Source organism: Podarcis bocagei (assembly GCF_964188305.1).
Source record: "Podarcis bocagei genome assembly, chromosome: 17".
Classification (NCBI taxonomy): domain Eukaryota; kingdom Metazoa; phylum Chordata; class Lepidosauria; order Squamata; family Lacertidae; genus Podarcis; species Podarcis bocagei.
The window spans coordinates 3,221,591-3,337,395 of NC_138143.1; the positions used below are offsets into that span (position 1 = coordinate 3,221,591).

The 115,805-nt window shown below is 45.9% G+C and overlaps 6 protein-coding genes and 3 long non-coding RNA genes across 21 annotated transcripts in view; 4 read left to right on the top strand and 5 right to left on the bottom strand.

Annotated features, from left to right (window-relative positions):
- Window positions 1–4,137, top strand: part of EMD (emerin) — a 9,559-nt gene extending 5,422 nt beyond the window's left edge. For all 6 annotated transcript variants that reach the window (XM_081175904.1, XM_081175908.1, XM_081175905.1 and 3 more), the window contains 3 exons: window positions 1,409–1,512; window positions 1,640–1,692; window positions 3,482–4,137. In XM_081175904.1, the coding sequence (XP_081032030.1) occupies window positions 1,409–1,512; window positions 1,640–1,692; window positions 3,482–3,737 (413 nt within the window). In that variant the 3' untranslated portion in view covers window positions 3,738–4,137. The remainder of the gene's footprint in view (window positions 1–1,408; window positions 1,513–1,639; window positions 1,693–3,481) is intronic.
- On the bottom strand, window positions 3,977–13,694 carry LOC308576519 (uncharacterized protein; the record flags this gene model as incomplete). Its single annotated transcript, XM_081175917.1, has 4 exons — window positions 3,977–4,796; window positions 4,946–5,084; window positions 12,633–12,765; window positions 13,583–13,694. The coding sequence occupies 4 exons, from the start codon at window positions 13,692–13,694 to the stop codon at window positions 4,515–4,517; spliced, it is 666 nt and encodes a 221-aa protein (XP_081032043.1). The 3' UTR covers window positions 3,977–4,514.
- Window positions 13,695–16,707: 3,013 nt separating this feature from the next.
- Window positions 16,708–45,618, bottom strand: LOC308577265 (5'-nucleotidase domain-containing protein 2-like). 2 transcript variants are annotated; one of them, XR_014003550.1, is made up of 15 exons: window positions 45,353–45,618; window positions 39,981–40,165; window positions 38,627–38,701; window positions 37,233–37,288; window positions 36,635–36,728; window positions 34,729–34,857; window positions 32,089–32,149; window positions 31,327–31,429; window positions 30,365–30,466; window positions 29,294–29,375; window positions 28,318–28,404; window positions 28,026–28,166; window positions 27,385–27,449; window positions 26,326–26,498; window positions 17,838–17,973 (listed from the first exon to the last, which is right to left on the bottom strand). XR_014003550.1 is itself a non-coding variant. In XM_081177308.1 (14 exons), exons 1-14 carry the CDS (start codon window positions 45,600–45,602, stop codon window positions 17,712–17,714), a joined length of 1,692 nt encoding a protein of 563 aa, XP_081033434.1. In that variant the 5' UTR covers window positions 45,603–45,618; the 3' UTR covers window positions 16,708–17,711. The 2 variants fall into 2 exon arrangements, 1 of the variants encoding a protein (XP_081033434.1); XM_081177308.1 differs by lacking the exon at window positions 26,326–26,498 and having other exon boundaries at window positions 16,708–17,973.
- LOC308577266 lies at window positions 40,545–45,288 on the bottom strand. Its single transcript, XR_014003551.1, has 2 exons — window positions 44,705–45,288; window positions 40,545–44,271 (listed from the first exon to the last, which is right to left on the bottom strand). It is a non-coding gene; the product is annotated as an uncharacterized lncRNA (long non-coding RNA).
- An 863-nt stretch (window positions 45,619–46,481) lies between the features above and the next one.
- LOC308577270 lies at window positions 46,482–48,851 on the top strand. Its single transcript, XR_014003553.1, has 2 exons — window positions 46,482–46,542; window positions 48,611–48,851. It is a non-coding gene; the product is annotated as an uncharacterized lncRNA (long non-coding RNA).
- A 2,707-nt stretch (window positions 48,852–51,558) lies between these two features.
- On the bottom strand, window positions 51,559–74,271 carry LOC308576511 (protein bicaudal D homolog 2-like). 2 transcript variants are annotated; one of them, XM_081175894.1, is made up of 9 exons: window positions 74,128–74,271; window positions 69,729–69,948; window positions 69,405–69,617; window positions 66,629–66,781; window positions 62,176–62,583; window positions 58,515–59,282; window positions 54,000–54,151; window positions 53,017–53,221; window positions 51,559–52,214 (listed from the first exon to the last, which is right to left on the bottom strand). In XM_081175894.1, the coding sequence occupies exons 2-9, from the start codon at window positions 69,939–69,941 to the stop codon at window positions 52,209–52,211; spliced, it is 2,118 nt and encodes a 705-aa protein (XP_081032020.1). In that variant the 5' UTR covers window positions 69,942–69,948; window positions 74,128–74,271; the 3' UTR covers window positions 51,559–52,208. The 2 variants fall into 2 exon arrangements, with proteins under 2 accessions (XP_081032020.1, XP_081032021.1); XM_081175895.1 differs by lacking the exon at window positions 74,128–74,271 and adding an exon at window positions 73,530–73,913.
- Window positions 54,159–55,938, top strand: LOC308576520. Its single transcript, XR_014003276.1, has 2 exons — window positions 54,159–54,746; window positions 55,427–55,938. It is a non-coding gene; the product is annotated as an uncharacterized lncRNA (long non-coding RNA).
- A 316-nt stretch (window positions 74,272–74,587) lies between the features above and the next one.
- Window positions 74,588–90,468, top strand: TEX28 (testis expressed 28). 4 transcript variants are annotated; one of them, XM_081175896.1, is made up of 7 exons: window positions 74,588–74,952; window positions 76,482–76,593; window positions 79,976–80,042; window positions 84,544–84,614; window positions 85,431–86,101; window positions 88,770–88,905; window positions 90,034–90,468. In XM_081175896.1, exons 3-7 carry the CDS (start codon window positions 79,988–79,990, stop codon window positions 90,346–90,348), a joined length of 1,248 nt encoding a protein of 415 aa, XP_081032022.1. In that variant the 5' UTR covers window positions 74,588–74,952; window positions 76,482–76,593; window positions 79,976–79,987; the 3' UTR covers window positions 90,349–90,468. The 4 variants fall into 4 exon arrangements, with proteins under 4 accessions (XP_081032022.1, XP_081032023.1, XP_081032024.1 ...); XM_081175898.1 differs by lacking the exon at window positions 74,588–74,952 and adding an exon at window positions 75,022–75,352; XM_081175899.1 differs by lacking the exon at window positions 74,588–74,952 and adding an exon at window positions 75,383–75,533.
- A 104-nt stretch (window positions 90,469–90,572) lies between these two features.
- On the bottom strand, window positions 90,573–100,122 carry OPN1MW3 (opsin 1, medium wave sensitive 3). 3 transcript variants are annotated; one of them, XM_081175901.1, is made up of 6 exons: window positions 96,304–97,080; window positions 95,533–95,829; window positions 94,929–95,097; window positions 94,090–94,255; window positions 93,221–93,460; window positions 90,573–92,216 (listed from the first exon to the last, which is right to left on the bottom strand). In XM_081175901.1, exons 1-6 carry the CDS (start codon window positions 96,410–96,412, stop codon window positions 92,100–92,102), a joined length of 1,098 nt encoding a protein of 365 aa, XP_081032027.1. In that variant the 5' UTR covers window positions 96,413–97,080; the 3' UTR covers window positions 90,573–92,099. The 3 variants fall into 3 exon arrangements, with proteins under 3 accessions (XP_081032027.1, XP_081032028.1, XP_081032026.1); XM_081175902.1 differs by lacking the exon at window positions 96,304–97,080 and adding exons at window positions 97,434–97,678; window positions 99,924–100,122 and having other exon boundaries at window positions 92,106–93,460; XM_081175900.1 differs by having other exon boundaries at window positions 92,106–93,460.
- Between the last annotated feature and the right edge of the window lie 15,683 nt (window positions 100,123–115,805).

Consider the following 115,805-nt stretch of genomic DNA (forward strand, 5'->3'; position numbering starts at 1 on the left):
AGTCCATCAGCTGATACTATACTTAGCACTATACTCCATCTCAGGAAGGGGGAGCCTTTTTCAGGCTGCAGGCCACATTCCCTAACCGCCTGCTAGTGGTGGTTAAGGCCAATGCAACAGTGGGTGCAACCAGCACCTGACACACAGGCTCTCTCACTCCCCAGCAATTAGGCTTGGGTTTTGGGGTGTTTTTTTTAGCTTTTTAATCGCTGGCAGGGAGCAGGGTGACCCTTTTGAAGACTGCCGCTTCCCTTTCCAGCTGCAGTTCCCATGAAGATTGCAGAAATCTCTTTGAAGATTCCCCACCTTCGTTGCAGCAATTAATCTTTAATCCGGCCTCCACTTGAAGATCTTTTCCCAAGCCTAGTTGCTGCATGGAGTTTGACCAAATGGGAGGTTGCAGCACATAGGGAGGGTTAATCCTTCCTAGCTGTGATACACCTGTTAAGGAATTGAGCTTTACTGTCCTCAACTGTCTGCGTATCATATGGGAATGTATACGTTTGCTTCTAAGGCCCTAAACATCAAGAAAAAGGGACCTTTCACTGCTGATGTGATGAACTGCACGTTGCTCATCTGAGGGTTGGAGATTCCTGAAACATGTAAAGGGAAGGGTCTGTGATTGAAATGGGGAGCTTCTAAAAACAGATGGAACCAGGAGGGTCTTCAAATCAGGGAGGTCACACATGATATACAAAAGTTTGCTGAGCCTGGTAGGAAGCAGCAAAGGCCTCTGGGATCTCAGAATGATAAGAAGAAATGGGATTGCTGGGGATACAGGCAATGCAAGGGAAAAGGCTGCAACCCATAAATAGGGATTTTCCTGAGAACCTGGTGAGTTTTAGGGTCTGAATAGGTTAGGGATAGAGGGTTGCATTAATCCACTTTGGATTTAGGTTTGCTCCAAAGGGAATATTTTTAGTTTCTCTAATTTGGGGGAGTTGCATTTCTTTCATTGTGATATTTGCACATTCTAAATTCAATATGTCTCCATTTTAGTAAATTTATCTCTGGTTCATAAACCTGTGTGGTCTCAGCTTAATGTAAACACCTTGATGCCTATAGCAATAACTTCCGCTTCCTAAGGATGCAACAGAGAGACCCCAGGGAAATTATGGAGACTGTTTGATAAGGGGCAGCCTGGCAAATAATCTCTTATCTGGTGGCAACAAGAACCTCAAATGGGAGAAGGGTGGGTGCAAGCAGAGGGGGTACATTCTCTGTTGTGGCCAGGTCTCCCTTCCCCAGGTAGCACAGCACTCACGAGAGCTGGGATGTGGCTATCACAACCCCCCTGGAAAAATGCTGTTGCACTATTGGCTGGGGAGATCTCCTGGCCCGCCCTTCCCCATCCCTACTCTTGCCTATTCCATCTAATGGCTTTGTTTTTTGTCTTTGTTTCCCCCAGACTGGGATGCCAATTCTTCTAAGACGTCCACATCTTCCTACCAGAGTTACGTGTCATCATTGACCAGTGGAGCACGTCCAGAGGCACCAAGTGCCCGCCAACCAGTAGGTTGTTCCTCACCTTTGTGGCAAGAAGGAGGAAGCTACGCACGCTGGGCTTACATCCAATTCACCCAGGGAAGGGTCCCTTCATAGCTGCCCTGTGCTGATGGGCATCTGTCTGTCTTTTCAGATCGCAGAGCCGTATCCCTACAATTCTAGCCAGAAGGATGTCCCATCTGTGAGGTAAGCAGGGAGAATGCAGAGGCACCTGCAGGAAACAATCTTCCAGGCAGAGCTGGGGGTGCAGCGAGATGCTTGGCCCCTTGCTGAGGCAGATGTGGCCCATGCTGGATGGATGCTCAGTCTCAGTATTCCCCCCCCCCCTTCCTGGGTCTGGCACCACCTTCTAGCCAAGAGATGGCTTTCCTACAGGTTTAGGGCTCAAGCTTATTCTCAGGCTACTAAGGAGTTCTGGAACCTAAATTGGCTCTAGACATAAAATGAGGGGTGGTCACAGGACTGGCTAAATGTGGTGCTACCAAGTGCCTAGAGGTGAGGCTGCTGCCTCAGGCAGTGGATGCCAAGCCCTGTAATTAAGCCCTGTAATTGTCACCATCAGCATGAGAGCTGGGAGGGATCTTGGAGGCCATTCAGCCTAATTCCGGGCTCAGTGCAAGATCTGCAGTGCCAGAAGCAACTATAGCCATCGCTGGCAGGTGGCCATCTAGCCCCTGGCCACCCCAGTGAAGGAAAGGCCACTGGCTCTCGATGTAGCCCATTCCATGGTTAAACAACACTTTCCATTAGGAAGTTTCTCTTAATGGTTAGACCAAAATCTGCTTGCTTTCCATTTCCACCCATTGGTTCTAATCCTGTCTTCTGGAGCGACTGAGAACTAGTTATATAATGATAATAAAAGTTTAGCATCTGTGTGGTGCTTTCCGGAGTTTCAAAACCCTTTGCACATATTTATCTTCTGTATCCCTTACAACTGCTCTGTAAGGTAGCCAGAATGATTGTGGCCATATCACAGGGGATGGGTGGGTAGAGGGGAAAAGGGCTTGCTTTGGGCAGACATGATATTAGAATGAGGGATGTCTAGATTCATTGCTCAGGTGATAGAGCCACTGTGCTACACCAGTTCTCGGCAGGAAGGACCTTTGCAGAACAATTCACCAGGGTGTTCTCTTGTATGAGCTCCACTGAAACAAACTGGAGCTGGGAAACAGCATTACTGTGCTCTGAAGCGCTTCTTAATTTCACTGAGACTTAATCCATGGATAGTGCCTCATATTAATTTTTGCTTTTAGCAGTTGCCCAAATCTGTCCTTGCACGATGGTTTGCTGAAACACTGTTGTCTGTTTTGTCAATGCCACAGCAGGGCACTACCTAGGAAGAACAGCACTTGCTAATGCTTTCCAGTTCAACCTAGCCCTAGGGTGGCCTCTTGCATTCGCTATAGAAGGCTTCCCCACTGGCTGGGTACAAGGAAGGGGAGATGTGTAGAAGGAGCAGAAAGGAGACATACCCAGACTTGTGGCTTGAATTGCCAGCCACTTACAAATGTGAAAAGAGAGGGGTCATTGGCAGACATGGGGCCATTGCCCTTTGGAAAGTTGACGTATGCGGTGGGTACCATGACAATCTGTATTAGGGAGACTTTAATTTATGCAGTCTTGCATAAATTAGGTCCTGCCAACCTAGCAGTTCGAAAGCACCCCTAAGTGCAAATAGATAAATAGGGACCGCTTTATAGCGGGAAGGTAAACGGCGTTTCCGTGTGCTGCGCTGGTGCTGGCTCGCCAGAGCAGCTTCGTCACGCTGGCCACGTGACCCGGAAGTGTCTTCGGACAGCGCTGGCCCCCGGCCTCTTGAGCGAGATGAGCGCGCAACCCTAGAGTCGGTCACGACTGGCCCGTATGGGCAGGGGTACCTTTACCTTTAATTTATGCAGGGTGGGTGGGGCTCATGCTAAGCCCTAGTGGAAGGTGGCAGGAATGATCTCTCTCTACTCTGGAATTGCCTTTTCAGGGACAGCAGTTCCTACCAAAGCATCTTCTACCGGAAATCACCTGGCTTGTCCACTCTGGGGGTGGAGCCACGCCGTGCCATCCATCCCGAGCGCCAGACCCAAGCAGCAGAAGGGGCCACAGGGACAAAACGTTACCTGCCCTTGTGGCCCCAGCTCTTCCTCTTTGTGTTGCTGGCTGGCTTCTTGGCCTTCATCTACTTTTTCCTTCAGGGCGGTGCTGACGACAACCCTTTTGTGAAGTTTCTTCAGCAGTGAGGCCTCAGCTATGGGGGCACATTGTACACCTAGGCCGTCTCCTCAAAAAGAGCCTGGGATATCTCTCTCAGGCTGTCACTAAGTGCCTTTTTGTTTGTAACCCCCAAGTGGAGGGTAGAATAGAGGGGCTGAAAGATGGAGGTATCCTATCAACCTCCCCAAATCATGGCAGCTCCCCACCTCCCTTGTCAAACTTCAGCTAGCTTAATCTGGAGTATTTTTAATCTGCTATTTTTGTAACTTGTGCTTTATTAATTGGGCATGGGTGGCTATCTCACATGAGCGGGAAAGAGAAATGAGGGGATATATGTAGCTTATCAATAGCTTTTTCTTTAAACATGTGTGCAAACATGAAATATCCAATAAACCCCACGAAGGGTTTTGTTTTTGTATTTTTAAAGATTGTGTCTTTCATTTTTATCTCTATGTGGACAATTACTAATTCACCTTTTCCATTGTCACTGCTGCTGCTTATTCCCCCCTTCCCTCAGATGAAGTAGCAGGTCACTCTCTAAAACTGCAGGTAACAAGCAGCGAGACTTTCTGTTTAAGAGGGCTTTTATTATCTGACTGACAAGTGGTGTGGAGAAGTGGGATCCAGATCAGAGCAACCCCTTGCCCCCTTCCCTTTCAGGTTATTCCAGCTCTTGGGTGCAGTATAGGCCCCAACCATTTAGGACAAAGGCTGCTGTGGTGTTGCCTCTCCAGCTCTAGAGCAGAAGGGAGCCGTAATGTGTCTGCTCATATTAGTGACAAGTGTGGTGGGAGGCAGGAAGCTCATGTATTGGCAAGGGGAGCTGAGGAGAGACTCGAGCCCTTTAGGGAACCCTGAAGCTGTGGGGCTGGAGGCTTGGGGACCACAGATGAGCGTGTGGCTGAGATCCTGAAGGGCTGCCGATTGGTGAGATGAGGGCGCAGGAAGGGGCTGGATATTGGGGGAGGGGCTGCACGCAGAGGAGGGGGATCTCGTGGATAGTGTGTCCTTCGTAGGTTTTCCCGGACCTGGATGAACTCTGGTTGATTCCCAACCGTATCACCTGTTTCTTCCTGTTGCTGGTTCTGTAGACAAAAAAAAAACCCTGTTTCTCTGAGGTGCTTCTGAGTGACCCATAGAGAAGACACACACCCTGGCAGTGCTGGCAAGTGGCCTTTCAGGAGATGCAGGGAGCCACATCAAGACAGCCACAGCCACGTTCTCTGGGTGTTACCTGTTCCCGCCTTTGCTGCCGGCGCAGCAGCTCTTGCTCCAGGGACGGCTGCTCCACGCCACTTTCCACCCCGTCCCGGCGCCGGTTCCGGTGCTCCAGCACCTGCAGCAGCTCTGGCTTAGAACGAAGGCTCAGGCCTCTGAGAGGAGGGAAGTCAAAACAAGACAGCCGTAAATTGCCCCTTCCCACCCTCAGCAGCTCATTCCCTAATGTCTGTGGCAACCACCTGCCAACCTACTTTGCCTTCACTGAGCCAAGTAACAAATTCACGGCTTAAGCCAGTGCTACTGAATGAAGAGGGTGTAAGATGACTTCAACCGTCTAAGGATCCCTGTAAAGCTAACAGGGTTGTGTGTTAATGTTCCTAATCTACTCTCCACAACATTGGCCTGGAGTTGTTGCATTACTCTGGGCAACTCAGTAAATTACAAAGTACAAGTGTAACCCACACAGTTCTGGTGGGGAAGCCAAAGCAGGAACAGTTTGGCATAGTAAAACTACAGTATTTTATTTACAAACTGACTGTTCTCCCATTTTTAATGGCGTCAACACCTTCAGAAGCAGCCCGGCTCCCTTTGCCAAAAGGCAGAGAGTAAAAAGGATTTTAGATTTTCAGCAGCTTAGGCATCGATATATATAAAATACATTGGGCTTTTGTCTCAATGAAACTACAATTTCCAGGTTTCTTTGAAGAAAGTACAAAGGATAGTGTGATTTTTGTGCTTAAACCCTTGCCTGGTAGCCACAGGCAACAAGGCATCTCATTACAGGTGAGCGAGAAGATTTGAGTTTGCCCTTCAGTACACACAGAGAGATTTTGGGGGAATGTGGTGCTTTGGAATTCTTAGAAACAAACACTATCATGTGAGCACTACTGCAACCTAAATGTACTAAATATCCAATTTGGACTCTCTTCTCTTTAAGTCTTTCTGACCATGGGATCTCACCCAGTAGTTCCTTAAACTTACTAAAAGCACCCTTTTTAAAGTCCAGAGTGCATGTCCAACTATGCTATGGACTTTAAGAAGGCTGGTTTAAAAAATGGGAGTTTCTTAAAGGTGAAATAATGAAGACAATGGCAGATAAGTCTAACAATAAAGAAAAGTGAGAGGCACCTAAAGAAACCCGTGTGACTGCTTAAGGAGCTTAGAGGTGAGCTGAGGTTTAAGAAGGGCATGTACAGAAATGGAAGAAAGGGGAAATCACAGATGCGGTTGCAGGGAGGACAGGCAGGCCAAACCTCAGAATGAGATCTGGCTTGCAAGAGGTTAAAGATATCAAAAAGGTTTCTTCAGCTATGCTCAAAGCAAGTAGAAAAACAAGCAAGTAACAGGTCCTCTGCATGGAGGTGCTATTGGGAGCAGAGGCATAGCATGGGGGGGACCAGGGGGCTGTGGCTCCAGGCACACAATTTTGAGGGGGCACAATCAGGTGCCCCCATGACAGGCATGGAGCCCTGGCAGCTGAGGCTTGGCAGCGAGCAGATTGGTCTAGTGGGCAGAAGAAACATGGTTGATAAAGATAGATTACCAAGATGGCGTCGTTAGTGGAAGCATTGACTTGAGCTCCACATCAGTTGTGCGGTTCTTATTAGTTTTTATCAGCTTTTATCAGCCTCATTATTTTATCTACAACATTTGGCAGTTTTTCCTTAACTAATATATTCACAAAGCTTGAGTTAAAAGCTCAAGTTAAAAGTCTTAGAGAAAGTCCTGGAAAGTCTCAGAGAAAGCCTTAATTAGCTCCAGCTCGACTCAATCTACTAACTACTTATCAGCAGGAGTGGAGATTAATTGCTCTATTTTGGGAGGACACCGAGCTTTCTGATTTACAGCAGAAATTAGTAGCAACTGCATCTCCAGGAAAATGACTAGGAAAAAGAAGTGACCGGTCTCATCTCCACAAGTGAGCCCACAGCAGAAGTGCAAGCAGATAAACTGGATGATTTCATAAGAGCACAGAATTCAGAACCTACCACATCCAACAGAGCACATTCCCAGGTAGGTGGGGACACTTTAATGGGTGGAGATCACCCGGGGAGAATGCTGAGACGAGCGCCCATGAACTACTATCAGAGGGGGCACCGCTCTGTGTGGAACTACTCGCGGACCATTGTCTGCTGGCTGCCAGAACAGTGGAGGAAATCAACAGCAAATTAGAAAAGGCAACGTCTCTCTTGACTGAGTTGGTGCTTCTGGCGACCAGAAATAGCTCCCTCAATTCTAAAGACTCCCCATAGACACAAGATGATTCGCTGACATTGATTCCATCTTTGTAATGGGTAGAGCATTTTAAGGCAGTTTTCTTCAATGACTGTATTCCACCTGATAGTCAAGACCATACCACTTTTACTTTCGCAAATGAGTGGTCCCCTGTCTCCATCACTGAAGTTATAACTTTAATTGACCAGATGAAAGCAGGAAAGGCCTTGATGCTATTCCATCTGAATTGATCAAAGCCAAGCCAGAGCGGTGGGCTCCGATGCTAGAGGAACTATTCACTATGATAGATAGATCTGGTATCATACCTAACTCATGGCAGCAATCTATAATTGTCCCAATCTTTAAAAAGGGTGACAAAAAGCTGCCATCCAATTATCGGCCAATAAGTCTACTGTCAAACATCAGGAAATTGTATGCTAAACATCTGTTAAATAAACTAACTACTTGGCTTGATGAGAATAACATCATAGGTCCAGAGCAGGCAGGGTTCAGGTCAGGGAAATCTACTTTACACAACTGTTTGGTGTTATCTCATTTAGCCGCTAAATACACACAGCTTCAAAAAGAATGTCTTTATGTGGCCTTCCTTGATATCAAGGCTACTTTTGACAGTCGACGGGGCTGTTATGGTCCAAATTGGAGACAATTTACGCAAAGAACACCTGTCGCATAAGAACAACACCAGGGAATGTAATGACAGGTCCTGCCATTATAAATGGAGGAGTAAAGCAGGGCTGTGTACTCGCTCCCTCTCTTTTTAATATTTTTCTTAACAACCTCACTTCTTTACTAAAACAGGTGGATGCCCACAGCCCAAAACTTAATGCATCAAGCATTCCCATCCTTCTATACACTGATGATATGATTTTGCTTTCACGGAAAAGAATTGGCCTAAAACGTTTATTAAATTCCTGTATTGACTATCTGTCCAGAATGAAATTGTGCATGAACTTTGATAAAAGCAAAATAATGGCTTTTGGGAATTCATGCAAAAGCTATAGCTGGGTATTTGGTGGAAAACTCATCCAGCAGGTATTTAAATTCAACTACCTGGGAATCACATTCCTTCATAGGCTTCTATGGTCCTCGCACGGTGCAATGGCGGTGAGCCAGTAAGATGTCTATGCAGGCCACAATGCGTTTCTTTATAACAAGAGGTAATTCACATATCCCCTCTGCCCTCAAGGTCTCCAATGCCAAAGTTATAGCTCAGTTGCTCTACGGAATTCCAGTCTGGCGGCCAGGGTTTACCCAGCTGGTAGAACGAGCGCAGGCAGCTTTCCTTTTTAAGATTTTTGCTGTCCCACGTTGTGTACCGTATGCAGCCTTGTGTCTAGAGGGAGGTCAACACAAGGTAGAGACGGTAGCCTGGCAGTTTTCTTACATGCTGGTTAAACATCTGCCTCACAACAGATAAAGATCCTCTCCTTAGTGAAGTTTTGCTAGATCCCTTTCTTTCCCTGGGGCTACAATGGTTTAACATAAAGGTACAGCAACTTGGGCTGTCAGTGGAATCTTTACGATCGATGTCCCCACCATCTGCCAAGGCTATAATAAAAACTAGGTTGTGGGACAATGAATGCCAGGAACTAACAGCAGCAGCAGCAGCGAAAATATGTTCCTCTCTTAACTTTCAGCTTTCTTGGGCATATGAAATTAACCACAATTATCTTGAATTTTTGCTTAATCCTCAAGAAAGAAGGGCATTTTCGCTGGCCTTCCTATGGGAAGGTTCTCGGGAATGGTGGAAGGAGAAAGAATTTGCCCATGTGAAGACCATCAGGTGGAAACTCTTACACATATGGTTCTTGTTGCAGATAGGTAGCCGTGTTGGTCTGCCATAGTCAAAATAAAAAAAATCATTCCAGTAGCACCTTAAAGACCAACTAAGTTAGTTCTTGGTATGAGCTTTCGTGTGCATGCACACTTCTTCAGATACACTGAAACAGAAGTTGCCAGATCCTTCTAAGATCCATGCTTACTTAGTTGGTCTTTAAGGTGCTACTGGAAGGAATTTTTTTATTTTGACATATGGTTCTTAAATGTAAACTATATGTTGATCTCTGCCAGCAGTTCCTAGATCTACTCTGCATCCCCAAATGGAAACCAGAGTTAGAGGTCATACATTTTCTATTATTGGGGAATAATCAGGAGCTCACCAAGTTAGTGGCTAAATATCTTTATCTGTTTTTTTGTCATTGAACACATTGTAGACGTCTGATCTCCCTGGAGACCTAGAGATGTAATGTTAGCCTGCTTTGCCTCTTTCATTTGACTAATGTTTTGTGTCACTGGGAAGGTGGGAATTCTGTATTGATTTGCTATGGATGTTTGTATGTGATGCCAATAAAAGGTTTGATGATGATGATAGTAGATAAATCACTTTGATAAATTATAGGGTAAATCAAGGGGAATAAAAATTATGGGGACAGAATAATGAGATTTTGGCTGATTAACATTCTATCATTTTTTAAATGTGTTTGTTGGAGAACTGGTTATTTGTTTTTTTTTTTTTGTTTTATCATCTATTTTGTGTTCTTATTTTGTATTTTTATATTATGAACCACCCTCAGATCTTGCGATGAAGGGTGGTATACAAATTTAATCAGTACTCTTTTTTTAGAAAAGAAATTATGAAAACAACACAATAATACATTGCATATATTATGAGAAAGTGCATGCAAAAATGTGTACATTAGGCAAAATTGGACATAAAAGTTGTTTATTAGGATAAATTCACACTAAAATGTTGAAGGAATTTTCATGAGGATTTATTTTGTTTTATTTTACTTGAAAATTTCTGAAGACATGTGGATGACTGAATGTAAGGTCAGAAGAATGTGAGACCAGAAATGGACAGATTCCTCCATCTCCCTCACTGCCTGCCCCCAATTGCTTTGAGGAGCAATTTCTCCATTATCAGAGTTGGCTTGAGGGAGTGGTGGGCTTTGCTCCCCTCGTCCACATGCTCTTTCTGTGGGCAGAGCAGAGCCCCCACCCCTGCTGCCGACACCTGCAAAGCTGCCCTGTCCTGGCCCCAGAAGTAGGCCAGTGAGCAGGGCCAGGAAAAGCAGCTCCCGGGTGACGCTCGGCTTGGCTGGAGGCCAGCAGAGGAAGGAAAGGCGACACCTGCCAGCCTCTTGGGCTGGGGATGTGAATCAGGTTACAAAGAGAATCCTGAGCAGAAGGATGGCGATCACTCAGGTAGGTGGGTGGAAGAGAACAGTGCCACAGTTTTCTCCAGCTTGGCAGTGGGCATGAACTGTGCAGCAAGAGTGGGGCAGCACATTCAGAGCTGGCATTATCATCAGGGACAGGGTGGTGCGGGGGCTCGAATGCCAGACCAAGACACAGGAGGCCACAATCCGCACCAGGGCATGGAGTTCACTGGGTGACCTTGCGCCCGTCCCTGTCTCTCGCCCTAACCTGCCTCACGGGATCGTTATGAGGATAAAACGGGGAGGGAAAGCCATGTATGCTACCTTGAGCTTCTTGGAGGAAAGGTGGAATATTAAAGTAATAAACAAAAATTATTATCAAGTGGAGCTCTCTCTCTGTGTAGACACAATATTTTATCTGTGTCCGTTCCCACTTAGTTCTCTCACATAAACACATTCATGAGAGAATGTGACAGGAATTATGTAGATGTATGTATATAATTATTTACTCACATTTACACTATTCACACATAGGGTAACAATTAACACATATTTCCACAATGCTGTTGATTCCTGCCTCTGCTAAACTTCTTCCCATCCTACCAGAATTACTTACACACACAAAGAAAAAGGCAAAAATGTAAAAGCAAACAGAAGAACCAGAACCTAGTAATGGACGTGCATGTGAGCATCAGTAAGATAGCAGGGAAAATAAACATTAGACTCTCCATAACTCTTTGGTTACTGAGTCAGGCTGCAATTCTATACCCACTTATCAGAGAGAAAAGCCCCTTTGAACTCAATGGGGCTTAACTTCTGGGTAGATTGGTATAGGATTTTGCTTTTAAACTAGTATTATTATTAAAAAATAATAATCCAGATACCCTAAAATATTATGTGGGGGAATCAGCCCCTTTTAATAATCAAAAGCACAGCCCACATTCCATGCAGCCATCCATTAATTGCTAGAAGGAGTAAAAGAGTTTCCCCTGGCATTAGAATCCTAAAAGTGGAGCTGGAAGGGACCTTAAGGCTAATCTAGTCCAGCCCCAGGGAATGCAGGAATCTTTTGCCCAGTGTGGGGCTCGAACCCACAACCCTGAGATTTAAAGTCTCGTGCTCTACCAACATGCTTGAGTGGAACCTGTTCTGCTGTGTTACTGAGTAGCTCAAGAGGACCCTCAAAAAGTGGGTAAATATTTGGAAAAACAGAGGACTGTGGTCCATCATACTAAGGCCCTCTAGCACTTATGGTTGGAGTCTGTTCCCACCCTCCGCCCCCCAATTCTGTCACAAAGAAAACAGCCTGCTTCTAGGGTGTTACACCTCCAACGTAATTTAAATAAAGTCCACTTAGATATTGTTTATTGCTACAATAAACCACCCACAACTTCTCCTTTAACTTTACATGGTGAGAGAGAAGCTGTCACCGTCCTAAATAACAAATATGCAAATATGCTTGGTATGGACTAACACAGCACCCACTTCGTTAGGGCCATTACCCCATGAGCTGCAAGCCCAAAATTGGGTACACTCTCCTCATTCCTAGAAAAATATTTTTTTTTATGTTTCTCTCTCAAAATGGGAAACATGAATACAGTGTGCACAAACTGTTACAGCAGTTTCACATAAGGCAAGGAGGTGAAGTATCATTGTTTGAGTTAATACCTCAACACATTTCTCTCACGGATAGATAAACTAGGGTGATAGCTGTGAAGCTTCAGAATACTTTTTCTCACAAGTTTACATATACATAGGAAATATTATTCATAACAGAGGCCAGCACTTCAACCCAGAATAAACTAGGACAGTTTTATTGTATGTGTATAACTCTGTTTGCAGAATGCTGTCCAAATTTACTTTTATTTATTTTTAAAGTCATGAAATGGCATAGAGAAAGGGGAGAGGGGGAGGCACTGGTGTTGCCCATCGCTAACAAAGCCACAGGTGTTCCTGATACCTCCACAAAGTGGGTCTAGATGGCAAAAACCATTGCAGTAGGCAGACCAGCAGTGGAGGCAGGGAAGGGGAGGAGAGAGCCACTTTCTGAGCAAGAAGATACTGTGTTTGGAGTGCTGGAAAATGGATTTCCTTGATAAAGGATCTCTGGCTTCCTCTCAACAAGCTATACATTTAACGTTGCAAGAAAGAAACACAGTCACCTGGAAAGGCCTTAAGAGGGATTGGAACAAAGCTGAAAGAACCCAGAGGTGTGGGTTGTTCTGCCCAGCAACCAGCACAGACCCACTGGAAAGACACGCAAGAAACCCGAAAGAGCGAGAGCAGGCCGGGAGCTTCTAGCCATACTTGCGATGGGTGAACAATAGCTCTCGATGCAGCTGCTGCTGGTTCCGAGGGCCTTTGGCAGGGCTTGTGGCCCGCGAAGAGGCGGCAGGCTGGCCCTCAGCACCCTTGGCTGGGGTTTCTGAACGTGCAGCAGCTGGAAGGAGCAGAGAAGAAGAAGAAGAGGATTAATGCCTCGCGGCGGGAGGGGGAGGCCGGCTGCAACTCCTGCTGGAACATAGCTGTCAACCTTCCCTTTTTTGCGGGAAATTCCCTGATTCCAGCGCCGTTTCCCGCTGCTTCCCGGATTGTTAGATATCCCTGGACTGTCCCCGGGACAGGGGAGGCTGCTGATCCCTTCTTTTCCAATCCGAAAGTCGACAGCTATGTTCTGGAAAGGGGCCTTCTTCCCCCGCCTGCTCAGGTCCCGGGGTCCCCTTCTGGGGGCCTGGGGGGTCCAGGTGAAATCCTAAGGAGGGAGAGGAACCGGGGCTCGGTGCAAGGAGCTGGAGAAGGATTAGGGCAACTTTGCCCCATCCTCAAATTCCTTTCCCAATCTTCAGCCGCGTTGGTTTTAGATTAGGGCTTGTCAGTTCAATTCAATATTTTTAGGTGATTAATCCTCTGTCCTTTCCCCGACCACTCTCTCGACTGTGGTGTCTTTTTGAACAGTTAGAAAGGACGGGCGCGCTGCTTCTTTCATTTCCTATTTCAGCAGCACACCAGAAACATAAAAAGGAAAATAATCAAGCGTGTCTTTAGCATTCACCAACTAACGGATCTGGAGGCGGGTGATTGCGGCTTCTTCCTCCCAGGAGAGTTGAAGAGAGTGTGAAATAAAAGGAACAGGCCCGTCCTACTTTCACTTCTGCTAATGAGTTTTCCCATTTCCCCCGAGGAAGCCCCGCGACCTTCCGTGAGCTCGGGATGCGCGGCTTCCGCGCGGAGCTGCTCTCTCGCCCGCCGCCCCTCACCTGCTGCCTCCAGGCGCCGGATCCAGTTGCCCGCCGTGTCCCGCTGCCAGCTCACGCCGCCGACCCCTCGCCGCTCCCCGGCCCGGAGGCCGCCTGGCCCAGCCGCCGCCATCCGCCCGCCCGCGGCCAATGCGCCGCTCGCTCCCCGGCCGGCCGCCGGCTGGCCGCTCTGCGCGCGCCCGCGCAGGGAAACTGGATCTCGCGCTCCGGCCCTCGCCCCCCTCGGCGGCTCCAGGCTCGCCCCATTCAGGGTCGGGGCATCGGGCGCCACCCCGGGGAGAGAGCCGGGCAGCCGGCCAGGAAACCCCCCACCCGCCGCCCCTTTCTCCAGCCCGGCAGGCACCAGGTTGGCGCAGAGACCTCGGCCCGGGCGAGCAGCAAAGGAGACTGGGGAAACCAATGGAAACCAAGAACTAAGAAAAGGAGTTTCAGTAAGCAAAAGTGTAAGGTTCTAGAATTAGTCAGGAATAAGCAGCTGAACCAATATAATATGAGGGACACCTGGCTTGCCTGAAGTACATGGGAAAAGGATCTAGGGGTCTTGGTGGACCACAAACTGACATGAGTCAACAGGGTGATGCAGCAGGGAAAAAAGCTAATGCTCTTCTAGGCTGCATCAACAGAAGTCTAGTGTCCAGATCAAGGGAAGTCATAGTCCCACTATGATTCTGTTCTGTCTTGCTCAGAACATGCCTGGAATCCTGTGTCCAATTCTGGGCAACACAATTTAAGGAGTATATTGACAAGCTGGGAAGTGTGCAGAGGAGGGCAACCAAGATGATCAAAAATCTGGAAACCAAGCCTTATGAGAAATGGTTGAAGGAGCTGGGTATGTTTAGCATGGAAAAGAGGAGATATGATAGCCAATTTCCAATACAGTACAGTGGTACCTCGGGTTAAGAACTTAATTCGTTCTGGAGGTCTGTTCTTAACCTGAAACTGTTCTTAACCTGAGGTACCACTTTAGCTAATGGGGCCTCCCGCTGCTGCCATGCTGCCACCGCACAATTTCTGTTCTCATCCTGAAGCAAAGTTCTTAACTCGAGGTACTGTTTCTGGGCTAGCAGAGTCTGTAACCGGAGGTACCACTGTATCTCAAGGGCTGCCACATGGAAGATGGAGCAAGCTTGATTTCTCTTGCTCTGGAGAAAGGACTTGAGCCAGTGGATTCAAGTTACAAGAAAGGAGATTCCGACTAAACATCAGGAAGAACTTTGGGGCAGTAAGAGCTGTTCAACAGTGGAATAGACTCCCTTGGGAACTGCGGGACTCTTCTTTTAAGCAGAGGTTGGATGGCCACCTGTCATGTATGATCTAGTTGATTTCTGCATTGCAGGGGGTGGGACTAGATGGCCCTTATAACTCTATGATGCCGAATATCTGTGCTGTGAACTTGTGGCAATACCTCAAAGACTTCAAAAGTCTGTCACCACAAGTACTTCTCTTCATATCATAACAAAAGCTCCTGAATTAATGTTCCTGTTGTTCTTAAGGTTCCCTCTCACACAAGACACCTAATTTTGAAAATTGAAGTTAGCAATTTTTTTGGTGGGTGCAAGTAGTCTTGCCTGGACCACAAAATAGCCTGGCACTGGCAGAGAGACCATGAACTCTGAGAGCCTATTGCAACCAGGAGAAACCATTGTGGGTTTTCAGAGGCAACTTTTAACATTCGCTCCCCAGCTGCAATCTCCAGGGCAGATCAGTCCCTCTCCAAGAATTTGACTTCAAAAAAGCTTTCTATTGGAGCCAGTCCAGGGTCTATGTCAAACCTTCAGCACTGCAGCTAGCCTTAATTTCAGTTGGGGACAAGGGGGTGGGTGGTACTGCTGGTGCCAGGGACAGCCTGTACAACTCAGTTTATTTGTAGGACTTCCTATGCCTCTCAGCATGTAGCCAATACAGAGCAGACTTTATTTTGCAACAAAATATTGGCAGAAATATGAAAGCCTTCGTATGTATTTATGGGGGGGGGGATTCAACCTTTATTCCTGAAGTCTACTGCGCAAGGAATGACAGGGGTGAGAGGAGAGAGGCACATGGCCACAAGTTTGTCCAGGGCTCCCAGCGAGAGACACTTGGGGCTCCACAGCTTACAGTGCATGGCCAAACTTCCTCAGGAGCCCATCTGCATTCCATGGGACCTCTTCCTGTGTGTGCGCGCAGGATTGCTGCCTGTTTAGCTTCATTGTTTCTTTATGATGTTTCATTATCCATATAAAGAATAATGTTTCATTATTCTTACTGTTGTTTTGGGGAAAATGAGCACTTACTCCCTTGGCTTTTAGAAGGTAAAGAAAATTATAAAGCACTTTGTTAACTATTCTAGTGACCTGCAGCAGGAGATCCCAGAGCCAAATCAAGCCTCTTAAAAGAACAGCACCTCACCCCACCCTGCAAAGCAAGTACTGTAAGTTAAATGGAAGCTCTGGGGCTCTGGGAAAGGATGTAGCAATAGTTCCATTTTAGGAGAATGCAGAGGGAATTTGGACTGTCACCTTCCATTCTCTCCCACAGAACAAATGGCTGAACAAGCCTGTAGCTGTGTGTGCATAAAACAGCTGAAGGTAGCATCTTCTTTCTGTGTGGGCACATGGCACTAAGTAACATTCCAGACATCACTCTCCACACAGCTTATTATGTGGCCATGAGGTGGCAGCAAAGTAACACTGGACTGGGGTCAGCAAACTTTTTCAGCAGGGGGCCGGTCCACTGTCCCGCAGATCTTGTGGGGGGCCAGACTATTTTTTCTTTGGGGGGGGGGGAAGAACAAATGCCTATGCCCACAAATAACCAAGAGATGCATTTTAAATAAAAGGACACATTCTACTCTAAAAACATGCTGATTCCCAGACCACCTGCGGGCTGGACTTAGAAGGCAATTGGGCCGGCTCTGACTCCCAGGCCTTAGTTTGCCTATCCATGCATTGGACTGTACATTACAATACACAGCTGCTGCCATTAGAAAGTGTGTTTCTAGTCCCTCAAGTTAAATTTTAAGAATGTGTGGGAAATGCTTATTAAGACCAAGGATGTGAACAGCATTTCCTGTTAGTCAGGGGCAGTTTCAGAGTTCTGCACTGACCCTCATATTTAGCAGAAGCAGAATACGCTAGACAGAGTAAGAAATCTTAATGTACACTTTACTTAATTTACATAGGAAGAGAAAGGAAGATTACTTTGAAAAGGATTTTTTTTAAAGTGAGGAATATACATCCACCCCAAAACCACTCCTCATCACAGGCAAATGGTTCAGAAAAGATGAAATATGTTAGGACAAAGTAGGAGAGGGAACGTCTGGGAGCCAAAGCACGTGCCCCACCCCACCTCTGATCCTCTACCCCCTTTTCTGGCAAATAAACGTACCAGGAACAGGTTTCACACTGAACTTTATTAAAGGTACAAAATTTGACTTATGAGCTACAAACACCTACCCTCCCTTTAGCACCTCCTGTCCCCCCACCAAGAGACAGGATATTTCCCTCCCAGCCCCTCCCCACAGTACCCCAGACGTTCCATGGTTGCAAGCAAAAATCACCCTCACAAAAACCCAACAGTGGGGAAAAGGTAAACTTCAAGCACTTCAGAAGACCCCTGCAAGGGGTGGGGGCTGAGTAGTTTTGTGAGTTGGAGCAAAAATAGCATTTCACCCCCACCCCCACGCAGCTGCTGAGTGAGTTTGCCTGTGAAATGCATCCACCCCAGAACAAGGCAGAGAGGACGGCAAGACCATTCCAAGGTGCTCCACCAGCGGACAAGCAATTGACAGGCTTCCCAGCTTCCTAGAGCACCTGCAGGAAGAAGGCCAACCAAAACTCTGCTGCTGGGCTCCTGGCCAATTTGAGATAGGCCCAAGAACCTGCTTAGCTACTGGGAATCCTGAAAAGAATTCTGGACTAGTTGGACCTTGGTCTGAGCCAGCAAGGCACTTCTGATGCCTGCAAGCAAGACTGGATACTGAAGACCACTTGGCAAAGATGAATTAGGCCTTAACAATTCAGACATTCCTAGGAAGCACTCTTGCTTTGTAAATTTGGACGAATACCCCGCAGGGACTCTTAATTCAAGAAGTCAGCCCTCACTGCTGCACTTGTGGGTCTGGGGCAGAGTCGTGAGCCTGCGCAGGTCCCTAGCGGATATGAGCCATCTCTTCCAAAAAGGGAGTCTTCATGCAGCCAGTGCACAGCTGATCCATCCAGAGGGGAGCCTCGTGCTGCAGGGGAGTGCGTCTTGGGTAAAAGGTGTAGTTGAGGTCATAGTTGAGCAAGCAGCTGAGCGAGGCCATGTAGACGTCCGAGAAGCGGCACAGGCGGCGTGAGAAATAGGTGGGGTTGTGGCAGGTGCGAAAGATGCTGCCAAACTGAGGATTGAAGAGGTTTTTGGTGAGTGCCCTGCAGCAAGTTTGAGGGGACACAGAGAAGAGAAAGAGTTATTAGACAACAGCATACAAAATTAAATCTTTGGCTTCCTAGGTTCTGTACCTAGCTGGGTGACCTAGCAAGTTGCAACAGGGCAATGTGATTTCATGGCAACTGCAGCATGCAGTGCTAGCTGAAGAATGCACCTCTCCAAGAATCGCAGCTTTCTGTTGGGTAGAATTTCGGTCATAAAAATGAATGTGCTATTGAAAAAGTTATTTTTATTTCAAATTGCCCCAATAATTAATAACCTAAGCTGTTTTAAAGAAGGATATTTCTTGGCAGAAGGATATTTTTAGATTTATCTGGCAGGGGAAGCAGTGGCGTAGCGTGGGTTGTCAGCACCCGGGGCAAGGCAAGTAATTTGCGCCCCCTAACCCATGGATTTTAGCACTCGTGTGCGAGCGAGCGCCCCCAGATGTTGCGCCCGGCCCCCCTGCACCCCCCCATGCTACGCCACTGGGGCTGGGGGGCGAGCGAAGGAGCCAAGGACCCCCCCCAAAGGCTCAGCAGGAATTTATTAAATTTATTATTTGCGGAGCCCCCGCGGGCCAACGCAGCCGAAGCCCCCTCCCCTCGGGCGCCTCCCCGCCCCCTCCTCTCCTTGGGCTGTAGGTAGAGCTCCAGATCCGGGCTTGGCGAGCGCCTCTCCTCCTCCCGGCCGGGTCCGGGGGCTTCCAGCCGTGCTCCGTCCTCGCCCCCCCCCCTTGCGCTGAGAGCCGTCCTCGCCCGCCCGTCGGCTTCCTCTCGGAGGGTTTTGGGGAGCGCAGGGCGCGGCGAGGCTCCTCGGAGCTCTCCTCCCTCCCAGTCGGCAGAAGCAGCCGTCGCCTGTGGCTGCGCTGAGGGGATGGCGGCGGCGGGGTGCGGAGGCTGCCCGTGCCCGGCCAGGCGTCGGTGGCGGCGCCGGCGCTGCTGCAGCGGCTGCTCCTCCTGCGAGCAGTGAGTGGAGCGCAGCCGCAGCGGCGGCGGGGGGCGCGCGCGCGCTAGGGCGCAAGGCTGGTGGTGGCAGCGGGGAGCCCGGCAGAGGAAGGAACTTGTCCCTTCCCTCTGGACTCGCGCCCCCCCAAATGTTGCGCCCGGTGCGGCCGGCACCCCTGGCACCCCCCACGCTACGCCACTGAGGGGAAGAAACCAAGAATTAAATATAAGATATTGATTGATACTAGGGAAAAATGAGGCTTCCCTTTGCCAGATCTGCATTTATATTACAAAGCAGCATGCTTGTGTTGGTTAAAAGAATGGATAAAGTTGAAGAACACTCAACTGCTCAATTTGGAGGGGCGTGGTGTTAAATTTGGTTGGCATGCATGTCTATGGTATGGCAAAGCAAGAATACGTAAGAATTTTATGAATCATGGAATTAGGAGAAATATCTATGGAGTCTGGGGAAAATATAAAAACCTGCTAGAAAGGAAAACACATTTGTGGCTTTGACCCATCAAAACAATTGCAGTGAAAAACTTAATATGGAAAAAAGATGGCCAACGTATAGAGAATTACTGGACCTTACAGATACTAGTGTAAGCCTGAAGAAGATGGAAGGAGTCGGCAACAAGTGACAGACAGGTTGCAATACTGTCAAGTGAATGAAACATTTGACGGCAATGATTAGTTGGGCAGGAGATGTAGGCCATAATATAGTTAGATTTGTGTGAAAAGCTGTGGAAAACAGGACTGAAATTTACAACCTGCTACGCTCTTAAGAAAAACTATTTGAAAATGATTTATAGATGGTACTTGACACCAAACAGATTAGCAAAAATGTATAAGTCAGAGTTGGGTAAATGTTAGAAGTGTAAAGTTATGGATGGGACTTTCAATCATATGTGCTGGAGCCAAAGAATATTGGGAAATGATATATAATGAAAAAAATATTTTGGAAGACCTTTCCAAAGAGAGCTGAGGCCTTTCTTTTAGGTATAGTGAGATCCAAGGTTCCAAGTAAACAAGTTAGTCTGTTTAGGTGGTGAGAATTTTATATGCACAAAGATGGAGAGAGGAGTTAGTACCTACAAAGGAGGAATGGCAGGCAAAATTAATGGAATATGCAGAATTAGCAAGTTTAACCAACAAAATTAGAGAGCAAGAAGAGAAATGTTTTAGAGAGGAATGGAAACCATTTGTAGAATATTTAAAATTTCACTGTAAAAATGTTAGAACCTTAGCCGGTCTGGAATAAGCCCAGCAGTTAAAATTTGTAAGGAGAGAAATTAGAATGTTTAATGGATTAAGAAAAATAGAATATGTAACAGGAATGGTAGTTTGAAGGAGCCATGGAAGGATGGATGGGAAATTGGTAGTGGCGGCAGCGGTAGTGGTGGCTAGCCAGAAGCCAGAGAGTCAGCAGCAGCAGGGAGGGCTGGATTTAGGACCCTGGTGGGCCTGATCCGGCCTGCGGGCCTTAGTTTGAAGATCCTGGGTTAGGGCAATTAATAGCAGCTCATGGCATCCATAGATGCAAGTAGGGGAGCCATCAGAGAGCTATCCAGTTGCACAGCCCAGACCATTGTTTTCTATAGAAATGAAATCCAAGCCCACCAGATGAGACAGAACCCAGTAGCAGCAAAAGCCTCAATTTGTGAATTCTTTCATGGAATTTTCACAGAAAGAGTATTTACCCAGAAGGAAAGCTTGTTCAGGCTGCACAACATGACCATTAGCACTGGGAGGGGGGAATGAAGGGACTGTGAAGAGCTCAAAAAGTGAGCAAGTGTAAAGGAATGCATACTGCGGCAACACAGACATTTGTGATATGACCAAGAAAGAGTTCTTGGAGCGATGGCAGACAGCTCAATAAAAATGTCAACCTAGTGTGCAGCAGCGGTGTAAAAAGTGAATTTTGTGCTAGGGATCAAAACAAGAGACATCACAAATGAGACTGCCACCGGGAGGACTTTCTACAGATGTCTGGAGTGGCTGCACTTGGAATACTGCAAAGAGTTCTGCTTGCTGCACCTCAGAGGAAGGGGAGTGCAGAGCTGTGAAAGGTACAGAAAAGAGGAAACAAACTCAACTCTCCTACATGAAATGGTTACAACGTTTGTGGCTTTTTAGTTTAGGGAAAAAAAGAAAGTAAGAGAAAAGATATGCTGCAATTTATTAAATTATGCATTAGAAGGAGAAAACAGAGAGAAAAATGTTCCCCTGTCTATCCAGGGTCACTGAAAGAAATGGAATGTTGGAGAGTAAAACCCCAAGGTGGCTATCACCTATGGAAGCAAAAGCTTTGAAAAAACTCAACATGGAGGCTAAATGGCCAAAATATTGGGAAATTTTAGAACAGGAAGGTGACAATTTGAAATTGCAGAGTTATGACAAACTTAAAGAGAAGGTGCGAGATAGATAGATAATATTTATTGCGGCCGTAGGCCCATACAGGTAAAAACAACACATAAGTGACAGCTTGTGCCGTGGGGGGGGGGGGAAACAGTCGCTAAAACACCACTATAACAATAAAATACTATAAGATGGAAAGACATGCTACGCCTTAATTAGCTTGTAGCGCTCCTTGGCGTCGCTTTTGGGAGAGGACAGCGACCAGGAACCTAGCCACTTTCAGGGTCGTGTGGGAATCCTTATCCTGCAAGATTTGGGCAAGGTGGAATTTTGGTGGGGTACCCTCTAGTTTCTGTATGATTGATCCCAACAAATTTGCCCGTGGCACATTGAACAAGGGGCAAGTGAACATAATGTGCTGAAGCGACTCCGGCGTCACCTTATCACATTCGCACGTGGCGGGGTCTTGGCCCTTTGAGAATCTATGTCTCAGGACATTGGAGGGGAAAACGTTGAACCTCGCTTTGGTGAAGGCCAGTCTATGGGCAACAGTCGAAAGGGAGGAGAGGTATGATGGAACGCAATAAGTTAAAGTGATACCAATGTTCTGGGGCGAACAAACACCTCCCCCCAGCATATAATTTTGCTGTAAGTCGATGTCATCCAGTCTTTGACGGATCAGTCTTTGAGCAGTGATTTGGTCTAGTTTTAGGGAATCTGAGGGAGAGATTCCATAGCTCAGGAGTTTGGCATGAATTTTACTAGTCCAAAGGCTGGAGAATTCATCTCGCCATAAGCATTGGACAAGGTAATGGTTTGGTAATCTATGCCACAATGATAACCAGTAATTGAAGACTTGCTTCCACAGGCAAGTTTCTAAGGATGCGATCTTCAATTCTAGTCGCATGGCTGCGTTGCTTACGCACAGGGGGAGCATTAGGAGCCGACGTAGGAATTGGCTTTGCAGAGTCTCAAGGGGAGCAAGGTCTGTCATCACGGCCCAGAGCGGGGCAGCATAAGCAAGCACTGCAACCACTTTTGCCTTGAACACCTTTAGGGCCGAGGGAACATGCAGAGCTCCGTCCGAAAAGAAAAATCGGAGGAGCGCATATGACAGGGTTTTGGCCTTGTTAAGTAGGTGTTGAATTTGAGCTTTCCATCCCAAGTTGTATTGAAAAATAACTCCTAGATATGGAAATTTTAGGACTTGCTCTATTTTTGCTCCACCAAGCTTCCATTTGTATAATCTCCGGCTTCTGGAGAAAATCAGAATCTTGGACTTAGCATGGTTGATGGTTAATTGGTTGAGTTGGCAATACGTGGCAAAGATCTTCAGAGCTCTGGTTAGTCCAACACGTGTATAAGATAGAATTACCGCGTCATCCGCATATAAAAGGAGTGGGCAGCGGTAATCCGCTAGTCTAGGCGCGTGTGTACTTGGAGATGAGTTAACTAGGGGTGCTCGCATGTCGCTGATGAAAAGGTTGAATAGGCAGGGAGCCAATATACATCCTTGGCGCACTCCCTTGTTTATTGGTATCGAATTTGTGAGGTCGCCCGCAGGAGTAAGTCTCACTCTGGCAAGGGTACCTTCGTGGAGCTGAGACTGGTTGCATTATTTTCAAATAAGAGAGGTTTATAACTTGGATAAAAAAATTGGTTTTCAGGTGGAAAAATCAAAGTTAGAAACAGAACTGTTAGAACCCAATGCTAAGATACTTTAAAAAATGTATAATCTGCTGTTGAAATGGAATACTGAGGAAGAAACGGTAAAATCTACAATGATAAAATGGGCACAAGATATAGGACATAATATTATGTTTGCTGACTGGGAGAAGTTGTGGACCACCGGGATTAAATTCACAGCATGTAATGCCCTAAGAGAGAATATTATGAAAATGATGTACAGGTGGTACATGACCCCAGTCAAGCTTGCAAAAATATACCACTTGCCCGATAACAAATGTTGGAAATGTAAAGAAATTGAAGGTACATTTTTTCACCTTTGGTGGACGTGCCCAAGGATCAAGGCTTTCTGGGAAATGATATATAATGAATTGAAAAAGGTATTTAAATATACTTTCCCGAAGAAACCAGAGGCCTTCCTCCTTGGCAATCAGTGTTAAAAAAGGACAGAACTTTCTTTATGTATGCTACAGCAGCAGCAAGAATTCTCATTGCAAAGCATTGGAAGACACAAGACCTACCCACCTTGGAAGATTGGCAGATGCACCTAATAGACTATATGGAGATGGCGGAAATGACTGGCAGAATCCGAGACCAGGGAGAAGAGTCGGTGGAAGAAGATTGGAGGAAATTTAAAACTTATTTGCAGAAATATTGTAAAATTTTTGAATGTTGAGGACGTTGAAATGAATTGCAGGGGTTCTAGCAACGAGGTAAAATGTAAGATTGGACTAATAATAGATAGACTAATAGGACATGAATTTGCTGAACCAACCATTAAAAGGGATACAAAAATGGGAGACGTGAGGAAGTCAGGAAAATAAGTTAACTAAAGAGGAGAAATTAAGAAAGAGGGAATTTTTGTCTTTTCATTATATGTGTTTTTTCCCTTTCTTTTTTTGTGTTTAATGTCTGTATTTTTGTATTTTGTAACTTTGTATCTTTTTCGTTTTTTCTATTTTTCTAAACCTTTTTATTGTCAAAACCTAATAAAATATTATAAAAAAAATAAAATGAAAGAAATGGAATGTTGGGAGATTCAGGAAAGACAAAAAGAAGCACTAATATTTTAGTCCAAATAGTTCTGGAATTTGATACAAGATGTGGTTGTGGCTGTCAACTTAGGTGTCTTTAAAAGACAAATTCACAGAGGAAGACTATCCAGGGTTACTAGTCATGGGAGGCCCTGTTAGTGATACTCCTGTCTAACTTGTTAGCTATGCTAACTTGCAAAAGGACCTTCTTGACAGCTGTTCCCTGTTTATGAAATGCCCTCTCTGGTGAGATGCAACTGGTTTCCCTCACTCAGGGGGAATTTAGAAAGATTCCTATCCACCCTGGTATTTTATGGCTAGTACACATTGTCCCTGGCAACCTTGAAATTAGCAAGAATACTTGATTGTTTTCAAATGATTTCTTTTTAAAGCACTCAGATCCAGTGGCATAGCGTGGGGGGTGCAGGGGGGCCCGGCCGCACTGGGCGCAACATCTGGGGGTTAGGGGGCGCAAATCCACGGGTTAGGGGGCGCAAATTACTTGCCTTGCCCCGGGTGCTGACAACCCACACTACGCCACTGCTCAGATCCCCAGACCAGATGGGTGGGAGATTGCCTGCTCTTGACGGGATTACACTCCCTCTGAAAGAGCGCGCACGCAGCTCCCTCTAGTTCTCCCATGGAATGCTGTTGTGTTTACTCTGGCTCTCCTTAGGCAACCTACGGTTTTCTGAAAGAAGACCTTGCAAAGGAGGGGACCACCTCACAGAGACCGAACCGTACTGGGGAAAGTCTCCATGCCACATTCTCATAAACAGCTATTACGTCTATTTAATTAAATGCTAAATTCAGCTCAGTTCAACTTCTCTCGCCAACAGTCAGCTGAAAACCACCACTGGAGTGTTCAGAGGTCACTGGAAATCCTCTTGAAACTGCTGTGCATGTAGGATCCATACCCACAATAAATGGATTGTATTATTATTATTATTATTATTATTATTATTATTATTATTATTATTATTATTATTATTTATTTGGTCCATCTGACTTGGGTTGCCCCAGCCACTCAGGGTGGCTTCCTACAAATTATAAAACCACAGTAAAACATCAAACATCAAAACTTTCCCATACAGTGGTACCTCAGGTTAAGTACTTAATTCGTTCTGGAGGTCTGTTCTTAACCTGAAGACCACTTTAGCTAATGGGGCTTCCTGCTGCCACTGTGCCGCCGGAGCACAATTTCTGTTCTCATCCTGAAGCAAAGTTCTTAACCCGAGGTAATATTTCTGGGTTAGGGGAGTCTGTAACCTGAAGCGTATGTAACCTGAAGCGTATGTAACCCAAGGTACCACTGTACAGGGCTGCCTTCAGATGACTTCTATCAATCAGATAAATATTTATCTCCTAGACATCCGATGGAAGGGTATTCCACAGGGTGGGCACCACTGCCAGGAAGCCCTTCTGCCTGGTTCCCTGTAACCTCACTTCTTGCAATAAGAGAACCGCCAGAAGGCCCTCAGAGCTGGAGCTGGGTGCTCTTGGCGGTAGAGATGCTCCTTCAGATATACAGGGCTGGCCGTTTAGGACTTTAAAGGTCAGCACCAACACTTTGAATTGTGCTTGGGAACGTTAGTACACTTTCAACCCACACTGAGAAACTAGCCATTTTCTGCATGGCAGTGACTGCACAGCTGCCCACTTGCTACAGGCAGACTAGGCAGAGTCAACACCTGGCAGCTGCTGGGGCTCCCTTTAAGAAACTCCACCAATTCAGGCCTGATGCTCCAAGTGCCACCAAAAAGCTGGGTCCAGCTGCCATTTGAATTGCTCATGATGCTCATAATCTGGGCCATTGTAGTAAATTAAAAACAGGCTAGAGCCAGTCACCTGGCAATGCTTGAGAGTGCTGCTGCTGCTGCCCACTGCCAGTTAAGCCCAAGGGAGGAAGGCAACTGATGATGGAGAAGACAGCCTACCAGAGGGCACCTGGACAGGGTCTTCTCAAACCTGGAGTCAGCTGTAAGTAGGCAGGGAGATTTAAGGGTTTCAAAAAATAAGACAAAGCATAAAGCAGCTGCCACAGGCCAATAGTAACTGCAGAAAGTTAGAATTCAGGAGGCAGCAGGAGCACAGATTCCCATTCTTAATCTGTTTAGCTGGAGGGGCTTCTTTAACTTTTTCCTACCAATCGCTACCTACAGACACAATATTATTTGCCTTTCTTCCAAATGGGCACACCTTCAGAGAGGGAAAATTCTTATTTATGTAGCTCCACCATTAGTTTGTAGAGGCAGCTCTCCACTCCAAAGTGTTTACAAATCTAAAAATAGAGCATGGGGTGAAGAAGAAATGCAAATACAGTGGTTACCTGGGCTTTGTTTCAACAGGGAAACCTAGTTCTCAATGAAATCAATGATACTGAACTTAAGTCATGAAGCTGATCTGCTGAAGTCAATGGGACCCAAGTTCAGCTACCTCAGTCCAGATTCAACCCCTTGTGTAGAAGTATAATGAGGCTAAAGGGGTGTGGAAGTCATGAATCTAGGACAACAGAGGGGAGATCCAGATGAGTATGGAATTTTCTGTGGGACAGAATAACCTGATGAGGAGCTAGAATTCAGAAGGAAAAGCAACTACAAGTAGATCAGCCTTGTATTCCATATTTTGTTGTTGTACATTGTATTTTGGTTTTGCATCGTGTAATAGGTATGAGTTACTCGTGCGGAAACTGGTGCCTTTCTCGGCTAATTTGCCTTGTTAAAACTTTCTGACTGCACAGCCCCTTCTCATGGTGGCTGCCTCAGTCACTGGCAGAATCCGTCAGTGGGCGTTTCTTGAACCTCTTCCAACATAAAAGTTGTTTGACACCCAGTCTCCTCCTCCTCTCACTGCGCGGGAGTCTTCTGCGCAGGGAAGGCGTGGGTAGCGGAGGACCTGGGCTCTCCTCACTGATGTCCAGTGAAGAGTCCTGGAGCCCTCTCTCCACTTCCCCCGTCTGCCTCCCTTTATCCCCGGTGTTGCGCTGATTGGCTTCCCCCTCTACTGAGCTGTTTCTCCCCCTGCTGCTGGGTCCTTCGCCAGCATCATCTGGGAGCCTCCCCTTCGCCTCTCGCTCCGATGTCAGTTCCCTGACACATCGTAACCTACTTTGAGTATTATTTTAACAGAAAAACAGGGTATAAATTGTAAATCTCATCTCATCTATTCAAGCATGCAAAGAAGATATGACCCTGCAAGTTGACATTAATACTACAGACTGAAAAAGCAAAGCACCACATGTACAGCCTCGCCCCCAGCTCCCCGAAACATCCTTGGCTAGTTGGCCTGGATAAAACTCTGATTTGCCACAGACACTCAGGCATGTGGCTATTTGTAACCCTGGACCTGGCACACTGAAGCGCATGGGAAGGCAGAGATAAAATACTACCTGAGCTCTTGTCGCTCCTTCATCCAGTCCTGCAACACCGTCTGAGCTTCTGGGTCCTTGAACATCTTTGGGAGAAACAAACCAAGTGGTTAGAAATGCATTTGATGATTCCATCCTGCCTTAAAACTCACTAAACCAACTTCTGCAGAAGAAATCCACCTTTTTACCTACTGATTAATGTCCACAGCCCATAAGCTAGCTAGAAACTTCATTTCTTCTATGTTAACTGGTCTTTAGGGCACCTTATTGATTCTATAACCAATGGATTGATTCTATAAGCAATGGCTTCAAGTTACATGACAGGAGATTCCGACTAAACATCAGGAAAAACTTTCTGACAGGAAGAGCTGTTTGGCAGTGGAAGGGACTCTCTCAGAAGGTGGTGGACTCTCCTTCCTTGGGGGTTTTCAAGCAGAGGTTGGGTGGCCATCTGCCAAGTGTGCTTTAGTTGAGATTCCTGCATTGCAGGGCGTTGGACCATATGACCCTCAGGGTCCCGTCCAACTCTACAATTCTAGGATTTTAGGATTATTGCTCTACTATTTTAGCATCCTTTGCCATCTCTCAAGAGCAACCCTCCATGAAGTGCTCTGTACCCTTTCCCCATTCCATTCTCAGCCACCAAGTGGACTCTCCTCTACCTGCATGCGCTCCAGCAAGCCGGTCAAGGCCTGCAGCCAGGTGAGTGCTTGTGAGTACTGTTCTGTGTTCACCATTTTGGTCTCTGTTTCCAGTTCGGGAACTATGGCCCCTGTTCGCCAGCCATGGCGCAGCATCAGGTCCTGTGGGGAGACGGGTACAGTGGAAGAAGGAAGGCACAGGCAAGCCCAAAGCAACTTCACCCACTCTCCCCTCCCTTCAACTCAGTCAGGTCACAGCTCCCACAGGCCACACTCCGTTCCTGCCCCAGAGAAAAAGGCCCAAAGATCTCACCGCCAGGTCACTGTAGAGATGATCTCCGAAGTAGAGAACTTTGGATCCACGCCAGCCTGTAAGCTGGAGGAAGTCAACGAGGTTCCCCTATATTTTATTTTTTGACAGTGGAATGAGAAAGGGTGCATTAAAATCACCAGACAGGTGATGTCAGTTAAAGGAGTTCTATAAATACAGGAACAAAATGGCTACACAATTTTTACATTAATATAGAATGAGGTTAAACATAAGAGGCTGAATTTTCACCTAGAATTGACAAAAGATATGGAATTACTTGCTGGTATGGAGAAGGCAGCCTGGTGCCAACCTCCAGAAACAGAAAGCACTGGGCAAGAAGCCCTCAGTGGGCTTTTCTCCTCTCCCTTGCTTGCCCACTGCGCCATGGCGAGGGTGAGCCCAGACTAGGCCATGTCCTCACCACCAGAGAGAGAGAGAGAGAGCGCACACAACTTAGCAAAGGGTGGCTGTTAAAAGTGGCCCTGTTGGCCAGCTCAACACCATTCCCGACTTCTTCCTCACACCCTACTTGAAACTGTAGGGCAGGGATAGGCAACCTGTGATCCTCCAGATGCTGCTAGACTACAATTCCCATCATCTTTGATCAGTGGACATACCGGCTGAGGTTGATGGGAGTTGTGGTTCAATAACATCTGAAGGGCCACACAGGCTCCTGTCATACGGTGGAACTGGATTAGACCTGCAAGAGAGGAGATTACTTCCCCCATCCCTTAGGTATCTGATTTGACATCCATCCAAAGCTGCCTCAAGAATAACCAAGTGGAGAAAAGTGTGTGTGTGTGTGTGTGTGTGTGTGTGTGTGTGTGTGTGTGTGTGTAAGTACAGAAGATGATATGCTGAAGGACTGACATGCCCAAGTTACAAGCATGGAAAGATCTGGTATATTAATTCCATTTTTCCAGAAGACAGACAATCCCACTACCATGACATTTTTATCGTCCACAATCCATTTCCTCACCTGCTTATATACCTGCCCCTTCTCCAGCTTAGTTATTTTGTCCCACTGCAGATCCCCATTAGCATCCAGTCGTCGGAAAGGTCTGAGGAGAGAAGCAAGTGGTGGGTGGGTGGGGGGTGCCAACAAGACCCTCTGCTCTCCCAGAGCTGGGAGCAAAAGGACAGCATGAGCTCCTGGGACCCAGCATCTGGCCTCCAAACCCACAAAATCCTCCTCACTTGCCCACTCTCACACTGTTTCTGTGGGGAACCTACACATAAGATTGTGGAGATGTTTTCTGCAAATTCTTGTGTGAAGTGGCTCTTGGAGCCAAGGAAAACCAGGAGCCGTGACTTTGCATTGCATTTTGGCAATATTATAAAAAGTGCAATTTAAGATGCACCTCCTTAAAGACTTTCATTCTTTTATTTATTTAACAAAAATATATGTACCTCTTGATTGTAATAAAACCATTCCATGTGGTTTAAATGTCAGTAAGACACAAAAAGGGAAGGGGAAGAAAGTATACAAGATATAGGAAAGAATGGGAAGAATGACAGGAAGTGAAAACAGAATATTCAGAAGTCATGTATAATTTACAAAGCACCCCTATCTTCATAAAAGCAGACAAGCATTTCTGTCCCAAGCCAGTGTAAGTGTGTAGCCTTCCCCACCCCACACACTTATTTTTTCTGTCTCACAGAAAAGCAAGCAGAGGAATATTTAGGGCAATCAAGTCAGTATTAAGTCACTTTTTTAAAAATAAAGAAAGGAGGGAAATGATGCAGTTGGGCAGATAGCAGGATTTCAAATTTACACAGAATGCCCCCACCTCCAGCAACAGAAAGCAAACAGAATATTTGGCTCTCTGCAAAGTGGCCAGAGGCAACCTACCAGGTTCTTAAGTCTCTATACTGACTGGTGTAATCTATAAGACAGTGCATGTGTGCGAGGGCAAGCACTGCTTCCCAGACTTCAGGCTGTGCGCTCTGCCCCCCAACCGCCCAAGGTGGATGCACTAGAACTCATCCCTCAATGTGGCATACAGGATCTGGAACCCACAGCAGGAGCTTTAGAGTGGGCCACACTTACTTGACACAATCATTGAAGAAATGAGGCTTGTCTGCCTGGACTATGACCACGTCAAAGAAGTCCCGCCAGTCTTTACCAACCATGTACCGCATCCCTTTATTGCTGGAAAGGAGGAAAAAGGCACATTAGGAATAGGAGAGGGAATGTCACCAGTAGCAGACAGCAGGGGGAGCTTCTATGGGCTCTTGCAACACAGACCAAGGAAGCCTGAGAAGGGCAGAAGATATTCCAGCAGAAGAATCGGCAGAGGGCAGGAGCTAATAATAATAATAATAATAATAATAATAATAATAATAATAATAATAATTTATTTGTATTCCGCCCTCCCCGGCCAAAGCCAGGCTCAGAGCGGCTATAATTCACTCCTTTCTCACAGCCCACAGTAGTGCTCCCTGTTCATCTTCCTCCTTTATTCTCCTATCTACCATGAGACTGTCAAATTAGTGTAAGCTGTCTGCCTGAGCCGCCTAAAAGGGCTGGTAGTGTAAGTCAAACCTAAAAAAATCTTCGACTATCTCAAGGGCCAGCACATGGAAGATGGAGCCAGCTTAGTTTCTCCTGCTGCAGAGGGCAGGACCCAAACCAATGGCTTCAAGTTACAAGAAAGGAGATTCTGACCAAACAAGAACTTTCTGATGGCAAGAGCTGTTTGATAGACTCTCCTTCGTTGGAAGTGTTTAAGCAGAAGTCGGATGGCCACCTGTCATGGATGCTTGAGTTACGATTCCTACACTGCAGTGGGATGGACTCGATGACCCTCAGGCTCCCTTCCAACTCTACAATTCTATGAAAGTGCAGGAGCAGCTGGTGCAGGAGAGCCCTAGAGATTCCAACAGATGGGCTCAATATCAGAATTTAAGCAGAGTTTAAATGAAGTCTATTGTAGATCAACAGTTTTGGACCAGGACAATGCTAATGCCCAGCCTACTTCTAGCTTGCAGCCTTGCCATGTTCAGACTCACACAAAGCTGAAAGGGCTGTTGGTGATGAGGAAGAGTTTCTTGCCACACTTGGCCAGGCGGTGCAGCACGGCGTATGTCTCATCCCCACGCAGGATGTACTTCTCTGCAGAGGGAAGATGGGCATTAAAAACTTCTGCATGCAGACAGAACCAAGAGACAAACTGAAACGAGGTTCACTGGGTGGGAAGGAGCAGTGCTGGAAGGATTGTTGTTTTCGTTTTCTGACTTAGGCTGGGCTTTGTGTATATGCCTACGCTGTGCAAGTGAACAAAAAGTACACAATGTGGCACAACGCAACCCCCCCTTTTAAAGCACATGAAAGCACCTGGCCAATCCCTCTCTGATTTCTGGGACGAAGGGTGGGGCTTCAGTCTCCTGGCTTCTCCTGTGACTGCAGAATTTAGCTTTCTTGGTGTGGAATGTGCTTGGTCCAGGCACAGAGAATGCACAGACGAAGAGACTTCAGCCAGGCCTGATCTTTGGTTTTGCCTTCCCTTAAGCAGTCCACTGCTCGGTTCACTTGCTTAAGCCTCTGTGCAATTCTGCTAAATCACTTCATGCAGAAAAACAGCCCATTGTGGAACATGTCACTTCTGACACACTAGGCTAGCTAACCAGCGTGTTTTGTTCTACAGCTTAGCTAGTGGGTGGACGCTCTTCCTTTGGGAAAGGCAGCAGGTCTGGAAAGGCCATTTGCATCCCTTGCAGCCCTCTGCTTGTGTGGTTGCCCTGCCTCCAGCCCCTTGGCAGATGGATACTCACCCAGATCCTGCATAATCCACTTGTACATAAAGCCTTTAATATGGACATCCCGGATGGCATCCTATTGAAAAAACTTTTTTTAATAATAGTTTTTAAAAAACACCCCAGAAATACACAAACAAGTTTAACAATGTGCCCACTGGTCTAGATCCCCCTGACCTGCGTTTCCAATGCTTCACCAACACCCTGAAAGTTGCTTTCGAGAGATGGTACTTTGGAAAGGAAGGCTATGCAGCTCCCTTGCTCTGCACCCCTTCCAAGCTGGCTTCTGGGCTAAAGTGGGGGGTTAAGAGCCGGAATCACCCCACTTGCCCCTCTATCCCAAGCTAGGTTACCTAGTTGGGTGGGGAGTCACTGCAAACTTTTGCAAACGGGCCCCAGCCTCCCACAAATCACTTGCTTCTGTTGCTCCATTGCTTTACAACATATTCCGATGGCCAAACCAGTTTAGAGATCCATATCTGGATCACTTGCTTTAAAAAGAGAAAAAAAAATAGTAGCCACCAGTTTTTTTTTTTGGGGGGGGGGGGTTAACAAGAATCCAACTGGGACTCCAGAACTGTAGGAAGAGGGTTAACCCTTTCCTTTTCGGCCCTGCTTTCCCTGACAGGGATGTGGGTAGAGGAAGTTCAGAGACACTGATACTTGCTTGTTTTCCTCCACAGGGCAAATAGCGGCTTCAGTGTGTCGGGGGAGGCATGCATTTACAAGGGGAAAACCTCTCTGTTTGAACCACAGCCCAAATCTGATTTGAGAAATCCCACGGGTGTTTTTACCTGTTTAAATAAATGCAGCAGACCTTGCTACAGTTACAACTAGCTTGGTCCTTGCCTGTTTCTGTCTTTCTTCCTCTTTCAAACACAGAGAAATTCCCAGCTACTTTCCAAAAAAGTGGTGCGCACACAGTGGTTTAAAATGGCTTCTAAGCACTCCATGTGTATACACTTTTGGCACTGACAACATCCCATTGGCAGCTTGCACTCTAAAATGCATTCTGCAGGTGGGTGTTTTTTTTACATTTGTGGTGACATTTTGCTGCACACCCCTACCTGACAGCACTCCTCAATGGTCTTTTTAAAATAAATAAATAAATAAATAAATCTGTTTTTTAATGCAAATCTGGCATAACAGAAAAGTTGTATCCAAAAAAAAATTTGGCTGCATAGGAAAATGAATACATGTGTGCATACCCACAATGGGCCTCACGTTTCTGGAACTTAGGGAAGGTGGGGAAGTACTGAGAGAAGGGGACAATAAGAAACAGTGTGAATACATCCCATCAACTACTAGCCACTAGTGTGGACAGGAAATAATGTGACAGTGCTTTCCATTGCTCATCTGGATAGGCGTGCAGACAAGAAGAAATGATCAATCCATAATTGTAATGGTAGGTTTATTGTAGCTTTGAGAGACAGAATAACAACAGGAAAACCCCCAGAAACCCAGAAGACAAAGGTCTGGGATTACAGGTAAGACCTCTCCCTTACAGCACGTGCTTCTAATCTCAGCTCGTTACATACAGTGAAGATACCAGGTAGCCTGACATTTGGCTGGTTGATAGGGGATCAAATACTTCTTTCACTCATTATAATGCACATCAATCTCTGACTTTTGTCTTCTGGGTTTCTGGAGGTTTTCCTGTTGTTATTCTGTCTCTCACAGCTACAATAAACCTACCATTACAATTATGGACTGGTCATTTCTTCATCAAAAGGCAAATGGGCAAATTTAGCAGGGGGTCATATACTCCCCCCCTCCACTGTAGAATACAAGCATGAGAACCCACTAAGCCTGTCCCTATTTTCAGGTGGAATTCAATCAGATACAGGCAAATTCACATTCCGGGAGGCTAATAGAATTGTGCAATTATCATTGATTAGGAGGTCTTGTGTAGCAAACCTGCTTCCCCCCCAAGACTACTTGTGATAAGGAAAGTGATGGACAAATGCACTGGGAAGTGTGGGGTAACACAACATCATCTAATCCCCCCACAAACAAATCAGAAGGTTGGCTTGCTAATGAGCATTTGCCATCTAATCTTCCTGCAAACAAATTGGAATGAATGCTCAGTAGAGGTCTCTTGGAAGAGTCAAAGGGCCTACGTGCATTGAGGCAGCAATGGAGCAATGCTATTTATGACAATGCCTGTTCTGACCTCTTGCCCTGGATCAAGGAGACAGGCAGGCTCCAGAGAAGCCATGAGTCTGAGAGGCAGAGCCAGATGTCTCAAGTTTCCAAAGATACAACTACACCAGCAGAGGAGGAGAAAGAGGCCCATGGCGTGTGCCTTGGGGCAGCTGGGCTCCTTGATAAGCCTCCCTGGCAGCTAAGCAGGCAGCCCCTCCCAATTCTCTCCTTGGTTCAGGACAGCCTGTTCTGCTGTGGCGAGATACGTCACTCCCTCCCACAACAAAGTAGTAAAAAAGAAAGAACTGAACAGAGCCCTTGAGAGCACTCAAATCCTCCTCCTCAATTCGCCTGCAGGGTAAACCACAGAGAACACAGAGTCCTTCCCCCCCCCACCACCAAAAAAGGACACCTAGCAAGCAACAATCCTCCTGCCAATTCTCAACACAGAAGCCTACATCTCAACACTCAGCAACAAGAGCAGAATATGCAGGAAAGTGGAGGGAAACACACCGTTACGTCTTTGTAGAGATGGATGGGATCGTAATCAATGTCGTTGGTGATGAAGAAGTCATTGACTACGGCCAGGAGGGTCATTTCAGGGAGAGAGAAGATGTCCATAAACTGCTTTATGGCTGGACCCTGGGAAGACCAAGGAAGGGAAGGAGAAACAAAAGATTGTTCCTGGCTTGAACAGCAACTCTCAATCAGAACTGCCTGCACTCATCACCCATTTCTTGCTAGTGCAAGAACTGTAAGTGTCCAACTTTGCAGAATTCCTGGTTCATCCAGTCCAGCTACACAGCAGAGCCCAACATTCACCAACCACCTTCAAAATCCACAATTAAGTGAGAGTGAGCATATTTACTTCCGCTTCCATCATTTGATTTATCAGATACAGTCATACCTCAGGATAAATAAGCTTCAGGATGTATTTTTGGGTTGCGCTCTGCAGCGACCCGGAGGTAACGGAGCACATTACTTCCGGGTTTTGCCACTTGCGCAGACGGTCAAAATGACGTCATGCGCATGTGCGGAAGCGGCGAAACGCAGCATGCCCAGATGCGTCTTACGTTCTATTCAGGATGTGAATGGGGCTCCAGAACGGATCCTGTTCGCATCCCGAGGTACCACTGTACATAGATCCAGACTGGAGAAAAATGGGGAAGGCAAGAGACATCCAGATTAGATAAAGGCAGCTAGGAGGTACAGAGCACCCTCCGTGAGCAGGGGAAAGGGGCTGCCGTGAGACTATTTCACCGGGAAGTTCTTGCCTACCCACACTGCATTCTGAGTGTCAAACAACACACTATGTTAAATACATAGTTTCATGTTCTTTCATTTGTTTAAAAAACATAAAATAGCACCTATGGAATGTTCCAATCAGGTTCAGGACCAGGATGGTGGTACCTTAGGATGTGAAAGTGGCGCACTGAGAGTGCGGGGAGGAGGTCATTGGTTTGGTTTGTTCTTGTTTTTATTATGCATTTTGTGTTTTTATCTTGTATTTTTATGCTGTGGATTGTCCTTAGATCTTTGAATGAAGGGCGGCATACAAATTTTATAAATAAAATAAAGTAACGATTTCCTCTCATGTTGAGCCAAAAACACACACACAGAGCTCAGGCTATCTGCGCTGTAAGAGCAGAGCTCAGGTGTTCCTTCAGCAACAGTCATCTTCAGACCGAGCCTTAAACAGGAGCTGCAGCTGTATCTCAGTTGCTGGCTCTGCGCCCATGAAGTGAAAAACTGGACACAAAAGTTGAGCTCTTTTTTGCAGGGGTGGGGGGCAAAGTTGTTAAGCTGTTCATTGTTTTTAATGAAATTCACCAAAACCGACACTTCTGACATGGGCTGCCACACACCCGGATTTTCCTGGACTTTCATCGATTTCCACCCGGAGGCTGTTTACGAGGGCTGAATACCAGACGTATGGCAACCTTATTTAAAGGGGCCAAGTCTGCTTTATCTGCCATTGACTCTTGGGGAGTTGGATGGCGCTTGAGTCCTCTGAGTAAGGGCAACATTACACCTTCGGCTAGAGAGGCTCACACCTCTTTGACAAATTACTTCTGGTTAGTTATGTACATCTAGGACTGGCTCCAAGGGCAAGGCCAGTCTTGGCGTGTGTGGGGTGCTCTGCCAACATGACGAAAACTTCATTACGGATGCCCCTTTTCAAAGAAGACCACTTCATTCTTACTCCAGCATCTCAGTTGGCCATGCATCCAACTAAGCTCCCTTTATAACTTGGTGGACCCTGAATAGCACAGATACATAGGAAGGCAAATAAAAGGAGCTACACTCTGCTGGCACCTGGTCCCCTCTTGCCACATCTCAGTCAGAAACAGAAACTGAGCAACGAGAGACACTGGCTGATGGCCTTCAGACCAACTCCAGGGCTAGCAAGGGAACCAACCTTTCCATAGAAACCACTAGCCTGGTGGAGGGGGATATGAAGGGTACCGTCATACAACGCCAGCACCTCGTCATCTGGAACCGGTTTCAAGCCCCTGGAGAACGCCAAAAAGGGGAAAGGTTTAGGAGCTTGGAAGTGTCGCCAGGAGAGCATCATTTAGCAGCTGAATCAAAGTACTGCATGTGAGTAATGTGGCTACGAAGTTATGAATTCCAGTTTGACTGCCGCAGACATGATGCGGTCTCCTTACAAACTAGTTTGCAAATTTTGAGCCAGAGCAAGGGATGGATGCTCCTTCCCCTCTTTCTTGCTTTGTTTGACTTAACCATGGTTTAATATTCCATGTGAACCACAGCTAGCGGCTGTGGCTAACACAAATTTAACCAGAGTTTTCAAGGGAGATTTAAAAGGACCGCATGCCTTTGGGACTGCTTCCCAACTTGCAAATTCTATTTCCTGGGAGTCGGGGTTATATCTTAGGCATGACCACACAGAAGAATATTAAAAATTAGGTCTAGGAACAGCCTCAATTCCAATATCTCAGCCATGAAATTCTGCTCCATTTCAGCCATTGGGGGCCAATGTGAGAAACACTTACCGGTAAACGGTGCCCAGCTGAATGTAATGAAAGGCATCTATCTTCATGAGCAAGCCCTGCATGGCAGACAGAAGAGAAATGTGGAGTCAGCACACTGGAAACCTATATTGCAAATTAGCTCATGAAATGATACTTTATTTACTTATTTATTGAATTTGTATAAGACCCTTCATCTGAAGATCACAGAGCGGTTCAACACATAAAAATACAAAATATGAACACAAAATACATTATAAAAACAAGAGCAATAACAAACCAATAACACTCTTCCCACAAGCACATTTAAAAGGACACCCAGGGTGGTCTAACACATGGCCAAAGGGCTCCATGTGGCCCCCAAAGCCTTTTACGGTGGCCCTTTGCAACATTTGATGCCCCATCCCTTGCACTGCCTTCCCAAAGCTGGATTAGCAAGGCGCTGGGCTTTGGGAAGTAGGTGTGAGGGCACTGACAGGGTCCTAGATTCCTCTTGCCTCCTTCCCAAAGCCTAGTTAGTGCTTTTCCAACTTTGGGAAGGAGGGCTCTAGGACCCTGCCAGAGCCAAGTGCCTTCATCCCAAAGCAGGGCCGGGTGTGTGAGTCAAATCTTGGTGATCCCACCCCCCATGAGACAAGGCAACGTGCAGCCCACTTGGTAGGAGAAGTTGGACTGCCCTGATCAGCCAAAACCAAAGGACTAGAGAAACATTTTTGCCTGGCACCTAAAGATATGTAATGAAGGTAACCAGGTGAGTCTCTGTGGAAAGCATCCCACAAGTGGGGAGCCATCACAGAAAAGGACACTCTGGTCCTCACATGGAGGACACACACAAAGAGGGGCCTCAGATGATGATGGCAGGGTCTGAGTAGCTTCATATGGGGGGAGGTGGTCCTTGAGGTATTGTGGTCCTTAGCCATTTAAGTCTTTATAGGTCTAAACCAGCACTTTGAATTGGGCCCAGAAACTAATTGGCAGCCTGTGCAGTTGGGCCAGGATCGGTGTAATATGCTCAAACCGTCTTGCCCTGGTGAGCAACCTGGCCACCAAATTCTGCACCAGTTGAAGCTTCCAAACCGTCTTCAGAGGCAGCCCCATGTATAACACATTGCCTGCCCACATTTGTGCTACATGGATGACCACAACGGGGAAAAAAGAACAAACTCTTCCCTTGGCTTACAATTAACCTCCTGCTGAAAGTGACCCTTATTTGCACAGGTGAGAAGTAATAATGCTTAGCATTTATTTTAAAATGTTCCAAGTTGATTACACTACTGCTTTAGGCCATTGCAGTTTGGCTAAGAACACCTGGTGACTTCAGGCTAAAGTGAGATTTGACACATGCACACACAGCTCTGCTCTTCCAGCCTCTGCTGTCCTGCCGAAGCCACAACAACAGGACAAGCCACCTGTCTCACCTTGGCAATGTCGTAGTGTAAGCCCCGGATGGCAAAGTTCGGCCAATATTCATACTTCAGGATGCCCTTTGGATACTGATGGGACAGAACAAAACATACAATTTGCAAGGTTGTCAATTAGTTTAAAAAGTCTAGAGCATTTCAAGTGTCATTTGGAAGCGGATTTCAAAGATAATACTTTTTCTCATTGAAGTCAATGCAGGGAATTGCTTGGAACCATGCTATCCATATTTATCAGCTACAATTGGGATCCCAGAGGCAGGCACAGACAGCAGGGATAGGGAACCTCTGTGGCCCTACAGATGTTGATGGACTACAGCTGCCATCAGCCCCAATCCATTAGCCGTGCTGCTTTCTGGGGATGATGGGAGTTGAGAGTCCAGTAACACTGGGAGGCCCATACAGGTTCCCAAGCATGAAGGGCAAAGGCACATTCTACCCATTAAGAGGCAAAGGAGGCATGAAAGGAGCAGCCTTCTTGGTCTGTCTGCCCTGTTCACATATAAGACAAGAGGTAAAAGTTAACTTTTTAGCACTTGAATGAGGAGTGCTAAACCCTCCCCTTTCCCCACTGCTTCAAGTGTCTTTTCTAGCCTGGGCCACTTTGGATAACTGAGCTGCCAGAAAAGTGCCTGCAGTGACAGAGCATGGTGAGGTAAAGACAGCAGAGGGTTCAGCTTCGTCCACCTGAATGCTCCTTTTGATGCAAAAAACGAACACATACAGTTTACACAGAACAGGACAAGCATGCAAACACGACTGCCTCCTCCTCTCATGTCTCGCTTGGCCTAAGGCAGGGCTGGGGAACCTTTCTAGCTCCACTGGTCAGATCCTGGCCTTGGCTGCCAACCACCTGGTGTCACCATGATAGCAAGTGCCTTTGACTTCAAGAGTACAAGAGTCCTGCATTGTGCTTTAAAATGCCTGCAGCTCCAGTTTTACTGCCCGCCAGCTGATGGGTGGTGGAGCCACAGCCTGCTTTCTGCAGACATCCGGTGTGTGAGGAAGTTCCGCACAGGGAGCACTTCAGCAGCCAAGCCAGTGCTGCTCAGCTGATGGGCGGTATATCCAAAGCCTGATTTCCCTTGCCAATGCACAATTGTGAACATGGTTTAAGTGTATATATGATGTCAGGTGTGGGGGCAGGTGGGCAAGTTTTGGGGGAAATGGGCTCATGGATCAAGCAGGTACCCTTGGTGGGCCAACTTTGGCCTGTGGACCACAGGCTCCCCACCCCCAGCCAAAGGTTTTCAAACCTTCAGTCGCCACCATTTGTCCAAGCCAAGCACTCTCCAATTTTGCCAATTACTTTTCTCGTGTTCTAGTCAACAGAACATGCAAGCTCTAGAGGTACCTTATACTGCTCCACGAGGATGTCCCGAGCTGTGTTGTAGATGCAAGAGTGGAGGGCAGGTGAGTATAACGCCAGTGTGTAGTCATAGTCAAATCCATAAACTCCGATAGTACTCAGGGAAATCTCATTGTTGGAGTAGATTGTTGAAGGGTTCAGAAGATTGCAGACCCCTGGGGGAAGCAAATCTGGAGGAAGATGGAAGCACAAGCAATTACCACACACTTCCAAATGGATGCCTCTTACAGACAAAAGTAGGGGTACCCAACACATCAGAAACGTTGGCCTCCTGAGACTGCGTGCTGTGCTGCAATGACACACACATCACCATTTCTATACATTTCTCTCCATTCGACAACCTATACTGCACTCCCAGTGCCATAATAAGGCAAGGAAATCCCATTTTTTGAAACATATTCACCAAAAATAGCCAAATATATGGTTTTATTTAGTTCCAAAAGGTAATAAAATTGTGATCCAGGGATGGAGGGGAGGGGACCTGACTCATCGCATGGATGGGAGGGAGAATACAAGGAGCAGTTTCTGAGGGTGTTTTTAGATAGGGCTTGATTTGAGATGGGAGAAAGCGATTAGGATAGAATTTGTCTGAGGGAGAACTGGTTCTGATTTGAGTTGAACAACCACACTGAGGAGACAATCTACTGCAAGAGGAAGGAGTCTCACAGCTTAGACAGGAAGACTGGGTTGAGTGTCTGGAGAAGGTATTTAGACTGGAAGGCTAAGTCTCTGCCAGGGGAGGTAGAACCTGTGAAATACTACCTGGGTTTCATTCTAGCCAGAAGGGGAGAATTCTTCTAGGAAAAGATGACTCCAAGCCAGAAACAAGGGGTGAGGTGACCCCCTGGGTCTGTTATACAAAATAAAATACCTCAGGAGGCAGACTGTTAAGAGAGTGGGTAATTGACAAAACGTGTCCCTCACTCATGAACCAACGTTAGTGGGATAAGCTGCGTTTGCACATAATGCTAAGCCATGGTTTATTCAACAAATCATCTTGCAGACGAACAAATAAGCCGTGGCTCCTTTCTCCAAAGCTTGGTTTGGTTTCCAGAAGCTCTTGCCTATGTGTCATCATGAGTGGCTGCAGGAAACAAGCAAATCATAGTTAAGCAAGCCTGTTGGGTTTGGAAATAATGTCAAACCACAGTTAAAACAGGTCATGGTTCTTAAGCCAACAACAAACCATGGCTTCATTTTGTGGTTTGTAACCAGAAAAGAAGCCATGGTTACCCGGCTGGGCTGAGTTCAGGCATTCAAACAAACACCACTTGAGCTAAGTAAAACATGATTTAGCATTATGTGCTAACCAGGCTATAGAAAGGTTGAAAGGAGTGCATGGCCATTTTCTTACTGGTTTCTCTGAAAGGCAGAAGGCTAAGAAATAGAAATTTAGTTGTTAAGGGAAGGGTCAGATCCTGAAAAAACAGGTCCTGTTCCAGCTAATCAGGACCTTCTTTTCCATCACAGACTAGGGAGAGACCAGAACCTAGTTCTCAATGGTGTGGTAAATCTGTATCTGAGCTGCACAACTTCAGACGACTGCTAGGAGTCATATAACTAGATGCTTCTCCTTAAAAAAGAAAATCCTTGAATACAGAAGTAGCAAGGCAGGGAGAAGGGTTCCAGCTTAGCCTTCTCCCCAGTATGCCAACTTTCTATGGAGTGTTTTTGTATGAAGGATCAACCCATCACGTGAACCACTACCTGTGTCATGGTATGCCATTTATGTAAGAACTAGGGCCCAAATTATCACAAAATTGGACCATCTCCATTTCAGCCTCACTCTCCCCCTGCCCCCCCTCCAGTGTACCATACTTAGTTAGTTCAGGGTGTTGAACTCACAAAGCTACAGTTCCCAGCACCTTTAAAAAAAGTTCCCAGGTTAAGGTGGTATAAGAATGCTTTAAATCAAGGGTTCCCCAACTTCTGTCCATGGACCATCAGTGGTTCATGAGCTTGATGCAGGTGGTCTGTGGTGTGTCTGTTGATTTGTGGCTGAAGACAGGAGGGAGATGGTACATCCATCACTTTAAATATTGATAATTGGTTTTTTAAAATTGAATTTGCATTACTTCTTTTATTTTTTTGGATTTCATTTTATTGCAATACTTCAATCGACTGTCTATCTGACCTCCTTGGAGAGTCTCCCCACCTCTAAGTCTGTTCTTGCACACCAGCAATCTGTTACTACTGAACATTTCAGGAGGCATCTTGCATAGCCAGGAGTCCTTGTTACCCTCAGGGCTTTATGTCTGCCACATCTTAGCCTCTGAATGTGCTTTCCATATAGGGCTAAGTCCTCAAATCCATGAAGTTACAACAAAAAAAACATGCCTCTAACTATGTATTGTGTGCATGCCTTTCCTTACTATTGAGTGACCACAGGTAGATTCCACATATATAGGATTAAGGTACAAAGCAGACATGAAGACTCCTAAATAGACCTCAGCCTCACCCCACCCCAAGCCTTAATTTTTTTTCCCTTAGAAATTAAGAACTAGTCATTTGGATCCCCCCTTATTTAAATGAGCAATATGAAGGCCATTCAGTGCCATTCTATAATAAGAAGAGGCTGCTGGGTCCATCACCCAGTGGCCCATCTAGCTCAACATCCTGTTTTCACAGCAGTCCACCAGATGCCCACAGAAAGCCCACAAGTAGAACCCGAGGCCAACAGCACTCTCCTCCCCCACTTCTGATGGCCAGCAGCTGGTATTCAGAGGCTTCCTGCCTCCAACTCAGGAGGCAAAACATCCCTTCTTCAACCACAAATCCGCAGTCACTCTTTTAACCACCTAAATGAAGCTTCTCTCCATGAACCACCATTTGCTAGACAGCAAAGATTAAATCTCCCCATAATAGCCTTTGCCATCCCTTTGCTCCTCCGAATTAGTTCTTCTCTAAGCGCTATTATGGCTTCACATTCATGGCTGGCTTGGAAGCTGGATGGGCACCACTGGAAACAGAATGAATCTTGGCCATTCTCAACTACAGTGTCTTCTTTGCACGCAGGTCCCAGGCTCGATCCCCAATAGCATGTCCTGGCAGGGCTGGGGAGAGCCCTGTGTGACATCCTGGATAGCCCCTGCCTGTCCACATGAGCCAGAGGGACCAAGGGTCAGATTCAGGAGAAGGCAGCTCCTTGTGTTCCTCAGTCCTTCAGGGAGGAGCTTGAACAAGTGGCAGAACTGGTTCACAGTCAAAATATAAAGCAGCCAGTTGCCCACACAGCTCTCAGTCTTTTAAGAATACAGACGGCTATACCTGGGCAGCGCATACACTTTGCTGCTCGAAACACGTAGCACTTGTGCAACAGCAAACATCCTGCATTGGATTAACCCTGTCAAGTGCAAGCAGGCACACTAATGAAGAATTTGCCTTATGCCAAGTGATGAGTCAGCTCATCTCGGAGCACGGAATACACGTTGCCTTCTGTTATCCCCCTCCATAAACTGGTTGAGCTGGAAATAAAAATCACTGTATTCAGCAAATGCTGAAATGCGTAAGATTCTTTGTGGTCAACAGGCAAAGCACAGAGGGAACTGCTGGGTCAGACAGCCTGGTGTGGTCACATAAACTTTGTGGGTAGTGATGCCACAGTTCAAGAAACTGGCAGTGCCCAGGAAGGAAGGAAGAAACTGTTAAGCTTTGTAATGCATATTTTTGTGAGGTGCAGAGGAATGGCAGTGGGAGGGGAAGAAGAGAGGAGAGAGAGACATGGCAATTTTTCTAGCATTTAGGAGAAAGTCAGGAATTAAGAGCAGGAGTTTGATCACTTTGTGCATCCAAATAAGTATGTCCATCCTTATTACAAAACTGGATTAAATACCGTTAACGTTACACTAAATATACAAAAGCACACTATTTTACTCTGGTTTACTTTGAAGCTAACATCATCTCTACAGGGTTTGTTAGAATCTTCAATCCCACAGATGAACATGTATAAAAACGGGTGAGAATAGGAAGTCGTCTCAAGCTAAGTTGAGGCATCTATGCTCTCTACAACAACTCTCCAAGGCTTCAGGCTCGGGTCTTTCCCTGTCCCTATCTGAAGATGCTGGGGAACAGTAATGGTGGTAATGTAATGCTGGTATTGTCATACCATGAAATTACATTACCTTCTAATTGTTTATCACATGTTTTAACATAAATTGCACAATTAAGTCCACTCGCCAGCCCATGCCTCCTCCCGATCTCTGTAATATTGATAAAAATCCTGACCACAGAAAAAGGGAGAAAGGGGAAGAAAATAGAAGGGACAACAGCAGCTTTGCTACTGAGCTATAGCCCATCCCTGGCTGCAACTAGAACAGATTGATTAAATCATGTTAAGGAGTAACTAATCTATGTTTAGTGGTTTATAAGGGGGGGGGGGCACTCTAAAATTGCACTGTTCCCCCCTGCCCCAGCAAGCTTGCTAGATGCATACTTTTGGCTGGTCCCTGACAAGGACTGGGAGAACGCCCCCGATACCTGGAATTCAGAAGGAGAACCCAAAATGTATGCATCATATTTTTGAGAAACCAGGATCTCATTCTTTGGACTGGGGGTGATTAGTACTACCATGTTCAGATGAATCATCCATTCCAGTCAGTCTTATAAGTACCTCCACCACCTGTATTAAAGAACACTTTTTAAAAATATGCAAATATTTACAAAAATCAAGGGAAGCAGGCATCATTTTAGAAGAGGCTTCTCTCCCACACAGGGAGGAATGGCTCTTCCAGATTCATGGATGCATAATCTAAAAACAAAGGATAGCAATTTATTCCAAAGTTTTACCTATTTTTTACATGCAAATTTAAATCAATTAAAACTACTGTGATAAAACAACTCCAATTCTTTAAAATTCACTGTGTTTGGTGTTCTTGCTGCAGAAGAGTCCCGTGGCACCTTCAAGACTTAACAGATCCACGCCACAGGAAATGTGAGCCTTTCCCTGCTGTTGTTGCAGCCGCCGTGTGGGTCTTGCTCTCTTCCTCCCTCCCTCCAGAGCCCTGCCTGAAAAGCCAGACACAGAGCAGCCCCTTCTCCCGCTTTCCCTGCCCGGACATGTCTCCAAAACAAAGGGGAGGGGATCCCACCACCCAGCCTGAATGCAGGAAGGCTCCGGAGCAGAGTCTCCGCAACATCAGCAGCAAGAGAGAGGCGCGAGTCCTCGCTTAAAAACGAGGGACTAAAAATGGGTCAGGAGCCGGGTTCCCTCGGGTCGGCAAAAAGGGACCACAGGAAGGGAACTGCTACAAAGTACATGGAAAGGGAAAAGAACCGGGGGTCCTGCGGGAGGAGAGAAGGGGCGGCAGCATCCCCGAGGGGCCGGGCGCCTCCTCCCCACTCGAAGCCCCCCGGCTCACCCTGCACCAGCCGCTTCAGCTCTCCGTAGCGCGCCCACAGGAAGCTCGGCCGGTCCGGCCCGGGAGGCGGCGCGCTGCCGGCCAAAGCCTCTTGGTCGGCGCCCCGCCGGGCCTGGGGCTGCCGGCTCCCGTACGGAGGCCTGGGCTGGGCGCTGGGCGCCTCCGTCGCGAAGCGGCTGCCGCGGGAAAGCCAAGCGCCCGCCCGGCGCAGCAGCAGCCCGCCAGCTCGCTCCGCCGCGCCGCCAGCCATGGCGCGAGAAGGGAGTGCGCGGACACCGCAGGACGCGGAGCCGAGGCGGCCCGGAGGGCGGGCAGAGAGAGGCGGCTCCGCCCCGGCAGGGAGGGCCTGGTCGGGCGCCCGCTCCCAGCTGACGCCGCGCGCCCCTTGGAAGAAAAAGGGGGCCTAGAAATGTCAGATCCCCCCAGCAGATCCCCCGCCCCAGGACGAGGCAGAAGTGGCCGCTGTGGGGAGATCTCCTCGGATCCCGCCCCCCGCTTCTCCGGCAGGATTCCGCCGCCTGAGGTGGGCCGGTCCTGAAGACCTTCCTTAGGATTGCAGTCTTGCAGCCCGCAGCCGGTCTCTGTGTGCCCCGGGAAATGTTCCGTGGCTCGTGCTTCAAGAGAAGAGAAATAACGTGTGGATGGCTGCGGGACACCATCCCAAGGGCCAGCAAACTTTTCCAGCAGGGGGCCGGCCCACTGTTTCTCAGACCTTGGGGGGGGGGGCGGGGCTGGACTATATTTTGAAAAATAAATGAGTGAACGAATTCCTATGCCCCACAAATTACCCAGAGATGCATTTTAAATAAAAGCACACATTCTACTCATGTAAAAACAAGCTGATACGTGGGCTGGATTGAGAAGGCGATTGGGCCGGATGCAGCCCCCGGGCCTTAGTTTGCCTACCCATGCACTGTACTTTTAAAGCACATTTCAGGAATTCTTGGTACTGTGGTTTACTCCCTCACAGCTCACAGTTCTTAGCAACCCTTAACAAACTACAGCACCCGGAATTATTTGAGGGAAAGGATGTGCTTTGCATGTGATTTTATGGTATATTGTATGCAATAGCCCCCTTCACACATCTGTTGCATGGTTTACTCCCTGTTGAAGGGAAGTCCCACCTAGAACCGGGCTTATCTCTGACATCCATACACTATGCATAGACATCAACCAGGAAAAGCCTACAGGTAAGGACTTCCCCCCACATTCAGGAACTATACACTTAATAATAATGCATCATTTTAAACAAAAAAATCCATGTGTTCCAGGGCTAGAGAGAAAGCAGCAATCCCAGTATTGGGAGAAACAAAAGTTGGCAGCTGATAGATCAGACATAGAAAAAGGCTAGAAGGAATGAAACAGAATCCTAGAACAGATAATTAAGCAGTCTGGGAGCACTTAGAAATGGAGGCTGTGATGGGTTTCTCAAAAGCGAGTCATGCCAGACAAATCTCAATTATTTTTTTGGGAAGTTACAAGCTTGATGAATCGGGAATGCTGTGGATATTGATTTCAGTAAGGCTTTTGACAAAGTCCCCCATGATATTCTTGCAGAGAAGCTGGTAAAATGGTCTGGATGAGGTAACTCTTAGGCAGATTTGTAGCTGAACTTCCTGCGTTGCAGGGAATTGGACTAGATGACCCGCTATTTATATTGAATAATAGAATTGTAGTATCCATTGCAGGAAGTCATTTTATCTGCCTACAACTTTATACCAACGACAGCAATGAAGTACACATGGTAGAGTTTGGAAACTGTCAGTTGGTTCCTATTCTGCTGATGGGATTTAATTGTAATACCAGCTTTCTCTTTCTTTAGGTCCCCCCCCCGTCTTTCCCCCTTTCTGCCTTTGTTCTTTTTTAGACTAGGTAGCTGTTTTATACCAGTATATTATAAAAGAGATAACTTTGTAATGGGTATGTATTATTGTATATCTCTGAGCATCAATAAATTTTAAAAACCAGCAGATGCAAGTCGCACAATTAAACTCACTCCCCACTTCCAATTTGTGTGTGTGACATCCTCTTCATCCAAGTGGCAGACCACACTCCCCCCCCCCATTAAATTTAGATTTTCCCAATCAACAGATCATCCAGTAAGGGAATATCAAATATAAAAAATGTATGTTACCTGACTGTGGGTGTATTGAAGCACTTTGTTGGCACTTCTTTTCCACATGTAGTAAAATGTCACTAAGCACCATCTCTCACTGTACCCCTACTTCTGTTTCCATCAACCCAGAGGAAAGAATGCAGTCTGCCCTTTTCCACTGGTTGCTGTTGAAGGCATGTCCATAATATTTTAGTTTTTAATTAGCTCTTTCTGCAGAAGCTCTTGCATAAAACAGCCGTATTAAAGATACATATAGGAGTCAGGAAAGAAAAAGCTTGAGGAAAGGAAGTATCAGCCTTGCACATAAACAATCCTTGGCTGGAGTGGAGCAGCACACGTTTTATTTTTGACTGTTCTTTTGTGCACAAATCTGGAATATTGTAAACACTTTTCTTTCAAAGGTTGATGGAGTTTGGCTGTACAGTGGTATCTCAGGTTAAGTACTTAATTCATTCCGGAGGTCCGTACTTAAGCTGAAACTGTTCTTAACCTGAAGCACCACTTTAGCTAATGGGGCCTCCTGCGGCGGCTGCGCCGCCGGAGGACGATTTCTGTTCTTATCCTGAAGCAAAGTTCTTAACCTGAAGCACTATTTCTGGGTTAGCGGAGTGTGTAACCTAAAGCCTATGTAACCTGAAGCGTATGTAACCCGAGGTACCACTGTAGTGGAAAAGTTAAGTGAAAAAGTAGACATTTGAGGGGAGTCAACCTGAAAGGTATAAGCTTGAGGCAACAGTGTAATGCAGCAAGAAAAACAAATGGCTAGAAGTGGCATTAGCTAGCTTTCAGCACCAGGGGAAAGTATTTGTTTTCTACCTGACCTTTTGAATGACAGCATTGGCCACAGTAGCAGAGTTGACTGATTGAGGGCAAGTATATGCTGAACTTTATATTATGATCAGCTGTCTTGGGATTGTTCTATTGGTGTGTATGTATATTTATGTATATTTTGGGATAGATTTATGGCAAATTGGGTACTGATGAGGGAGCACTACTACGGTGAATCTCTCCATGCTGGAAACTTAACAGAAGTATGATCTGTTGCACACGCTAGGTGTCTCACTCCAGTGTACAAAGGAAGAATGCATCTTCTACACAGTAACATTTCTAATGACTCAGCTTCTCTTCCTCCCTTTTTGTAGAACACTCCCACAGCCTTAGCCCAGAGGATGAAGGGCTGAGACCCATTTGACACAAAGCACAGCAACAAACCCAGCTTTGCTCCAAGTACCTGAGCAAGAGGCGGGGTTTAGCCAAGCCTCCAAGCTTTTATGTGCTACTAAGATCACTATACACCTACTTTCCATTTTTGCCAGAAGGGGGCATCAACCATCTACAGATCTTTTTTAAAACTATTATTAAAGATTTTCTTGTTTTACAGAAGTACGTGTAATGTCTCTTGTATTTTTTCCATGTAACATTTTTACAAATCTGTTTCATTTGTTGAGACATTAGGGGAGGAAAAAAAAGGGGTGGGGAGATGGGTGAGGGTGGGGTCGGGTGGCGATGTTTCTATTATGCTTAATGTATGTAGGGTTTGGTGTCAGCGTTGCTTGTGCTGTTCACTTGTGTTCCTTTGGTGGTGAGAGAGGTTGGGGTTGGCCTAGGGTGTGATTGTTTGCTTGTGATTGGCTGTGGTGATCTTTGTTTTCGTGTGTGGGTGAGGTGGGTGGGTGTTTTGGATCAGGTCAGCCATATTGATTTGTATGCTGTTGGTGGATTATTGTCATTGTCTTGTTGGGCTGTGTATGTGATAAAGGGGAGCCAGACCGGGGTGAAGCCGTCTTCTTCTGTTTGTCCCCATGTCAGTTTCAGTTTATTGGTTAATTTTTCTAGTAGGGCTGTTTCCCATACTATTTGGTACCATTGGTCCATGCTTACTCCTGACAGGTCTCTCCAGTGTCTGGTAATGATGTTTCTGGCTGCTGAAAGTAGGTGGGTTATGAGTTCTTTGTGGTGTAAATGGGCATTGTTGTCTTGGAAGATGTTTAGTAGGGCCAATTCTGGGGTGATGTCTAATACTTGCTTAGTTATTTTACATATTTCTCGTGTGGCTGTTCTCCAGAATAGTTGGATTAGGGGGCATTCCCACCACATGTGGAGGTATGTGCCTGTGGAGGTGCACCTCTCCAGCATTTTGGTGAGGTTCCTGGGTGTATTAGCGCTAGTTTTCTTGGTGTTAAGTACCACCTGTAGGTGAGTTTCAGAGTGAGCTCTTTTCTTTTCGTTGATATCTGACCTCTTGACACTGCCTCCTCGTCTTCAAGCTGTGGTCCATTTGCTTTTTGTTTAAATGCACAGAGGCCCACACACACACACACCACACACACAGTGCCTGGCACAATTTGCTTGAAGCACAAAGTAGTTTTTGAAAGCTGTGCAAGCAAGCCAGATGGGCTACAGTCTTCTTGGCTGAAGTCATAGACACACTTTTCCCTGCACAGAGAAAGCCATCTCCACCCAGCCAATGATGCCTTCACAATAAGATTCTTAAAAATATCCTGAGTGAGAAGGACCATAGAAAAAGAAGTTGCATTACTTTGTAGCATGGTGGCAACAAAAGCTTGGATAAAGGAATTAAGGATAGGGTCTACCCCAATAGGTCTAGCAATGTTTGTCATCCTTTAGATGTGAATTTGGTAAAAAGACAAAAGTGGAAGGAAAGTATTATGCAACCACCAAAACTAGGATGTTATTTACTAAGCAGAAAAGTGTACCAAGGATAGCAGAATGGTTAGAGAAGCTGTAAGGATATGTGGATATAGGTAAAAGGTAAAGGTAAAGGATCCCTGGACGGTGAAGTCCAGTCAAAGGCGACTATGGGGTTGCAGCACTCATCTCGCTTTCAGGTCGAGGCAGCCGGTGTTTGTCCACAGACAGTTTTCCGGGTCATGTGGCCAACATGACTAAACCGCTACTGGTGCATGGAGGTCCATGACGAATGCCAGAACACACAGAAACACAATTTACCTTCCCGCTGCAGTGATACCTATTTATCTACTTGAAGTGGCATGCTTTTGAACTGCTAGGTTGGCAAGAGCTGGGACAGAGCAACGGGAGCTCACCCCATCGTGGGGATGCAAACAGCCAACCTTCCAATCAGCAAGCCCAAGAGGCTCAGTGGTTTAGACCACAGCACCACCTGCGTCATATGTGGATATGAAGATCACTAAGTGGGAGTGGATGGCATTCATGTTTTATTCTATATTTTATTCAAGCTTGATCCATTAAAATGGAAAAGACTTAACTTAGTCATGTTCATTAATTTAAATGGGTCTCCTCTGAGCAAAACATAGTTGAATATTACCCAAAGCTTATGGAATTTAGAAGGCAAATGGACAATGTACCGTATTTTTCGCCCCATAGGGCGCACCTATTTTAATTGGGGGGGAAATAAAGGGGAAAAAAATATTCCCCCCCCAGGCGCGGGGCTGGGGAAGCCCAAGCTTCCCCCAACCCCAGCCCCCAGAACAGGCAGCTATCCGCAAGCCGTGGGAGAGCTGCGCGAAGCCCGAAGGGCGCTGAGCTCAGCGCGCCCCAGGCTTCTGGGTGCAGGCAGCTCTCCACAAGCCGTGGGAGAGCTGCGCGAAGTTGCGCAGCTCTCCCACGGCTTGCAGAGAGCTACTTGAAGCCTGGAGAGCGAGAGGGGTCAGTGCACACCGACCCCCCTCGCTCTCCAGGCTTCAGCGAAAGCCTGCATTCGCCCCATAGGACGCACACACATTTCCCCTTCATTTTTGGAGGGGAAAAAGTGCGTCCTATAGGGTGAAAAATATGGTATTTAAAAACATGGCTTCCATTTGGGCCAGAGATTGGAACCTGTAGCCCCTCCAGGATTCCCATCCTCCCTGACATGCTGACTGAAGTTGGAGTTGGAGTCCAAGACAAACACTGAAAGAGCCACAAAACCCCAGCTTAGATTATCCTTTCTTGCTACTGTACTGTACTTGCTACTACTGTTATAGTAGCATTTTAAGTGGTATAGTCTAAAATCAAAGAGTGGTTTTCTAGTAATAATTGTATGTTATTTATCATATTTTGTAATAACTATGATTAAAGCGCTGAATTAGTTAAGGAAAAAAGGCTAGGGTTGCAGGGAAATCAATTCTTTATTTGAGGCAAACAACCAGGGCTCATCTTGCTCCAGACTACAAAGTAAACTGTTTCATACTGCTGGTGTCAGGATGGTGAGGTTAACAGGAGACACTGCTGGGTCCATCTCACAACATGTCTCATGGCTGCATGGTGCTAGTTTTCCTTCTCCCCACAATCCGTGCAGTCAGCAATGTAGTCATTAACTATGTGCAAAACCCCATGGAGAGACAGGTAGAGAAGTGATGGGCCTGGGAGAGTACAGCAGGGCAAAGAAATTCAGGGGAAGGGAAAAACCCATCTTTTCACAGCCAGACCCAAAGCAGGCAGCCCTGGTCATTAAGGCAGACATCAGTGTCTCACAAAAAGGCACAGTGTTAGAGGCGCTTAGGAAAGTCAGCACTGAGGCAAAGAGAGAAAAGGTGTGTGTATCTCCACATAACTCTTAAGGCACGAGGGCAGGAAGCAAACACTGGCTGGAGGCCTGCTGCTGGCACAGGGTTCCTCTTGATGGGCTACAGCTTGCAGGTGCCAGGCTTCTCCGTGTTATGCAAAAGATAATAATAATGAATGGAGTTCTGTGACCACAATGGAAGACACTGAATGAATGAGAAGTGCCTGGAAATCCTGCACTGGATACTGGCTGTCTCATCTCTGAAAGGAGAACGGGGACCAGGGAGAGAAGAAAGACAGTTAGAAAGATACATTAAAAAGTACCGCTTGTTTTCCTATAGCTCTCCTGTGCTGGCCCTGGCATGGATACTCACATTACAGCTAAGCATTCACACAGCACTTGAACTGTTTAAGGTGCCAACATATTGACCAATATTGCTGACTGGGGTGGGAGGGAGGACACTGAGGGCTGGCATAAGGCCACCTAGTGGGTTCACAAAGGCTTCAGTGCCACATTAACTCTCAGTCATAAGGCTGCATGGAAGGTGGGGTAGGGGACTGCTATTGGTCCGTGGACAATAGAGCCTTGGCTCTCACGTGTGTCATCATTTAATTTTCATTTACTGCATTTATATCCCACCTTTTTCTCTATGGAGCCCCTCATATAATCCCCAAAACGGTCTGCTGAGAGGCAGTGACTGGTGGTGAGCTTCATGGACAAGTGGGGATTTGAACCCTGCTCTCTCAGGTCCCAGTCTGACATTCTAACCACATTACCACACTGACTCTCCTGGTTTATCAACTCCAGAGATAATTGCTTGGATAAGTAAGTGTTATTAAAGCTGAACAAGTACACTGGTTATACATCACTCAAGGCTACACCTTCTCAGGGCTATTACCCTGCCACAGTTCTATGCGAAATTTGAACTGATAAATTTGAAGAAGCTGTGTATCACTCCCAAAGGCAGCTGGGCAGCATTACATCCTAAGCAGGTAAATGGCTTCAGGGGGTTTTGTTTCACCACCCACCCATAGCAGAACTCATTGCTCCAACTGTTCTTACCGCACTACCCTTGGCTGGCCTGAGTGCCCTCCTGCTACTTCCCCGTGGCACCTCAGCCGGGCTCTCCAGGGACTCCAACCTTTGTGTGAGTGCCAGCTTCTGCTGTATGGCCATGCGCAAGAGGGAACTCAGGGTCTTCTTCTCATCCTCAGCAGCTGCCAGCTGCCGCTGCATCTCATCTAGCTGACTCACATACTGGTCACACCTGGAGACAGATGGAGGTGGTGAGTGTCAAAAAGGATCAACACCACAGAATCCTGGGCAGGCCTTACACCAGCTCTCAGTGCTTTGCATATACTCAGGGTCCCATCAAATGCCAGAAAAAGAATGGAATATCCCACTGGACACTAATCATTGCTTGCTGAAATCTTGGATCCCTTTAAATTAAGGGTGGTTTCTAGTCCTTATGGTTGTGAAAGTATATTGGAAAATGCATGAGCAATGCCTGGCAATATCTCAGAAGCTATAGGAATAGGGCTTCAATAATATGAATAGTTTGGCCAACTGTCAAAACAAGTTATGAGGAATCTAAGAAATTTTGTTTTATGTTGTGCAATATATAGGCTCTATATTCCACCCTTTGGTGGCACAGAATATGACAAACATTGCACATCTTGGAGTTTTGTTTTAGTTCAGCACCCTCTCAAAGAGCATTACCTTGCCCCCTGCAGCTTCCTTTTCTTGTGCAACTTCTCCGGTCTAAGCAGCTTTCCATCTCTTTCTATGCATCGTGTGAAACCAGCCTTCCTAGTCCACAACCAGCCAATATCACAATTACTTGATTCTCCAAATCTACATGGCAAGTCCTCAGTTTCAGCACTTGTGTGAGGATAGTGGCACAATTCCAACATGAAACAGGAGCAGCAGTAGATCAAAGGCTCAATGCCAGCCCCACCCACTTCAAGAGGTGGCTTACCTCCAACCTCTGTCCCACTGCCCCTTCTCTACTATAGACACAGCTCCCTGGGATGCCCGTTCCTAACCTGCTGGCGAACATGGCACGTAGGGAGCAGAAAGTAGCAGCATCCTCCTTCAAGGCTTTCAGCTCATGACGCAGCTTGGCCATGGTCTCCGACACCAGCACCTTCTCGCCTTCAAACTGGCCTTTAAGGTTTGAGAGGGCGGCCTCTGCAGTCTAAAAGGGAAGGTTGCCAAGGGTCAGATGATGCACTAACAAAATGAATTTCAATAGGGACAAATGTAAGGTTCTGCATTTAGGCAGGAATAACCAGATGAACAAATAAAAGATGGGGGACACTTGGCTTGCCAGTAGTAGCTGTGAAAAGGATCTACTGGTCTTTGTAGACCACAAGCTGACCCTAAGTCAACAGTGTGATGCAGCAGCACAAAAAGCAAATGCTATGCTATGCTGCATCAACAGAAGTCTAGTGTCTGGTCAATGGAAGTAATACTACCACTCTGTTCTTCCTTGGTTAGACTACGCCTGGAGTTCCGGGCTTCACAATTTAAGGAGGATATTGACAAGCTGTAACGTATGCAGAGGAGGGATGACCAAAATGAACAAGGGTCTGGAAACCATGCCTTATGAGAAATGGTTGAAGGAGCTGGGTATGTTTAGCCTGGAAAAGAAGAGATATGATAGCCATCTTCCAATATCTCAAGGGATATTACATGGAGGATGGAGCTTGCTTGTTTTCTCCTGCTCTGGAGGGTAGGACTTGAACCAAGAAAGGAGATTCCAACTAAACACCAGGAAGAACTTTTTGACAGTAAGAGCTGTTTGACAGTAGAAGGGATTCTCTTGGGATGTGGTGGACTCTCTTTCCTTGAAGGTTTTAAAGCAAAGGTTCGATGGCCATCTGTCACGGATGCTTAGTTGAGATTCCTGCATTGCAGGGGGTTGAACTAGATGACCATTGAGGTCCCTTCCAATTCTTTGACCTATAGCTTCTCCCCCATGGAAACACCCTTTACTGTATGCAGAAAGTATCATTAAAGCACTGGCACACAAACATAGCGCACACCCCCTTCTATGCTGCTCTGCATAGGAGACTCAAACAGGCAGCTGGAACCATTCCACCCACAAGAACAATCTTGGAAGAGCCAGGCACATGGGGCTACCAGCCTGCTGATAAGGAAATGCCTTCAAGAGGCTACTTCACTTGCAGGTCAGCAACAGGGAACACATCAACAGGGCACCTTTTTTCAGAGACTGAACAAGTTTATGTGTCTTTGGGTTACATTCTTGCTTCAGCCCTTTTTTTAAAAGCAAGAGAAGATGCTCCAGCAAGGAGCCTCCAGGACACAGCCTAGGGTGCTTGAAAGATCCCAGAACTGCTCAATCCTGGTATATGTGCAAGGAGTATTCCCAATATCCAGTCTTACACATGCAAGCTCCAGGGACACATGCAAGCTGTGTCAGAAATTCGTCATGTGTGTTTTTCAACAGGTGCAGGTTCAACTGCAACCACATGGAGATCTCTGGATGCCAGGTTGGCAACTGACATCTCCATCTTTCATCTTCATCATCATGATGATGATGGACTTTTTGGAGCTAGTCGACCTGACCGGAAGAGTCTGTGACCAGAATGAGGAGGAGTACCAGGAAGAATGGATAAAATTTAATGATTATTTAGTTAAATACGTTAAGTTAAATTAATTGGAAAAAGCTTGCAATCGCCAGTTAGGCTTAGGACTTAAATAAGTAATGTGATGAATTATTATGTTTAATGCTGAATTGGGAAGAAAGAGTGATGTTAAGCGATTAAGTTAAAATTATAAGAACTTTGATTTGGAAAACCATTAAAATGATAAGCACTGAAATTCAAATAGGGGGATACAAGGAAGTCACTTAACAATGTTAAGAAGATTAGTTTTAATAAGGTTATGATTTATGTTTGTTTGTTTATTTGTTAGTGTGTTTTTACTTTTGTGAAAATCAACTAAAAAAATTGGGGGGGGGGAGACATCTCCATCTGGCTGGCCCCTCCAGTTTTTTTTAAGCAGGTAAGCAGAAGAGTTTATTTATTACATTTATCTCCTGCCTTTTTCTCCAAGGAGTACATGGTTAACTTCTCTCCTCAGTTAATCTCTACAATGACCCTGTGAGGTAAGTTAAGAGGCTGTGAATGACTCCAAGGTCACCCAGTGAGCTTCATGACTGAGTGGGGATTTGAACCCTGATCTCCCAGGTCCTAGTCTGACACTCTAACCACTACTCCAAACTGGCTCCCTAGAGTACTTCTGCTATGGAGTAGTTTATATAAGTAGGTAAATAAATATGGGGAAAGAAAAATGTCACTTGGAGTAGGATCTGAAGTGTTTTCCTTGAAGCTTGAATTTGTTTTATTCTGGATTGTTTGTTTTACTTGATGTTTTAATGTGTTGTAAGCCACCAATGTTTTTTCTTTAAAATGTAAAGTGGTATAGAAACAAAATTAACAACAAGCTTCAATTTTTTAAACAAAAAATGGTGCCTAGACATTATGTTGTGGTGACCATAACATAGGTTTAAGGTGCCATTTGGTGATTAGCTTAAATATCTAAGTTTCTAACACTGACTGCAAGCCCAGACCACCACTCTTTTGGGATGCAGCCCTTTCTGCCTTCTTTGCCAGGCCTGGAAAGTTGGAGGAAACCTAGCAACAGCCTAAGCACAGGGCTCATGCTGCAAACAGTGAGGAAAGAGGCAATAGTTGCTAGGAATGCAGGGCTGTGAAGAGAACAGTACTGGTGGGACCAGGGAGGAGCAGCAGAACAGGACAAGGACAGGAAGGTAAGAGTGCCCCAGGACCGCAGCCAAAGGAAGTGGGGTGGATAAACCCCTCCCAAACAATTGGAAATTCTATTAACAGGGTTGCTATAAGCCACCCCCCCCCTCCAAGTGCATTTTCTTGGTTTGCACTGGATGCTGTCAGTCCATCCAGAGCTTAAATATGGCACTGGTATTTGGAAGGCATGGCCTGCTGTCTGGGTACCTAGCTAATGTGTCCTGCTCTGCATTCCCCACCATCTAAGGTACAGCTAGTGGTTAAATGTGTCAAGGTTTTTTTTCCAGCTGTTGTGCCGAAACTCTGGAACCCAGGAGGCCCACTTAGCCCCATACCCATCAGCTTTCCAAAGGCTAGTGAAAAGCACCTTATTATTTAGGCAGACCTGTAGCCTGCCTCCCCAGTCTGCTGCTCTTTGATTGTTGTTATTATTATTTGTTTCTTGGTGGCTTTCCAAAAAAGCAGCTTATGAAACATTAAAACAAATGGTATGCAAGGGCCTGTGATCTCAGGCCATGTCACATCACATCCAGGCCTATTTATGGGCCAAAGTCATGTGGGAGCACTGAATGAGAGGTTGGGAATACAATTCCACTCCAGAGAATCTTAGTTTTAGAACATGTTTCTAGCCTTCATTGTTGTAAGCCACCATCAAAACATTTCTGTTGTGGGAGGAGGAAATGCAGCTAATAACAACCCACAGTTAACCTGACATGATGGAAGGATGGAAGACACAAAGAGATGATTTAAAGAGAAAAGCATATGTAATGGAAAATATGTTTTTAAGGCATTGCAGTGATGGAATCCAATGGCTGGGTTGCTCTTAGAATGGTCTCTCTGTAAACAGTTTTTGTGAGTTAATTTATGCTGTAGCTTGACACTGTTATCAGTAGGAAGGAATGTGAGTTTGGGTAAGGCGAGCACAGATGGAGGAGACAGGAGAACTGCAATAAATCAGTGAACCAGGGAAAGAACTTTGATTTGAACATGTGAAAATATTCAAGCTGGAAAATAAATGCCGAAATCTGGAAATAAGAACTTACTGAAATACTACACATGCTGCAATCAAATATACACACTAAGTTTTAAAAAATATATTTGCTGTATGCAGGGTTGTAAAGGGGCAGCTGATGGAAAATATAATTGGAATTATGGGGTGATTTCAACTAGAAATTGAGAACTAACAGCAACGGGGGTCTATCATGGACATATCTTGCAAGAAGAGCGGGAAATCAGTTTTGGAAATTGTATTGAATTAATTCAGTAATGATTTGTAATAATTTGGAAAATCAATAAAAATAATTGGAACAATCCCTTGCTCTTCCCATGATAGACAGAAGAAACCTGTGTAAAATAAATGTATAATTCTGCAATTTGCAAGATCGCAAAATACTGCCTAGGCAAAGATTCATTTACTTTTAGACACAACATACTCACAGCCTGATCATAACTGTTTTGTGACTTCTTAACACATTCAGTTTTGCAGTCAGTGTAAGAAAATTCCCATAACTCTCACTGATGAGCCCATTTGGCACCAGTAGCCTAGCAGAACCCCGTTCTTCTTCCTCTACCTGCACTGTTTGGCAGGAGGAGCAGCAGCAGCAAGATGAAGAAGGTGCTACTGGCAGTGGGCAACCCACCAAAAGTGCTCATTGCACTAGCTGAGGGTGCTCCCAGTCCCATCTGCAGGCCCACACCTTTCTCACCCTCCCCATCCTATTCACTCAGGGCTGACTCGCACCACAGCCAGGCTACTTCTGCACCCACCTGCTTGTTGGCCTTGAGTACTGTGCGCAGGGTGGCGATCTGCTCCCGCTTAGTACTCAGCAGGGACTTCAGCTTCAGCACCTCCTCCACCAGCGCCTCCTTGTCACGTTCCAGTTCGGCACCGTGCCCCATCAGGCCCTGCTGATGCACCAGGGAGAGCGCCACCTGCAGGTGCCCTAGTTGTTCTCGCAAGACGGCAGTCAGGTTGGCCACATTGAGGGGCTCCAACCCACAGGGGGAACTGGGGCTGCTGGCTGGGGACTGGTCCCCACTGCTGCTTGTCTCCATTTCTGTGAGTAGGAGTTTTCGGGAGGACCGTCTTCTGCACATGCTCCGGGCTCCACGACCTTCCCGGTAATAGTCCAACACAACACGCTGAGGGGTGATGCTGTGGCAGGCACAGACATGATGATACAGAGCGGCCATCTCCTCAGAAAAACCCAGGAGCTCTTCCTGGGCCTGCGCCAGCCGTGACTGACTCTCCCGTGCCATCCTTCGGGCAACCCGCAGCTCCGTTTCTAACTGAGCAGCTGCCTCCCTCTCCTGCCGGGCTGCCAGCTGGGCCTTTTCTAACTCTTCATGGCAGCGCTCCCTCTCACAGGGTGATGGGTGGTCCCCGCCATTGCTAGAGCCAGCATCCAGGGTCTGAAACTGCTCCACCTCATGGTTGTTGCACAGCTGTTGCTGGGCTAGAGCCTCCTGGGTGCTGCTCAGCTGTTTCTTAAGGTCCTGCAGGTCTGAGGCGAGCGAGGCCTTCTCATTTTCTGCCTAATAATGCAAACAGAAAATTAGAAAGGGGATGGGGAGAGAGTTTGGTGTTTATGTTTCCCAACACAAGGCATGGAGATAAACTGAGCCATAAGCTAAATCCAGATCCAAGGAGGCCAATAGAACTCTAAGTTGTTGGGACATACTCAAGAGCAGTTTATGTCAATAACAGGCTATGTATTTTGCAGAGCTACATCCTGGCATGGAAAACAGGAACTAAACTGAGAGTAGCTGGCAAGGACACTCTTAATAGGCAAGTGCTCTGAATGAGCAAGGACAGCGCTGGTTTTGCAGCCTTACCCCAGAGATTAAGGCTGCTCAGTTCTATTCCGAAACCGTGACCCTTTTGGAGGGATCAATACAGAAGAGACAGGCTTCTTTCTTTATAGAGCTTGCCACTCCCAGGTCTCAAGTTTCCATCTGGGCTTTAAAGAGGCATACAAAAAGAAGCTGAGCTTCAGGGCTTTTGATTCGCAGCCAGGTATTTCCTTTGGCCAAGGGCGGCCAGAATGAGGCTAGCCGGAAGTGACCCAGAATCAACTATCATAGCATTCACCTTCAGGAGGCTCTCTAAACTGTGGGTCATCTCTAATACAAGATAAGCTGTTAAAAATAGAAGGAAGATGGAAGAAGAGAGAGCTGCATTCTAGACAAAAAGTGGACAAATGTCTCCAATACCTTGCAAGAGTAGAACAGCATTCAAACCTCCTTTGCCAAGACAACTGGCCTGGCAGGAGGGAGAGATAATCTGCAGACAAGCAGCCTGAAGGGGGTGGGGAAAGTGCAACAGGGTCAGGCCAGAGCATGACGCCAGCTGGGCAGGATGTGCAGCTGCTCGGAATAACTTTAGTGGCTTCCTGCCACTCACTCTACAGGCGACTGAGAAGCTTCCAGCTCAACCGGAGCGGGGAGACAGACAGACAGACAGAAACAAACAGCAGACTCCACAGACAAGATTATTGGCAGAGGAGAAACCCAAAAGCAATGCCTCTGGCATCTGAGCGACTTGCAGTCAGAATAGCTCCTTTGAGTTCACTGTGGATCAATACTATCAAGTCATAATTTTGATCTCTAAAACCTTGCTTAGAAAATCACTTCCCAGCCTAGCATTTTCTTAGCTTTTGCCACACCCATGCTCCCCGCCCTACAGAAAGAGGAACTAGTCCCATTACAGTACATTTTAAGCTTTGAAGAACAGTAACCCACTTTTTGACATCACAGCCTGATTGCTCATATTGCAATGGTGGCCATTATTTGTGCTGTAATGCCTTCATGCTCTGTGCCTGAGGCAAAATGGAATGGCAAGCAGTTCTAGGGGATGCCATCCAATGCTGCACTGAACCACTTCAGGATTACAGATGGAAAAATCAAGGGTCTACAAATCTAGCTGGAGTTGCCCTTGCCAGATAGCCAACACCAAGATATCCCACTCCTGCATCCTCTGTGAATGGGGAGGGAATAATATTGTTCTCTAATTTTTTATTTTTCCTTAAAGTAAAAATAATACAAATAGAAATGTGCACCCCACCATGAGACTTATCATTTATCATAATGATAAATTTCCAAAAAATTAAGACTTCAGATGGTTTGACTCCTTTCTGTTTTAACAACTCCAGAAATATTCTCCATATTTTCTCAAAGTCATTTCTCTTCCATATTCCCCTTCTTACTTTAATAGCACACGTTAATTTATCATTAATCGCTATATCCCACACTTCTTTGTACCATTCTTCTATTCAGCATCCACCTTGCTTTTACCATTTCCTAGCTATGATAACTCTTGCCGCTGTCAACAAGTTTTTAAGTTCTTCATAGCTTGCGTACAGGGAGGGAATAATTCTGCTGGGCACAAGAGACCACTCACTCTCCCCAGGTTCTCTGACAATCGTGTAGCTGGATAAAAGCAAGGGATAAGTAAAGGTAAAGGGATCCCTGACCATTAGGTCCAGCTGCAGATGAGTCATTTCGCTTTACTGGCCGAGGGAGCCAGCGTACGCTTCTGGGTCATGTGGCCAGCATGACTTAAGCCGCTTCTGGTGAACCAGAGCAGTGCATGGAAACGATGTTTACCTTCCTGCTGGAGCGGTACCTATTTATCTACTTGCACTTTGTGCTTTCGAACTGCTAGGTTGGCAGGAGCAGGGACTGAGCAACTGGAGCTCACCTCATCGCGGGGATTCGAACTGCTGACCTTCTGATCGGCAAACCCTAGGCTCTGCATTCTTTGCAGGTACAAGAGGGCTCTGGGCAGGAGGGGAAGTGGAAGAGGAAAAACAAGGGGTCTTGCCTTGCATCAGCACACTGGGCTTTGCACAGCTAGTGCTGTTTATTCCCCAAGCCCAGCATAAAATGAGAACTGAAGCACATCCCTCCTAACAAGTTCCCCACATGCACCAGAGGACTCTTGTGTGGGAGATCAATGACAACTGCCTATTAGCCAAAGTAAGAGATGGACTGTCCAAGGAAGAAGAATTTGGTTTAAATGATGCCCTCCTGTAAAAAACAAGTCTCTGCACATTCAAATATAAATTACCAGGGGCAAAGACTAAACTAGAATCTTCTTGCCAATACTAGCTTTGTTTTTCTACAATGGAGCATTCAACAATTTGATTCCCTCCCTTGAAGTATTACACAGTAACTACAGAGACTGGGGCAAGGACTTTTTCAGAATTTGGATACACAGTACATGGCAGTGGACTGAATCTATAACAGAGCTGCAAACCCCAAGTTAGCCAGCTGGGGTAGGGTGAGGGGTGGGGATAGCTAACCATTGGCATTGGCCTAAAACATAGCACATATTGCTCTGCTGTGCAACAGGAATGCAATTCACATTGTTAGTCATCTCATATTGAAACCAAACCTCTCCCTGATCCACAGAGCTAAACCTGCTTACCTGGAGCAGCTGTTGCTGCAGTTTGTGAATCTCTGCCAAGTTAAGCTCACTGAAGAGGTCTGCCACAAGACCAGGTGCAGGCCGGATGTTGTGGGGTGTGGAAGCCATGCTCCCAATGCTGCTGGCATTGGCGAAGCCACTATCCTGTTCCTCTGCACGGCTGTGGTTCAGCTCTTCTAGGTTGGCTTGCAAGCTGCTTAGGGAGTCATGGCGCCCTCCTGTGCAGATGGCCAGCTCTCGCCGCAATTCCTGCTTCTGCTCACGCTCTGCCTGCAGAGCCTCTAGTGCCTCCTGAAGTTGGTGTTCTGCCAGGTCCCGGAGACGACCCAGCTCCAGCAGCTGAGTCCCAGCAAGCACCAGCTCTTCCTCTCGGCAGCTAAGGGCATGCTTGATGCTCTCAAACTCCACCTGAGGAAGGAAAAAAGGGCACAATACTAGGTGGTTGGCTGCTGCTCATCAGGCCCTGCCTCCACCAGTATTTCACCTGAATTACTGACATCCACATCTTTCTTTTTTTTTTTATAATAATTTTTATTGCATTTTTCCAATTTCAGATAGAACAGAAAAAAGAAAAAACAGAAAAGATAAAAAAGAAAAGAAAAGAAAATCGAACCATTTCAACAACTTATTTCAATCTTCTATCGGACTTCCCCACATCCCCCGCACAGTGCATTCTTAACAATAAATTTATCAGCAAGTTGTAACCTTGTTTCATGTGTTTCTTTATACCTTCAGTTACAATTTAAGTTTAAATCCCTTGTTTTCCAATTACTCTAAAAACCATAGCGTATTATCATTTTTAACCATTTAAACTTTGATTCTTTCAAAAATATTGTCCAATTTCATATATAATCCACTCTCATTGCTGGGGCTAACCTTCCAAATCATGCGACATCTTATAGTTCATATAACTTATAATACTTTTGTAAATAGTCTTTAAATTTTTTCCAGTCCTCCTCCATTGTTTCTTCTCCCATATCTCGGATCCTGGCAGTCATCTCAGCTAGTTCCATGTAGTTCATCAGTTGCGTCTGCCAATCTTCCAGTGTGGGCAAATCTTGAGTCTTCCAGTGCTTAGCGATAAGAATTCTTGCTGCTGTGGTGGCATACATAAAAAAGGTTCTATCCTTCTTTAACACCTTCTGGCCGACAATGCCCAGAAGGAAGGCCTCCGGTTTCTTAGGGAAGGTGTACTTAAACACCTTTTTTAACTCATTATAGATCATTTCCCAGAAGGCCTTCACTCTTGGACAGGTCCACCAAAGGTGAAAGAATGTCCCCTCAGCCTCCTTACATTTCCAACATTTATTATCAGACAAATGATATATCTTAGCAAGCTTGACTGGGGTCATGTACCACCTGTATACCATTTTCATAATGTTTTCTTTCAAAGCATTACATGCAGTAAACTTCATACCGGTGGTCCATAACCTTTCCCAGTCCTCCGACATGATATTATGACCAATGTCCTGAGCCCATTTTATCATGGCTGATTTGACTGTCTCATCCTGAGTATTCCATTTAAGCAGCAAGTTATACATTCTCGATAATAACTTGGTCTTTGGTTCTAACAACTCTGTCTCAAGTTTCGATTTTTCCACCTGAAATCCTGTTTTTTTGTCTAACTTAAAAATCTCGTTAATTTGGGCATAATGAAACCAATCTTGCACCTTACCCTTTAATTTTTCAAAGCTCTGCAACCTCCAATTACTGACATCCACATCTTTCAGCTTCAACATCACTTGGACCAGTTTGGCATGACTGAATATGACACATGCTTACACTTTCTTTTTGCACCAACAGATGGAAAACAATCCCCACCATCCTTTAAGATCCACCAGCAAGCCCTTCTTCCATGTCCTCTTATGTAAGTGTCAGACAGACATGTGGAATTGTGGTCAGGCACCTGTATTGTGGAACTTCCTATCATCACCATTCCAGACACCAAAACAAGAAAACCTGAGTGAGTTTTGAGTGGCCTATTCATGACGTAGATAAGCTGGACAGGCATTTAAGAGCTATTAAACAATTCTGTTTTATTCATCTTGCACATTATTCTGCAACAAGCTCAAAATAATTTTAAAATGCAAATCCTATATCCTAGTAGCAAAGGTGGTGGTCCTGTACTTTTTAGTGAAACAAGGACATCAGCAAAGTCAATATGTCTGCATAATTGTGGAACTATAAAAAAATTAGTTTAACTCAACACAGAAAGAGACATAGCAACAGGTATTCGAATCCAGAAATTGGACTATGCGAGCAATTAAGCATCAGTAAAAAGCAAGGGGAAAGGAACTTAAGAATGGAAGGATGGAGAGAACTGGCCTGCTCCAGTCCCCAACTATTAACACCACTGCAGAGAAATCAGTATTGTGGGGTGCAAACTTGAGTATAGCAATTACACCCCCCAGAGCTTTTAAGAGTTCTGATCCCTTTGAAGTTAAGAGCCTTAGAGAAATATGTTCAATCTGATAAAAAATACTTCCTCCAAACCCAATTAATTGCACAGATCCCAGGTATAAAGGCAAACACACACACACACACACTGTATATAATTTCAATTTGTATACTGCCCTTCATATGAAGATAACGAGGGGATCACAACATAAAAATAAAAAATGAGAACACAAATATAAATTCAACAAATATTAATAGTACCTTAACATTGGAGGCCTTCCAAGAGGCATCCCCTGCCATGCCTAAACTATTGAAGGTTCTTAAGGGTCATTCCATATACAGTGGTGCCCCGCAAGACGAAAGGTTTTTTCGTTTTCAAGTTGCTTCACAAGACGAATTTCCCTATGGGCTTGCTTCGCAAAATGAAGCTTGCCCCCGCAACCCGGACCTCTTTTGAAGCAAGGGGCGGCGGGGAGAAGATCGCTTCTCCCCGTTGCCAGCCCCGCAATCTCCGGGGACAGAGGGGAAGGCACGCGCGCGCCTTCCCCTCTGTCCCCGGACCCCTTTTGAACCAAGGGGCGGCAACGGGGAGAAGCGATTCTCCCCGCTGCCCCTTCCCTTGCTTTAAAACAGGTCCGGGGACAGAGTGGAAGGCCCGCGGCGCTTCCCCTCTGTCTCCGGACGGTCTCCATAGGAACGCATTGATTGATTTTCAATGCATTCATATGGGAAACCGTGCTTCGCAAGACGAAAAACTCGCAAGAAGAAAAAACCTGCGGAACGAATTAATTTCGTCTTGCGAGGCACCACTGTAAGGTGATCCAATGTACACTTGTTGATTGATCAAAACTTAAACTTAATATTACAAAATATTAAGGAAGAAAATATTAAGAAAACTGGATGACATGAGGTAAAAAAACTGGATCACTTGATATGGAATGACCCTTAACTCAGTTGGTTAGAACATAATGCTGATAATGCCAAGGCTGCAGGCTCAATCCCTGCAAGGGACAGCTGAATATTCTTGCATTGCAGGGGATTGGACTAGATGATCCTCAGGGTCCCTTCCAACTCTATGATTCTATAAGAGGCTTGCTTCGCGTTCCTAATAGTGGTACCTCAGAAATCAAACAGAATCTGTTCCGGAAGTCCGTTCAACTTCCAAAATGTTCGAAAACCAAGGGGCAGGAAGCTCCTGCAGCCAATCAGAAGCCGCGTAAGTTCTGTTGGACATTCGGGTTGCAAAAAGTAACACTCACTTCCGGGTTCGCGGCATTCGGGAGCCAAAACATTCAACTTGCAAGGCGTTCAGGGTCCAAGGTATGACTGTACTACGGTCTTTCTAGCAGCAGGCAAATACTTTCTTTTTTAAATTCTCCAAGACAATTAAAAGGTTTTAAGATTTTAAATGGCTAACACTTTAAAACAGGGCTAGATTCAACTAATGTTGTGCTAGCAGGAGCTGGCACAAGTCCTGGTAGCACAATGTGGCTTCCCTGCCTCCTCCTGCACCCCCATGTCAGCTTGGGAGGGTCAGGAGAACCTTCAGAACAGTGCAAATGGGGAAGAGGAGAGGAGAATTCTACACTGCAAGCAGAATTCTTGCACTGGTAGAATGTTCATATTAGTATGACATTGAATTCCACCCTTAACGTTTTGAACTACAGCTTTAAATATTTTTAGACTGTTTATGATGGTTGGTTGCATGTTTTAAGCCCTATAAGATTGCTCTTGCAATACTGCTAGACTGCTGAGGTTCAGAATCAACTAATCAAGGCTCAGAGTTCAGCCATCTTAGAAGTGTCTCTATAGCAGCTGTATTAGTATCACCCCACTTCCATCCACAAGCCAGCAAAGGTCCATTGGGACATGGTTGTAGGTGAAAGCAAACATACATTTGCAAAATTCAAGCAGGTGAACACAACTGAAGCAGTATCCCTATAAAGCAGATGCTATACAATAGCGTGGTTGACATTTGGTCCACACCACTGTATGAAAGGCACACATTCAAGTGGTCAGTGCCAGGCCCACTATAGTATGTGGAAGATACCAATACCTGACTGCCCTTGAGCACGGAGACCTGCTTCTGCAGAGAGATGTTCTCCTCTTCAAGTTCAGCACAGTCCTGCAACTGACGCAGCTCCCGTGTCTTGATCTGTTTCATCTCCTCACATAGCCGGGCCTTCTCAGATTCTAGGATCTGACATTCCTGGGAAGACAGGGGGAAACAGGAACCAAGTCAGACATGCCACAAACCACCCATCATATGGTATTGCATCAAGGCAGGAATGGATAAGGAAGAACTTGATATAGGATATGTTAATGGCAAGATCCAATACCCAAAGCAACTTCATCCTACCTACAAACACTTTTTAAAGCTTTCTTTTTCCATGTTAATTCATGGAGGCTCCTCATTAAGCTTTAAAACCCTGCTTTTCTGGGGGTCAAAGCTGCATGAGGAGCCTGCACCAGAAGAAAGTACTTGTTCATACAGCTCATGCAACTTGCTTCCAAAGGAGTCAGTGAGGACCAGCACAGTGGGTGGCTTTAAAAGAGGACTGGTCAAATTCATGGAGGATAAGGCTACTAGCCATTATGGTGGCACTCTGCCTCCATAGTTGGGAGACAGCTTTGCTTCTGAACACCAGGGGGGGGGGTCCTCTTGTGCTTGGGTCCTGCTTGAGGGTTGCCCACAGTCATCAAGTTAGCCACTGTGAGGACAGAAAGGGTCTAGATGGCCTAGTCCAGCAGGATTCTTCTTACCTTCTTGAGCACAGGGACCCCACCCAACCCCCATTTCAAAGCTTTGTCCTCCAACTTGGAGGATAACCAGCATGGCAACGGGAGGCAGAGCTAGCATGATTGTCCCTGTGGTCCCCTTCATCTTTTTAACATGACCCAGTAATGCCTGAGCACTTGATTATTAAATCAAAGTGTCCACATGGTTTCACACTTAGAAGTATATCTAACACTTACATCAAGCTGCAAGTACAAGCTGCTATTGGTGGTCAACCACAGCAGAACATTTTTATGGCATGACGGTGAATTTCACCCAGAGTACACTGTAGAAATAACAAAATGCAGGGAGCAACGTCTCACATTCTCATGGACGTCTTAATACTCCAGGAACAAATCACTACTACTTTTCCCATTTCACAGCTAACCATTTTTGCATTCTGGTTTGTAGGACCATTGTGTTAGATTCCCCCTTTTTTGCTATTCTGTTTTTCTATGTTATACACTACCAAAGAGGCCCACACATTTCGGTTGGCTGGCTACCAAGGCTAAATTCTATGGTTGCCAAGATCTTGGTCCTCTCAATAGCAGAAGGGCAAAACCTTATTCCTGATTTTGCACTGTGTGAGCACTCGGAGCAGCTCAGAAACATAGCACAACTGTGGAAATGATCCTCCAAGTTACCTCCCAACTCAAAGTCTGGGGGAATTGCCACACTATCATTCTGAGGCATTAGACACACATTTCAAGCTGCAAAATCAAACAACCACTGCAGACCTCCCCTGAAACTTGGAGATGGAAGTAGAACATGCTTGAGGTACTTCAAAAACCTTGGAAGCAATGAGACACAGACAAGCCCCGGCCCTCCTCCCATTATGAGGGTTACCATAGTTGTGTTGTGCTTTATATAATAATAATAATAATAATAATAATAATAATAATAATAATAATAATAATTTTTTATTTATACCCCGCCCTCCCCAGCCAAGGCCGGGCTCAGGGCGGCTAACAAGCAATAATAAAAATAAGTTGAATGAATACAACTTAAAAACAAAATTAAAATACAACATTAAAATATTGAAACATTAAAATATTAAAATGTAGCCTCATCGCAGGAGGAGAAAGGAAAAGAAAAAAGAAAGAGGGGGAGGGAATCAAATTGGCTCCAAGCCAAAGGCCAGGTGGAACAACTCTGTCTTACAGGCCCTGCAGAAAGAAATCAGATCCTGCAGGGCCCTGCTCTCATGAGGCAGAGCGTTCCACCAGGCCAGAGCCAGTGTTGAGAAGGCCCTGGCTCTGGTTGAGGCTAATCTGACTTCCTTAGGGCCCGGGGCCACTAGGGTGTTGCTATTTATGGACCTTGAGGGTCTCCGTGGGGCATACCAGGAGAGGCGGTCCCGTAGGTATGAGGGTCCTAGGCCATGAAGGGCTTTAAAGGTCAAAACCAGCACCTTAAATCTGACCCTGTACTCCACCGGAAGACCTCTAAAGCACACCATGATTTCTGAGATGATTCCCCAAAGCACCTCCCCAGCTTCAAGTTTCGGATGACCTCTAGGGTTCATCAAGCTCACCAGAATGGGTGGGATACTCTAGCTTTATAAACTCTAAATCCATAAGCATTTAGTTCAGTATTCTATGTAGCTGGCTTTCATTAGTTTAAAGAACAAAAAATATAACTTCCAGTCTTGATGGCTGCAGAAATAATCTTGAATACACATGGGCAGTGGTTGGTGAGATTTTCTGAACGGAAACAAACAGGACTTACAGTAGCCAGATACTGGGGCTGCAGTGCTTTATATGACTTGAGGGCCTCATCTGCCCCTTCCTATCTTAGAAACTATTATGGCATATAGGTGGCACATCAATCAATAAAACAGTGGAAACAGAATTGTGCAAAATGCAGCTAGCTGCTTACTACAATTGTGCAAAATGCAGCCAACTGCTTACTACAAATATTTCATTCCTTTATCAATTTAGCAACTAACCTAATACACTTTAGAAAATACATGTGTACAGACTTGTGTGCTAGACAGTCCTGAACTACAACCCATATGGACCACCCCCACCCCCGTTTCTTAACACAATCACATTACCTTCCTCAAGTCCCGCAGAGCGACACCAATACGCTCATTTTCTACCCCATTGTTGTCCAACTGGGATCTCAGATGCTTCACATTGTTCTGAAGCTCCTCAATGGTCTGAGTCAGGCAGGCTTCTTTGGAAGCAGTTTCTCTGAGCAGACATTCTTCTCGGCTCTCGCCGTCAGCTGCTGCCCGTTTGTGACTGCTGTGGGACTCTGCTAAAGCCTAGGCAAGATAGAAGGAGGCAGGAGATTATGGTTAAGAGCTCATTGCCCAAGCTGGAAACATGCTAAGGGCATCCTTGCCCAAGGCAGAACAGGGGAAACTTTCACTCACCTCCTTCATGTGGACCAGCTCCATGCGTAGCACCTCCAACTGGCCTTCCAGCTCACCACAGCGCTGCTTGAGCTCACCATTTTCCTCCAGCACAGCCAGCCCATACTGGGCAGCCTGGACTTTTTCTCGGGTTGCCTCCTGCAGCTCAGCCACCAGTCGCTCCACCTCTGCTTGAAGCTTTTCTGGATCTTGGGCCATGGAGGCTGCTGGCATGCTGCCCCTGGCCAATGACAGATAAATATTTGCTAGGAGGGAGGAAAGCATAGGTGGAAGCACAGAAGATAAAAACTATCAGGCTTCTCTATCCAATAGACAGAGCTGCCAGTCAATCCCCTTTTAAATCCCATTATGGAGATCCCTTGCACACCCAGATTTCATCTCCCCTGCTCATTCAAAACTCAAATATGCCACTGGTGCTCCAACTAAAATCTGGGGTGTTCTTAGGCCACCTCTCAGCATGGATGAGTAACATCTCCAGGCAAGTCTAATCTATTGATTACTTTGACCTATACTAAAGAAAGAGACATATTTTACTCATTTTTATTTAACAATATATGCCGCTTGGTTGTAGTAAAACCTCTAAAACAGTTATAGGCAATTAACTGTATAGACATGTATGTGGTAAGGCAACTGCACAAGTAAGGTTTAATTTGTGGCTTCATACAGTAACATTTACAAGTCTGACTTGACCTAACCCCCACCATGGACAAAACAGGCCAAAGATGGCTCAGATGTGCATTAGCTAGGAGTTAGCCAGGAGCTTGAGAAAACACAAACAGCAAATAAAGATACAAAATTAGAGTACTAGCCTCCACTAATCTGATTACTGCACCCCAACACATTTTGAACTTTTATGGAGCTAATGATTCAAAGTCAGGCAAAGAGTTATTGTTCTGGGAGGCATCTGAGAAAGAATAGTTTAGATGTTAGCCCCAGACACCAAGGCATAAAATATTTAAGGTAAAGGTAAAGGGACCCCTGACCATTAGGTCCAGTCATGGCCGACTCTGGGGTTGCGGTGCTCATCTCGCTTTATTGGCCCGTACAGCTTCCGGGTCATGTGGCCAGCATGACTAAGCTGCTTCTGGTGAACCAGAGCAGTGCATGGAAATGCTGTTTACCTTCCCGCCGGAGCGGTACCTATTTATCTACTTGCACTTTGACGTGCTTTCGAACTGCTAGGTTGGCAGGAGCAGGGACCGAGCAACGGGAGCTTACCCTGTTGCGGGGATTCGAACCACTGACCTTCTGATCGGCAAGTCCTAGGTTCTGTGGTTTAACCCACAGCGCCACCCGTGTCCCTCCTATAAAATATTTACTGGGAGTTTTAATCCGCTATCTCAGCATGCAGGCACAACTACTTAAAAATCAATTAACATGTATGATTCATCATGCAACAGTCGCAGCTAGACCATTACTGTGCCAAACATTGGTGCCTATTTGGTCAGAAACATCACAGTCCTCAGCCCAGCAATTGTATCCCACTTTCTTTCTCCAAGGACTTCAGCATGGCATAATTAATGACCAAGAGGGAATCAGATGGAAAGATAATAGTACCACTGGGAGAGGCAAATTCAACCTGCCCCCAAATTATGTTTAATGAGAGCTCCCCTGCTCACAATATATGTGGCTGAATATAAATTTATTGCTTCTAGAGGAGACCTTGGCTTTGATAGACCCTCTGAACTCAAAAGAACATCCAGTGAAAACACCTCCATGCAAAACCTTGCCTATGGAACATGCTCCTTGAAGCATACTAAGAGAGGCTGCTACTGACAGACTGTACTGACTACAACATGGAAGGAGTTGCTTTTTAGGAATATAGGGGACAACATTGTTTTATGTTTTATAATTTAGATAGAAGTAGCATCTTCCCTATGAGAAGAACTGACTTACAGGAAAAGACCAAGGGATGTCTGGAAAATGGGGAGATGCCTTTCAGATACTCAAAACCCCAGAGTGAAGGCAACTGTCATCCAGTACCGCCTCTGTGCATGGAAGTATCATTTAGGAATATGCAAGCTTCCATAAGGAATATGGAAAATATAAGCATTTTTGGTGGTGGTAGTGGTGGGGATACAGAGAAAGCATGCTGCCATGCTTAGGAAGGTCAGGAGGTTTGCTTTCCTTGTAATAGTGAGGGGGCAAACAGCAGCAGAACAAAGCTTCACACTGGCTAACCATTATAACTGCAAGCTTCTCTAAAAAAATAACACAAGCAGTAATCAGAATAAAATATCACTGTCTAACGGGTGGAGTATCAGATTAGAGTTCATGTCACTGTTCACAACTTGCTTTTTGTTATTAGTTAATACCTGCTGTTAATGCTTTGACAATTACCACAAATTACACAGTCAGGTTTACATTTAGGGAAATCGCAGGGGTCAGCACACCCAGAGTGCAACGGATGAGCCTCCACTTAGGAAAATTCCTTCAGGATCAATGTATCTTCTACTACCAGGCATTTGGCGAAAAATGTTTTTTGATTGGCCAGACATCCAAAACCAAGCTATATGCTGACCTAGAAGATTTCCATTGCTCCCCATTACAAAATATAACAAAATGTTGTCATCCACTCCTTAACATTAACAAGCATTTTAAAGAATGTAACAAAACAACTCCATCAAAGAATGGTCCACCACAGACTTGTAAATAGTTACTTGCCTAGAAAGTAAATGTTATTTGCACTAGTCTACCTTGAGACAAAGGAGCATGCCTCTACCTTCCCTAACATCCCAGAAAATAGATGTTACTAGCTGGAGAAGTACTGGATAGCAAAGGTGGAGAAGGGTGCCAGGCTTCCCTTTACAACCCAGAACACCTTATTTGCACCCGTCCTGCTCCAGGAGTACCCACGGAACCAAATACTATACTGCAGTTTGCAATCACAGGAAATGAAGCAAGTTGTATCTTCTCCAGATCATTTTGCTAAGAAAACAAAGAGCCTTATGACACCTTAAGTCTAGTAAGATTACCACAGTTCCTACGGTGGGTACTAGAGGAAAGAGGATATAGCTAAAAAAGCTAGAACTAAACTCTGCTTTCACAACAGTGTTCAGACAGGCTTGAGAGACTTCTGCTTTGATGACACATAAGCTGATCAACCACCACTTGACTTCCCTCCACACCAATGCAATGAGAGTTACAGACTACAGCGCTACTTTTATGAGTCTGTCAATGACTGAGTGCAGGGCAATGTTAGTACAGTACTGTAATAAGTGCAGAGGCCTACTTGCTGCCAAAGTGAAATGGACTTGCCAGGGCTGTACCAATTTAAGACCACAGACGAGGGCTCACGAGAGAATGGACTGTATGAAAGAGCACTACATCACACAAGCTTTCACCTGGAGGTTCAGTTGGTATAGCCCTGAAGCAAACTGGCCATTTTAAAGAGAACTAGGCTAGAGCTGAATGTATGAGCAGGTGAGAAGGAGGACACAGTCAAACAGCTGAAACCCAAAGTTAAAAAGGCAGTAAGCAACAGGAGTCAAAACTGCGGCAATCAAGATACCACAAGTATCAAAGGAATGCTCCCATAAACAGTAAGAACAATTGCAGAAAAATGCTGTAATATCCTGTCTTGGAGAAACAACACATGCATACCTACCATCCTTGCACTCCAGAAGAATGACCACCTCCTGCCATTAATCCCATTTTACCCATGAACACATGCTAGGGCATTGGCCAAAGTAACTAATCCAGATTAAGCAGTCTAGGAATGTGTAACTTGACTTCACATCTTCATAGTGCAGAAGATTGTTGCTTCACATTCTGTATTAAGTAATGGAACACGGTACCCACCTTTAGCTGGGCTTCCAGCCACAGAATCAAATCGGACCCTGTGCTCCAGCCACAAAACCCCACACTTTCTCCCCCACCCGCTGCTTTCTGTGACACCTTGCCACTTTCCGAGATCTCAAAACCTCACTGTTCTGCGACATTTTGGTTGGTCCCAATAAAAAAATACTGCCCTGCTGTGGATTTCTGAAGGGTTTACTTCCCCCTTCCCGTCTTCTAAATGACCGCTTATTTCGCTTTTTCACGCATCTCAAAAGAAGGTGGGAAACACCACCCTCCTGCGTGACTGGCAACAAGCCAGAAGAGTGCCGAGAAAACTGCTTTGCAAGCTCGTGTAAGGAATATTGTTGGCGCGAATCCGTTTTGAGAATAATGCCGCTTCCCCTCCCCACAAAAACCCCCGAACCCCCCCCCCCACACCCAGCCCCGTGTTATAACGCCCTTGGGTCCCAGAGGCGCTAATGAAAAGGCACTCGGCTGTCACTTTCGGATTTGAACGCGGGCTGAGGCGAAAGGACGCCGCTCCCGCGGGGCCGAGGCCGGGCTCGACGCGCGCAGCCCCGCCGGCGCTTCCCCCTCAGAGGAAGGCGCGCAAACTCACCTGAGCCCTCACCTCGCGGGCGAGGGGCGTGGCCTCCGCCTCAGCGTCCTCCAATGGCAGAGCGGCAGCGCGGCTGGGCGCGAAGATCACTCCTCCGGTCCCCGGCAGAGGCCGACGCGGGGGATTTCCGCCTCAGGCGGGAGGGCGGGACACCTCCCTCTTCTCCGCACGCGGCGTCCCCAGGCGCCGCTCCGCGCGGCCGGCGTCAAGCAGTGACACTCCGCGGGCCAGCCGCGCCAGGCGCCGCCGCCGCCGCCATCAACAGGCTATTCATCCTCCGCCCGCTCCTCCCCCTTATAAGCCCCGCTCCTCCCCCTCCCCCCTCGAACGTTTGAAATTCCTCGCGCGCCATTATGTCTGACAGAGCGAAGGGCGGATAACGTTGATTGGTCTCTCCGGGCAACCGACTCGGCGCGCCGCAGTTCTAATTGGCCGGTTCTTTCACGGAACGCTCTTCCTCTGATATGATAGGCTGAGCAGCAGGCGGGGTGGGAGTGGGCTGTGCTATATGGGATACGCTTTGCTATCGGCTTCTCAAAACTGCGCCCCTCCTGCCTTCTGTTTGGCTAGATCCTCCGGGAGCCACGCCCCATATTCTATTACCAGGTCCCGCCGTCTGCCCTACGGAAGCCTTTGGCCCCTCCCCTCTTTTGGCGGCCAACGCGCTTTCCTGGTCCCCTCGTGCTTTCCCCTTTATAACGGTCAACGATATAGGGGACAGTCGCACGCTGATTGACGTGTGTGCAGGCCAATGAGAATGCAGCTTCGGCAGATTTAATTTGTAGGAACCTCCCTAATCCTCCCGCCCTCCGAAATCTGCGTGAGGTGAGGGAGGGTCGGGAAGTTTAGGAATTAATGGTCGCTTGCATGATACTTACAGGTGTTGCTTTCTCTCCTCAGAGGAAGACAGAGCCCCATTCAAGTGCCTTCAAAGGGAACGTGGATGGGCGATAAGGGGTCATTTTTTCCAAGGGGACCAAGCGCTCTCTGAAAAATGTATAATAATAATAATAGCAATAAAGGAGAAAGACAAACAAAAAGATAGGCATGGTGTTTCTCTGCTCCTTTATATTTATTATTATTATTATTATTTTAAAAATATTTATTTGTACCCCACCTTTCTTCCTCACAAGGTTTCAAGGTGGCTTACAGATAAAATATACACCCCCAAGACACAGACTTCTGAAGGGGAAGGAGGGAGTGATTTTAAAGAAACCCAATACCGGTGAGGATGATTAATAAGAACACTGCTAATTTATATGGCTCCATCGATGTGACATTTTCCAAAAGGACAGCCATATTAGCCTGTTGCAGCAAAAACACAACCTACAGCCTTACAGAGCTGTCAAGATCCACAAATTTTCCACAGCTTTCAAGTGGGAACACAGGGAGCTGCCTTGCACCAGGTCAGTTGCCTAACACTGATGGATCTAGCTCAAGGCCGTCCACTCTGACTGGCAGCGTCTCTCCAGGGTTTCAGGCAGGGGTTTCCCTGGCCCAGCCTGGAGGTGCCTTTGGGGATTGAAGCGGAGATGTTTTGTATACAAGGCAGATGCTCCGTTACTGAGCCAGGACCTCTTCCCTTTTACACACACACAATATTATTCACCACCTTGTTTGTTCTTGCTTAAATCTGTTTCCTGTAAAATGCTGCAAAGTATTGTTTTCAACCCTCTGGGTCTTTTAAACAATATTGTGAAGCTAAGTTTTGCAAGAGATGACGTATGCTACTACAGCACAGCAGTACAGTGCATCTTGCAAAATCCTGCTTCCAATATATAAAAAAAATAAATTTTCAAAATTACAAATAAAAGCAAGGCTCTTGTCCAGGGGAAATGTAGTCAATAGCACTTAAGTTTGTCCCAGCAAAATCATGCTTTCATTTCCCTCCCAGCAGCGGACAATAATGAGAAGGACAGGGCAGCAAGATGTCTGGCCATGGCTAATTTTCACTACGCATTACTGAGGGGGTGGGGAGAAACTCAACGTGGGGCTCTAGTTTTCTGTCTTAACATCTAGTTCTGCTCTAAAAATCTCTCTTTTTCCCCCTGCCTTCCATGCATATTCTCAAACCTTCCTCAGTTTTTTTCTGTCCTTTCACTACCTCTTACTGTTATGAAACAAATTATCCAGAAAGGTAACAGTTGAGAACTTGCTGTTTTTTATTGACTTGCTGGATGTGCATTGTGAATAGCAGATATAGTACATATAAAACAGGAAGATGGTTGCAATCTATTTCTGATGGGTGAGAGTAGAATTAATATCACAACAGGAACGTTAGGCAAAAGCATTTATGTGACATCCCATTGCATTTCTGCAGGCAAAACTAATTCTATGTCAATACCTTCTGGTAGGAAACAGCCAGGAAACATTTACTACACAACAGGGCCCTGGAATGTCAGGCATGAGAGAAGAAAGCCAAGTAGGGTAGGAGCCACATACAGGAGTAGGTGTCAACAGGTTCAGGTAAGACAAATACTATTTGGTCCACATATAATTGCCAGGAAGCTTTTGAGCCCAGTTAATACAAGAGTACCGTAGATTAAAAATCAAGTACCATGGCTTAGGGATGGAGAAAAGGGTAAATTGGACAGGTCAAAGCCTGTGAATGTTAGCATTTATGTCAAAACTGGGAACAAGAAGTCAAAAAGTTAATGTTTGAGAGATATCTTTGCTCTTTTAAACCCTCACTTTTCATAATTCCATTATCCCTTCCACCAAAAGGCAGAAAGCAGTATTTGTTGGCAAAGGTACTCTTCACAGCTCACAGGGGACCTACTACTTCTAGATTTATCTATGCCACTTTTCCTGGGAGAAGGAGCCTGCAAATACAGAAAACATGGTCATTGATTCTTAACCCAATGCACCTCTATTTGGCTTAAGAAAGGAGAGATAAGTTATGAGGAACTATCCTGGGATAGCTCAGTCAGTAGAGCATGAGACTCTTAACTCAGGGTCGTGGTTTTGAGCCCCACATTGAGCAAAAGATTCATGCATTGCAGAGGGATGGACTAGATGACCCTCATGGTCCCTTCCAAGCCTATGATTCTACAAAGTTGTTTATACATGCAGATATGACTGGCAAGCCAACTGGGCCAGATTTAATCTGTATATCATTCGTTGTGTGTTCCCAAAGTACACTTTCCCCCTTACAGTGGAAGAGGACTTTTACAATGACTTTTTCTTCTTACTTGCTCCAGTGAGCAGGGCTATGCAATTTAGCCTTGGGATAACCTTCCAGTGCGGGAGTGTGCCTCTGCTCAGTTCTGGTCTTCCTGAGCTCAAAGTGACAATGTGTTGACAGAGGTCTACCAAACTTTCTATAAAAAACCCTCTCTTTTCAATTGGCAGGAGGCTATTTAGGGTGGGAAGAGGGAGGTGGGAAAGAGGAAGGTTAGATGTTCACAAACAGGCTACTGCAAAGCTGTCAATCATATAACATTTCAGATCCATAGATCCATTTCAGTCCGGATTCCATCCTGGTTTCGGGACCGAGACAGCTCTGGTCACTCTAACAGATGATATCCGTAGACAACTGGATCGAGGCGAGTCGGGACTGCTGATTCTCTTAGATTTGTCAGCAGCCTTTGACATCGTCGATCATGATCTTCTGGACCACCGCCTTGCCAATGTGGGGATACAGGGCATAGCCTGTCACTGGCTGTGCTCTTTTATCTCTGGTTGGGGACAGAGGGTGGTGCTAGGGAGGGAGATGTCGTCACACCACTCCTTGGTGTGTGGAGTGCCGCAGGGCGCAATCCTCTCCCCAATGCTTTTTAACATCTTTATGCGCCCCCTTGCCCAGATTGTCTGGAGTTTTGGGCTGGGTTGTCACCAATATGCTGATGTCACTCAGCTCTATCTGCTGATGGATGGTCACACCGACTCGGCCCCGGACACACTGACCAGATGCTTGGAAGCTGTGGCTGGATGGTTTCGTGGGAGCCGATTGAAACTAAATCCTTCGAAGACAGAGGTCCTCTGGCTGGGTCGGGATGGCATAGGGATGAGGGACCAACTCCCTTCTCTTGTGGGGGCCCAATTAGTGCCATTGCCTTCCGTTTGGGTGTAATCCTTGACGGCTCCCTTTCCATGGAGGTGCAAGTTACAGCAACAGCCAAGGCGACATATTTCCACCTTCGCCGCATCAAGCAGTTGGTCCCTTACCTTTCCCGCCTTGACCTGGCCACAGTGATCCATGTGACGGTCACCTCCAGGCTTGACTACTGTAATTCGCTCTACGCGGGGCTGCCCTTGAAGCTGTCCCAGAAACTCCAGCGGGTGCAGAATGCTGCAGCGAGGCTCCTCACGGGGTCTCTGCCATGGGAGCATATTCACCCAGTGCTTTTCCAGTGGCACTGGCTCCCGGTGCAGTACAGGGTCAGATTTAAGGTGCTTGTTTTGACCTTTAAAGCCCTTTGTGGCTTAGGGCCCTCATATTTATGGGACCGCCTCTCCCAATATGCCCCACGGAGGACCTTAAGGTCCACAAATAGCAACATCCTAGAGGTCCCGGGCCCTAAGGAAGTCAGATTAGCCTCAACCAGAGCCAGGGCCTTTTCAACACTGGCTCTGGCCTCTGTTTCATGAGACCAGGGCCCTGCGGGATCTGATTTCTTTCCGCAGGGCCTATAAGACAGAGTTGTTCCGCCTAGCCTTTGGCTTGGAGCCAATTTGATTCCCTCCCCCTCTTTCTTTCTTTTTTCCTTTCTCCTTCTGTGTTGGAACTCCTCTTTGGGGACTTCCCTGGCTTTTTTCTGGCCCATGTAGGACCAGTCTGGATAGTTAGCCTTGGTGAAGACTTGACATTATCATCCCCAAAAAGTTTTTGATTTGAGTTTCCACTGAAATGAGGCTGCATCTTAAAGTTTTAATGTTGTATTTTAATCTGTTTTTTAAGCTGTATTTCAACCAATTGTTTTTATATTTGGTGTGAGCCACCCTGAGCCTGGTCTTGGCTGGGGAGGGCGGGGTATAAATAATAATAATAATAATAATAATAATAATAATAATAATAATTATTATTATTATTATTATTATTATTATTATTATTATTACAACTGTAGCAGCAGCAGTGTTCTCCCCACAAGTAGAAGACAAACCTGTGCTGTCAATAAATTGTTTGGGGAAACTCTTGGAGAGGGACATCAGGTAGATACAAGTAGGCACAGAGAGCAAATTTTGTGGTGGTGGCACTGTCTCCTCAATAACCAGGGACCTAGCCAAACCCAAGGAGGAATACTCGGATGGTAATAAGCCCAAGCTTGTGCAAGTACTTAACCACCCTGCCTGCAAAACATAAAGCTCCTGAGATCAAGTCAGAAGGATACGGGCAGGCTAGCATCAATCAGTGGGGATTGCTGCCACCTAGCCTGTTGATGGGAAATCGCTACAACCCAAGTTTTGCTGATAGATCTGGCAGATTATTATTAAGGTCCTAGCACATGGGTAGGCACACAGCCATCCACCAAGAGAGTCCATGGTGCACAACTAAAAAAACAGTTTAAAACAACCTTCTAAAACAGTTTAAAATTCCTAAAAGCAATTACCTACACTCAAACTAATCATAACAGAGTTGCTAGGAACAGAATTTTCAGCCATCAATTGGCCAAGTAAACAGGAATCATTTTAAATATATCCTAAAAGTTCACAGTGAAGGAGACTGATTCACCTCCTTTGGGAGGGCATTCCACTTTTTAAAAAAATTTTAATTGCAGGGCACTTGAAAGAGTGGTGATATTCCAGTGCTAACATATAGCCACACTTGTACAACTGGCAATTGCAGACACAACATGTCATCAAAAAAGCAAGATGAACCAGAATTGTCTTGAATAGTTTCTCTTCACAGGCATCCTGTGCCATGGTTCCACAGTCACAACCTTCATTCCCCAGTCATTTTGAAGCAAACATGATGAGTAAGTTGCTTATTCACTAGAGTGGTGATTTGGCCTCTGATGGCTATGGCATCAGAGGTTATGGTGGCAGCATCCAAGTGTTTGATTATAAAGGGATATAGATGCTTAAGAGGGAGCAAAAGATCAGAGAATTCCACAAGGGGGGGGTGGAAATATCCCAGCATTCCATTACCTTGTTTGGCCAGCTCAGCAGCAGCTGCAAGGGCTGCATGGACTGTAGCACATGCTTCAATAACTGTAACCTGGTCAGCATCGCTCTTATGCACAACCTATAAAAGACACAGACAAGAAGCACCCCATATGCAGAAAATGACTGGCCAACTAACATAATAAAACAATAACCTATTGCAACCTTTGGCCCTCCAGATATTGCTTGACTACAACTTCCATCATGTCTAACAATTGGCCATGCTGGCCAGGAAGTTGGAGTCCAAAATACAAATGGCTAATTCAGTGTTCCCCAACCTTTTTTGGGCAAAGGCACACTTGTTTCATGAAAAAAATCTCGAGGCACACCACCATTACAGCCCCGTGACGTCAGCGCGCAGCGTCACGCCGGGAGGGACATGAATTGCTAGCAAATTACATAATCACCTCCTTGAGGGCTGGCTCATCTTCTCCGAAGGCAGAACCCCATTAATTAACAGGACAGACTCACACCATAGCCAAGACGGGGGAAAACCTCAGTCATGCACAGTCATGCACATGTGGGGGCTAAATGAGGACGAAGACCGGGCAGAGAGTAGGGTTCAAATCACCCCACCTGGCCAGGACAATCCCTGGGTGCTCCCTTGGGCCACTCGCCTGACCCACCTCGCAGGGCTGTTGTTGCGAGGATAACACGGGGAGAACCACGCGCGCCCCCGGGAGCTCCTTGGAGGAGAAAGCAAATGCACGAAATATATGAGAGGCGACCAGGTTTTGCAGGTGAGGGGCCCCCGCCAGCCTCCGCTTCCAACACCCGGCGCAACAACGCCAAAGTTTCCCCCCGGGCTCGGCTCGGGGAGCAGCGCTGCTCCCCCCCCCGGCTCCCCTTCGCCCTCCCGGCTCTCTCTGCCGCCCACTGGGGACCCCCCTCACCTGCCAAGTCCGGAGCGCCGGTGGAAGTTGCATGCATGCATGCAGGGCGCCGCGTTGCCATTGCATTGCACTGCACTCCATGCAACGCCTGCACGCATGCATTGCCTTGCACGCCCGCCAAGGGGTCTCCCCGCGGCCCGATGCGGCCCCTCCGGCGCGGATGCAGCATTGCAAAAATAAAACCCCCCCGACGCAGCCCTACCTGGGGGGGCAGCCTCCGCCGCTCCGCCTCCGCGGGGATCCCCGGGCTCCATCCTGCCGCCCGATCTCCGCGGGGGCGCAGGCAGGCTGCGCGGGGTCTGCACGGAAGAGCCCCTGCCCGGCCGGCCGCCGCCGCTGCGCTCATTCCACGGCCGGGAGAAGAGCGCTTCAAACAAAACGCCCGGCCTGCCAGGCCACGCTGGGAAACGTAGTTTGCGCACCCCGCGCGGGCGCGGAGCCCAAGGGCGAGGGGACTACAGATCCCGGCAGCCCCCGCGCCGGGGACGGAGGGGGAGAGGCAGGGTGCAGGGATGGAGGGACGGGTGGGCGAGTGAGTGAGTGGCAGCCGCCAAGCCTTGGCCGAGAGCCAGGAAGGGCCTCCCCGGAGGAGGAGGAGGAGGAGGAGGGAGGCGCAGAGCGGGAGGGAGGGAGGGAACCCCAGGGGTCATCTAGTGACGGCGCCCCAATCGAAAATTTGACTTAAAAAAAAAATCTTTCGAATTTTTTAATTTTTCCCGCGGCACACCAGGCAACATCTCGCGGCACACTAGTGTGCCGCGGAACAGTGGTTGGGAAACACTGGGCTAATTCAAGCTACTGCTGTTCTCTAGTGGAAAGTAAGAGGCCCATGTGAACTAAGAAAATGGAGGAGGCCTGTTCAGCATCAGACATCGCCCTCAAAAAGTGGGCTGTAAGTGGAGAGCAATCTGCACTTTATTCTTATACTACAGTAGGTACTCTAGATACTGAACCAAAAAAAAAAAAAAAAAAAAAAGAATTACTGTATGCACACTTGTGCACAAAGCTGGGTTACCAAAATGATAAATCATAAGTGGTTATCAATATAAACCTTTTCACTTGCTTTAATAGCAAAATGTCCTGGTGCTGCAGATCTCTGCTTCCTAGGGAGATTTTGAGCAGAAACCCAAGGTAACTTTTGAGAAAGCAAAATGTAATGTAACTGAATTGAATGAACTCAAGTCACGTAGTTTTTGCCCCCCCCCCAAACCCTCATTTATGATACCTACTTCAATATCTGCCTGAAGACAGTCTCTCTATTATTCTGGTGGAGCTAGACTTTATGTCTGCAGCTGGAAACTGGTGAAACATGACTTCTAGGCAGATTACTTGGGAACAGCTTATGGCTGTGCAATACCTCAGGCCTATTTTAGCAATTTCGTGGCTATATGGCCAGCTAATATCAGTCATCTGCCATCTAGTGGTAGATACGTGTATGTCTCAATGATGCAAGTACTTACCAGTATGTATGGTCCTTTTTTTTTTTTTTGGTATGACGTATCAGAAATTTTGGCCTTTGTCCAAAGAGACTGATTTATGTTACAGCCTTGGCTCTAGTATATAGGTCATAATGACAACCAATTAGTCTGGGCCTAGCATTCACTAAGTTTTTTGGCATTTCATAATATCTGTTAACATTCCAAATCTGCCACATTCCAAGTATTTTATGTAATCAGAATGATGTACAAGCATTATTGTGGCAAGGATTCAGTGAGAGCAAATTCACCATGCGTTGGTTCAATTCACAATCTTTCCCAACCTCCATGAGTGTAATTAATTAAAAAGTCTAGTTTTGTTCCAGAAGTGCATCCTCCTTAAATTGAATCTGTGTGTGGGGGAATAAGTGAACACACAGCATCCTTCACATAAGTAAAACACCTGGCTGTAGTATAATAAAGAAACACTACCACAAACAGGCCTACCTAGTGTTGTCAACAGGGAGAGATGAAACTTTTAAACACAGAGAAAATAAGTCACATTACCTAGTTCACATCTTCAGTGAGATAGTATGTCACAGGTGGAATAACCAATACAGCCCCCTCTGCCTTTCTTAACACCTGAGGAGGCAGACTTTCAGATATTTGGGGCCTCCGTTAATTAGGACTTTATCCTTCTATCCCTAGTGGTTACAGAAGTTGGCAAACCACTTTGACTATTTGGGGTTGAGGTGCTGGCTCATCACCCCTCACACCCACCTCTAAATGTCCTGCAAGACACCTGTTTGCTTAATATATATGCAACCCCTACTCAAAGGAGATCTTACCATGAGGCAAATGAGGTGTTTGCCTCAGGCAGAAAGCTGAAGGACATACAACTCTTAACACATAAAGCACAATGCACCAGGAAATTCTCTTGTAGAAAAGTCTTGTTGGCAGAGCTCTTGGATTGATTAGTGGGAAGGGGAAACTGCATTATATGAAGTCAGGTGTGCAGAATCTGTTGTACACCAGGTGTTGTTGGATTACAACTGCCATCACCCCTGACCATTGGTCATGCTGACTGGGGGAGCTGATGGGAGTTGGAGTCCACAACATCTGAAAGGCCACAGGTGCACCATCCCTGTATTAAGAGGATTGAACTTGTTCACATTTCAGTCACAAACAGTGGCATTGTGTCCTTTATTGGCACCCAGGGCACAGACGGTTCACGGGACCAGGCTGCGCCACCTGCCCACCCACCCACGCAGGAGGAGCCCAGGCGACCAAAACAGCCCTTGGCAGGTGAATTCTCCCAGCACTGGCCAGCCGGTCATTCAGTGAGGGGAGGCCAGGACAGGCTGGGCTCCTGGGCCCAAAGACCCCCGGTGACAGGCATGGTGGGGATCCTTGCTTGGAGGCTACCTGGCTCACACCCCCTCAAAATCATGCATTCAGGGCCCCCCAGTCCTCCCCAAAGTGTTCCTGATCACAAACATTTTTGGGGGGAGGGGAGAACTCTAGAATATATTATTATGCTTTTAATGTGTTTGTTTGTAAGCTTTTGATACTTAACAAATGGGATGGGAAATGTCTAATATTCATTTAATAATTAAGGATAATGATGATGATGACCATGATGATGACAATGTTGATAAAGACTTGGAGTAATGGAGATGAAGGTGGACACATACTGTCCCTTGCGTAGTGTCTCATGGGGCCCTTAGCTTGGGTCCAGGATGAGATAGAATCATAGAATCGTAGAGTTGGAAGGGACCCCAAGGAACATCTAGTCCACCCCCTGCAATGCAGGAATCTCAGCTAAAGCATCTGTGACAGATGACCATCCAAGCTCTGCTTAAAAACCTCCAAGGAAGGAGAGTCCACAAGGGAGACCGTTCCACTGTGGAACAACTCTTACTGTCAGAAAGTTTTTCTGCATGTTTAGTTGGAATTTCATTTATTGAATGAATTGCTCTTTGATGCACATGCCTGTCTCCTTACAGCACCCATGGTGGATCTCTGTAATTCAACCAAGGGAGAATCCTTTCAGGAAGCAGAAGACTCTGCCAGTTCTGTGAGTGACCAAAAGATACAGCCTGATTTCCCCCAGGGCATGTGGCTCTCTTGGGGAGACTCTTAAAAGCCCCGGCCCATGTTCCACACATTAACTGCCCACTATCTGTGGTTATTGGTTCCAGGAGCTGCACCTGCCATGGCTTTAGGGGAGAAAACATTATGATGTCACTGTGACAGGAGAAGTCAGGAAACATTTCTCTGTCATGCCTTACCAATGCAGTCAGCAGGGACCAAAGGAAGGCTTTGCCCCTCAAGTCCTGCTCACTCACTAAACCTGGGTCCCTCCCCAATGCCAATGAAGAATAAGTGCCTAATCCCCTTGTGGGGAGAGGCAGGTAGTGAGGATGGAAGATGGTGAACAGGGCTCAAGGCTATAATTTCAATAGGAACTGTGATGTTAGTCCTGCTTAGCTTGAATCAAGGAGTCAGGAAGTGTTGGTGGTGAACAACCTGAGTGACTGTTTAGCCTACAAGGAGTGCTTGCCAAGTCAGCTGTCTCTTGTTCAGCACCCCAGTCCTTCATCCCAAGTGACTGGAGCAGTATCATGTACATTCAAATATTATTGCCCAATTTATTTTTAATTGTATTGTTAAATTTATGATTAAAATTGTAAATGGTATCAGTCCTTAGAGGAAGCACAGCAGAGTGCTTTGTGGGATAGATAAAAAGATCAATAATGGCCATGGCAGAATGCATTCTAGATGAAGTATAATTCAGTGTCTTGTGATGTAGCTAGTGGGGACCCAGCATGAATTCATAGCTGATGTCATTGGCTCTTTCTCTGATCATCTTCCCACCTCGTCCCTGTGGTAGGAGGACCCCCCTCGGCCCCGCAGTGTCTCTGTTGTTTCTACCACTTCCCAATTAAGTAGTCGCAACCCAAAGGATGTCCTACGCCATCGCATATTCCACTTATCTGAGATGCTGCGGGTGGAGAAAGCCAATCGGGATGACAATACCTCATGCTATGTGGAGCTGGTGGGCAAGGCAGACAGAGAGAAAGCACCTTCCATCCGGCAGGCCTTTGAACGTATCAACCAGCGCTCCTCAGCCAATATTGCCCAACTAGAACAGCGTCTGCAGGATTCCTGGGCTCAGCTGAAGAAGTTGGAACAGAGGATTTTTACAAGCCAGGACAGCAGCAGCAGTGCTACTCCTGCCCAGCAGCAGCTCACCACTCCCAGGAACAGCATGTCTCACCAGCCATCCTTCAGCATACCCAGAAACCGCACTACAGAAACTTGCATTGTTGAGGAACTCCTTCCTTCCATCTCGGAGAGCAAAGAAAACAGGTCTGCTCAAGAGGCTTCCTCAAAGCAAATCCTTGAGGAAGAGATCAAGCAGAGGGTTCAAGAGTTGAAAGCTCAGCTGCTTGATCTTAGAGAAGACCACAAGGTCCTGGAGGATGAGTGGCACAAGCTGGATGAGTCATGGAAGGCTGACAAACAACAGATGATGGAACTGCTGCAGGAGGAGAAGAAGAGGTGGGCACCCACATTAATGAGGGCAGTTGGCTCCAGTATCCCATCTCCTGACACCCCATTCTCAGGTTTGATGTTTCCTGGTCTCCTGTCTCCTTGTCCCCCTGCTCAGTCTCACAGGTTCAGAGCCTGTGGCTCAAGATCTGTTAGGGCCAGAATCTAGAGTTGTGTGCCAAGGCCCCATGACCCCACAGTTCTCTAGGGAAATGACACAGGACAACAGCATACAGTGGTACCTCGGGTTAAGAACATAATTGGTTCTGGAGGTCTGTTCTTAACCTGAAATTGTTCTTAACTTGAGGTACCACTTTAGCTAATGGGGCCTCCCGCCACCGCCGCGCAATTTCTGTTCTCATCCTGAAGCAAAGTTCTTAACCCGAGGTACTATTTCTGGGTTAGCTGAGTCTGTAACCTGAAGCGTCTGTAACCTGAAGCATCTGTAATCCGAGGTACCACTGTACTGGGTTTTTGCCTTGAACAATTTTGCCTGTAACAATTGGTTACAGTAAATAATGGTTTGGCATAAGCATTGGGTAAAGCCGTTACTATTCCACTCCAATGCATCTGCTGGAAGTGCATCAAAGGATAAATCACATCTTGGGGAGGGGGGAAATGCCCTTTGACCTACCGTATATCAAATAGGGGTACCCCCCACAGGGCCCCCTTTGGAAGAGTGGTGAGCCCCCCGCCCCTGCCTAGATGTCAGACAGAACCATTCCTCCTGGATCCTTTTAACAGGATACCCTTTCCCAAAGGGGGCAGGCAGAGGCTACAACCTCCCCTCCAGCCAAGATCTAGGCTTACCCAATTCCTAACCGCCTTACAAAGTTGTGATTTGCTATGAGAAAGGTGAGAACCAGATGGTGAGTGCCAATTTGCCAAATGGAAAAATTCCTGCCCAGCCCTGAATATGGTGGCCGGCTTGGTCCATAGCAAGGTGAAAGCACAAGTAAAAGCAATCAAATTAAGGGGTGGGGATCCAACAAAAAAGGCAGGGAAGTCTTCTGGGCAGGCCGCAATTTAACGCCCCCTGGGAGTGGGCCCAAGCATTCCCATTGACTGGTTGAGCCCACCACCAGGGGAACGCCCATCCAAGGACTGCTGGTATTGGCCAATAGCTGGGAGCCGGGCGATTGAGCCTGCCATTCACTGGATCATTTGCATGGTCTGAGGCCTGGCCGCAAGACTGCCCACCAAGGAATGTGATCAGACTTCTATTACTGGATACATGGGCTTTTTGAACTGTGTGCCACATTTCCTTTTCCATCTGCATTAACACCAGGGCCAGCACATTGTTGGGCACCTGCAGAGGTCCACACTCCTGCAGGTGGCCCACTGCCCGCTCTCTGGAGCACCCTGCTCATGCTCCTCCTAGTTATTTCTGCTTGTGCATCTTGTCCTTTCCAAACATGCCAGCACTGACAAGAGTGAGGTGATGGAGAAGCAACCTCCATTTCCCTTGTGCTCTGCCTCTGGGTAGTTGTGTGGATTGGAAACAGAGGGAGAGGGCAAAGAACTGGACAGTGATGCTTTGGAAAGGGGTGCATTGAGTGTGAATTGGCCCCCACAAAAAAAAACACCTGGAACTAGCGCTGACTCACACAGAGGCACAGAAGCAAACCCCTTTCCCCCCATAGCTTATGCTGTACCTATACCATGGTACAGGATCTAGCTTGCCAATTCCTTCTGATCTCCATGCTTTCTCTGCTGCAGTTACATTACATGGAAACCAAGGTCCCAGTTTTCTTGTAATGAGGAAAAGGGAAGAGCTATCATGTCCTTAGAAATGAAGGAATTCTGAATGTCTTCTGTTCAAAGAAGAGAGACCTAGCCTCCACAAAAGGGCACATTTTTAGAGCAATGGACATTCTGAAAGCACATTAATGGCAGCTGATGCAAATGTGCCTATTTTCCTCCAAGCTTAAGCTCTGGGTGGGGAAAATGTTCGGCAAGTCTGAAGCAGAAACACAATATTGTTTGGCTGTGCCAGTGATGTCTCAAAAAAGTTTTTAAAAAATAAGGTAATGAATGAACTGCTTATGCAACACTTTTTAAAAAATAGAAAAGTAGACAATCCATCTGATGCATAGGATGAGAGGCAAGGCTGATGGCTGAGCTAGCATTTGATTTGCTAGTAAACATATTTGTCATTTCAAATAGAATGGCAGTGTTATAGAAGAGTTTGCCCCCCCCCCAACAATTCCACTTTAGCAGTGAGCAACCTGCCTGGTATTTTTTCTATACTCTATAGAATACTTAGCATAACAGCAAATTCAACACAGCCAGGATCACACAATTCTTGGGTGTCAAACTATCCTGGTAACATGCTCACGTGGGCCCTCATCTTCAAGGACACCCAGAAGTGTTTCTTCTCACTCTTCTTTGGTTCAGCGCCCTAATATTTACCACACACTACTTGGTGCCCTTGAGTCTGCTGGGTAATCATGGCCATCTCTCTTTCACTGCTCAACTGTGTCTTGTCACTGGAAGTGTCAAATGAGGGAACAGAGCCAACTCAATCATAATCCATTTACCAGCAGTGTTTTAAGCTCAGGCTGTAATAAGATCAGCCAGCTGGCTTGGGATATGTGTGCAAAGAGGGAAGCAAGGGATAAAGGACCAGACGGCAGAACTTCACTCCACCCTCCTTGACTGTGCCACCCTTCTCCAGGTACTACCATCTCGAAGTGCAGGTGAATGATGTGATACAGATAAATCTCAATGAGATCACCAACCTCAAACATGACCTGGCATGCACGGAGGAGAAAATGGTCTATCAGTCTTATGAGAGGTCCCGGGACATCTGGGTAAGGAGCTCCCATGTCTAGGAGCCCAAGATGTATGCATGGCACTATTATGAAGGGCAGCGAGTAGGACAGTGGAGTGATCCTCATGTTATTGGCCATGACAGAATGTGTGGATGCAGAGGCAATGAGGTATATTACATTATGGGGTAGGCCATAACAGTCAGCTTTAGATGCAGCAGTGTGTTTCCAGGGGGATGTCATGTATTGCCTATGTCAAAGTAGATTGCTAGAAAGCTCAGAGGATTCAGGTCAATATTTATTTAGAATAGCTTAGAATATTGGAGGGTGGGGTGGCATTGACCTTTTTGTAGAGTGATACCCAAGGTGGGTGGATGTGTACTGATTCAAGCTGGCCAGTGGATGGTTTTATTACCCATATGCTGATACGTTCCTTATTGGCAAGTATTTCACTTGCATATATTGTAACACCATTATCACATGGACTATGGGACCTATAACAAAATTATACAGTGGAGAATGCTCCCATTCAGGATGTTCCAATTCAGTCCCCTTCCCAATCACAGGAGCCAGCTCCTAGGGGCTGTGGGGGCTTTGGCTCCCACAATAAAATATTTGAGGGGGCTGGGCCCCCACAAAGTTGATGTGCATTCCCATTAAAATGGTCTGCATGCACTGCCTCGTGTGATTGATTATGCAGGGTGGGGCTTACCTGGGTCCCCACAATATTTTATTCAAGTTGGCACCCCTGTTCCCAATGATTTTCTGTTTCCCATCTCTCAGTAAGCACTCTATTGCTACAGAATGTGCTTGAACTACATTGGGCTGTTTTGCCCCCCTCCCCAATTTATGTTCACCAAATATTTTTGTGTACTACTTCTGCACACCTTGGGGTCTCCCTGAGCTTGCTGATGCCTCCCTTTTGTATGAGCATTGTGCCATTTGACTACCTAAGAACTGGCACTTGGCAAACTGAGATTGCTAACAGGATATAAGATAGGACCATCAAAGAATAGCATTATAATTTAAGAATTGCACATTCCAGGCGAGAAATAAGGGTGTGGGAACCCAAACAGGTTTATCTGAGGGAAAGACCAGCCATTTTGGGGACAGGTGGTCTAGAACCTGATCTGATCTGGACCTCATACCTTCTCCTTGTACCCCTGCCAGGAGGTGCTGGACTCCTACCAGACCCGGCTGTCCAAACTCGAAATGCAGCAGCAAACCCAGCAACAGGAGGCAATGGAGCTACCCCAGGCCAGTGTGTATAAACTTTATGGACAGCTCATAAACCTGCTGCTGACCATTGCCACCATTCTCTTGGTGTGTGTTTCCACTATTTCAGCCTGTTCCCTTCCTCTCCTGCGCACTCGCTGGCGTGCCCTGGCCACCCTGCTTGTGATTGTCATCATAAGCGCTGCCTGGAAGTACTTCCCTGTCATTCGTCAACAGGAATGGAGAACATGGCTTCCCTCTGCTTGGTAGGCAGAGAACAAAATGGCACACAAATTTGCTTATCCATCCTGATGCTCTCCAACACTCCCTACTCTCAATGCTTATTTAACTACTTGTTTGTTTATTTATTAATTAAAAATTAAGAGCCTATTCCCCTGTGCTTTCCCACGTGTCTATTTCTCCCTGTGTCTATGCCAACCTATATGTGATAGTTAACTGAAAAAAAAATTCCAGGTGAGAAGCCTAACTCTAGGTTGCAACATCCAAGATGGGTCAAAAATCTGTAAGGAGCTTGGGTGGTGGTATCCATGCTAAGCAAGGTGATTCAGTAGGAAGTAGGCAGAGAGCTAGGACACACACATGTTCTGAAAGCTGACTTGAGTATGAAAAAAACACACACAAATGGAACTTGTCCTGAGGTAGAAAAACCTAATTGCATCTTATTACCCCCTAATTAACAAAAGGCACTCTCCATGGCAGTGCTTTTCATATTCAGCTCTTGCTCATGTCAATAGAATTTGCACACAAGAACTTCCCAATGGATTGTGCCTGGTGGGTTAGATCTCTTCTCTCCCATTCTTCAACTCTTAATAGTACTGAAAACCCTCCTGCCAGAGGCAACTGCTTCACCTTGCCTCATGGTTGTCTTGATTGATTGATTGATTGATTGATTGATTGATTGCACCTGCAAGCAAGGAAAACTACTCTCCTCTCTCCACAGTTATTACTCTGGCAACTATTGCACCCCCTTCCCATGCATCAAACACTGTTTTGTTACATAGTTTGTAGGATAAAAACTGAGCTTTTATACAGAAGTTAAAAATCTTTATTCTCTATCTCATTCTTCTTGCTGCAGTCAGTTTTGTTTTTGTTTTTCCCCATTTCCCCCATTGCATTTCTAGCTAGATGTCCCAGGGACACAATAGGCTTTAGTATCAAACACTATGTACAGAAAGGTTCCAGTTGAGCCGTGTTGGGGAGAAGCACTAAGTCCTCAGTGGTGTCCAAGGTGGCTCGTGCTGATTCTCCGTGGTTCTGTCCCACATTAGAATTACGTCAGCTCCTAGACAGAGCTAGAACTCAATAAACCCAACCTTGCTGAGGCACAGACACCTTGGAGGACAAACTTTATTCACCTGTCCACCCCTGTGATGCACTCTCTGGTACCAGTGATTTTTTTTATAGGAAGGACAGAGCAAAAGGGAATCAAAATAGGTGCTGCATGGTCAAATTGTGAATTATATTGGTTCACATCCACCAACTCATTCATCCACAGGAATCAGTGTGTTGAACTTGGGATGTGTGGTCTTCAGGGCAGTTTCAAGGAAGGGCCTTGGACAGAGTTGCTTTACAAAAGCTATATACTTCCCACAAGGAGCCCCCTTAGTTCTGCTCCCTTCTGGGAGACAGAGTAACAAGTGGGAGACTACTTAAGGATCTCAGCTGAGGAGAAGGAGTGTCCAAGCAACCCCTGATGTCCCAGGAAAGGTGCACAATGCTGGTATATTTGAGCATGGAATTCTGCATCCTTCACCCCCATCCAAAAACAATTCTCGGAGAAAAATAGAAACATTTCCCTCCCCCAACCACAGGAGAAACAGCAGTACCCCAGCCTGGGGCACAGTCTAAGTTCAAAGGAGAGGATCTGTTGAGATGGCAGGCCAGTATTTCATATGCTCAAAGGGAATCCATACGGCACAGAAGGAAGGGGAGGCTCACAATCACTGGGGCTCTCCTGGGAGGCAGAGTTCTGTCACGGTGTCCATCCAGGCATGGGGCTCTTATGATGGCGATACAGAAGAATTAGAGACAGAGGAGACTTCAGTGCGGGAAGTAGAGGAGACCTCAGAGCCATCATCAACTTTCTTGCCAAAGAGCTGCAATATGCAGTTACGGAACTGCAGGAGAGAAAGGAAGAGGTAAGGTTCCACAAATGTAAGATTCCACACTTATGAAAGAATAACCAGCTGCACTAAGATGAGGGACACATGGCTTGTCAGTAGTACAAGTGAAAAGTATTGAGGGGTCTTAGTAGACCACAAGCTTAACATGAGTCAACAGTGTGATGCAGGAGCAAAAAATGCTAATGCCATTCTAGACTGCATCAACAGAAGTATGGTGTCCTAATCAAGGAAAGGCATAGTACCACTATTCTGCCTTGCTCAGATCACACCTGGAATATTGTGTCCGGTTTTGGGCACCACAATTTAAGAATGATGTTGACAAGCTGGAAAGTGTGCAGAGGAGGGCAACCAAAATGATCAAGGGTCTGGAAATCAAGCCTTATGAAGAATGGTTGAGGGAGCTAGGTAAGTTTAGCCTGGGGAAGAGGAAACTAAGAGGAGATATGATAACCATCTTCAAGTATCTCCAGGGTGTCACATGAAAGATGGAGCAAGCTTGTTTTCTCCTGCTCTGGAGGGAACCAGAGGTTTCAAGTTACAAGAACGGAGATTCCAACTCAACATCAGGAATAACTTTCTGATGGCAAGAGCCATTTGACAGTGGAATGGGATCCCTCGGAAGGTGGTGGACTCTCCTTCCCTGGAGATTTGAAAGCAGAGGTTGGGTGGCCATCTGCCATGGATGCTTTAGCTGAGATTCCTGCATTGCAAGGGGGTTCTATTAGATTACCCTTGGGGTCCCTTCCAACTCTACAGTTCCATGATTCTAAGAGAGAGGGCAAGTGGGTGGAGGAAATGGAGACAAGGTTAATCAGAACTGGCGAGCAGTTCTACATGCCTCCAGTGTGTATAGTTATACAACATGCGTCATCTACAAGGCCATTCATCCTACATGGGGTTTTCTGTCCATAAATCCCTTCCCTTACAACTCTGGTTTTCAGTACTTTTAATATCTTGGCTAGCCTCTTAATTCTCCATTTTACAATATAGCAGATTACCTGTCTGTTCATGAAGACGTAGATAATGGGGTTGTAGATGGTGGCGCTCTTTGCAAAGAAGGCAGGCAGGGCAGCTGCAAGGGGGTGGAAGGCATAGCCTGGGTTGGCAGCAGCAAAGCAGGCAAAGATCGTGTATGGTCCCCAGCAGAAGCAATAGGCGATGATCATAACCACTACCATCCTTGATACTTCCCTCTCAGCTTTCTGTGTAGATTCCGACTCCTTCTGCTGGGCAGCAACCTGTACAAGAGGAAGAGGAGGTGAGAGTAAAGATGGTGTTTAGATTATTCCCACACACAGAACATGGGGGAGAGGGATTCAACCTGCAACAAACCTGGTTTAGGTAAAACAAGAGAAGGTCTCATGGGAGACTATATCCAGGTATGTTTCAATCAGGCTATCTTCTCACAAGCAATATACAGCAAGCCATGGAAAAGGGAAGGAATCCAGTGGAAAGGAGGGGGGGTGCCAACTGGATCTGGATAACAGGGGATCACCAAGAAATTAAGCAGGGGCAGAGAGTGGGGTCTGCTACAGAAATGAAAATCCCACTATATTTGTGGGGTCTTGTCTGGCATGCAGCTATGGAGAGAACATTCTACTGTTGGTTGCAATGTGAACAAGGGGATTCCACAGTGCAAGTAGTAAAATGAAGGCATGGTAGAATGTTAGAAATTGGTAGTTTGATCGCAGACAAAGACCCCAGAGGTATGGTAGCTCAAGTTTGGGAGAGATGCAGTTTCAGAAATAGGAGAATCAGCAAAAGGGACAGGATTAAGGGTGACTGTTCCTGTGTGAAGCTTTGTTCTGAGCCTGAGGGAGAGTCAGGGCATGCAGAGGTGGGGTCCTAGGATAGGGTGGGTGCTCACCGCACGGATAGCGAGCCACACTTGCAGGTAGCAGAGAATGATGACAGCCAGTGGGAGGAAGCAACAGGTGATCATGAGCACAACCATGTAAGACTGAACTCCAGGGTCCTCACTGCCACTGAATACATCTGGACCGCATGATGTCTTCAGACCATGGGGCCAGTACCTGCAGGACAGGGAGAGGAAAGAGGGCTTAAATCACCTTTGAGTCTCTTCCACCACTATTTGATGAGAGAACGACTGTCTCTCATGCAGAGCAGTTCAAAAGAGAAAACAGAGCAGAGCAAGGGCGTAGTGGGAGGGGGGAATAAAAAAATACATAGCTAACTGAGGTTCTCCCCCCCCCCAAATTCTGGCTACACACATGGAGTGGTGGCCTTTGTGATATGAATAAACATTCTAACCATTCTGTAGTTTTAACATTCCTGTGATAAGCTGATTGACACAAACTGCTTTAAGCCTTATACATAAATGCCCATTGCCTGAGGCAGTACTTGAATAGAATACCCTACTTAAGCTTCACAACCCCAGGAAAATTTCCCCATGCCAAAAGCTACATGTAATATCTCACGGACTGTAAAAGGGGCAGATTTTCTCACAGCAAAGAACTCCATGACCTCTTCTTTCCCTATAATCTTTCTCAGTGGACATTGCCTGGCTTGAACAGTTCTGTGTTACTTTGGCAAAGTTTGTGGCACTTGTCCTGCTAGCACGGTTGAAATGGAATAGGGTCTAACCTTCCCAGTCCCCATCATCAGCCCTTCTTTTTATGTACATGTGCTTACATTACTTGCTTCTCTCCACAGCTGCTGCCGGTCCAAGTCTCTCCTCACACTCACCTACTCCAGCCAAAGATGGGTGGTGCTGTCCAGATACAAGACCACACCCAGGAGAAGACAATGCCAGCCATGGCCAATTTGGCATCAAACTTGACATTTCCAAAGGGCTTGCAGACAACAACCCAACGCTCCCAGGAGATAATGGCTAAAGACCAGAGGGCTGTTATGCCTGTGGGAGAGGAAAGAACAGAGGGCGCAGTTGTCACAAAAAGGGAGTATGGATTCTACCACGAGACTTTGGGACTGTCCCATTTCATCTCCCGTTGCCTGGCTTTCTCAGCAACTACAATAATAGTTGAGGGCATTGTAGAACAAACTTTTGCACTTGCTAAACACCATAGCTAAAGAGTTCTGGAATGCACAGAATTCATAGGAGGAAGACAAGCAGGGATAAGGGTGGGGCTGGCATTCCTTCTACCCCATAAATTCCTGACAAGGAGAACCAGGGTGGAAAGAGTGTGGTGATCTTGGAAGACAACAGGACTCTGGCTTGTGATTAAATGGGGGTAAATATATGAGCCAGGACGGATAACATGGGGAAGGAATAGGATGGCAGAGCATTAAGCAGAAATTATTGTAAATAATAAATCCCTTGGCCTCTTACCACAAGCAGACACGGTGTATCCTTCCAACACACACATGGGATGACCAAGAATGAAATAGCCAAAGATCTGGTTGATGACGCTGATGGTGCTGGCAATAACTGTCTCACCCAGATCAGCTATTGCCAAGTTCACCAAAATCCAGTTGAGTGGATGCCGTAGCTTCTTGAATTTGGCAGTGGCCACCAATACCAAACCATTAGTGAAGACCGAGGCAACGACCACAAAGATCATCCAGAGAGAAGTGATGTTATAGACCCATCGTGGTGCAATGTGATAGTTTGGACCTTCAAAAGGGTCTGCAAAGGAGGGAAAAGGTTAGGAGTTGGAGGGATCCCAGCCTGCCTCACAAGATAATCCATCAGGAATCTACTGTACCAAGACCTGGGAAGGCATCTTCCCATATTTTATTAGTGTCCCTTCCCTTGCAGACCGTACAGGGTCCTTCCCCTTCACAAGTCATACACCAGGAAAGTGGATAAGGTCACACCTCTCTCTAGTTGCACACAGAGACCTCCACCTGGACCAGCTGAGAACCCTTCCTTGTCTAGTCCCAAACACTTTCCAGAACCTTTCCCAAAAAACCTTGGGCAAATTCCACTTTTCGAACACTTGTCCCCTAGACAGGCTTGTAACCAACTAACCATCCCTCTTGCTGCATCACCTGCTCTATCAAGATTCAGCTAAATCCCAGTACACCCCCATGTCTAATCCCCAATTTTAGGCTTCTAAACCCCCCCCCCCAATTTCTGCTGCCCTGTTGCTGGGCTCACCCCGAGTATTGTTGCTGTTGGTGTAAGTAAACAAGCTGTCTCTGGTGGTATCATCATCTTCATTGCGCCGGCGGGCAGCAAATACAGCCACATCCCAGGCTTCTGTCATGGCCTTTGCTGCCTTCTTTCCCACCTTCCACCTGCACTTGTTTGCTGCCCTGTCCCACTCCCTCCCTTTTGCTTTTTCTTTCCTACTAGATTCTCTCTGTCTCTGTTGCTCTCTGTTTTCCTCTCTCTTTCCCTCGCTACCGCTCAGTCTCTCCCATCCGCTTGTCTGTGCCAGGGTCCAGGACAAATACTAATTTATATACCTACCCCCCCAGGTGGATTAAGCACCCAGCTTGGAGCACAAGATCCCCAAAGCCCTTAAATGTTTTATCCCTTAATTGGGCTGCGATTTGGCCCCCTCCCTGTCTCAGCCCCCCCCCCCCATTTACCATGGCATGAAGGACTCACGCGTACCCTGCGTCACCATGGGTGTCTTTGCCGGACACTTCAGGTGAGGGATGAGCATGGAAGGGTGATTAGAGAGTCAAAAGAGCTCAGCTAATCCCTCTCAGAACGGTCCTTCCTTGCAATTTCCTAATGGCCCATTTTTCTAACTAGGCCAAAGCACGTTTTGGCCCAATCTTCCTACAGCCGGAGATAGCTGTTCATCACTGAAGGCAAGGTTTCACCATGGACTCACCAACCATGGTGCCGCAAAGCAATATGCCTCAGAATTGCCTGTCCTCTGCCAAGGCCAAAACAAACCCCACAAAATGCTTCCTTAAGCAGAACGACCCCAAGCTCCGAGCGATGCAAGATTCCAGGGCTCTCTGGGTTTGTGTTTCCTTTAGAATGAACCACAGTGGAAACTGGGGGGTCCTTATGTTATATGTTTCATTAAACATATATACAACCTGAGCCTGTGATGGAGGGGTTCACAGCATGAACGCCCCAAGGGAGTCTTGCTTTCCCCATAACTGCAGCCTTGGATTCAAACAGAAATCAAACATCTTTTGAGAAAGTCCCCCATGTTATTCTTGTGAGGAAGCTGGCAAAATGTGGGGTGAACAAAGTAACTGTTAGGTGGATTTGTAGCTGGTTGGAGGACCAAAACCAAAGTTGCTGAACAACTCCAGGCACACCTGGAAGAAGCAGACCATTTGGATCCCTTCCAGTCGGGATTCAGGCCTCATCATGGGACTGAAACTGCCTTGGTCGCTCTGGCTGATGATCTCCGGTGGGCTAGGGACAAAGGTGAGAGCTGTTTCCGAGTTCTGCTGGATCTCTCAGCGGCTTTTGATACAATCAACCATAACATCCTTCTGGACCGCCTAGGTTATCTGTTTTCTGACATGATTGAGGATCGCAGAGCCAGAGGCAAAGAAGTCTGGAGAGATAAAATCGAGATATGGAAATATCAATGAGAGGCAGGACTGAGATTTGGATATGCTTTGAGGTTCAGACTGTGGGAAGCCGATAAATCAAAATTAAAATCAAAATTACAATTTGGAAGACAATTTGATCTTTTTTATTTTATTTTTTATTTTTATTGGATTATGATTTGATATGTTAATTGGATTTTTTTATTGGAAAATTAATAAACGCTCTAACAAAAAAAGAAAAGAAAAAAGAAAGACCTACATTGGCTTCCAGTACGTTTCCGAGCACAATTCAAAATGCTGGTGCTGACCTTTAAAGCCCTAAATGGCCTCGGTCCAGTATACCTGAAGGAGCGTCTCCACCCCCATCATTCTGCCCGGACGCTGAGGTCCAGCACCGAGGGCCTTCTGGTGGTTCCCTCACTGTGAGAAGCCAAGTTTCAGGGAACCAGGCAGAGGGCCTTCTCGGTAGTGGCGCCCGCCCTGTGGAATGCCCTCCCACCAGATGTCAAAGAGAAGAACAACTACCAGACTTTTAGAAGACATCTGAAGGCAGCCCTGTTTAGGGAAGCTTTTAATGTGTAACAGACTATTGTATTTTAATATTTTGTTGGAAGCCGCCCAGAGTGGCTGGGGAAACCCAGCCAGATGGGTGGGGTATAAATAAATAAATTATCATTATCATTATTATTATTATTCCTCATCATCCTGGAGAAAAATGACAAGTGGGGTGCCACAGGGCCTGTTGTTGTTCAACATCTTTATAAACAACTTGGATGGAGGATTTGAGGGGATGCTCATCCAATTTGCAGATGACCCCAAATTGGCAGGGCTAACTAATGCCACAGAAGACAGAATTGGAATTCAAAATGACCTTAACAGATTGGAGAACTGGCCCCAAGCTAACAAAATGAATTTCATTAGGGACAAATGTCAGGTTCTGCACTTAGGCAGGAAGAACTAGATGCACAAATATAAGATGGGGGGGGCACTTGGCTTACTAGCAGGACATGTGGAAAGGTTCTCGGGGTCTTGGTGGACCACAAGCTCAACATGCGTCAGCAGTGTGATGCATGCAGGAGCAAATAAAAAAAAATTAAAAAAATAAAATGCTAATGCCATTCTAGACTGTATCAACAGAAGTATGGTGTCCTAATCAAGGAAAGTCATAGTACCACTCTATTCTGCCTTGCTCAGACCACACCTGGAATACTGGGTCCAATTTTGGGCACCACAATTTAAGAACAATGTTGACAAGCTGGAAAGTGTGCAGAGGAGGACAACCAAAATGATCAAGGGTCTGGAAATCAAGCCTTATGAAGAATGGTTGAGGGAGCTAGGTAAGTTTAGCCTGGGGAAGAGGAGACTGAGAGGAGATATGATAACCATCTTCAAGTATCTCCAGGGCTGTCACATGAAAGATGGAGCAAGCTTGTTTTCTCCTGCTCTGGAGGGAACCAGAGGTTTCAAGTTACAAGAACGGAGATTCCAACTCAACATCAGGAATAACTTTCTGATGGCAAGAGCCATTTGACAGTGGAATGGGATCCCTCGGAAGGTGGTGGACTCTCCTTCCCTGGAGATTTGAAAGCAGAGGTTGGGTGGCCATCTGCCATGGATGCTTTAGCTGAGATTCCTGCATTGCAAGGGGGTTCTATTAGATTACCCTTGGGGTCCCTTCCAACTCTACAGTTCCATGATTCTATGATATCTCCCTCCCTCCCTCCCTCCCTCCTTCCTTCCTTCCTTCCTTCCTTCCTTCCTTCCTTCCTTCCTTCCTTCCCTCCCTTCCTCCCTTTTTCTTTCTCTCTCTGACTTCTGCCTACTTCTAACATCTAGTTCATACACCTCAGCTATCAACTCTTGCTTCTGAGTAAGGCTTTCACTGCATACCACCCTGATTTTATTGTCTTCCTTTCATAAACACTTTGAGGGGGTTTTTTAGCAATCGAACTATGTATAAATTTTATGAAATAATAAATAAACCACAGATGAAAGAAGAGGAGAAGACGAAACAGGCTGGAGACTTAAAAACAGAATGGAGGTCCTTCCCTTATGACTCCAGATGTTGGGGAGGGGGAAGGCAGATCCACTGTCTCTCTTCATCACCCTTCCTATGGAGTGTAGCACCTCACTGGGGAAGAGCATGGGGGGAGTATTTCACCCATTCAGGGTGAGGAGCAAAACAGGGGGAGGAGGCAGAGCTGGAGACAGAGGAGCATTGCTTCCATAGGTGAAATCAGACACACTCACCCAGAAGCAGTGTACATTTGAACATGCAGGAGTCTCATGGGAAGAGAGCCTTGTAAGTGAGCTTGCCCCATCTTGTATTCAAAAGCTGGGGAGGAGATGAGGGAGACTGTTGGGACATATTCATTGGTGCTGTTCAGTTCTGCATCTCTTGCCTTGCTTGTGTCCCTTTGGACCATGACTTTTGGACTCAAATCCCGCTGCCGAGTTTGCACATTTATTAGCCTGAATATTTAGTTTCTATATTTAGTTTCAAGTAAGAGCCAGCGTTGTCGTGCTTTGGGACGGGAGCATGACACAGGGAGAAGAAAATGGGTAGGAGAAGCCTGTTCACCACCTCAAGCTTCTTGGAGGAAAGCAGACTATAAATGCAATAGTAGTAGTAGTTTAGTGTAGTTGGTTCGCAGACCATAAACATCATAAACAGTATAGAGTTAACACAACTAGAGCAGTGAAAAACCACAATATGCATGCATATAAATGTAATTAATAAACAAAACGAAAGAAAGAAAGAAAGAAAGAAAGAAAGAAAGAAAGAAAGAAAGAAAGAAAGAAAGGAAGGAAGGAAGGAAAGCAATAAGACAGCAGAAAGGAATTTAAGCCAGACTAATACTGAGGATAATATGTTGCAGAATGTCTTAGCTTTGCAACAGAAAGACACCAGATTTGGTGTCAGATGGGATTCCCTGGAAGGGTGTTCTGCACTCAGAGGGCCACACCTGGGAATGCCGTCTTACTTGTCACTACTTGCCTAATTTCAGAAGGCAGGGGGTTGGGGGAGACTCCAATAAGGGCCTCAGGTGATAAGCATAACATCAGGAAGCGTTGGTGGTCCTTCAAGATACCCAGGTCTCAAACCCTTTAGATCTTTCTTTATTGTCTTCACATATTAGCTCTTTTGTTTGGCTGTGTTAAAGATTTAGTCCCATCTGGTGATAGGGAGATATAATAAGGTATGAGAAAACATAAATCCGTACACTTTGTTGGGAATACTTTGAGACTCCAGTGAAGTTTTTGAATACTAGTTATTATTTATTTAATTAAACATACCAGACACTCAAGTGTTTCTATTTTCTTTTTTTCCTGTATACAATAAAATTATATATATATATCTGATATGTTTAACTAAATGAATAATAACTAGTATTCCAAATGTGTGTGTGTGTATGTGTGTGTGTTTAGCACCCACACTTTGAAAAACCATCTGAAAATCTGGTAAAATCCAGCTCTTTTATGGAATTCTTGTCATAATAACTGAACAAATTGGCTTCATTCACTCCTGTGAACAGCACAGCATGTATGACCGCCCCCTGCCATGTCCATTTCCCATACCTTTGCTATTACACAGGAGGTTTAACTAGGCTGTATGAAAGTCAGCTCCAGGGAAGAGGAATGTGGGTTTCAGAGAAGCAACCTATAAGTCAGCAGATATGTTTCGGGGGTATGCGGGAGGCACAGGGGTGGGGTGGGGATTTTGATTCAAAAGCCACATTTCTCTGAATTTTGCAATGCAGCTCTCCAACCAAAGAACTTGTCCTAAAGGGCATATGCTAGGGTAAAGTATGCATATAAATGCATATATTTGTGAAGATATATAAAAATGCATTCTACTATGAGAAACTGCTTTGTAAAAAATGTGTATATTAGGAGAAATTTGCATTAAAATGCCAATGAATTTTCATAAGGACTTTTAAAAAATTCAAACTGATATGGAAACATGGATTGAAAAAATGAGGAACTGACAGAAGCCCAAATGGACATGTTGGTAAACAGCACCTCAAAGATTGCTTCACTGGACATACAACAGCACTGTGGCCTAAATAAGGAATGTAACAGCTCCCTTTATCAGATGGCTGCACAGACTTAACAGGCCCTCTAGTCACAAAATGGCCGTGCAGGGGCAGAACCTGTCACAAAATGGTGGCAGGTGTCTGTGCAGCTAAAGTCATCAACACTCAAAAGAGAGGAGAGGTATAGGTCTGTTGGTAGGAGTTTCTGACTCCCAAAATATTGAACAATAGCAAGTTGCATGTAAAAAGAAATAAATAACTCTTTCCTGTAGGGTGGGGGAAGAGAGGAGTCAGTAGACTTGAAGGAACACAAAGGTTTGTAGAACTGCAAAAAATGTTTAGGAGACCAAAAATGCAAAGGGGAACACACATCTCAGTGGCTTTGTCAGGATGGAGAATGCTTAGTGTGCACAGAATGCTGACTAGGGTTGCCATATGTCCAGATTTTCCTGGATACGTTCTTTTTTCCAGGGGTAAAAATCTCTGGGGGAATTTTTAGAATTTGCAAGTATGTCCAGGTATTTTTCTTTCATTCCAAGGGAGCATATGCATGCAGTTGTGTCCCTCCCCAGTGCCCTCAAACTGGCTGGGAAGCTGCCCAAGGACCAAGGTAGTGGGGAGGGCAGTGTTTGTGTGTGTGCGTGCAGTGGCATAGTTAGGGGGAGGCGGGGAGTGCAGACATGTATTGGGGCACTTGTATTGGGGGGGCGGCAGCGCATGCACCTATTCACTGCTTGCCTGCCCCGGTCCCCCCAGCTCCTTGCCTGGCGCCATCTCTCCTGGTTCACAGCACCAAGCTCCCCTGGGCCAGGAAGCCCGGAATCCCTCCATGAGCCCTGCCGCCCGCTTCATGGTGAGGGAAGTGCAGGCTGAATCTCTCTGGAGGAGTAGGGGACGGCAAAAGCAGCATTGGTGGCAGCTCTGCCATTCTCAGCGGGGGGGGGGGAATGTATGTGTGTGTGTAACTGAATGTGTGAGGAAGAGTGCGAGGGCAACGTGGCAGTGCCGGTGGCGCAAATGTGTCCTCTTTTTTGTCTTCAAAATATGGCAACCCTAATGCTGATTGAATGTTGGCCGGGGCAGAAAATCAAGTAGGAGAAAAAGAAGAATATGTTGGAGTGTCCTGGTTAGTGCTCCGCAATGCACCCCCTGAATGACTCAGAGTTGGAGGCCGTAACATGGCACGGCCTCTTAACTTTTCCACCTGAAGAAGCCACTACAATAAATGACTACATCTCACTTAATGGTAAGGGGGCCTCTGAATCGTGTGGATATAGCATCAAGAATCATGGTGGCTGAGTCTGGAAAACAAGCAGTCATAAGGATGTTTTTAAAAGGTGCGGATCCCACATGTTGATGGTCACACTGATGACTTAGAAGCTTTGTGAAGACGGCAAAATGAAGTGGAACTTTTTAATAGACTCTGGTTGGCCATATTCCTTGTGATGGGCCAAATAGCTGAAGGGCTACAATACGGAAGAGAGAGCAAGCTTGTTTTGTCCTGCTCTGAAGGGCAGGGACCAAGCCAATGGATCCAAATTACAAGAAAGGAGATTCCAACATCTGAAAGAACTTTCTGACCCTCAGAGCCGTTTGATAGTGGAACAGACTCATGGAACCACAGAATCTTAGCGCTGGAAGGGACCCCAAGGATCATCTAGTCCAACCCCCCGCAAAGCAGGAATCTCAACTAAAGTCCCTTGGAAGGTTGTGTACTCTCCTCCATTGGAGGTTTTTAAAGAGAGGTTGAATGGCCGTCTCTTGAGGATTTTCTAGCTGTGATTCCTGCATTGCAGATATTAAGCTGGGCTGGGTCACTTCCATTGCTGCTCCAGAGTAAATTGCTGTTATATCACTTGAGTGTATAGGTCAGGGCAAAGGTCCAACTGGAGCACCCAGCAGGGGGAATGAAATAAAGAGCAATGCTCTGCTGAGAGCAGGGACAGGGTGACATTGGAAAGCTGATGTGCCTAACGATGAGAAATATCCAGGAAATTGCATTTAAACAAGAGTGTGGTTGTGGCTTAAAAACTCCCCTCGCTTTCTTTGTCCTATATTGCTGCTGACAGCTGTATTTGGATCACCTTCATAGGCAGGACAGTCCCCGGTCACAGGTGTTCCCAGACTGTGATCTTCAAGCTTAATTCTGTGGTCTGCGGAATTGACACTGAAGATGAAAGAATGCTCAACCATTGTATTAAATATTCATATTGATTGTCAGTTGTATTAGTATTGCTTCTTTTATTTCTCATATGCTGTATTTTACTGTATCACATTTTTAATTCTATGGAATTCAAATTGTAATACAATATATGAGAAATAAAAAGGCAATAAAAATACAATTGTCAATCATGCAGCAATGCAGCGTCCAGCACATTTGCAACTGATCCTACAGGCAGGAAAATCACGGAGTGGTCAGGCAAGTCTTTGAAGGTTCGGAGGGAGGGGGGGTATGAGCAACTGCCCTGTCAGGATGGAGGGTGAGCCCATTCTTTAGAGAGAGTAAAAGGAAGAGATGAGATGGGACTTTACTCCTCTCCTCTCCAGTTGTATAAATAGAAAGCAGGACAAAACATTAATGGAACCTTAATTGCTAATTAGGGTTAAACAGGAGATCAGAGGAGATTAAAAGCCTGGCAACATTGTGCACAGGTGAGCGCAAGAAACAAGATGGGGGGGGGGACGAAGAAGTCAAGAGCCACAGGAAAGGAAAGGCGGAAGGGTGTGTGTCTTTGCAGCACCACAAATCTCTGCTGCCATTCATCCAAGATGCTGACAGAGCTGGGGCCCAGACCAGCTGGAACAAAAGGCCCTAAATTTTCTGACAATACAGTGGTACCTCGGGTTAAGAACTTAATTTGTTCCGGAGGTCTGTTCTTAACCTGAAACTGTTCTTAACCTGAAGCACCACTTTAGCTAATGGGGCCTCCCGCTGCCACTGCGCCACCCCCGCACAATTTCTGTTCTCAGCCTGAAGCAAAGTTCTTAACCTGAGGTACTATTTCTGGGTTAGCGGAGCCTGTAACCTGAAGCGTATGTAACCTGAGGTACCACTGTATTCACTTCTCTCTTGTAACTCATATACAGGGACGCCGACTTATAAAAAATATTGGGGGAGCCCGCGAAAGCTCATGAATAATAAATAAGCTCATGAATATGCAAATACAGTGGCGCCGCGAATAGGGGAGAGCGTGCTGCGCCTATTAATCAGCTCCGAAGGAAATTGGGTGGAGCTTTTGCTCAGGAGGGAGGGCGGGAGGCATGCAGCCCGACCCTGTGCATTTTGGGCTGGGGGAGGGGCGGCGGTGGCGCTCTGCTGGAGGGGCGCCCGAGATTATTGGGGGGCGGAGCCCCCCCAAACGAATTTTTGAGGGGGCTCGGGCCCCCTCAGGCCCCATGGAGTCGGCGCCTATGCTCATATACATAAGCTAACTGGGGTCTCTGTCAGGGCTGTTGTGTGAAGAAGGCAGAGCTACACCTTGAGAATGGCTGCCTTCAGAAGGAAATGGGAGCACAGGCGATTTTAGAGCGGCGTGCTTCAAATTTTAGTGTTGCACTGGGCACCATTGAAATCTGACAGCCCCAAGCCCACCACTGGTGGGAGGTGGTAACACCCAAGACAGCAGTTTTTTGGTGCCATTAATGGCATTGGAGTGGGAAACAGACAGTGGTGATCCATAATGAAATGGATCACCCCCCAATGAAATTAGCAGAAGCTGTATAGGAATATACGGTAATCAAGTTGCTTCATAGTCCCCATTAATTTCTGTGGGTAATAACCAGTGCTAATCATACTCAGAGTAGGCCCACTGAAATGTGTGATAACACTGGCTCTCATCCATACTCACCAACGCACCAAGTGGCCACTTCAGTTGCCTGAGATGTTTCTGTTTATTTAAGCCTTCCCTGAGGGATAACTTTCAAAGGGAGGTAACCTCTCTTACAAAATCATGTTCCATATAAGTCTTGTTGAACAGCGAGTACTTTTGCTGCATCTCTCAGCTGCCAGGATTCAGTTATTCTCCAAAGGTTCATAAAGAAAGCAGTGAAGGACATTCACAGGATGTCAGCAGTTACAGACTCATAGAGATGTGTGTAACTGTACAGCAACACAACAGCCAACTCTAAGTAGGGCTGCATCCAGACAGGTAGCTCCAGTGCCCAATCATTGCTCTTCCTTTGAAAGCTGCAAGCAGAATTGCAACTGATTTTCTGTAGTACCAAGAGTATTGCACTGTTTCTGTGTTCCCAGGCCACTCTGTTCTGACCACAGCCATGGGCTTGACACATGTTGTGGGCGGGGTCTATGGAGCGCAGCCACTAGAACCACTGAGGGGGGCATCATTCTATAACCCATTTTAAATTGATCTTTTAATTAGGACTGCAATACTTTCCCTGTTATAATTTATTCTTTTATGAAAGAGAGTTACAGTGTTGTAGCACCATGAAGCTATCATGTTAATATTTAATTTTATCATTTTTTAAATATCTTTATCTAGTCACCACCTTTAATTGTGTTGACAGAAAAAGGTTTGTTAGTTTTTTAAAAAATAATAATGTTAGTGCTTTGCCTCTCTTTCAGTGAAGATCAATATACAGTATAGTGTAATGAAAATACTGATTAAAAATAATTGGGTCGTAAAAAGGTCATACTGAATGTGTGATGGTCTATGATAGGTTCTACTTCCTGAGTTTATACTGCCCATTTCAAAACCCTGCCTTAAAAAAAAAAGTTGTGCTAAGACATGGTTCTCTTCTTCCATTCTGAAAAAAGCTGGACTTTTTGCAGTTTAAAAAACACTAAAGAACCAAACTGTGGGAGGGGGATACAGGATGACAACGAGGGGTTGGTGGCATCATGTGGTTGAGTGTCCCATAAGAAGTGAATGAACAAAGCATGGCAAGTCCATATTATTTTGGGTATTAATACTTGATTGAAAGAATTTCAATTACCAGTACAAAGAAATAAAGTGATACAGACAAAAAAAGAAAAGAAAAATGTAGAGTAGGAAACAACATATAAAAATTCAATGTAGTATACTCCCATACATTCTTATTTAAATATATATGATGTTATTATCCTAATGCATATGTAGATATTAATAGCCTACTACATTCTTCATAAACTCATTCCAAATGTTGTCATATTTATCCAAAGTCTATGTCTGTAAGCAGCCCATTCATAAGTTGCGAGTGTTGTCATGTTGTCAATCTATTGGTTAAAGGGGATCATATATTCATTTTTCCAATTCATCAGTATCAGTCTCTTGGTCACCATTTTCATTGTCCCATTTTTAAATTCCATACAATAGGTATATAGTTAAAAGAATATTCTCCGCTAAAAGTTACATTCTGAATATTATTTTCTGTTGTATAAGTCTTAATTTAAACTCCATCAATACCTTGAGTTTCGAGGCTAAAATACTTTCTCACTGTCTGGATAATACTGAAAGTTCCAATTCTTTATTCCAATCATTTCTTAAAGTTTGCATACCAAACTTATTTGTTGTTAATAAATATATTTTAAGAGTAATCACTGGCTTTTTAGTTTCAAGTGAGCTATCCAATTGCTCCAATATCTCAGGTGTCTCAGAAGCTGAGAAGGCTGACGGCCCAAACTCTTGTTAGGAGATGTTGCAATTGAAGATATTGCCACTGGGCCTCATCTGATGGATGACATTTTTGTCTTAAAACAGCATAAGTATAAAATTCATCTTCCTCATCTATTAGCAGGTCCAAAGTTAACACACCTGCTTCCATCCAGTTTTTCCATGTTACTATCTTTTTTGCAATCTTTAGAGTAGGGTTTCTCCACACAGTAAGTTAAGCATGTGAGAATGAATCAGATTTGTTTTTATTAGACAATATATTCCATCTAACTGACTTAGTGGTTTCCAGAGTCACCTGGGATTTTGAATATTTTGATCCTAGTATTGTCCAACCAACCAAAGGTGCTCTATGTATGTATTTTAGAGTTACCCATGTCAGAAAATTTATACCAACAGTGGTTTTCCAATATTTAATACTTGACAGCAAATAAGCATCATGATATAGTTCCAAATTTGGAATTTCAAAACTGCCTTCTTTAATTTGTAACTGCATTCTCTGCAAGGATATTCTTGGTGCTGTTAAGCCCCAAATACATTTTCTAAACAGGGAGTTTATCTTTTGGAAGTATGATCCAGATAGAAAAACTGGAAGTCCTCTCAAAATATAAATAAACCTGGGAATAATATTCATTTTGAGAGCATTCACCCTTCCCCAATTCTAAATGCTCACTACAGAAGCACTTACGCAGTCTACCCAATATAATATTACACGCCACTCCCCATCTCTGTCAAGCAGTAGCCAGATTCCAGGGGGTTCCAGGCACTTACCCCAGGTTATGTTTCGGCTGAGAAATCAAGGCACAGCTAACAGGACCAGTGGTCAGGGATGATGGGAGTTGTAGTCTCAAAACATCTGGAGGGCTGAGTTTGCCTGTGCCTGGCCAAGACTCTTCAACATTCCTCAGAGGAAAATAGGCACATTTCTCACTCCCCCCCCAACTGGCCCTCCTCGGCCCCACATTTTCTGTCCCTGCCCCCACTTGCATAGCATCTCCACCACCACCACACCAATGGGACACAGCACACACACCCTCCACCCTCCTGAGAAAACCCCTTAATCCTGATTGGATTTTATTCTTTGGTAGATTTGCAAAAAGTAAAGCACACACCAATAAATTCATTTTAGAAAGTGGCCAGATTAGATGCGAGAGCACAAAGCTGCGCTCCCCCTTCATGCCCATGCCCAGGGTGACCCTGCCTCCTGCCTGCCCCTCAGAGCCGGTGTGCCTTGTGGGGCTGGGCCTGGGTGGCGCCAGCCTCTCCTCCTGCACCCCTGCTTGGCCCAAGGGAGGAGGCCAGTGGCAGGGCCAGGGAGGAGGCAACAGGGTGCTCCCTTGCAGCCGCCACTGCTCAGGACAAACACCGGCTCCTCCTCCTGCCCAACCAATAATAAAAGCAAGTTGATTAAAATACAACTTAAAAAACAAGATTAAAATACAACATTAAAACATTAAGATGCAGCCACTTCACAGGAGGAGAAAGGAAAAAAGAAAGAAAGAGGGGGAGGGAATCAAATTGGCTCCAGGCCAAAGGCCAGGCGGAACAACTGTCTCACAGGCTCTGCAGAAAGAAATCAGATCCCGCAGGGCCCTGGTCTCATAAGGCAGAGCGTTCCACCAGGCCGGTGCCAGTGTTGAGAAGGCCCTGGCTCTGGTTTTTTTTTTTTTTTTTAATATAAAATATTTATTAAAGGTTTTAAACAATGCATCGCCAAACACATAAAACACCATCACCAAAATAGAAAAAAAATAAACACAAAACAAATAAAATACAGCATAATTAAGTTTCAAAAAACCAAATTTCCATAACCTTCCTTTCGGACTTCCTCACAACTCCCTTTCCTGCGTTCCCATTTATAAAGTTATATTCAGCAGTGCTTCACCTTCTCTCAAATCTTATTTTGTACCTTTCAAATATTATGTCTCCAATTTTGAACTTTATTATCAAATATTTAGATATTTAAGTTAGACATAATATTAATCAAAATTTCATCCTTGTTCTTATGGTTCGCTTATTTTCATACTTCTTTCCACTAAGTTACTAATGTCAGATTATTTTCTGTCCTGCATCATCTTAACATTCAAACAGTTTACAATACTTTTGCAAATAGTCCTTAAACTTTTTCCAGTCCTCTTCCACTGTCTCTTCTCCCAGGTCTCGGATTCTGCCAGTCATTTCTGCCAGTTCCATATAGTCTATCAGTTGCGTCTGCCATTCTTCCAGGGTGGGCAAATCTTGTGTCTTCCAGTACTTTGCGATGAGTATTCTTGCTGCAGTTGTCGCGTACATAAAGAAAGTTCTGTCCTTTTTTGGCACCATTTGGCCGACAATGCCCAAAAGGAAAGCCTCTGGTTTCTTAAGGAAGGTATATTTAAATACCTTTTTTAGTTCATTATAGATCATTTCCCAGAAGGCCTTGACCTTTGGACACATCCACCAAAGGTGAAAGAATGTTCCTTCAGTTTCTTTACATTTCCAACACTTATTGTCTGGCAAGTGGTATATTTTTGCAAGCTTGACTGGGGTCATGTACCACCTATATATCATTTTCATAATATTTTCTTTCAAGGCATTACATGCCATAAATTTTACACCGGTGGTCCACAATCGTTCCCAGTCAGCAAACGTAATGTTATAGCCAATGTCTTGCGCCCATGTTATCATAGCTGATTTAACCGTTTCGTCCTGTGTGTTCCATTTTAACAGCAAGTTATACATTTTTGAAAGTACCTTAGTTTTGGGTTCTAACAGTTCTGTTTCTAATTTCGATTTTTTTCCACCTGGAAGCCTGTTTTTTTGTCCAAATTAAAGGCCTCCCTGATCTGAGCATAATGTAACCAATCTCTCACTTTATATTTTAATTTCTCAAAACTCTGCAATCTCCAAGTGTCTCCATCTTTTTCTAATATTTCCCAATATTTCGGCCAATTGGCCTCCATATTGAGTCTTTTCTGAGCCTTAGCTTCCATTGGTGACAACCACCTTGGGGGTCTTACTTTCTAGTAAATCTTTGTATTTTGTCCAGACATTAAACACTGCCTTCCTGACAATATGGTTCTTAAAAGCTCTATGAGCTTTTACCTTGTCGTACCACAAATATGCATGCCACCCAAATACATTGTTGAACCCTTCCAAATCCAGGATATCAGTGTTCTCAAGAAGAAGTAGCCAATCTTTCAACCAGCAGAAAGCTGCTGATTCATAATACAACTTTAAGTCTGGCAGGGCAAACCCCCCTCTTTCCTTAGCATCAGTTAATATTTTAAATTTTATTCTGGGCTTTTTGCCCTGCCAGACAAATTTAGAAATATCTCTCTGCCACCTCCTGAAACACTCCACCTTGTCCACAATCTGTAAGGTCTGAAACAAAAACAGCATTTTTGGCAATACATTCATCTTTATAGCAGCAATTCGACCCAACAAGGAAAGCTTCAATCTTGACCAACTTTCTAGGTCCTTTTTAATTTCTGACCAGCACTTTTCATAGTTATCCTTAAATAATTTCAAAATTTTGGCTGTCATATTTACCCCTAGGTATTTCACCTTTTTAACCACATTTAAGTCTGTCTCTTTCTGAAACCTTTCTGTTTCTGAAGTTGTCAATTTCCCCCCCAAAACCTTAGTTTTCTGCTTGTTTAATTTAAATCCCGCCACCCGACCAAAGAAAAGGCCCTGGCTCTGGTTGAAGCCAATCTAACTTCCTTAGGGCCCGGGACCACTAGGGTGTTGCTATTTATGGACCTTGAGGCTCTCCGTGGGGCATACCGGGAGAGGCAGTCCCGTAGGTACGAGGGTCCTAGGCCTAGATGCTGGGATGGCTTTCGTAATTCTGGGACTTTCCCTGAAAAATAGGGACAGGAGCTGTGGCCCAACAACACCAGGAGGGTCGAAAGCTCCTGCATCCCTGCTCTATTATATAGCTTGATGGGAAATAGAATATTTTCATGGTATCATTGTGATTTATCGCCCAGAACTTGTTTTTGTTTTTGTGGTACAGGAAGAACTAGATTACTGGATTCTTGAATGGAAGATGCTGTCTCTGGCTTCCATATTTAGCACCCACCACAGGTAACCCTACCATGACTCAAGATGTGGTAACTGCGTCAGGATGTGAACTCTGAGCAGCGGATTAAGAAACATTATTTTGAGCGACTGGGCACCATCTCCATTGAAAGCCCCATTTAAATTAACAGGAACTATAAAAGAGCTTTTCTATTCATTTCAGTGAGAACTGCATCTGGTGTGTGCGCCATTTTGATGCTCCATACAGGCATCCAAATGCCTCGCTCTGTCCTGATCCCCATTTTAACCATGTGACCCTGCTGGCTCCCCTTCTCTACTTGCCAGTCGGCTCACACCTGCCCTAATTCTCCTCCCCCTTAAACTGCAGTGAGCTTCGCTCAGTCCAAGCTGCTCAGCTGATGGGAGGTGACACCCACCCCCTTGGCCCCAACTAATCCAGGGGATTTTTGGGTCACTCCGGGGGAGTCCGATTAAGGGAAACTGGAAACTTTAATCTCCCGGCCACGGAAAAGGGGGCAGAGCCCTAGGAGGCTGAGGTGGAAAGAGCCACGCCGCAAAGGTCCAGGAGGCAGCGCCAGGGGCACACCGCGGGGACCGGATCCTGACAGGTACCTTGGGTTGTTCAATGGATGTCAGGGTCAGTCACATTTAAGGAGAGGACCATTGAAGCTTGCGCTTTGGGGTAATGCTTTTGGGTGGAAGGGGGTTTCAGTTATATTTGCAGGATGTACATTTGTGTGCAGTACAGTGCATGGGGCATATTTAAATGACTTGCGCAACTGTGCACACTGGGGTGGAAGGACCTTGGTTACTTTTTAATATGCAACATGGTGGACGCAATGAAAATGCTTTCCTTGTGTGTGCAATTGCACTTTCCTTCAATGATGACATTTCATGTATATATTTTAGTGTGGAGGGGAAGATTCAAAAATGTCTGTCCTTGGATATATTTGTGATTAAATTATGAAAAAACAAAGCATTTACTGTGGCTACCTGTTGTGCCTTCAGCTATAGGTTCTCCTGATGAATAATCACATGTGCTTTGAAAGAGAGAGGGAGGGGCTCACCCAGGGCTATTTTTCTAGAAAAAGAGGTGCCGGAACTCACCATGAACACCTCCCTTGTTCTCTTATAATGATAATGGTGCCCACCTGACAGGTGTCAAAACTGAGTTCCAGTGAGTTCCAGCTGGAAAAGCACTGGGCTCACCCCTCCCTGCATGACACCTGTAGTTGGTTCTAGGGAGTGCACAACACCTTTGATCAATCAGCTCAAGATATAATTGTGCTGCTTATGGGATGTTGTACTCTCTTTTTTTGTGAGCCACCAAGGGATAGAGACCACAAGTGCCTGGCAGACTCTGCTGGTATGCATGTATATGTGTAATCAATCAATCAATCAATCAATCAATCAATCAATCTTATTGTTTGTAGCCAATGGCCATTACAATACAATATGCACACAAATCACACAGCTGCAAAACAGAAAAAATACATTGCATGCTCAGGTTTCTCTTCAGATCGTATATGTGCAACACCCTCCAGCTTTTGCATATTGCGGAGGTCTCTGCAGCTCCTCACCTCTTTCCACAGTATGGTGCTTTTTATTCGTAATGTTACTGCACATCCAGACCTCTTGATCATCTTGTTTTCCCAGCCAAAGGTTTTGATTGCTCCATATACCTTCTCTGGCTTTGTCAGTTTCTGACATCTAATGGTGGGGTATAACTACGTGCATGTACCTCTGTCCGCTGTGGAAACCTGGCAGAACCTACAGTTTGAAAGCTAAGTATACTTTCTATAGTTTGGGGCCCATGTCCTTCTGAGCTAGATAAAGTGTGGGGGACTGCAAGTTCGCAAATATGGAGACACATGATACTATTTCTGTGGTTTCGGTTATCAGAAGTATCTGTGGATCCAGCAAGGTGGATTTTAAGTGGAATCTGAATGGGGAGGTAGAGTATCTGTTTGAGGACTGTTAGGTGGTGGATTACTTTAACAGTCCTTCAGTAAGAGATCTGGGATCCTGACTTGTAGAACGAGTTGCCAAGAGTATTGCTGTGATGAATCTCGTCTTTTAGTTGGGCCTTGCCCCCAGCTTTCTGGGCTCTCGTCAGGAATTCCGCTAGTTCTGAACTATTTACAGTTAGAAAAAGTTCACTACTAGCAGAACTCGGCCGCGCGCCTGACACTCTTCAGGGGGCAAGGCACCAGGGCAAGGCTTCAACAGGAGGGGCTGGGCAAGGGAGACTCCTTCCCCAGATTCACGTTAGCAACTTGTCCATGTACAGGCTCCTTGTGTTTTGAATTCAAGGCCCTTCCTGGACGGGTTGCTGTTTTTTCCACACAGCCCAGCCCCCATCACTCAGAGAAGGGGAGAAATTGGGACTTTATCATCACATACTTTTACCAGAAAATAGGGGGTGCCTTTTGATGGCCCAACTCCCCGAGTTCATTACCAGTCAAAGATGAATGAGCTGAGGCAGAAAATCCAGTGAAAGCAAAGCTGATCTTTTATTATCTGTTGCAACAGAGCCCCACCCCTTGTCAGGTGAAGGACCCAGAACACAGCAAAAGCATTCTCTTCTTAAAGGTTTGCATCTCCTTTCCGAATAGTCAGAAATAAATCACAATAAGGTGGGGTTACAGTGACTCAGGCAGGCCAAGGTGTGACATTCCTGAGGATTAGGCAGTTTTACATGGTTCCAGACACAGTGCACAGAAAGCATTTGTGTTTGGTAAGACAATCTGGATGCTGCGCAGGCATCCTCTGTGCAGAGCATCCGGGCAAACACCGGCAGACTCAGGAACTTCCCCTGATGGCTGTCTGCCTGTGTGATCTCAGGCAAGGGGATTATGGAGGATTTGCCAAAATGCAAGAGGCAAGAGTTATAAACAATTTTATACATTGTTCCATTGGGAAATTCAGGTTTTCCTTGCTTTAACAGGCTAGAGTGAAAGTATCTGTCATAAGGAAGCACTTATTTCATGTGCATCCTGGGGATGTGGCAGGGCCCAGGGTGGCACACAACAGGTGTATAGAGAAAGGAAAAGGCAGGGTATGCAATGGGCATTTCTCTAGCAACAATATGCGATTGCAAATAATCAGCCATCACTGTGGATTCCAAAGCTGCATCTCCATTATATTTATTCATGTAAGTGGGAGAGACTGGGGAGAGGTATTCCATTTACAAGGTGATAATCATGAAGATAGAAGGGAATTACAGAGATGTGGGTGGACTTTGAGGGGTTATTGGATATTTACAAAATACAAGCACCATTGCCCTCAGTGACTATCTGCTTCTTGGGTATGCTAAAAGGGGGGCGGCACAGCAGAGGCAAAGTTTGAAGCCTATCAGCCTGGTTTATCTAGTGCAGAAGGTTGTTGCTCAATGCTCAAATGATAGGGAAGGCAGGTAGCCCTTGACCCCTTTACCTTTCATGACAGCCCTCTTCAGCTACTGCTATCAGCAGGCTATGTGGGGCATGACTGGCCCCGCAAGCTCTATAGACTGCCTTCACTTTTATTCCCTAATAAGTCCTGTTTCTGTTTCTCTCTCTCTCTCTCTTTTCTACCCTGGCAATGGCATGAGGGGATGACAGGTAAAGAGCAGAGGGGAAAGTAACTTATCCATCCCCAGAAACTCAAAGTATTGGAGGTCACATGAAGTCATGAGGCATTCTAAAAGAGTAAGTTATGAGGGGTTTTTTTACCTTGTTTTATTCCTGGCCCTTACTATTTGTTTAGAACATACACTATATGTCAGGATGTTCCCAGTTTTCAAACCTTGATTTAGCTATGAACTTACCAGGTATCCTTAGGCAAAACCACGTTGATCAGCTCTCCTTCAGTAATATAGCTCATAATGCCAGGCTGCCTTATGGGGCTGGTGTTACGATTATTGAGATAACGTATGTAACATGCTTTGAATAGCTTAACATGTTCAAAGCACGTTTGGCTCTTACTTTTGTGGCCTAAGGTGCAGTCAATTGCTTTTCTGAGAACTATAAGGAATAGCTATATCTGATAATGACATGACAGCCCTGTGAAATAACTCCTCAGTACTCACATATCCTGCTATGAGGGGTTGTTAAATCCCCATCCTTTTTAATGGAAGGTTTTAAAATATATTTTAGACAGGAACCTCTCAAGAGGTACTGGTTAACTGGTTTTGTGTCTTCTGACATGCTGATTCTGAAGACCCCAATGAGTCATTGTGTTAATGGAAGGAATTCAGGAGGAATGGCCCACAGAGCCCAGTAACCTACGGTATCTCTGGCATTTGCTCCAATGGAAGTCATCAGGCAATTTTAGTGATCCATGCCCTGCAGCTGCCATGCAAAAGTGTTTGCATTCAGAGTTTAGGGTTACTTTGAACACAAAGCTCATCTGTGGTGTTGTGTTCTGCTTTGAGGGTTATCAGACCTACTATCTGCAAGCATTGACATACATTTTGCTGCCTC

Excerpts from the sequence above, each read along its gene's own strand:
- TEX28 (XM_081175896.1), top strand. The coding sequence starts at position 79,988 with ATGGTTCCACAGTCACAACCTTCATTCCCCAGTCATTTTGAAGCAAAC. Across the intron at positions 80,043-84,543 it reads TTTTGAAGCAAACATGATGA|CACCCATGGTGGATCTCTGT; the intron begins GTAAGTTGCTTA and ends GTCTCCTTACAG. Across the intron at positions 88,906-90,033 it reads AGAGGTCCCGGGACATCTGG|GAGGTGCTGGACTCCTACCA; the intron begins GTAAGGAGCTCC and ends TACCCCTGCCAG.
- LOC308577265 (XM_081177308.1), bottom strand. The coding sequence starts at position 45,602 with ATGGCTGGCGGCGCGGCGGAGCGAGCTGGCGGGCTGCTGCTGCGCCGG. Across the intron at positions 37,289-38,626 it reads TACACTACGACATTGCCAAG|GGCTTGCTCATGAAGATAGA; the intron begins GTGAGACAGGTG and ends TCTGCCATGCAG. Across the intron at positions 27,450-28,025 it reads GCTTGCTGGAGCGCATGCAG|ATGTTCAAGGACCCAGAAGC; the intron begins GTAGAGGAGAGT and ends TTTCTCCCAAAG.
- OPN1MW3 (XM_081175900.1), bottom strand. The coding sequence starts at position 96,412 with ATGACAGAAGCCTGGGATGTGGCTGTATTTGCTGCCCGCCGGCGCAAT. Across the intron at positions 95,830-96,303 it reads CAACAGCAACAATACTCGGG|ACCCTTTTGAAGGTCCAAAC; the intron begins GTGAGCCCAGCA and ends CCTCCTTTGCAG. Across the intron at positions 95,098-95,532 it reads ATACACCGTGTCTGCTTGTG|GCATAACAGCCCTCTGGTCT; the intron begins GTAAGAGGCCAA and ends CCTCTCCCACAG.
- LOC308576511 (XM_081175894.1), bottom strand. The coding sequence starts at position 69,941 with ATGCCAGCAGCCTCCATGGCCCAAGATCCAGAAAAGCTTCAAGCAGAG. Across the intron at positions 66,782-69,404 it reads CTCTGCGGGACTTGAGGAAG|GAATGTCAGATCCTAGAATC; the intron begins GTAATGTGATTG and ends CTGTCTTCCCAG. Across the intron at positions 59,283-62,175 it reads TGCAGCAACAGCTGCTCCAG|GCAGAAAATGAGAAGGCCTC; the intron begins GTAAGCAGGTTT and ends TTGCATTATTAG.